Genomic DNA, 144,179 nt, shown 5'->3' with positions numbered 1-144,179 from the left:
AATTGGCTACCTCACCTTGGATCCCATGAGATTTAACCTTATGTAACAACCTACCATGCGGTACCTTGTCAAATGCTTTGCTGAAGTCCATGTAGACCACGTCTACTGCACAGCCCTCATCTATCTTCTTGGTTACCCCTTCAAAAAACTCAATCAAATTCGTGAGACATGATTTTCCTCTCACAAAACCATGCTGACTGTTCCTAATTAGTCCCTGCCTCTCCAAATGCCTGTAGATTCTGTCCCTCAGAATACCCTCTAACAACTTACCCACTACAGATGTCAGGCTCACTGGTCTATAGTTCCCAGGCTTTTCCCTGCCGCCCTTCTTAAACAAAGGCACAACATTTGCTACCCTCCAATCTTCAGGCACCTCACCTGTAGCGGTGGATGATTCAAATATCTCTGCTAGGGGACCCGCAATTTCCTCCCTAACCTCCCATAACGTCCTGGGATACATTTCATCAGGTCCCGGAGATTTATCTACCTTGATGCGCGTTAAGACTTCCAGCACCTCCCTCTCTGTAATATGTACACTCCTCAAGACATCACTATTTATTTCCCCAAGTTCCCTAACATCCATGCCTTTCTCAACCGTAAATACCGATGTGAAATATTCATTCAGGATCTCACCCATCTCTTGTGGTTCCGCACATAGATGACCTTGTTGATCCTTAAGAGGCCCTACTCTCTCCCTAGTTACCCTTTTGCCCTTTATGTATTTGTAGAAGCGAGAGACTGGAAAGTACTGCAGTACAAAGGGATCTGGGGGTCCTAGTGCAAGAAAATCAAAAAGTTGGTATGCAGGTGCAGCAGGTGATCAAGAAAGCAAACGGAATGTTGGCTTTTATTGCTAGGGGGATAGAATATAAAAATAGGGAGGTATTGCTGCAGTTATATAAGGTATTGGTGAGACCGCACCTGGAATACTGCATACAGTTTTGGTGTCCACACTTAAGAAAATACATACTTGCTCTCGAGGCAGTACAAAGAAGGTTCACTCGGTTAATCCCGGGGATGAGGGTGTGGACATATGAGGAGAGGTTGAGTAGATTGGGACTCTACTCATTGGAGTTCAGAAGAATGAGAGGCGATCTTATTGAAACATGTAAGATTGTGAAGGGGCTTGATCGGGTGGATGCAGTAAGGATGTTCCCAAAGATGGGTGAAACTAGAACTAGGGGGCATAATCTTAGAATAAGGGGCTGCTCTTTCAAAACTGAGATGAGGAGAAACTTCTTCACTCAGAGGGTGGTAGGTCTGTGGAATTTGCTGACCCAGGAAGCTGTGGAAGCTACATCATTAGATAAATTTAAAACAGAAATAGACAGTTTTCTAGAAGTAAAGGGAATTAGGGGTTATGGGGAGCGGGCAGGAAATTGGACATGAAGCTGAGTTCGGATCGGTCAAGGCCCTATGGGTGGCGGAGAGGGCCCAGGGGCTGAGTGGCCGTGTCCTGCTCCTACTTCTTGTGTTCTTTAGATTTGTGGTTGGGATCAGATCAGCCATGATCTTATTGAATGGTGGAGCAGGCTCGAGGGGCCGATTGGCCTACTCCTGCTCCTATTTCTTATGTTCTTATGTTCTGACTATGCTTAAATTAGATAAGTCACCTGGTTCGGATGGGATGCATCCTAGGTTGCTGAGGGAAGTAAGGTAGGAAATTGCAGAGGAATTGGCCGTAATCTTCCAATCCTTAGATACGGGGGTGGTGCCAAAGGATTGGAGAATTGAAAGTATCACACCCTTGCTCAAAAAAGCGTTTATGGATAAACCCGGCAACTACAGGCCAGTCAGTTGAATCTCGGTGGTGGGAATCAGTTTGAAACAATAATCCGGGACAAAGTTAATAGTTAATTGGACAAGTGTGGATTAATAAAGGAAAGCCAGCACGAATTTGTGAACCTCAGTCCGTACTATAGACGATTTCATCATTCAAGAATGCTGCTGCATAGCAGGTACGAGGTCTCTTCACTTGGTTTCCGAGTCTTTGGAAGGTGGCTGCAAATGGCAAATGGCAAGACGGCGTACTGGGAGAGCCCCCCGGGGGCCTGAACACATGTTTTTTTATTTCGCCTGCTCTGTTAATGGGACCTGCCTAACTAACTTGTTTAACTTGATTGAGTTTTTTGATGATGTAACGGAGAGGGTTGATGAGGGCAATGCGGTTGATGTGTATATGGAGTTTCAAAAGGCGTTTGATAAAGACACAAATAAAAGGCTTGTCAGCAAAATTGAAGCCCATGTAATAAAAGGGCAGTGGCAGCATGGATACAAAATTGGCTGAGTGACAGGCAACAGAGAGTGTGGTGAACGGTTGTTTTTCGGGCTCGTGGAAGGTATACAGTGGTGTTCCCCAGGGGTCCGTAATAGGACCATTGCTTTTCTTGATATATGTTGTAGACCAGAACCACGATGTATTCACCTCTCGAGTCAACTGACTGAGGATTAGTATCGACAGGCTCAGCACATGGTAGATCAGAACAACGATATATTTCCATATATTCGGGAGGATGAGAGCGATCTGCTATTACCTGGTGACGCCACCAGTAGTGACAATGAAGATAAGACCGTACCAAATCCCAGAAACTAAACGGAGGGAAGTTAACCATGAGATTCAGAGGATGTTGGAACCAGGTGTGATTGAAGAATCACATGGTGAGTGGAATAGCCCGTTGATTTGGTTTCGATACCCGAAACTGAACGAGGATCTAAGTTTGATGCTTTCCCGAGGATGTGTTTGATTGAGAGATTGGGAAAAGCCAATTATCTTACCACTTTCGATATGGGCAAAGGTTACTGGCAGGTCCCTTTAACAGAGTAGGCGAAAGAGAAAAATGCGTTCAGGCCCCGGGGTGGGGGGGTGGGGGGTTGGCTCTCCCAGTACGCCGTCTTGCCATTTGCATTGTATGGAGCACCAGCCACCTTCCAAAGACTCGTGAACTAAGTGATGAGACCTCGTACCTGCTATGCAGCTGCATACCTGAATGATGAAATCGTCGATAGTCCGGACTGAGGTTCACATTTACATGGAGTAGAGGCTGTATTAGACAGCCTAAGGATACTTGGGCTCACAGCAAACCCAGCGAAGTGCCACATGGGTTTGTCGGAGGCCAAATACCTCGGTTATCCTGTAGGGGGCGGGATGATGAAGTCTCTGGTGAATAAAGTTGAAGTTATGAAGACTTGCCCCGAATGGTGAATAAGAAGCAAGTCGGGGCCTTTTGGGGTGTCGTCGGTTACTACCAGCGCTTTATTCCTGATTTTGCTTCCCAAGCCGCCCCCCACCCCCCCCCCCCATTCATACGGACCTGACTACATCAAAGGTACCAAACCTGGTACAGTGGGAGCCTGAGACGGAAGCTGCTTTAAGGGTCCTGAGCCAAGTGCTGTGTAATGATCCTGTGCTTATGGTCCCAGACTGTAGTCAAAAGTTTGTCTTGCAAACCAATGCCTCCAACGTAGATTTGGAAGCCATACTCTCAAATAGTGAAGGGAGAGGAACATCCTGTGCTTTACCTGAGCAGGAAACCGTTGCAGTGATACGTTATGTTGGAGAAGGAGTGCCTGTCGATTAAATTGGCGGTAGAAACTTAAAATGCTACCTGTTGGGGCGCCGGTTTCTCCTAGTGGCCAATCACGCACCCCTCAAATTGATGCGGTCGAACAGGAAGAAAAATGCCCGGGTTATCCGGTCGCTTCTGTCACTCCAGCCCTTTTGTTTCGAGGTGGCACACCGGACGGGAGGAGCTCACGGGAATTCCGATGCCTTCTCCCGAGTGTATTGCCTCGTGGCGCAGGCCATCAGAGCCCATGGCTCTATGCTGGGGTGGGGGCGGGGGTGGTGGGGGGCGTTGGCGGAGGAGGATGTGCAGTAGAGCAACTGAGGACTCTGATCCCTGAATAAGAGTATGGATCTTTTAAGGAGAACTCCTCTTTAAGAGGAGGGGTACGTTCCTTTTTAAGACACCTCACCCTTAAGAAGTAATTGAGGCTGGAGTGGGTGGAGACCTTTCTCAGTCAGGTGAGAACAAAAGTGAGAGGTCAAGAGAAGTAAAGGTCCACCCCTGAAAAGAGCCCTTGAGGAGTGTTTGTATATGCATATGTATGAAGAATTATCCATCGACTGTGTAGTGTATGTGCAGTTAACCATCGACTGTGCAGTGTACGTAGCGATGCCCATCGACTGTACAGTTGATGCAGTGTTACCCATTGACTGCAGTGCTTGTAGCGTTTCCCATCGACTGTACAGTGTGTGTAGCGTTTCCCATCGACTGTACAGTGTGTAGCGTTTCCCATCGACTGTACAGTGTGTGTAGCGTTTCCCGTCCTTTGTACAGTGCATATACTTAGAGCCTTCCAGAGAGTTGCACCGACATTTCCGACAGCTCTGTTACCAGTGTTGGAGCCCAGAAGAGAGAATGGATAGAAGGCTGTTCTCAAGGAAGCAAGTTGTTCAGGAAAGTGTGCAGGAGGTATAGGCCTGGAGGGGATTAAAGACAGGATGGTTTGAAGCTATGGAGGGCCTCACATCAAGATGAGAATTGTAAATTAAATGCATTGAGGGATAGAGTGCGATCGTAGGTCATGGTGGATGGTATTGATGGTGAGCAGGAATTGGTGCAGGACAGGGTACGGACAGCAGAGCTTTGGACATGGACGAATTTATGGAGGCTGGTGGATGGGAGGCCAGCAAGGCTGAATTCGCGCAGTGAAGTTTGAAGGTGACAAAGGACGGTGTAAGGCTTTCAGCAGGGGAAGGCTTGTGGCAGCGTAGAGTTGACAGTATTCCATACATGGAAGTATGTATTCATGGTGAAGGAGATTACGTGGGATTTAATATTCAGCTCAGGCTCAAAGGGGATGGCAACATGGCAAATTAGGAACATAGCAACAGGAGTTGGCTATTCAGCCTCTTAAGCCCATTCCAACATTCAGTAAGATAATGGCTGATCTGTATCTTAACTCCAACCACCCGTCTTAGCTCCATACCCCTTAATAGCCTTGCGCAGCAAAAATATATTGATGTCAGATTTAGAATGATTAATTGAGCTAGCATCTACTGCTTCTTGCGAGAGAGAGTTCCACACTTTTACAATCTTTTGTGTGACGAAATGTTTCCTAACTTCTCTCCTGAACGACCTGACTCTGATTTTAAGGTTATGCCCCTTTTTACTAGACTCCCCCACCAGAGGAAAATGTTTTTCTCTATCTACCCTATCAATTCCTTTCAAAATCCTAAAAATCTCAGTCAAATGAAGACTGAACCATATATATTCCAGGCAATACAAGCCTAGTTTATGAAATCTCTCCTCATAATCTAAACCTTGCAACCCTGATAACATTCTAATGAATCTGCACTGTACTTCTTCCAAGGCCAATATTTCCTTTCGAAGGTACGGTGCCCAGAACTGAACACAGTACTCCAGATGTGCTCTAACCTGGGCTTTATATAGCTGCAGCAAAACTTCTTTCCCTTTATATTCTAGCTCTCTAGATATAAAGGCTAGTATTCCGTTAGCTTTTTTCATAGAATCATAGAAGTTACAACATGGAAACAGGCCCTTCGGCCCAACATGTCCATGTCGCCCAGTTTATACCACGAAGCTAGTCCCAATTGCCTGCACTTGGCCCATATCCCTCGATACCCATCTTCCCCATGTAACTGTCCAAATGCTTTTTAAAAGACAAAATTGTACCCGCCTCGACTACTGCCTCTGGCAGCTCGTTCCAGACACTCACCACCCTTTGAGTGAAAAAATTGCCCCTCTGGATCCTTTTGTATCTCTCCCCTCTCACCTTAAATCTGTGCCCCCTCGTTATAGACTCCCCTACCTTTGGGAAAAGATTTTGACTATCGACCTTATCTATGCCCCTCATTATTTTATAGACTTCTATAAGATCACCCCTTAACCTCCTACTCTCCAGGGAAAAAAGTCCCAGTCTGTCTAACCTCTCCCTGTAAGTCAAACCATCAAGTCCCGGTAGCATCCTAGTAAATCTTTTCTGCACTCTTTCTAGTTTAATAATATCCTTTCTATAATAGGGTGACCAGAACTGTACACAGTACTCCAAGTGTGGCCTCACCAATGCCCTGTACAACTTCAACAAGACATCCCAACTCCTGCATTCAATGTTCTGACCAATGAAACCAAGCATGCTGAATGCCTTCTTCACCACCCTATCCACCTGTGACTCCACTTTCAAGGAGCTATGAATCTGTACTCCTAGATCTCTTTGTTCTATAACTCTCCCCAACGCCCTACCATTAACGGAGTAGGTCCTGGCCCGATTCGATCTACCAAAATGCATCACCTCACATTTATCTAAATTAAACTCCATCTGCCATTCATCGGCCCACTGGCCCAATTTATCAAGATCCCGTTGCAATCCTAGATAACCTTCTTCACTGTCCACAATGCCACCAATCTTGGTGTCATCTGCAAACTTACTAACCATGCCTCCTAAATTCTCATCCAAATCATTAATATAAATAACAAATAACAGCGGACCCAGCACCGATCCCTGAGGCACACCGCTGGACACAGGCATCCAGTTTGAAAAACAACCCTCGACAACCACCCTCTGTCTTCTGTCGTCAAGCCAATTTTGTATCCAATTGGCTACCTCACCTTGGATCCCATGAGATTTAACCTTATGATTATAACCTTTTTGATTATTTGAAGCCTTTCCTGATAAGTATATCCTCTCAGATCTTGTATCATCCTTGTGAAACATTTCTGCACCTTCTCCAGTGCATCTATCTCCTCTTTATCAGTCTTTAGTGCCATTATTTTTGCTAATGTTGTTTTCTTGTTTACTTTAACTTTAGTACGTTACAGTCTTTGATGTATTAATAGTTTTGCTGGAATGTAAGGTATATTATCCTCTTCCTCTACTGTGACACAAAATAATTATTCAACAAGTCTGCCATTTCCATATTTTTTTTGCAATATTACCCTTCTTTGTTTTTAAAGGGCCCACATTATCTTTGACAACCCCCTTTTCTTCTAATATAATTGTAAAAACTCTGTTAATCTTGACAACCCTCACAACTTTCTTTCGTGTTCCATTTTTGCAGCTCTTACTATCTTTTTGACTTCCTTTGTTGTTCTTCATATCTCTCCCATTCCCTGGATCTACACTATTCTTCACACTTTCGTATGATCTTCACTTTAGCTTTGTTATCTCTCACACGTTTTGTCGCTCGTGGCTGTTTTATATGGTAAGTCCAGCTCTTGCCCCTTAGGGATATATACTGGACCTGTATTAAGCTAAATTCTTTTTTGAACACCTCCCACTGTTCATCAGTAGTTTTACCCGATAACAGTTTTGACCAGTTTGCTGTGGTCAGTCTCTGTCTCATCCCGTTAAAGTTAGCCGTACCAAAATCTACAACCTTAGTCACTGTGTTAAGTTTTTCCTTTTCAAACCTAACATTGAATTGGATTATATTATGATCACTGTTAGATAAATGTTCCCTTACTGTTAGATTATTAACTAAGTCTGGCTCATACTCATTACTAAGTCTAATAAAAAGAGCAGGCTAATTGATGTCCAGATACCGACTGTTCCTTTTTTGGGCCTTTCCTCATGTTTTATTTGTAGGAACATAAAAATAGGAGTTGGCCATTCAGCCTATCAAGCCTGTTCCGCTATTCAATAAGATCATGGCCGATCTATATCTTATTTCCATAACTCCTAATGCCCTTGCCTAACATAAATCTATCAATATCAGTTTTGAAACTTTCACTTGACCCTCAGCCTGAAAAGCTTTTTGGGGGAGAGAGTTCCAGATTTCCACTACCCTTTGTGTGAAGAAGTGCTTTCTGACATCAACCTTGAACGGCTTAGCTCTAATTTAATGTTATGGCCCCTTGTATTGTTCTTCCCTACCAGAGGAAATAGTTTCTCTCTATCTACTCTATCAACTCCCTTGAACATCTAAAACACCTCAATTAAAGTACCCCTTAATCTCATATACTCAAGGAACATTCATCTCTGGCCCCTCCTACGCTGTAAATCCCTTTCCCAAACACTCTCCCCCCTTGCCCCTCCTAAACTGTAAATTCCCCGTCCCACGCACTCTCCCTCTTTGCCCGTCCTAAGCTGTAAATTCCCCTTCCCACACGCACACCCTCCTTGCCATGACCTCACTGTTCCAAATCCAGATTTATCGCAGGCTTTAATTCTCATCCCTTTCTTTCCTGAAGGTGCTGTGTGACGATGAGGCTCGGTCCCTGTCACCGTTTATCCCTTGAAGGTGCTGTTTGATGATGGGGTTCGGTCCCAGTCACTGTTTCTCTCCCCTGAAGGTGCTGTGTGATGATGGGGTTCAGTCCCAGTCACTGTTTCTCCCCTGAAGGTGCTGTGTGATGATGGGGTTCAGTCCCAGTCACTGTTTCTCCCCCCTGAAGGTGCTGTGTGATGATGGGGTTCAGTCCCAGTCACTGTTTCTCCCCCCTGAAGGTGCTGTGTGATGATGGGGTTCAGTCCCAGTCACTGTTTCTCTCCCCTGAAGGTGCTGTGTGATGGTGGGGTTCAGTCCCACTCACTGTTTCTCTCCCCACTGAAGGTGCTGTGTGATGATGGGGTTCAGTCCCAGTCACTGTTTCTCTCCTGAAGGTGCTGTGTGATGATGGGGTTCAGTCCCAGTCACTGTTTCTCTCCCCTGAAGGTGCTGTGTGATGATGGGGTTCAGTCCCAGTCACTGTTTCTCCCCTGAAGGTGCTGTGTGATGATGGGGTTCAGTCCCAGTCACTGTTTCTCCCCCCTGAAGGTGCTGTGTGATGATGGGGTTCAGTCCCAGTCACTGTTTCTCCCCCCTGAAGGTGCTGTGTGATGATGGGGTTCAGTCCCAGTCACTTTTTCTCTCCCCCCTGAAGGTGCTGTGTGATGATGGGGTTCAGTCCCAGTCACTGTTTCTCTCCCCTGAAGGTGCTGTGTGATGGTGGGGTTCAGTCCCACTCACTGTTTCTCTCCCCACTGAAGGTGCTGTGTGATGATGGGGTTCAGTCCCAGTCACTGTTTCTCTCCCCCCTGAAGGTGCTGTGTGATGATGGGGTACAGTCCCACTCACTGTTTCTCTCCTGAAGGTGCTGTGTGATGATGGGGTTCAGTCCCACTCACTGTTTCTCCCCTGAAGGTGCTGTGTGATGATGGGGTTCAGTCCCACTCACTGTTTCTCCCCCCTGAAGGTGCTGTGTGATGATGGGGTTCAGTCCCAGTCACTGTTTCTCTCCCCTGAAGGTGCTGTGTGATGATGGGGTTCAGTCCCACTCACTGTTTCTCCCCCCTGAAGGTGCTGTGTGATGATGGGGTTCAGTCCCACTCACTGTTTCTCTCACCTGAAGGTGCTGTGTGATGATGGGGTTCAGTCCCACTCACTGTTTCTCTCCCCCCTGAAGGTGCTGTGTGATGATGGGGTTCAGTCCCAGTCACTGTTTCTCCCCTGAAGGTGCTGTGTGATGATGGGGTTCAGTCCCACTCACTGTTTCTCTCACCTGAAGGTGCTGTGTGATGATGGGGTTCAGTCCCACTCACTGTTTCTCCCCCTGAAGGTGCTGTGTGATGATGGGGTTCAGTCCCACTCACTGTTTCTCCCCCCTGAAGGTGCTGTGTGATGATGGGGTTCAGTCCCAGTCACTGTTTCTCCCCTGAAGGTGCTGTGTGATGATGGGGTTCAGTCCCAGTCACTGTTTCTCCCCCTGAAGGTGCTGTGTGATGATGGGGTTCAGTCCCACTCACTGTTTCTCCCCCTGAAGGTGCTGTGTGATGATGGGGTTCAGTCCCACTCACTGTTTCTCTCCCCCCTGAAGGTGCTGTGTGATGATGGGGTTCAGTCCCAGTCACTGTTTCTCCCCTGAAGGTGCTGTGTGATGATGGGGTTCAGTCCCACTCACTGTTTCTCCCCCTGAAGGTGCTGTGTGATGGTGGGGTTCAGTCCCAGTCACTGTTTCTCCCCCCTGAAGGTGCTGTGTGATGATAGGGTTCAGTTCCACTCACTGTTTCTCTCACCTGAAGGTGCTGTGTGATGATGGGGTTCAGTCCCAGTCACTGTTTCTCTCACCTGAAGGTGCTGTGTGATGGTGGGGTTCAGTCCCAGTCACTGTTTCTCCCCCCTGAAGGTGCTGTGTGATGATGGGGTTCAGTCCCACTCACTGTTTCTCCCCCTGAAGGTGCTGTGCGATGATGGGGTTCAGTCCCACTCACTGTTTCTCTCACCTGAAGGTGCTGTGTGATGGTGGGGTTCAGTCCCAGTCACTGTTTCTCCCCCTGAAGGTGCTGTGTGATGATGGGGTTCAGTCCCACTCACTGTTTCTACCCTGAAGGTGCTGTGGGATGATGGGGTTCAGTCCCAGTCACTGTTTCTCCCCCCTGAAGGTGCTGTGTGATGATGGGGTTCAGTCCCACTCACTGTTTCTCTCCCCCCTGAAGATGCTGTGTGATGATGGGGTTCAGTCCCACTCACTGTTTCTCCCCCCTGAAGGTGCTGTGTGATGATGGGGTTCAGTCCCAGTCACTGTTTCTCCCCCTGAAGGTGCTGTGTGATGATGGGGTTCAGTCCCACTCACTGTTTCTACCCTGAAGGTGCTGTGTGATGATGGGGTTCAGTCCCACTCACTGTTTCTACCCTGAAGGTGCTGTGTGATGATGGGGTTCAGTCCCAGTCACTGTTTCTCCCCCCTGAAGGTGCTGTGTGATGGTGGGGTTCAGTCCCAGTCACTGTTTCTCCCCCCTGAAGGTGCTGTGTGATGATGGGGTTCAGTCCCACTCACTGTTTCTCTCCCCCCTGAAGATGCTGTGTGATGATGGGGTTCAGTCCCACTCACTGTTTCTCCCCCCTGAAGGTGCTGTGTGATGATGGGGTTCAGTCCCACTCACTGTTTCTCTCCCCCCTGAAGGTGCTGTGTGATGATGGGGTTCAGTCCCACTCACTGTTTCTCTCCCCCCTGAAGGTGCTGTGTGATGATGGGGTTCAGTCCCAGTCACTGTTTCTACCCTGAAGGTGCTGTGTGATGATGGGGTTCAGTCCCACTCACTGTTTCTCCCCCTGAAGGTGCTGTGTGATGATGGGGTTCAGTCCCAGTCACTGTTTCTCCCCCCTGAAGGTGCTGTGTGATGATGGGGTTCAGTCCCAGTCACTGTTTCTCCCCCTGAAGGTGCTGTGTGATGATGGGGTTCAGTCCCACTCACTGTTTCTCCCCCTGAAGGTGCTGCGTGATGATGGGGTTCAGTCCCAGTCACTGTTTCTCCCCCCTGAAGGTGCTGTGTGATGATGGGGTTCAGTCCCACTCACTGTTTCTCCCCCTGAAGGTGCTGTGTGATGATGGGGTTCAGTCGCAGTCACTGTTTCTCCCCCCTGAAGGTGCTGTGTGATGATGGGGTTCAGTCCCACTCACTGTTTCTCCCCCTGAAGGTGCTGTGTGATGATGGGGTTCAGTCGCAGTCACTGTTTCTCCCCCCTGAAGGTGCTGTGTGATGATGGGGTTCAGTCGCAGTCACTGTTTCTCCCCCTGAAGGTGCTGTGTGATGATGGGGTTCAGTCCCAGTCACTGTTTCTCCCCCCTGAAGGTGCTGTGTGATGATGGGGTTCAGTCCCACTCACTGTTTCTCCCCCCTGAAGGTGCTGTGTGATGATGGGGTTCAGTCCCACTCACTGTTTCTCCCCCCTGAAGGTGCTGTGTGATGATGGGGTTCAGTCCCAGTCACTGTTTCTCTCCCCCTGAAGGTGCTGTGTGATGATGGGGTTCAGTCCCACTCACTGTTTCTCCCCTGAAGGTGCTGTGTGATGGTGGGGTTCAGTCCCCGTCACTGTTTCTCTCTCCTGAAGGTGCTGTGTGATGGTGGGGTTCAGTCCCACTCACTGTTTCTCCCCTGAAGGTGCTGTGTGATGGTGGGGTTCAGTCCCCGTCACTGTTTCTCCCCTGAAGGTGCTGTGTGATGGTGGGGTTCAGTCCCACTCACTGTTTCTCCCCTGAAGGTGCTGTGTGATGGTGGGGTTCAGTCCCCGTCACTGTTTCTCCCCTGAAGGTGCTGTGTGATGATGGGGTTCAGTCCCACTCACTGTTTCTCTCTCCTGAAGGTGCTGTGTGATGGTGGGGTTCAGTCCCACTCACTGTTTCTCCCCCCTGAAGGTGCTGTGTGATGGTGGGGTTCAGTCCCACTCACTGTTTCTCTCTCCTGAAGGTGCTGTGTGATGATGGGGTTCAGTCCCACTCACTGTTTCTCCCCCCTGAAGGTGCTGTGTGATGATGGGGTTCAGTCCCACTCACTGTTTCTCCCCCCTGAAGGTGCTGTGTGATGGTGGGGTTCAGTCCCAGTCACTGTTTCTCCCCCTGAAGGTGCTGTGTGATGTTGGGGTTCAGTCCCAGTCACTGGTTCTCTCCCCCCTGAAGGTGCTGTGTGATGATGGGGTTCAGTCCCACTCACTGTTTCTCCCCCCTGAAGGTGCTGTGTGATGATGGGGTTCAGTCCCACTCACTGTTTCTCCCCCCTGAAGGTGCTGTGTGATGATGGGGTTCAGTCCCACTCACTGTTTCTCCCCCCTGAAGGTGCTGTGTGATGATGGGGTTCAGTCCCAGTCACTGTTTCTCCCCTGAAGGTGCTGTGTGATGGTGGGGTTCAGTCCCAGTCACTGTTTCTCCCCCTGAAGGTGCTGTGTGATGATGGGGTTCAGTCCCACTCACTGTTTCTCCCCTGAAGGTGCTGTGTGATGATGGGGTTCAGTCCCAGTCACTGTTTCTCCCCCCTGAAGGTGCTGTGTGATGATGGGGTTCAGTCCCAGTCACTGTTTCTCCCCCCTGAAGGTGCTGTGTGATGATGGGGTTCAGTCCCACTCACTGTTTCTCTCCCCTGAAGGTGCTGTGTGATGATGGGGTTCAGTCCCAGTCACTGTTTCTCCCCCCTGAAGCTGCTGTGTGATGATGGGGTTCAGTCCCAGTCACTGTTTCTCCCCCCTGAAGGTGCTGTGTGATGATGGGGTTCAGTCCCACTCACTGTTTCTCCCCCCTGAAGGTGCTGTGTGATGGTGGGGTTCAGTCCCAGTCACTGTTTCTCCCCCTGAAGGTGCTGTGTGATGATGGGGTTCAGTCCCACTCACTGTTTCTCCCCCTGAAGGTGCTGTGTGATGATGGGGTTCAGTCCCAGTCACTGTTTCTCTCCCCCTGAAGGTGCTGTGTGATGATGGGGTTCAGTCCCAGTCACTGTTTCTCCCCCCTGAAGGTGCTGTGTGATGATGGGGTTCAGTCCCACTCACTGTTTCTCCCCTGAAGGTGCTGTGTGATGATGGGGTTCAGTCCCACTCACTGTTTCTCCCCTGAAGGTGCTGTGTGATGATGGGGTTCAGTCCCACTCACTGTTTCTCCCCCCTGAAGGTGCTGTGTGATGATGGGGTTCAGTCCCAGTCACTGTTTCTCCCCTGAAGGTGCTGTGTGATGGTGGGGTTCAGTCCCACTCACTGTTTCTCCCCTGAAGGTGCTGTGTGATGATGGGGTTCAGTCCCACTCACTGTTTCTCCACTGAAGGTGCTGTGTGATGATGGGGTTCAGTCCCACTCACTGTTTCTCCCCCCTGAAGGTGCTGTGTGATGATGGGGTTCAGTCCCAGTCACTGTTTCTCCCCCCTGAAGGTGCTGTGTGATGATGGGGTTCAGTCCCAGTCACTGTTTCTCCCCCCTGAAGGTGCTGTGTGATGATGGGGTTCAGTTCCAGTCACTGTTTCTCCCCTGAAGGTGCTGTGTGATGATGGGGTTCAGTCCCACTCACTGTTTCTCCCCCCTGAAGGTGCTGTGTGATGGTGGGGTTCAGTTCCAGTCACTGTTTCTCCCCTGAAGGTGCTGTGTGATGATGGGGTTCAGTCCCAGTCACTGTTTCTCCCCCTGAAGGTGCTGTGTGATGATGGGGTTCAGTCCCAGTCACTGTTTCTCCCCCTGAAGGTGCTGTGTGATGATGGGGTTCAGTCCCAGTCACTGTTTCTCCCCCTGAAGGTGCTGTGTGATGATGGGGTTCAGTCCCACTCACTGTTTCTCCCCCCTGAAGGTGCTGTGTGATGATGGGGTTCAGTCCCACTCACTGTTTCTCCCCTGAAGGTGCTGTGTGATGATGGGGTTCAGTCCCAGTCACTGTTTCTCCCCCTGAAGGTGCTGTGTGATGATGAGGTTCAGTCCCAGTCACTGTTTCTCCCCCCTGAAGGTGCTGTGTGATGATGGGGTTCAGTCCCAGTCACTGTTTCTCCCCTGAAGGTGCTGTGTGATGATGGGGTTCAGTCCCAGTCACTGTTTCTCCCCTGAAGGTGCTGTGTGATGATGGGGTTCAGTCCCAGTCACTGTTTCTCCCCCCTGAAGGTGCTGTGTGATGATGGGGTTCAGTCCCACTCACTGTTTCTCCCCCCTGAAGGTGCTGTGTGATGATGGGGTTCAGTCCCAGTCACTGTTTCTCCCCTGAAGGTGCTGTGTGATGATGGGGTTCAGTCCCAGTCACTGTTTCTCCCCTGAAGGTGCTGTGTGATGATGGGGTTCAGTCCCACTCACTGTTTCTCCCCCCTGAAGGTGCTGTGTGATGATGGGGTTCAGTCCCACTCACTGTTTCTCCCCCCTGAAGGTGCTGTGTGATGATGGGGTTCAGTCCCACTCACTGTTTCTCTCCCTGAAGGTGCTGTGTGATGATGGGGTTCAGTCCCACTCACTGTTTCTCCCCTGAAGGTGCTGTGTGATGATGGGGTTCAGTCCCAGTCACTGTTTCTCCCCCCTGAAGGTGCTGTGTGATGATGGGGTTCAGTCCCAGTCACTGTTTCTCCCCCTGAAGGTGCTGTGTGATGATGGGGTTCAGTCCCAGTCACTGTTTCTCTCCCCCTGAAGGTGCTGTGTGATGATGGGGTTCAGTTCCAGTCACTGTTTCTCCCCTGAAGCTGCTGTGTGATGATGGGGTTCAGTCCCACTCACTGTTTCTCTCCCCCTGAAGGTGCTGTGTGATGATGGGGTTCAGTCCCACTCACTGTTTCTCCCCCCTGAAGGTGCTGTGTGATGATGGGGTTCAGTCCCACTCACTGTTTCTCCCCCCTGAAGGTGCTGTGTGATGATGGGGTTCAGTCCCAGTCACTGTTTCTCCCCCCTGAAGGTGCTGTGTGATGGTGGGGTTCAGTCCCAGTCACTGTTTCTCCCCTGAAGGTGCTGTGTGATGGTGGGGTTCAGTCCCAGTCACTGTTTCTCCCCCCTGAAGGTGCTGTGTGATGATGGGGTTCAGTCCCAGTCACTGTTTCTCCCCCCTGAAGGTGCTGTGTGATGATGGGGTTCAGTCCCACTCACTGTTTCTCCCCCTGAAGGTGCTGTGTGATGATGGGGTTCAGTCCCAGTCACTGTTTCTCCCCCCTGAAGGTGCTGTGTGATGATGGGGTTCAGTCCCACTCACTGTTTCTCCCCCCTGAAGGTGCTGTGTGATGATGGGGTTCAGTCCCAGTCACTGTTTCTCCCCCCTGAAGGTGCTGTGTGATGATGGGGTTCAGTCCCACTCACTGTTTCTCCCCCCTGAAGGTGCTGTGTGATGATGGGGTTCAGTCCCACTCACTGTTTCTCTCCCCCTGAAGGTGCTGTGTGATGATGGGGTTCAGTCCCACTCACTGTTTCTCCCCTGAGGTGCTGTGTGATGATGGGGTTCAGTCCCACTCACTGTTTCTCCCCCTGAAGGTGCTGTGTGATGATGGGGTTCAGTCCCACTCACTGTTTCTCTCCTGAAGGTGCTGTGTGATGATGGGGTTCAGTCCCACTCACTGTTTCTCCCCCCTGAAGGTGCTGTGTGATGATGGGGTTCAGTCCCAGTCACTGTTTCTCCCCTGAAGGTGCTGTGTGATGATGGGGTTCAGTCCCAGTCACTGTTTCTCCCCTGAAGGTGCTGTGTGATGATGGGGTTCAGTCCCAGTCACTGTTTCTCCCCCCTGAAGGTGCTGTGTGATGATGGGGTTCAGTCCCACTCACTGTTTCTCCCCCTGAAGGTGCTGTGTGATGATGGGGTTCAGTCCCAGTCACTGTTTCTCCCCCCTGAAGGTGCTGTGTGATGATGGGGTTCAGTCCCACTCACTGTTTCTCTCTCCCCTGAAGGTGCTGTGTGACGATGGGGTTCAGTCCCACTCACTGTTTCTCTCCCCCTGAAGGTGCTGTGTGATGATGGGGTTCAGTCCCAGTCACTGTTTCTCTCCCCTGAAGGTGCTGTGTGATGATGGGGTTCAGTCCCACTCACTGTTTCTCCCCTGAAGGTGCTGTGTGATGGTGGGGTTCAGTCCCACTCACTGTTTCTCTCCCCTGAAGGTGCTGTGTGATGGTGGGGTTCAGTCCCAGTCACTGTTTCTCCCCTGAAGGTGCTGTGGGATGATGGGGTTCAGTCATGTCACTGTTTCTCCCCCCTGAAGGTGCTGTGTGATGATGGGGTTCAGTCCCACTCACTGTTTCTCTCCCCCCTGAAGGTGCTGTGTGATGATGGGGTTCAGTCCCAGTCACTGTTTCTCCCCCTGAAGGTGCTGTGTGATGATGGGGTTCAGTCCCAGTCACTGTTTCTCCCCCTGAAGGTGCTGTGTGATGATGGGGTTCAGTCCCAGTCACTGTTTCTCCCCCCTGAAGGTGCTGTGTGATGATGGGGTTCAGTCCCAGTCACTGTTTCTCCCCTGAAGGTGCTGTGTGATGATGGGGTTCAGTCCCACTCACTGTTTCTCCCCCTGAAGGTGCTGTGTGATGATGGGGTTCAGTCCCACTCACTGTTTCTCCCCCCTGAAGGTGCTGTGTGATGATGGGGTTCAGTCCCATTCACTGTTTCTCCCCCCTGAAGGTGCTGTGTGATGATGGGGTTCAGTCCCAGTCACTGTTTCTCCCCTGAAGGTGCTGTGTGATGGTGGGGTTCAGTCCCACTCACTGTTTCTCCCCTGAAGGTGCTGTGTGATGATGGGGTTCAGTCCCACTCACTGTTTCTCCCCTGAAGGTGCTGTGTGATGATGGGGTTCAGTCCCAGTCACTGTTTCTCCCCTGAAGGTGCTGTGTGATGATGGGGTTCAGTCCCAGTCACTGTTTCTCTCCCCCTGAAGGTGCTGTGTGATGATGGGGTTCAGTCCCACTCACTGTTTCTCCCCTGAAGGTGCTGTGTGATGATGGGGTTCAGTCCCACTCACTGTTTCTCTCCTGAAGGTGCTGTGTGATGATGGGGTTCAGTCCCCCTCACTGTTTCTCCCCTGAAGGTGCTGTGTGATGATGGGGTTCAGTCCCAGTCACTGTTTCTCCCCCCTGAAGGTGCTGTGGGATGGTGGGGTTCAGTCCCAGTCACTGTTTCTCCCCCCTGAAGGTGCTGTGTGATGATGGGGTTCAGTTCCACTCACTGTTTCTCCCCTGAAGGTGCTGTGTGATGATGGGGTCAGGCCCCTGTCACTGTTTTCCCTCCGGTACCTTGTCAAGTGATAATTCTGAACTTGTGGGCCTGTTCAGCGAGCTGCCAGTTTAAGGGGAGCATCGCAGCCATAATTCCTGGCTGATATTGTCTGGCAAATCTGAGGCCAATGGAAGCACAGCAACAACAACTTGCATTTGCATAGCGCCTTTAACGTAGTAAAAGGATCCAAGGCGCTTCACAAGAGCGTTATATCAAAAAATTGAAACCGAGCTGGTTGAAGGCGATATCAGGACAAGTGACCAAAATTGGTCAACGAGCTCGGGGCCGAGGCAACTGAAGGCACAGCCGCCAACGGTGGAGCGAAGGATGTGGGGGATGCACAGGTAAGAGTTTGTGTCACACAGACTTCTCGGAGGTGTGTAGGGCTGGAGGAGGTTACAGAGACAGGGAGGGATGAGGCCTTGGATGGAGGTCAAACAATGTCTACCCGCTATTTTGTTTTACTTGGGCCCACCCTGGCGGCCGCCTGAAATCAAGGCCTTCGGATAGATTGACAGTTGCAAATGAAAGTCACTGCTATTAAACTGAAGCCTGAGGCCAACTTCAGATGGGCTTCGGCCCTCCTCCCTCTTCCTCCACCTCCGCCCCTCCCCTCTTCCTGGCTACAATCATGGCCCGATCCCGAGTGAGAAGGCAACAGTTGTGACTGGGGGCGAGGGCATCGGCCCCAGGGAGGGGTTTTGTTTTGTGGGGGTTCATTGCCTCCCCCCATACCACCACCGAGAGAGGAGATAGCGATGTAAAATCAGACCTTGCAATTCCTCGCAACTCACTCTCCATCCCCTGGATCCCCTCATTGGGTCATAAATAGGTCAGCACATACAGGGGACGTGTGTTACTGACTATTCAATATGTGTGTGTATCGGTGTCACTGCTCGCATAATGCAACCCAGGAGCCTCACACAGCCTGTCGCCCCCTCTCCCTGTAACCCAAACCCTCCAGGGCCTTCTCACAGCCTCTCTCTCCCTCCTCCTGTGGCGCAAACCCTCCAGGTCTTTTCGCAGGCTATCTCCCCCTCCCCTTGGGGCCCTAGCAGCCCACGGACACCTGGCGCATCCCACACTGTCCAGCAACGATAATAAAGGAACTAAAGTTAAACAGAATCTTCTCCAAAGATACAATGCATGCAGAACTGGAATTGGAGCTGACACCTTCCTTCTGCTTTGGTCTGGCCTGTAGGTTTTGTATGTTTCACTGTCTCAGGCTGTATACTGTAAACAGCTTCAATCCTGTGTAGATGTGAGGGACACAATTTAATTGCAACTCTATTTAGTTGAACAAATCTTCCATCTCCATAGAACAATCCCATCTCCTGTCTTTGTAACGATAACAGGGACTTCCAAAATTCTGGAATGCCTGAATGGGAAACAGCTTCTGATCTCAGGTCCCAGCACAATTTTAAACATTAAAATCTTTTGGGTTGAGAAATTAAATTTACCTGACAGATTTCCAGCCGCTAACTCAATCTTTAAAAGATCGTATAAAGAAAACTGAAACTAGCTTATTAACTAGACTAATAAAACTATAAATAACCGATTTTAAGGCTTGATTTGCTTTAGTTTAGTTAATAATCTAACAACAGAGGCGTGGCAGTGCAGCTCAGACCCGTGCAATGCGCATCCTGTGCCATGTCGGAACTCGAGGACGCTTCCGGTGTCCTGGACAACCACGTGTGCAGGAAGTGTCGTCAGCTGGAGGAGCTCGAGCTCAGGGTTTTGGACCTTGAGCAGCAGCTGGCGTCACTGTAGTGCATCCGGGAGGCTGAGAGTTTCGTGGATAGCATGTTTCAGGAGGTGGTCACCTGGCAGCTTAAGAGAGTGCGGAGGGGGACTGGGTGACCGCCAGACAGACAGGGAGGACCAGGCATCTCACTCTCTAACCAATATTCAGTTCTGAATACTGGTGGGGGAACGGGTTCCCCTGGGGAGTGCAGCCAGAGCCAAGACCAGAACACCATGGGTGGCACAGCTGTACAGGGTGGGGTGGGAGGAGATAGGTCGGGAGAGCAACAGTGGGAGGAGATTCCATAGTTAGGAGAGCAGGCAGGCGTTTCTGCAGCTGCAGGTGCGATTCCAGGATGGTATGTTGCCTCCCTGGTGCCAGGGTCATGGATGTCATTGAGCAGCTGCAGAACATTCTGGGGGAGGCGGGGGGGGGGGAAGTGGAGGGTGAACAGCCAGAGGTCATGGTCCTTATCGGGACCAATGACAGAGGTAGAAAGAGGGATGAGGACCTGCAGGCAGAGTTTAAGGAGTTAGGAAAAAGATTAAAAAGCAGGACCTCAAAGGCAGTAACCTCCGATTACTCCAAGTGCCACATGCTAGTGAGTATAGAAATAGGAGGATAGATCAGTGGAATGCGTGGCTGTAAAAGTGGTGCAAGGGGGAGGGCTTTAGATTCCTGGGCCATTGGGACCGGTTCTGGGAGAAGGTGGGACCTGTACAAGCCGGATAGGTTCCACCTGGACAGGGCCGGGAACAATATCCTTTCGGGAAGTTTCGCCATTGCTGTCGGGGAGGGTTTGAACTAGCTTGGCAGGGGGATGGGAACATGAGTGTGGATTCAAATGAGATAAAGTCAGAACTGGAAATAGAAGGCAGAAAATTAGTGAGTGAGTCCAGAAGGCAGAGAGAACGAAGGTCAGAAAATAAACAACAGAGGAGTTTGGCAGTCCTTAAATGTATTTACCTCAATGTAAGGAGTATAGGAAAGAAGGCGGATGAGCTGAAGGCACAGATAGACACGTGGCAGTATGATATCTTAACTATTACAGAAACATGGCTTAAAGAGGGCCAGGACTGGCAGCACAACATCCCTGGTTACAGGGTTTTCAGACGCGCTAGAGAGTGGGATTAAAAAGGGAGGGGTGGCAATTTTGGTTAAGGAAACAATTGCAGTTGTGAGGAGGGATGATATTTTACAAGAAGCATGAAATGAGGCCATATGGGTTGAGCTAAAGAGCAAGAAAGGGCAGTCAAACTACTGGGAGTGTAATATAGACGCCCAATCAGTCAGAGGGAGAGAGAAGAGCAAATATGTCGACAAATTTCTGAGAATTGCAAAAACAATAGGGCAGTAATAGTAGGGGATTTCAACTACCCTAATATTAACTGGGATACAAATAGTGTGAATGATATAGAGGGGCAGAATTCTTAAATTGCATACGGGAGATTTTTTTAGCCAGTACATAGCAAGCCCAAAGAGAGAGGAGGTGGGGGGGTGGGGGCAGTTCTGGATTTAGTTCTAGGAAATGAAGAGGGGCAGGTGGAAGAAGTAGCAGTCGGGGAGAACTTTGGTGGTAATGATCATAATACTGTTAGTTTTAGCATAGTTATGGAAAAGGACAAAGACAAAGCAGCAGTTAAATTTTTCAATCGGGGAAAGGCCAATTTTACTAAACTAATAAGTGATTTAGCAGAATTAAACTGGAAACAGTTACTTGAAGGTAAATCAGTGTCAGAGCAGTGGGAGACATTCAAAGGGGAGATTCAAGGGGTTCAGGGTAAACATGTTCCCACAAAGAAAAATGGATGGGACTGTCAAACCTCGAGTCCCCTGGATGTCAAGAAGTAATCAGGCTAAGATAACACAGAAAAAGAAAGCCTATGATAGACATCGGGAACTCAATATAACGGAATGCTTAGAGGAGTATACAAAGTGCAGGGGTGAAGTTAAAAAGGAAATTAGGAAAGCAAAGGGAGGGCATGAAAAAAATAGCAGGCAAAATCAGGGAAAACCCAAAGGTGTTTTATAAATACGTTGAGAGCAAGGTGATGACTAAGGAAAGAATAGTGCCTATTAGAGACCAAGAAGGTAAACTATATGTGGAGGCGGAAGAAGTGGGTATGGTTCTTAATGAATACTTTGCATCTGTCTTCACAAGAGAGAGGGATGATGCAGGGATTGAAGTTAAGGAGGAGGGGTGTGAAATATTGGATGGGATAAACACAGTGAGACAGGAAGTATTAAGAGGGTTAGCATCTTTGACAGTCACCAGGGTAAATCACCAGGGCCGAATGAAATGTATTCCAGACTGTTAGAAGAAGCCAGGGAGGAAATAGCGGAGGCTTTAACAATCATTATCCCAACTTCACTGGATACAGGCATAGTCCCGGATGATTGGAGGACTGCTAACTTTGTACCGTTGTTTAAAAAGGGAGCGAAGGATAGACTGAGTAATTACAGGCCAGTCAGTCTAACCTCAGTGGTGAGCAAATTATTGGAATCAATTCTAAGGGACAGGTTAAACTGTCAATTAGAAAGGCACGGACTAATCAAGGACAGTCGCAGGGATATGTTAAGGGGAGGTCGTGTCTGACTAACTTGATTGAATTTTTCGAGGAGATGACAAGGAGGATCGATGAGGGTAGCGTAATTGATGTAGTCTACATGGACTTTAGCAAGGCTTTTGACAAGGTCCCACATGGCAGATTAGTCAAAACAGTAAAGGCCCATGGGATCCAAGGGAATGTGGCAAATTGGATCCAAAATTGTCTCAGTGGCAGGAAGCAAAGGATAATGGTCGACGGGTGTTTTTGTGACTGAAAAGCTGTTTCCAGTGGGCTGCCACAGGGCTCGGTACTAGGTCCTTTGCGTTTTGTGGTATACATTAACGATTTGGACTTAAACGTAGGGGGCATGATTAAGAAATTTGCAGATGGCACAATGATAGGCCGTGTGGTTGATAGTGAGGAGGAAAGCTGTAGACTGCAGGAAGATATCAATGGACTGGTCAGGTGGGCAGAAAAGTGGCAAATGGAGTTCAATCCGGTGAAGTGTGAGGTAATGCATTTGGGGAGACCAAACAAGGCAAGGGAATACACAATAAGTGGGAGGATACTGAGAGGTGTAGAGGAAGTGAGGGACCTTGGAGTGCATGTCCACAGATCCCTGAAGGTAGCAGGACAGGTAGATAAGGTGGATAAGAAGGCATATGGAATGTTTTCCTTTATTAGCCGAAGCATAGAATATAAAAGCAGGGATGTTATGCCAGAACTTTATCAAACACTAGTTAGGCCACAGCTTGAGTACTGCACACAGTTCTGGTCACCACATTACAGGAAGGATGTAATTGCACTAGAGAGGGTACAGTGGAGATTTCCGAGGATGTTGCCAGGACTGGAGAATTTTAGCTATGATGGATTGGATAGGCTGGGGTTATTTTCCTTGGAACAAAGGAGGCTGAGGGGTGATTTGATTGAGGTGTACAAAATTATGAGTGTCCTTGATAGAGTGGATAGGAAGGATCTATTTCCCTTAGCGGAGCAGTCAATAACCAGGGGGCATAGATTTAAAGTGATTGGTAGAAGGATTAGAGCAGAAAAGAGGAAAACATTTTCACCCAGCGGGTGGTGGGGGCCTCAAACTCACTGGCTGAGAGGGTGGTAGAAGCAGAAACCCTCAACTCATTTAAAAATACCTGCATGTGCACCTGAAGAGCTGTGACCTGCAGGCTGCGGACCAAATGCGGAAAAGTGGGATTAGGCTGGTTGGCTCGTTTCTCATCCGGCACAAACACGATGGGCCGATTTGCCTACTTCTATGTCGTATATTTTCTATGATTCTATGATTTAATATATTAAAATGCTATAGAAATTTGTTTCATCGTTGTCATTTTAAACAATGAGACTGAAATATTTCACAGTACTTTTCAATCAAGAAAAAAATCAGAGAGCGAGGGAGAGAGACAGGGTGAAATAAAAAAAAGCAGAGAAAGAGGGCCAGAGATGTGGACAGGGAGAGAGAAATGTTGACTCAGTGTCAGCGCCTGTACATGTACAGCACACAGATAGAATGAGACAGAGAGACAGGCAGAGAAAGAGAATGAGACAAAGAGAAAAAGTGACAGAGAGGCAGAATGAGAGACAGAAAGGGAGAGAGCGCGAATGAGATTGACAAAGAAAGAGCGATTGACACAGAGAAACAGACATAGTATGGTAGAGAGAGAGACAGAGGGAAAGAGAGACAGAGTCTATAATTGGGAATTAGGTGAGTGAGGGGATTTTTAAGGGTTGATCTTTATCTAAAATTTGACTAAGTTTGGCATCAAGCATTTAACTTAAACTTAATCCTTACTTGCAGATTTCAGTTAATGGTAAACAAGCAGCCTGAAGTGGCAGTTGGTCACCTAGTTAGTTAGGTGACTGGTTAGAACTGGTAATCTACTGTCAGCTGGGGCTGACTCAGGTGATTGGCATTCCAGTTATCATAAATTCAGAAGGGTTTTGCAAACGCACGGAGTAGCAGCTATCGGTGAAGTCTAGTTTCGACAGAGTCTATAATTCGGAATTTGTTGAGTGAGGGGATTCGGTGCAGTAATGGGTGAGGTGCATTTGATTAGTCAGCGGAGAGGAGCGTGCCGAAAGCGGAGAGGAGCGTACCGAGAGCGGGACACAGCAACAACAAAACATACAGGTAAGGCAGGTAGATGGTTGGTGGTGAGCATCTCTTCTGTGTTCTTCTTTCTTAGGACTGTGGGCTAAATAACTTATAGTATAAAACTAAATAAAAAAAACTAAACTTAACAAGGCCAGTACTTGGTTCAACCTAAAAATAATTTGATTGGCATTGTAGTAATCAATTAAATAAATAGTTATGACAGGACAGGAGATGTGTTAGGCAGCTGCAATATGTGGGAGCTACTGGACAGTTTTGTCCAGGGCGACTACAACTGTGGTAAGTGTTTGCAGCTCGAGGAACTTCGGCTCCGAGTTGAGGAGCTGGAGTCCGAGCTGAAGACATTGCGATGCATCAGGGATGGAGAAATTTACCTGGACACTTTGATGGAGGAGGCAGTCACGCCCCTAGAATTGACACGTGGTCAGGGACAGAAGGGTGTGACTGTGAGTGAGGCAGTTACGGGGATCCAGGAGGAAGCAATGCAGGAGCCTCAGCCTCTGCACTTGTCCAATAGATGGACGAATGCAGGGACTGCAGGGAGGATGAGCAAACTGGCCACAGCAGCGTGGTTCAGGGGGTCATTCAAGTGGGGAAATAAAAAGGAATGTCGTTTTAGTAGGCGACAGTATAGTTAGAGGGATAGACAACGTTCTCTGCAGCCAAGAGCTAGAGTCCCAAAGAATGTGTTGCCAACCCAGTGCTAGGGTAAAGGACATCTCCTCAGGGCTGAAGAGAAATTTGGAGTGGGAGGGGGAGGTTCCAATTGTCATGGTCCATGTAGGTACCAACGAAATAGGTCGGACTAAGAAAAAATGTTCTGCTGGGGAAAGAGGGAGCTGTTCTGTTGGGACAGGCTTCACCTGAACCATGCTGGGACCAGAGTTCTGGCAAACTGAATAACTAGGGCGGTAGAGAAGGCACTAAACTGAATAGAGGGGGGAGTTTAAATTGATAAAGAGAAAAGACAAGGAAGTAGTACAGGAAAGTGATGGGGGTAATGATAAAAAGAGTGTGTCAAAATGTGAAGTCATCCATTTTGGGAGGAAAAATAAAAAAAAAAGCAAAATATTATTTGAATGGAGAAATACTACAAAATGCTGCAGTACAGAAAGATTTGGGTGTCCTCATACATGAAACACAAAAAGTCAACATAGCAGCAGGAAATCAGGATGGCAAACGGAATATTGGCCTTTATTTCGAGGGGGATGGAGTACAAAAGCAGGGAAGTCGTGCTACAACTGTACAGAGTGCTGGTGAGACCAGACCTGGAGTACTGCATACAGTTCTGGTGCCCTTATTTAAGGAAGGACATACTTGCATTGGAGACAGTTCAGAGGAGGCTCGCTCGGTTGATTCCGGGTATGGAAGGGTTTTCTTATGAGGAAAGATTGGACAGGTTGGGTGTATACTGATTGGAGTTTAGAAGAATGAGAGGAGATCTTATTGAAACATGCAAGATTCTGAGGGGACTCCATAGGGTAGTTGCTGAGAGGATGTTACCCCTCATGGGGGAATCTAAAATTAGGGGACATAGTCTCAGAAAAAGGCGTCGCCCGTGTAAGACCGAAATGAGGAGGAATTTCTTCATCCAGAGGGTCGTGAATCTTTGGAATTCTTTACCCCAAAAAGCTGTGGAGGCTGAGTCATTGAATACATTCAAGGCTGAGTTGGACAAATTTTTGATCAGCAAGGGAGTCAAAAGATATGGGGAAAGGGCGGGAAAGTGGAGTTGAGATAAAAATCAGATCAGCCATAATCTCGCTAAATGGTGGAGCAGGCTCGAAGGGCCGAATGGCCTACTCCTGCTCCTATCTCTTATGGTCCTATGGAGGCAGTAAAAGCGAGAGACAATGAGACATCGTGTGATAGGAAGTGAGACAGCAAGAAAAAGGTAGAGAGCAAGAAACAGAGAGCGAAGAAGACAGAGAGAGACAAATAATGGCAGAGGGTGAGAGAGAGAAAAAAGCAGACAGGGAATCAAAGATTCATGGAAAAGAGAGAAAGATTTTAAAAAGTGAGAGGGAGAGAGAAACAGAAAGAGGGAAACAATGAGAAACAGTAGGACTGAATGAGGTAAAGAGTGTGTGTGAGAGAGAGACTGAAACAGAAACTGAGAAATGGACTGGTGCAAACTCAGATCGGCAGATTTGGCGGGTCTGCCTTGCAGATTGGTGGATGTAGGATGTAGATTTGAGAAACCTTTATTCAGTAGTTTAAATAAAACAACAGTTTTTAAACAAGGCCTGCATCTATGTTTTATTTGTATAATTTCCAATCCCCGTTCAGACCTGTATCTATGTTTCCGTTTGTATTTCATGCCCTCTGTACAGTGCGTGTCTTGCCCAGTGAGGTGAGGTACTCTGTAATAAATGCTCCAGTGCTGGGTTAACACACAATGGTGGCCCTGAATAAACGCACAATTGAGGCCTGCATCTGAATCAAAATCATTGATTTTACTTTTAAATAAAATGTCTCTGTCAGTCTTATTTCCCTCTTTGTATTGTACGGCCGTTGTGTGCCTCAGTATCAGCTTCTGTACATGTGCAGTACACGGCGGGTGAAAGGGAACGATTCACTCCCGTCTGGTACTGTCCTGTCAGTGTGTGTCTCAGTGTCAGCTCCTGCACATGTACGGCTCACTGTGGATAAAAGAGAACGATTCACTCCTGTCTCACAATGCACAGCTCATGTGTTCCTCAGTGTCAGCTCCTGTAATTATACAGTACACAGATAGAATAAGATAGATTCAGAGAGAACGGGAGTAATTTTAACCCCCAAGAGCGGGTGGGTTGGGGGCGGATCTGAGTTTAAAATAACAGCTTTTTGGAGTAGAACAATATGCGTTTGACCCAGGTGCGTTCGGAAGCTTGCGCTTAACAGACACCCAGAAGTCCACCGCACTTAAAGCCGGCGGACCGATACATAAAGGGCAATGTACCTCATTGGAATCGTTGGGGCATTTAATTTCTTGTACATTACAAAGTAAAATTAATTTAACCTTAGCTTCCCATCGCTTCCGATTCATGTCAGGTGAAAGCAGGCGGCAAGGTCCGGGTCCATGAGATTGGTGAGGGCCTTTATTGCACTGCTTGTGAGCCCAGAGGTGAAGGAGTATTCCATCCAAGCCTAACAAGCTCACCTGGCCGACAGGTCACCCAGATCGGAAGACACCATCCCCAAATGGTGGAAACGCCCCCCACCCCACCCCCATGCTGCTGCCCCTCAACCCGATGCTGGTGGAATCACCACCCACCCCCCGATGTTGGTGACCCCCCCACTGATGCTGGTACCCCGATGCTGCTGCCTCTCCAGATGCTGCCCCCTCCCGATGCTGCTCCCCCCACCCCCCACGATGCTGCCCCCACTCCCGATACTGAACACCCCCGATGCTGGAATCCCCCCGAGAATGGATGTCCCCAAGACTGGATCCGCCCCCCCCCCCCGCCATGGTGGATGCTCCCCGATCTTAAAGGCCAACCCCATTTCATTCATATTTCCGCACCTCCCACCACCCCTCTGATTTGTTCCACCGCCCACGATCTCTCTCCCTCTCGCCACCCTTCTTTCTCTTCCGAGAGGCAGCCAGCTTGTCAATCTGGCTACTTGGTGCGTGGGAAACACGAAGGCACAAATACTGAACTTCCCTTGTGTTGCGATTGCAGATTGCGGCGCACTCCATTGGCTTTCGGGTTTGCCATGCGATTATCTGCTGATGCGCTGGGTTCCCCGCTCCCAGCTAAAACCATGCCCAATGAGGCAGAAAAAGACAGAGGGAATGAGACCGAGAGACAGGCAGGGTGAGTATCGCAGAGAGAGACAGCTGGAGAGAGAGACAGTGAAAGGGAGAGTCAATGAGACACCGTGTGAGAGAAAGTGAGACAGAGGGAAAGAGGTAGAGAGCAAGAAACAGAGAGTGAAAAGGACAGAGATGGACAGATAATGGCAGAGGGTGAGAGAGAGAAAAAAGCAGATAGGGATTCAAAGAGTCACGGAAAAGAGAGAGAAAGAAAGTCAGGGGGAGAGAGGAACAAAGAGAGGGAAACTGAGAAACAGAGCGAGACTGAATGCGATAGAGGGTTTAAGTAAGAGAGAGACTGAAACAGAAACAGAGAAATGGACTGGTACAAACTCAGATTGTCAGATTGGTCGGGTCTGGTATGCAAGTTGGAGGATGTCGGATGTAGTTTTGACAAATATTTATTCAATATTTTAAATTAAAAAAAACAGTTTTTAAACATAACGACAAGACCTGCACTTGCATTTTACTTGTACACTTTCTGATCTCCGTTCAGACCTGTATCTGTGTTTCCCTTTGTATTTCTTGCCCAGTACAAAGTGCGTGTCTTTCCCAGTGAGGAGAGGTACCCCGTAATAAATGTCCCAGTGCTGTGTTAATACAAAATGGTGGCCCTGAATAAACACAAAATTGAGGCTTGCAGCTGAAACAAAATCACTGCATTTACATTTAAACAAAATGTCTTTCTCAGTCTGTACCTCGTCTCTGTACTGTACGGTTCATGTGTGTCTCAGTATCAGTTCCTGTACATGTACAGTACACAACGGGTAAAAGGGAGCAATTCATTACCGTCTGGTAATGTACGGCCCTTATGTATCTTAATCTCGGCTCCTGTACTTATACAGCACACAGCGAGTCAAAGGGAACGATTCACTCCCCTCTCTGTACTGTACGGCTCATGTGTGTCTCAGTATCAGTTCTCGTACATGTACAGTACGGAGAGGGTAAAAGGATACGATTCACTCCCGTCTGGTAATGTACGGCCCTTGTGTGTCTCAGTGTCAGCTCCTGTACATGTACAGTACACTGTGGACCAAAGAGAACGATTCACTCCTGTCTCACAATGCACAGCTCATGTGTTTCTCAGTGTCAGCTTATGTAATTGTACAATACACAGATAGAGTAAGATAGAGACAGAGAGTTTGGGAGTGGGTAAAAGGGAACGATTCACTCCCATCTGGTCCGTAAATTTTAAGTCTTTTCTATTTTCCCGTGGAAGTAATCCCGGTATTTAAACACTTCCCTCATAAGTTTCCCTGCCCTGGCCTCATTCGTGTGAATCTACACTGTGCTCTCTCTATGGCTTTAATGTTGTTTCTATAATGGGGCACAAAAATCGCACATAAAACTATGGAACTACGGATTCAACCAAAAAGAATAACTAATAAAGCTTCATCCTCGTCATCAGTCACAGAGAGCAGCAAAACGGATTATGACCAAAGAGTTAAAGGACAAATAACTAATAAAGCTTCATCCTAGTCACTGTTGTTGATCTCCTATTAGTTAGAGGTCTCCCAAAAGGCTGCCTCATAGTTGTACAAACCGATTTCCGTGCGATGTCTCTACAAAAATGTCGTTATGTGTTTTACAAGTCGGTGTCCACGAGTAGTTGCCAATGTTAATTTATCTCAACAAATAGGTCCATGATATAAATCTTTTCCTGGCATAAGAATATTCGCCCAGAAATTAATTTTGCTAGTACAGTGGACAACTAATGACACATTCCAATGAAAGTCAACAAAAACTTGCTTTCACAGACCGCCTTTAATGTAACAAACATTCCAAATGGGCTTCACGGAGGAGTGAGGAAAATGGACACAAAAGGAATAAGAAGGTATCAGGAGGATTGGCCAAAACCTTGGCCAGAGAGTGTGTTTAAGGAGGGTGTAAAAGGAGGAAAAGTAAATGGAAAGTTGGAGGGGATAAGGTTGGTTTTAAGGGTAGAATTTAGGTGTCTGAAGAACAATATTGGACCCCCGGCCAATGAAGGCGATATTAGGAGGGATATCAAAAGCTTGAAGCAAGAGATGGGTTTCATGGAAGGTCGGAATGAAGGAAAGAAGTTCCCTTTATATACCGCCTTTCAAGACCTCAGGACTTCCCAAAACCGCCAATGAATTAAAAATTGTGAAGTGTAATCACTGTTCTAATGTAAGAAACGCGGCAGCCATTTTGCACACAGCAAGGTCCCACACACTGCAATGAGATAAATGACCAGGAAATCGGTTTCAGTAATGTTGGTTGAGGGATAAATAGCAGCCAGGCCACCGGGGAGAACACCTCATCTGTTTTTTGAATAGTCCCATGGGATCATTTACATCTAACTGAGAGGGAAGATGGGCTCTCGGTTTAACGTGCCATACAAAGGTCGGCACCTCCGACAGTACAGCGCTCTCTCAGTACTGACCCTCTGACATTATAACACTCCCTCCGTCCTGCCGCTCTGACATTGCAGCGCTCCCTCAGTACTGACCCTCCAACAGTACCGCACTCCCCCAGTACTACCCCTCTGAAAGTGCAGCAGGCCCTCATGTCTGACCCGCCAACAGTATTGCGCTCCCTCAGCACTACGCTGCAGTGTCAGCCTGGATTATGTGTTCAAGTCTCTGGACTGAGTCGTGAACTCACAACTTCTGGCTCAGAGGCGAGAATGCTTCCACTGAGTCACGGCTGACAACTGAAAGCGGGGAGGGGGTGGAGGGGCTTTCTGGAGCGTGAATATGGCTGAAGGTAAAGGAACTGTGGATGCAAAGGTGGCCAGAGGTGAAGGAGCAGAATGTTTGGGAGGGATTGTACAGAGATAGTGAGGGGTGAGGCCCTCATGGATTTAAGTGTAAGAAAGAATGAAAATAAACGACAGACTTCGGAGGCTGGAATCCATTTCAGGTCAGTAAGGGCTTGAGTGATTGGTGAGGGATTCACCAAAGAGCCAGGGTGGGGATGGAATCAGTTGTAAGGATGTTGGGGTTGTGGGGTCAAAGATCATGACTTCCCATTTATTAACTTGAGGAAATTGTGGCTCATCTCAAACAGAATGTGGGTCTGACAACACAAATTCATTGGAAGGGTCAAGAGAGGCGAGTGTTTTGTCAGCGTCCGTCTGAAAGCCGGCCAATGTCTGTGGACGATGTCACCAAAGGGCAGCAGGAAGCGGAGGGAGCCAAGGATTGCAGATTTAGAAACATCAGAGATAACGATGATAGGGTGGGAAGAGAAGCTTCTTCTGGCTCTGATCAGAAAGGTGAGTGGAACCAAGCGAGGGGAGTCCCACCACAAGAGGCCAGTGTCCGACGAATGACGAGTTAACGGGTGGGATTGCTGCATGTGTGGAGATGGGGAGGGGTGGGCCATGGAGGAATTTAAACCCAAAGATGAGATTTTAAATATAATGGATGTGGAACTGGGAGCCAGTGAGGTTCAGTGAGGCCGAGCAGGACCTGGTGCTGGTTGGACACGGACAACAGAGTTTTGGACGAGCTCCTGTTTATGGAAGGCGGAGGTTGGGTGGCCGGTCAGGAGTGTATTGGAGGAATGGAGTCGAGAGAGGACAGAGGCATTGATGAGGGTTTCAATGGCAATGGGCTGAGGAAGGATTGGAGGCGGGTGAGGGAATCAAGGGGCCTTTGTGATGAACGTCAAATCGGGTCATGAGCTCAGCTCAGTGTTACACGGGACCAATTTTACTGGAGCCGTTAACCAATGTAGAATAAACGGGTAAACATCTGCAGTAAAATAGCGGCACGTTCAGTGTCCGTCCCCGAATATCACCCTCAGTCGTTTCGAGGCTGCAATCCTCAACCTGTCCTTTAACGGTCTCCATGTCAGAGACTAGATATTCAAATTTTAATTGGGAAACTGCAGGAACACGTGGAACTGGTCTGCTTGTGTCCCTGGATTCAGACTAAACTGCGGACGAATCGATAACATTTATAATTGAATTGGCAGGAGTGAACATGGTCAATACAATTGTATGGAAACTGTAAATGAAGCCGCTCATTATTGCTTTATCAGTGCTGTATGAGCACAGCTTTCAACTTTATTCCCGAGAGAAGTCTGATTAAGATAATGTCTTGAACTTTGAAATGTTTGTGTGATATCACCACATTATTTACATCGGAGTCAAAGTTGCTAATGTAACATGTTTGTTCAAGTAACTATAAGTAATAGCAATGATCAGGGGCATAACCTTGTCAGTAGAGACTTATCCCGTGTATAAATCTGGACTTGTTATAATGGATCAACTCAGGTTGCCTGTTAGAGCTGTGGTTTTCAGGCCAACAGAAGTCACTGCTTCTCTCAGAAATGCATTCTTCATTAATCCGTCAGATAATATTAATTTATTTTCCTGTTCTTGCAGCCGTTGGAGTTCCGGGTAAGCCTTTATATTCACTGCGAATGGTCTAAATCGATGTTAACTCTGCTGATATTTCTTCTCCCTGCATATTTTACACAGCTGAATGATGGAACGTATTAAGTCTCTACTCTTTCATTTTTGTAGGAGCTGCGTTTTATCCGTAATAAACTCGGTATATCCGACCCTGGCATTGTTACTGGCCTATTCTCTGTACTGAATGTATTGTTGAATAATGGTATCTCTTGAACTGCAAAAGGTTCAATCTTGTAGGAGCTGCGTTTTATCCGTAATGAACTCGGTATATCCGACCCTGGCATTGTTACTGGCCTATTCTCTGTACTGAATGTATTGTTGAATAATGGTATCTCTTGAACTTCAAAAGGTTCAATCTTGTAAGAGCTGCATTCTATCCGTAATGGTCTTTGCTTTTCCAACCCTGGCATTGTTATTGGATTATTCTCTGTACTTACTGTATTGCTGAATAATGGCACCTCCTTAGCTTCCAAACGTTCATTATTGTAGGAGTTACATTATATCTGTGATGACATTTTATATCCATTGTTACTGGATTATTCTCTGTAATGAATGTATCGGAATCAGGCGTTAAGAGGTGGTATCAGACCAGGAGGAGCTGTTAACATGTTCCATGTACCATGTTGTGGAACAAACATATGCTGGAATATTAAGATGTTGACGTTTTATGAATTGGACAGTCCCGGTATTTATCGCTTTACATTATAAATACATGAGAAGGAATCTCAATTATTTTGAGATCTGTCTGAAAGAGGCTTTTGATGCTGTTTATTCCATGATTTGTAGATGATATGAACAGTGTAGGTGAACAGCTGGAGACTTGAAGGATCTTTAGAAACATTAAACTATTTCACAGAGGCTTCACTAACAAACTGAGAATAGGATCGGTGAGACACGGGACTGGTGAACAGAATTCAGGCGCAGGATGATAGGATTTAATCAGATATGAAAATGGACTTAAGAAAGAGAGTAGAGTGAGTGATTGAGAGGGAAAGGGAGAGGCTCTGGTGTGAATAATTAATCAGAATGAACTGCTGAAACTTCCAGTACAATTAAAAATATAAAATGTGACTTGAAGGAGTTATTATGATGTGGTCAGATTGGGTGAGTTTTTATTGTGGGACTCGCTCCTCATGTTTATATCCCTGTCAGGCCCTGTTTTTGTGAATGTTCCTTGTTTTCTAAATTAACACCAAATATAATTAACATTTATTTTCAGAATATGAATCAGTAATTCCTTGACCCTAATTAATTTTTTGGATACTGTATTTTTAAAGCTCGGCTGAATTCAATAAACAACGTGGTTGAATTAATTAATACTTTCAAATTTACGTTTTGTACCCATCACAGGTTCCCTGACACCAATAACCACAGTAATGAACTGTTGATTGTATTAGTTGGAGCCCATGGAATCCAGGGTGCCTTGGCACTTTGGATACAAAACTGGCTTAGTGGCAGAAGGCAGAGGGTGATGGTCGAAGGTTGTTTTTGTGACTGGAAGCCTGTGGCCAGTGGGGTACCACAGGGATCGGTGCTGGGTCCCTTGCTGTTTGTGGTCTACATTAATGACTTGGATATGAATGTAAAAGGTATGATCAGTAAGTTCGCTGATGATACAAAGATTGGTAGGGTGGTAAATAGCGAGGAGGATAGCCTCAGTCTGCAGGACGATATAGATGGGTTGGTCAGATGGGCGGAACAGTGGCAAATGGAATTTAACCCGGAAAAGTGCGAGGTGATGCACTTTGGAGGGACTAACAAGGCAAGGGAATACACAATGAATGGGAGGACCCTAGGCAAGACAGAGGGTCAGAGGGATCTTGGTGTGCAAGTTCACAGATCCCTGAAGGCGGCGGAACAGGTAGATAAGGTGGTAAAGAAGGCATATGGGATACTTGCCTTTATTAGCCGAGGCATAGAATATAAGAGCAAGGAGGTTATGATGGAGCTGTATAAAACACTGGTTAGGCCACAGCTGAAGTACTGTGTGCAGTTCTGGTCGCCACACTACAGGAAGGATGTGATCGCTTTGGAGAGGGTGCAGAGGAGATTCACCAGGATGTTACCAGGGCTGGAGCGCTTCAGCTATGAAGAGAGACTGGGAAGATTGGGTTTGTTTTCCTTGGAGCAGAGGAGGCTGAGGGGGGACATGATTGAGGTGTACAAAATTATGAGGGGCACAGATAGGATGGATACTAAGGAGCTTTTTCCCTTCGTTGAGGGTTCTATAACAAGGGGGCATAGATTCAAGGTAAAAGGCGGGAGGTTTAGAGGGGATTTGAGAAAGAACTTTTTCACTCAGAGGGTGGTTGGAGTCTGGAACTCACTGTCTGAAAGGGTTGTGGAGGCAGGAACCCTCACAACATTCAAGAAGCATTTGGATGAGCACTTGAAATGCCATAGCATACAAGGCTATGGACCAAATGCTGGAATATGGGATTAGAGTAGACAGGGCTGATGGCCGGCGCGGACACGATGGGCCGAAGGACCTCTATCCGTGCTGTATAACTCTATGACTCTATGACTCTATGGATTGTGTTATTGGGACCTATAGATTAGATTCCCTCTAACACTCTGCTGCAGTCTCTCCCTGTGAATCCCAGCCTCTCCTCCCATTGCATTGAATCCTCTGTCTCCTCATCCCTTGCTTCATTTTGTCCGCTTTCCCAAACCATCTGCTCCTGACTCCCCTCCAGCTCCTGCATGTCCTTTTCCTTGTCTCCTTTCCAATCTCACTCACTGGCTCAGTCTCCAGCTTTCTTTCCCGTTTGCAGCCTGCCTCGTCAGCTTTCTTAACCCTGAGCAATAAACCAGCTGCACCTCCCCCCGTCCCCTTCCCCCCGTTCTCCGTCCTCTCACGTTCCCTACACTTCGCTCTCTTTCCTCTCCTTCTGGAACTCAAATCCGGCTTTAATTCCGCTGGATTCCGAGTGTGTAAAACCCATTCTCCCTTCCCTACCGGCACTGCGCTCTCACTCAGCCCTTCCAGTGGATCCGGTGCTCACTTTATTCACTTTCTTTATTCATCTTCCAATTCATTATTGATCATTGTGTTTAAAAACATCTCTCTGTCTGAAAGCGCTGCCCAGGTCAATCAATCACTTTCCACCCTTCGACGTAGCAACAAAGCTGGAAATCTGACTGCAGATCCTCGCAAACTGCTGCTTTGTCTCCGGGTCTGATCAGTAATTTCTCCGCTTCATTTTCTCTCTCTTACAGTTAACTTGGTGGCGATTGTGATCCTGTCCCGAGGAAAGTGCGGTCTCTCCAAATGTATCAGTGTCTACCTGGTGGGAATGGCAGTGGCCGATCTCATGGTCGTTATCGTTGATGTGATATTGGTGCGGATTAAGGTGATTTATCTCCCATTGTCATTCCTGGACATTACGCCCGTGTGTAGTTTTATTAAGTTCTTGAGTTATGCAGCCACGGTGGTTTCTGTTTGGCTCACAGTGGCTTTTACCTTTGATCGATTTGTGGCCATTTGTTTTGAGAAGCTGAAAACTAAATATTGCACCGAGAGAACGGCGGCTGTGGTTCTGGGAACAGTGAGTGTGCTGGGCTGTTTCGAGAGTCTCTCCTGGTACTTTACATATAAACCTCGATATGTAATTTATAATGTTCCCTGGCGTTGTGTGACTAAAGCCAGCTTCTTTGCTTCCCCCAAGTGGGCCGCATTTGACATGTTTCATCTCATTTTAACCCCTTGTGTCCCGTTCTGTCTGATTTTGCTGCTCAATATTCTGACGGTCAGGCGTATTTTAGTGTCCAGTCGAGTCCGCAGGGGACTCCGGGGCCGCAGCAATGGAGAGAATCACAAGGACCCAGAGATGGAGAACCGAAAGAAATCCATCATTTTGCTCTTCAGTATATCGGGCAGTTTTATACTGTTATGGATGACACATGTTGCATTTTATATTTATGGACGAATTACAGACATTCAGTATTATTATTCCTACTCAGACCCTCGTTATATCACAGAACAGACATCAGTTATGCTGCAGCTTCTCAGTTCCTGCACAAACACGTGTATTTATGTCCTCACCCAGACCAAATTCAGGGAGGAGCTGAAGAACGCGATGAAATATCCATTCAATCTAATTGTTAAATTAATGAAATCATAGAAAGAGCTGAAGGGTTTCAAGCACTGGAATAAATCCCATTTCATCCTCCATTCCCTACACTTCCCAGGGGACGGAAAGTACATTTTATATTAACAGCACAGAGCCATGACATGACCTAAAATCTGGTTCTGATTTCATATTTATTGATAATCTGACCTATTGAGGCGGGATTTGCTCTGCGGACGACACATGAATTGTTGCTCGAAATGGCGGCATTGAAGAGTTCTGCTGGACTTCATCTCAATGGCCGCCCTGCAAAAAGGGCAAACCTGCCAATCAAAGGAGCTGCTGTGGGCCCGATCAGAATGTGTATGCTCCAGATAAAGGGAGAGAGAGAGGGAGGGTGACAGAGAGAGAGAGACACAGAGAGAGACAGACGCAGAAAGACAGAAACAGCGACAGAGGCGGAGACGGAGGAAGAGACAGAGATAGATCGAGAAAAACGAAGTATGAAAGAGAGCGAAAACCAGAAGGGCAGAGATGGAGACCAAAAGGGAAATTGAAATGTGTAGGTGGTGCCGAATCCTTCCAAGTATAATCAGTGTAATATCCCTCCTATATAGATTTCTCCTTCTATAATGCGGGCTCTAAATTACCCCTGACTAATATCCCGTATGCTTTTCAATGAGCCTTATCAATCTGTCATGCGATCTTTAATGGTTTGTGTACCTAAACCCCGGGTCTCTGTGTTCATACACCCCCATCAAAACTGTACCCTTTAGTTTAGATTGCTTCTCCTCAGTCTTCCATCCAAAATGCACCAATTCACAATTATCTGCATTAAATTTCATCTGCCACGTTTCTGCCCATTTCACCAGTCTGTCTATATCCTCCTGAAATCTGCTACTATTCTACATTGTGCAGAAGTATCCCTGTAGGATATTCACCGCTGCTTCTGGAGAGTGTTTAGGTGCCTCTGTTCTTCAGCGTGCTTGGGTGAGAGAGCATGAGAGAGATAGAAAGTGAGTGAACGATAGAGAGTGAGAGAGGAAGTGTGAGTGACGGAGTGGAAGAGAGAGATTAAGTGAGAGAGAGTTTGAGATTGAGCGAGTCAGTGGAAGATAACGTAGGAACATAAGAGCTTAGAAACAGGAGCAGGTGCAGGTCATACGGTCCCTCGAGCCTGCTCCGTCGTTCAATCAGATTATGGATGATCTTCGAGCTCAACTCCACTTTTATCTCCGATCCCCATATCCCTTGATTCCCTTAGAGTTCAAAACTCTATCGATCTCAGCCTTGAATATATTCAACGACTCAGCATCCACAGCCCTAAGGGGTAGATAATTCCAAAGATTCACAAGCCTCTGAGTGAAGAAATTCCTCCTCATCTTAGTCTTAAATGGACGACACCTTATCCTGCGACTGTGCTTCCTGGTTCTCGATTCTCTAGCCAGGGAATCAACCTCTCAGCATCTACCTTGTCAAGCTTCTCATAATTTTATATGTTTCATCGAGATCACCGCTCATTCTTCTAAACCCCAGAGAGTATCCGCCCATTCTATTCAACCTCTCCTCATAATACAATCCTCCCATCCCAGGAATTAATCTAGTGACCCTTCGTTGCACCACCTCTAAGGCAATTATATCCTTCCTTAGATAAGGAGACCAAAACTGTATATAGTACTCCAAGTGAGGTCTCACCAAAGCCCGCTACAATTGTAGTAAGAGTGAGTGAGTGAGCGAATGAGTGAATTTGAAAGGAAGAGAGGCATGGAAAGTAAGAGGCACAGTTACACAAGGAGACAAACATACTAATACAAGCAGACAGAAAGGGTGATTGAGAGAATGGCAGAGTCAAAATCAGAAACCGATATAGAGAGAGAGAGATCAGGGAAGACAGAGATTGAAAGGAGAAGGACGGAAAATACAAAATAATAGAGTGACTGAGGAGGAGAAAGGTAAAGATAGGGAAAAAATATGAGACCACGAGAAAGACATGAAGTCAGATTGAGATATAGATGGACAAACACACAGAGATAGTTAGAAGAAAAGACAGAAAGGGAAAAGAAAGAAGTGAAGATAAAAGAAAAAAGTGGGCCAGAGGAAAGAAGTGAGATGGAGAGAGACAAAAATAAAAATAGAAAGTAAGACACGGAGAGAGAACACAAGGACAAAAGAAATGTAACGATTAAAAAGACAGAGAAAATGAAGACAGATTCACATAAAAGGGAGGGAGTGTGTGTGAGCGAGAGATAGAAACTAAGAGGGGTAGAGACAGTTACTCAGAGACGGAGAGCATTAAAGTGAGTTGTTAAGACAGGAGAGAAAATTAAAGAGAGGAAGAAAGCAGTTATGTAAATATATATAGATATTTATAGATATTAATATCTATATATATTTATTTATATATATACACACAGAGGGAAAGAGCGAGAAAGCAGACATGGATGGAAGGAGAGCGTGACACTGACAAAGAATTACAAAGTCATAGAAGCGGAAAGGTAAATAGGCAGAAGAAATCAATTCAAAATATCTAGAGACTGAGAGAGAGGCGGAGCAGGAAAGTGGCAGACATAAAAAGACAATTAGAGAAAGAGAGAAAGAGGAATAGAAAGCCGTGAGAAAAATAGAAAACAGGAGAGAGGGGGAGAAACATAAAGTGTGAAGCAGAGATAGAAAGAAATGGAATGAAATACAGAAACAGATGGAAAGAAGTGTTCGAGAAATCAACTGGAAACAGAAAGAAAGAAGTCGACAGAAGCAGAGTTGGAGAGATCGAGAAAGAAACAGAATGAAACAAAGACTGTTGAAAAGGGGAGGAGGAAGAAAGAGATAGAGAGAAAGAAAAGGGAAAAGTAGAAACAAAGACAGAGATAAACAGAGGCAAACAGAAAGTGAGAGAAGGATACGGAGACAAAGGTGGAAAGACAAAAAGACGGATGAAATTAGGAGAGAGACAGCGAGCGATGGGGCTAGGGAGGCAAATGCAAAATACAGAGAAGGCAGAGATAGAAGACAGGCAGCGACATAGAGACAGAGAGACGCGCGTAGAAAAAAGCCAAGAGTAGCAGATAGAAAAATATAGAGACATGAACAGCGACAGCGAGGTGAAAGTTAAAGTAGAAGTGGAAATAACAAAATAGAAAAACATACAGAAAAAAGAAGAGATAAATAATATACACAGAAAACAATGAAAGATGGACAAACATATAAAGTGAAAGGAGGGTAGAGAGGGTGACAATAGAACATAAATAAAAACATTAAATAACCAAACAAGCTGTATAACCTGGAGTGTGTGAGAGTTCTGACGAGCAGAACAGCAGCAGATGGAGCAGGCCAGATAGTTCATGTTTGTTCCGGGGTAACACTCTTGTGGATTTAATTTTGACATTTCTAAAAATGATTCCGGAAGACTGCACAATAAAGCCCCTCAGTCTTGTGTACCTGACCCTGACCATTACTTACTGCAGGAGTGTCCCCACTGCTCTGTGTAGGAAAAATTCTTTTGATAAACGAAAGTCTGATATTAATTCGGCTTCAGCATGTCTGAAGGGAAAAGACTGTCAAAAGATGGAAGGATTGTTAGAAAGATTGTTAACGACACAGTGTAAACAATCACACAGCAGACGATAAATAACCATAGCGACAAGAACGATCCCAGGACGGCTCGATGTCGTTTGAACACCTGCCGACTTAACCTAGTTGCGTTGTGGAAACTGAAAGAAAATAAATGAAGTGTCAATCAATCGTGGGCTGTATTTGTAGAAACCTTTTGTTGACAAGCCACCGTCCCAGAGGTGTGGTTCTGTGTTCAAAAAAAGGTCTTTAAAGGCTGGGCAGAAGTTGAGTGGGGCGAGACACAGATCCACCACGACTGCTTCAACCTCACCCTCGCTTCCTGGCGGCACCACCTCACCTGGGATCTTCCTGACTGCTGGCCACCTCCCAGTTCATGCCTCGATGCAGGTTAACAGATTGTCTTTGAATCAGATGACCTGGTTACAAGAGAGAGCCGTGTTACACTACAATGGTCTCCATCTTCCCGGTAAGCTTGAGCCAACCATAAGGAGATAATTTTCGTTATTGGTTTAGTCTAAGATAGACATTTGATTTCCAAACGGATATGTATTTTGGTAATTCAGAGTGTGTTGTTTTATTGTTGTTAAATCGAATGCTATCGAGCATAAACCCAAGATGTTGTTCAAATTCTAATGTCAATTTTATAGTGTATTAATGATAAATGATTGTTTTTTTTAATAAAGCTATAGTTTGTGTTTGAAGTTTCTTTAGGATAAAGAGCCCATAACATTAAACCTTGGAGATAAAAAGCATTGCCCCAAATTATAATGTAAATTAACTTTGCCCCTTTTTTCTCCTCCATCTGGACCATATGTAACATTCCCAGTGAGCTGCTGGATTCTGTAATAAATCACAATGTACTCTTACCCCTTCTGCTGTGTTACTAAACTGGACAGGGTCCCGCAGCATTTTCCTGCTGTGTTACTGTTACAAATACGGTTATTGTTTCAGATTGAAGAAAAATATGAATATGGAGAAATTACCAGAATCCTAGATCCGATTGAGATTGAGTCCAATTTTACTCTGATTTATTTAATAGGAGCTAGAATTGCATTCTCTACATGAAATGGCTAATTTGACCTTTCCTCCGAATGTCTGGTCTGTCCTTCTCCATAAGCATTACATGGAAATAACCAAATATTAATTGATTATGTTTTTGGAGAAGTTCACATGGTAGTTTAATTACCACACTGCAAAGCTGTCTTTCTTTTAAACACTGGCTAATGCCATTCTCACTCAGTTTGTATCTTTAATTATAGTGCAACAGTGATTTGACAGGAACAGCAAATGAACCCTCTCTGTGTCTCACCATAACAAGCTTTAACTGAAATGTGTGTTTTGTTCATGTATAATATGAGACAATTTTGCATGGTTATAAACATCATACAGTTGACACGTAAGACATGTTGTCTCCAAACTAGATTTAATGTTTACACAAACCCTTTATTGCTTCATTTAATTGCATTAAACTGACACCTTCTTAATTTTCCTTCTCTGTGGAATCCTAACAACCTCTATCACACAGAATTCATTCTCGTAATACATTAATACTGACTTTTATATTCTTAACGCATTTTTCTTATATTACACACTGTGCTCCACATGGGTACAGAGATTTAAATATAAAACAAATCTCCGCCGGAAGGGAATAGGGGAAACATGGAGAGACGGTCTGAAACTGGGGGACAAACATAAACTTAAAGACAAAAATCACCAAAGGAAGGGAAAAAAAGGAAATAACATACAGAGAGAGCCTGAAACTGGTCACGAACACTTCAGGAGAGAGACTGGGAATAACCTGCAGAGAGGGCCTGAAACTGGTCACGGACACCTCAGGAGGGAGAGTGGGAATAACCTGCAGAGAGGGAATGAATTAAGGAATGAACAGAGATTGAGAATGAAAATCACCCAGGAAGAAGAGAGCGAATAAATTAGTATAAGGATCTGATACTTGGAAATGACAAAGATTTAAATCTAAAATTGTGTTCTAGAGTGACACAAGGATAAACACAGCGATAGGGTCTGAAAGTGGGAATACTAATTTCAATAGCAAAATCACGATAGCAGGGAGAGAGGGAAAACATGAAGAAAGGGGCAAATATTGGGAATAAACAAGGACTTAAACATATAAACCACCTCAGGGAGCAGATGTGAAATAACAGAGTGTAGGGGACTGAAAGTGGAGATATGAAGAGAATTATATATAAATATCACCTCGGAAGGGAGAACATACGAACATAAGAATTGCTGGACATAAAATGAGTACGGTCCATCTTGTTCGATACAATGATAACGGAGTTGGTGATTAATCTTAACAATCGATCTCCATCAAAGGTGTAGATTGTGACATGTTGCGATAGTGTAAAACGGGTGAGAGTAAATCGATAGTTCCTGTTACAACTCTCCAATTTTTATTTCATTGAAGTCAATGGAAATAAAATGGGGAGAGATGTAAAACCAGCTGTGGATTCGCTATTACCGTTTTTCACTATCGCACAAGGTCACAATCTACCCCAATGAGTCTACAGCAGACAAAGATATGAGCTGTGGAAAGCTTCGTGAACCTTAGGGCATAAATTGGTCTCCAGCAGACCCAGACATGAACTGTGGAAAACTTTTTGAACCTTAAGGTATAAATTGGTCTTGGGCAGCAGTATAAAACGGGCGGCACCAATCAGCAGCCCCTTCTACAATCAGCCCGATGTCCTTTTCCATTGAAGTCAATTGATGGGAAAATCAGACGAACAACAAAACGGGGTGCTGTTGCACTAACGCACATTTTGCACTGTCGCTCATTTTGCAATATCACTCATTTTTCACCATCGCTCATGTTGCACTATCGCTCATTTTGCAATATCACTCATTTTTCACCATCGCTCATGTTGCACTATCACTCATTTTAATTCGGACCCTAGCTCCTCAAATGCCCTCAGCAGAACCTCATTTTCACCATCGCTCATTCTGCATCACTGCCGAAGACCAATTTTATCCCCAGTTTTTTTCAGATAGCATTGAATTCTGTAATTCATCGGGAGAAACAGTGTGCGATGGGATATCTTGCGATTGGGTTTACAGTCCGCCAGAGGGAAGCTTGTGATGGAATAATTTCATTCCGAAAGTGCTGTTGATGCCAGGGCTCATTCCACGAACGGGCGCTCCGAGCGATGAGCGCCACTCTCGGGGAGAGCCGATCTATAAACCGCAAGGCCGCAGCTATTTATTTTCTACCCACTAATTTAAACCGGCTGGACACAGAAGAAACCCGTCTGTGGGCCAGAGATTTATCTACCCCGCTACTCGACTTCGATCAGGGCGCAGCACAGGCGGTAGTGGATGGGCCGCCTATCATACATCCAACTCAATTCTCCTTTCCACTGAATTCACGGGGTGTAAAACGGGCGGCCGATTACCTACCGCCTGTAATTCCGCCCCGCCGAAGTTATATTCATCCATGATAATCAATAGGGTGCAGCCACCAGCCTCCGATTTGATTCGGGGCACTCAGCAGGATCACTGAACATCTGTCAAGCAGCCCAAAGTTTCAAGTCACTTTCCACATTTCGAATAGTCAGACACTTTATCCCTGTACCAATACACTGTTTATTTCTGGGTTCCTCAAATTGAGTCTGCGGAATATAACATATTACTTTTACCCCTATTATCAATGTAACGCAAACTATCTTCACTCGAGCCATTCCGTGTCAGGTCCAACACAGCAACAGCAATGGAACTTGGGCTGATGGGATGTTGATGCGCTTGCAGGAACTGTTTCTTCTCTCATATCACTTATACATGCAATGCCTACTGGGTTTAGTCCAGAAACACACACTGGAACGAAACTAGAAACGACGCCATCAGAAACAGTGAAATCTGCAACGGTTCCATGCAGGTCACTGGTGCTGGGATTGGGCTAAAGGTCAGAGTGAGACAGATCAAATTGTTACAATGAAGCTGTGAAAGCCCTGGAATAAGCGGTCATGGCTGCCACTCCCGAAGTAACGAACGCCCTTCGATTCTCCATCAGATCCCTTGCGGCTGCATGAATCACCTTGACTGCCATATTGTCCAGGTTGCTCTGCATGGCCTTACATATCTCCTGTGTTGTCTTACAAATGCGGATCTTGAACTCCCCCAAATGAACGGCCATCTCCAGAATGTGGGAGGTGACTGTCTCCACGGCCTGCACATTAGGTCTGTGCTGCCAAGCCTTAGTTCTGTTGAAGACTGCGGTCCTGGGATCTGGGGCTTTGGGCTCTTCAGCCAAAGGCAGTTATTTCTCGGCCTCGCCAGGGGATGAACAGAGAATTATTTCCAGCTCCTCCTGCTCGGTGCTTCACCCTGTGATATACCCTCAGTCTCACTATAGACATCCTCTCGAGAAGGGGGCATCTGGGCTAGTAATGGAAACGGTGAATCTGGTGCCGCAAAAGATGCTTCGGAGTTACGAAGCTTACTGTCATATCTTTACTTCTTTAAATGGTGTGAGACCTTACAATTAACAACAACTTGCATTTATATCGCGCCTTTAACGTAATGAACCCCCCCAAGTCGCTTCACAGGAGCGTTAGCAGATAAAATCAGAGGACAGCATGTTGGTGACTGGTTGGTGAGTAATACATTTGTTTTGCTCTCTAAGCTAGGGGAGTGGGTTAAGAAGAAATCTATAACTTGCTAATATTGTATTAAATTAATAACTTAAATTAGATAAATAAATTAATTAAAAATAACCAAAAATAAACCGAGTGAATTAATTATATAAAGACTTTAATGAGGCAAATAAATAAAACAAGGTTCTATCGAGATGCCAAGGCAGGTGGTGTGCTATAACTGTAACATGTGGGAGTTTGTGGAAAACAACTTGATCCCAGGCAATACCATCTGCAGTAAATGTCTGCAACTCGCAGAACTTCGGCTCAGAGTTGTCCAGCTGGAGTCTGAGCTGCAGTCATTGTGATGCATCAGGGAGCGGGAAGAGTTATGTGGACACTTTTGATTCAGGAAGCAGTCACACCCCTTTGGTTAGGTCCTAGTTTAGATTTGGTCAGTGGTCAGGGACAGGTGGATGTGACTGCGAGTCATGGAGGTAAGGGAACCCCAGATGCAGTGCTGGAGGCGCCTCAGCCTTTGCCCTTGTCTAACAGGTGCAAGATACGGATGTGAACGAAAATATGCAGGGAGGATGGACAAATTGACCATGGAACCATGATAGAGGAGGCCATTCAAGTGGGGGGAGCGAAAAGGAATGTTGTACTATTAGGGGGTAGTATAGTCAGGGAAATAGATACTGTTCTCTGCAGCTGCGATCGGGAGTCCCTAAGGATGTGTTGCCTGCCTCGTGCCAGGGTTAAGGATATCTATTTGCGGCTGGAGAAGAACGTGAGCAGGATGGGGAGGATCCAGTTGTCGTGGTCCATATAGGAACCAATGACATAGGTCGAACTAGGAATGAGGTTCTGCTGAGGGCATTTGAGGAGCTAGGGTCCGAATTAAAATGCAGAACCTGAAAGGTAATAATCTCTGGAATACTACCTGAACAAATTGCTTCCGGACAAAGAGAATAGATGGTTAAATGTGTGGCTGAAAGAGTGGTGTGGGAAGCAGGGTTTTCAATTCATGGGACACTGGCACTGGTGCTGGGAAGAGAGGGAGCTGTTGAATTGGTACAAGTTCCACTTAAACCAGGCTTGGGACCAGTGTCCTGGCGAAACAAATTGCTAGGTAGGTAGACAGGACTTGAAACACGTAAGGGGGGTGGGGTGGGGTGGGTGGGGGTTAGGTAAAGGTAAGTTTATAAGTCTAAATAAAACAGTCACGGCTGTGGAGTAGAGTAGCGATTTGGGTAAAAGCATGCAGAGTGTGTCAAGAAGGGACAGAGTGTTTAACAAAGGTTTTCGGGCATTTGTGACTAAGGTCACATCACGGAAAATTTGTAAAAAGTTAGAATTAAAGGCTCTATATCTGAACGCACGACGAATTCGTAACATGATAGATAATTAATGGGGCAAATAGAGATAAATGGGTTTGATCTAGTAGCCATTATTAAGACGTGGTTGCAGGGTGACCAAGGTTTGGAATTAAATATTGCAGGCTACTTGACGTTTAGAAAAGATAGGCAAAATGGAAAAGGAGGAGTGGTAGACTTGATAATAAAGGATGAAATAAGGACAGTAGTGAGAAAGGATCTTAGCTCAGAAATTCAATATGGGTGGAGCTAAGAAATAAAAAGGTGCAGAAAACACAGGTGTCCCCCTCACAGTAGTTATTGTGTTGGACAGAGTATGAACCAGGAAATGAGAGGAGTATATAACAAGGTTAATTCAATAATCATGGGGGACTTTAATCTTCATACATACTGTGCAAACCAAATTGGCAATGATAGTTTGGATGACGAGTTCATGGAATAGATTAAAAGAAAGGCTTAAAATGTTGCCAAAAAAGAGTAGTAAGCGTGAGGATTGGGAGGGTTTTACAAGTCAGCAATGGCCAAGAAATCGATATTGAGAAGTATGTAAAAAGGAAGTGATTAGCGAAAGTAAACGTCCGTCCCTTAGATCCAGAGATAGGAGAAATTATAATGCGGAGTAAGGAAATGGCAGAGACGTTACACAAATATTTTGTATATGTTTTCACAGCAGAAGACACAAAACATACCGGAAATAGTGAGGAACCAAGGGGCTAATGCGTGTGAGGAACTTAAAGTAATTAAGATTAGTAAAGAAAAAGTACTGGAGAAATTAATGGGACTAAAACCTAACAAATCCCCCGGACCTGATGGCCTACAGCCTAGGAGTTTAAAATAGGTGGCTGCAGAGATAGTGGTGTTGATCTTCTAGAATTCCCTAGAACCTAGAACGTTCCCCGTAGATTGGAGAGTATTCAAGAAAGGAGGGAGAGAGAAAACAGTTAACCTAACATCAGTAGCAGGGAAAATGGTAGAATTTATTCTAAAGGACTTAGTAGTAGGGCACTTAAAAATCATAATAAGATTTGGCAGAGTCAACACGGATTTATGAAAGGCAAATCGTATTTGACAAATCTATTAGAGTTCTATGAGGGTGTAACTAGCAGGGTAGATAAGGGGGAATCAGAGGAGTTAGTATATTTGGATTTTCAAAAGACATTCGATAAGGTGTCACACAAGAGGTTGTTATGCAAAATTAGGGCTCATAGATTGGAAGTAATATATTTGTATGGATTGAGGATTGGTTAATGGGCCAAAAAGAGGGATAAGGAATAAACGGGTTATTTTTGGGTGGCAGGTTATAACTAGTGGGGTGATGCAAGGTTCAGTGTTTGGGCCTCAGCTGTTTACAATCTATATCAATGACTTAGATGAGGGGACCGAGTGTAATGTATCCAAATTTGCTGACGATACAAAGCTAGGTGGGAAGGTAAGCTGTGAGGAGGACGCAAAGACTTTGCAAAGGGATATCGACAGTTTAAGTGAGCGGGCAAGAAGGTGGCAGATGGAGTATACTGTGGGGAAATGTGAGGTTATTCACTTTGGTAGGAAAAATAGAAAAACGGAGTATTTTTTAAATGATGAGAAACTATTAAGTGTTGTCAGAGGGATTTGGGTGGTCCTTGCACACGTAACACAGAAAGTTAACATGCAGTTACATCAAACAATTACGAAGGCAAATGGTATGTTAGCCTTTATTGCAAGACGGTTGGAGTGTTAGAGTAACTAGGTCTTGCTACAGGAACGTAGAGATGACGTCGAGAGAGAGACAGAGAGAACAGAACGCCTGGCCAGTGTCAGCTCTCCTTTTCGGGTATTATCTTTTATATTCTGTGACCACTCAGGGAGTGTCAGAGAAACCTAGTGTGTGCGTTTAGATCCTATTTTGGGTATAAAACTGTATGATCTGGTGCAAACTGCATGTCTATATTTAACCAGACGTATAAGCTATATGTATATGATCTAACGACGTGAATAAAGCGAATTGAGAGTTAAGAGAGAATTGACTCTGCTCCTCTTTGTACTAAGCCAATAACTGTAACCGGTGACCTCCGGTCAACACCATAATGGGGCCCAAAAATGCACACTATATTCTGGAGCTACGGGCTTTGACAAAAGAGTATAAGTAATAAATGTTAATCCTAGTCACCAGTCCCAGGGAGCAGTAAAATGGGTTATAATCAAAGAGGAAAAAGACAAATAACTGATAAAGCTTCATCCTACTCAGTGTTGCTGGCCTCCTATTAGATAGAGGACTCCCTAAAGCCTGCCTCAGAGTTGTACAAACCTATTTCAGTGCGATGTCTGTATATAAGCCGAGTTATGTGGTTCTAAAAAAGCGGTGTCCACGAATAGTTGACAACGTTAATTTATTTCAACAAGTCCGTCTATGACATAAATCTCTTTCTTGTACAAGAATATGATCCCAGATGTTACATTTGCTCATAAAATGGGCAACTAATGAACACGTTCCAATGAAAGTAAACAACAACTTGCACGCACAGATCGCCTTTCATGCAATCAACATTCCCGGGCGATTCATGGAGGAGTGAGGGAAAACAGGCACAAAAGGAATAAGAAGATATCAGGAGGACTGGCGAAAACCTTGGTCAAAGAGTGGGTTGAAGGAGGATTTAAAAGGAGGAAAAATAAATGGGGAGTCGGAGGGGATAGGATTGATATTCAAGAGGAGAATTCAGATGTCTGATGGACAAAAATGGACGCCTGGCCAAAGAAGGAGATATTAGGAGGGATGACAAAAGCTTGAAGCAAGAGATGGGTTTCATAGGAGGTCCGAAAGAAGGAAAGAACTTGCCTTTATATGGAGCCTTTCAAGATCTCAGAACGTCCCAAACAGTCAACGAAGTACATTGTGAAGTGTGGTCAGCGTGATAATGTAGGAAACGCGGCAGCCATTTTGCAAACAGCGAGCTCTCACACACTGCAATGAGATAAATGATCAGAAAATCGGTTTTAATAATTTTGGTTGTGGGAAAATTATTGGCCAGGACACTGGGGAGAACTCCCTGCACTTTTTTGAATAGTGCCATGGGATCTTTTACTTATACCTGAGAGGGGACCTCAGTTAATGTGTCATCCGAAAGTCAGCACCTCCTACAGCGCATCACTGCATTCGTACTACCCCTCCGACAGTGCAGTGCTCCCTCAGTACTGACCCTTCTACAGTACAGCGCCCCCTCAGTACTGACCCTCCGATGGTGCAGGTCTCCCTCAGTCCTGACGCTCCAACGGTGCAGCACTCCCTCAGCACTGCATTGCAATGTCAGCCGGGACTATGTGTTCAAGCCTGTGGAGTGGAACTTGAACTGACAACTTTCTAACTCAGAGACAAGACTGCTACCACTGAGCCACGGCTGACACCTGAATGTGGGGGAGGGGAATGGAGGGGCTCGTGGTGGGCATCCTGGAGCGTGGATATGGCTGAAGGCATGACTGTGAAATGTAGGGCAAAAGGAACTGCAGATTTACAAGCTCCCAGAGGTGGAGGAACACAGTGTTGGGAGGGGCTGCAGGGCTGCAGGTCGTCAGAGAGGTAGGGAGGGATGAGGCCCTGATAGATTTAAGTGTAAGAAAGAATATAAATAAACTACAGGCTTAGGATACTGGAATTCAATGCAGGTCAGAAAGGGCTTGCGTGATTGGTGAGCCAGGGGTGGGATGGAATCTGCGGCAAGGATTGTGGGACCCAAGTTCATGACTTCCCAATTGTTAACCGTAGGAAATTGTGTCTCATCTCAAACAGAATGTGGTTCTAACAACATAAAGGCATTGGATGGGTCATGAGAGGCGATGGTTTCGTCAGCGTTCATCTGAAAGCTGGTCCATGTCTGTGGACTATGTCACCAAAGGGCAGCATGTTGATGAGGGAGCGGAGGGAGCGAAGAATTGGACCTTTAGAGACATCAGAGATAACGATGATAGGGTGGGAAGAGAAACTCTCCTGGCTCTGTTCAGATATTGAGAGGAACCAAGCGAGTGCAGTCCCACCAAAAGAGGCCAGTGTCCGGTGAATGACGAGTTGACGGGTGGGTTACCTGTAGGAGTGGAGATGGGGAGGGGTGGCCCATGGAGGGATTTAAAACCAAGGATGAGAATTCCAAATTTAAGGGATATTGAATTGGGAGCCAGTGAGGGTCAATGAGGTGGAGCAGGACCTGGTGCTGGTTGGTCACGGAAAACCAGAGTTTTGGACGAGCTCACATTTATAGAAGGTGGAGTTTGTGTGGCCGATCAGGAGTGTATTGGAGGAGTGGAGTCTGGAGGGGACAGATGCATTGAGGAGAGTTTCAATGGCAATGGACTGAGGAAGGAATGGAGTCGGGTGAGGGAATCACGGGACCTTTGTGATGGAGATAAATTGGACCATGAGCTCAGCTCGGTGTTACAAGGGACCAATTTTACTGGAGCCGTTAACCAATGTTGGACAACGGGTAAACATTTGCAGTGAAATAGCGGAGAGAGGGATGACAATGTGGCACGTTCAGTGTCCGTCCCCTAATATCACCCACAGGAATTTACAGGCTGCATTCCCCATCCCGCCCTTTAACTATTCTCGTGTCAGAGACTCACAATTCATATTTTAACTGAGAAATAGCAGGAACAGAGTGAAACGGGTCTGCTTGTGTCCCTGGATTCAGTCTACGCCCACGGAGAATCGGTAACATTTATAAGTGAATCACCAGAAGTGAACATGGTCCATAAAATTATATGGAAAATATAAATGAATCCGCTCATTATTATTGGTTCAGTCCTATACGAGCACGTATTTTAACTTTATTCCTGGGAGAGTTCTGATTAAGATAATGTCCTGGACTTTCAGATGTATGTGTTATATTCATAACATTATTTACATCGGAGTCAAAGCTGTGATGTAATGTGTTTGTTCAAGTAACTGTAACTAATAGCAGTGATCAGAAGTATAACCATGTCAGTGGAAACTTATCCTGTGTATAAATCAGGGCTTGTTGGAATGGATCATCTCAGAGTGCCTGCCGGAGCTGTGCTTTCCAGGCCAACAGAAGTCACTGCTTCTCACAGAAATGCATTCTTCGGTAATCGGTCAGATAATATTAATTTATTATCCTGTTCTTTCAGCCATTGGAGTTCCAGGTAAGCCGTTATCTTATCTGTTAATGGTGTAAATCGATGATAACTCTGCTGCTGTACTTGGCAAATTAGTTTTCTCCCTGCATGTTTTACACAGTAACATGTTCTATTCTACTGGCTGAATGATGTAATGTGTTAATTCTCTGCTCTTTCGGTCTTGTAGGAGTTGCATTATATCCGTAATGAACTCTCTGTATCCAACCCTGGCTTTGTTACTGGATTATTCTCCGTACTGAATGTATTGTTGAATAATGGTATCTCTTTAACGTCTAAACGTTCGGTCTTGTAGGGGCTGCAACATATTTGTAGTGACCTTTTTATATACAAACCTGGCATTGTTACTAGATTATTCTCTGTAGTGAATGCAATGTTGAATAATGGTGTTCCCTTGGCTTCTAGACGTCCGGTATTGTAGGAGTTGCATTATATCTGTAATGACCTTTGCATATCCATTGTTACTGGATTATCCTCTGTAATGAATATATTGGAATCAAGCATTTGAGCTAAGAGCTGGTATCAGACCATCAGGAGTTGTTAACAGTTTCATGTTGTGGAACTAACTCATCCTGGAATATGTTTTTATCAGTGTGTTTTCAGTGATTGATAATGAGACAGCTCACGGTCTCAGTGCTACAAGGAGGAGGCACAATATCCTCCCTCCCCAAATAACATGTTTCCCTTTAACTGGGATTGCAATGTGTTTATTGGTTATCACAGTTATGAAATATTATTCCATTAGGTTTGTATCTGACGCCGCTTCAGATGTCTGGCCACTGAGCTGAGTTTGCTGCTGACTCTTGCACATCTCCTGCTCTGCTTCACTGTGGGTGAATTCACTGACGATCATTGGAATTCATTGTAAAACTGAAATGTTTTGATGTCATGTTGTCTCAGTTTGCACTGTATCTGTTGCAATCAGGAGCCCTTCTCTTTATTTGTAGATTATAAGTATGATGTTGGCGTTTTGTTAATTGAACAATCCCGCCATCTATCGCTTTACTGTATAATTACAGGAATCTCAATTATTTTGTGATCTATCTGAAAGAGGCTTTTGATGCTATTTATTCCATGATTTGTAGATGAAGTGAACAGTGTGGGTGAACCGGTGGAGACCCGAATGATCTGTAGAAACATGAAACTATTCCACAGAGGCTTCACTATTTAACAAACTGACAGTGAGAATAGGATCGGTGGAACATGGGACTGGTGAACAGAATGCAGGCACAGGATGATAGAATTTAATTAGATAAGAAAATGGACTTGAGAAAGAGAGTAGAGTGAGAGATAAAGAGGCTGTGGTGTGAATAATTCATCAGAATGAACTGCTGAATCTTCCAGTACAATTCAACATAAAAGAGGTGATTTGAAGGAGTTATTATGATGTGGTCAGATTGGGTGAGTTTTTATTGTGGGACTCGCTCCTCATGTTTATATCTCTGTCAGGTCCTCAGTCTGTTTCTATGAACGTTCCTTGTTTTCCAACTTAACACTAAAGGTAATTGAAGTTAACTTCAAGAATGGAATCAATAATTTCTTGATCATAAGAATTAATAGGATATTGTATTTTCAAAGCTTGGCTGATATCAATAAACAACGAGCTTGATTTAATTAATACTTCTAAATTTAATTTTAATTGAATGTACAAAGTAAATTTATTGAACACATTTTATACCCAACACAGGCTCACTGACACCAATAACCACAGAAGTGAACTGTTGAGTGTATTCGTTGAATTGTGTTATTGGGCCCTATAGATTAAATTTCCTCTAACACTCTGCTGCAGTCTCTCCCTGTGAATCCCAGCCTCTCCTCCCAATGCAATGAATCCTCTGTCTCCTCATCCCTTGTTTCAGTTGATCCTCTTTCGCAAACCATCTGCTCCTGACTCCCCTCCAGCTCCGACATGTCCTTTTCCTTGTCATACGCCCAATCTCACTCACTGGCTGAGTCCCCAGCTGCCTTTCCCGATTTGCGTCAGCCCCTTTCGGCCCTCATGACCCAGTGCAACAAAACAACTGCACTTCCCCCTGTCCACTCACATTCCCGACACTTCGCTCTCATTCCCTTCCACCTGGAGCCCTAATCCGGCTTTAATCCGATGGATTCCCGGCGTGTAAAAGCCAATATCATTTCCCCACCGGCACTGCGCCCTCACTCAGCCCTTCCAGTGGATCCGCTGCTCACATTAATCGTTTTCTGTATCGATCGCCCAATTCATTATTGATCTTTGTGTTTAAAAATATCTCTCTGCCCAAAAACGCAGCCCAGATCAGTGAACCACTTTCCACCGTTTGATGATGAAACAAAACTGGAAATTTTCCCCCAGATCGTCTCAAACTGCTGCTCTGGCTCCGGGTCTGATCAGTAATTTCTCTGCTTCCTTTTCTCTCTCTCACAGTTAACTTGGTGGCGATTGTGATCCTGTCCCGAGGAAAGTGCGGTCTCTCCAAATGTATCAGTGTCTACCTGGTGGGAATGGCAGTGGCCGATCTCATGGTCGTTATCGCTGATGTGATATTGGTGCGGATTAAGGTGATTTATCTCCCATTGTCATTCCTGGACATTACGCCCGTGTGTAGTTTTATTAAGTTCTTGGGTTATGCAGCCACGGTGGTTTCTGTCTGGCTCACAGTCGCGTTCACCTTTGATCGATTTGTGGCCATTTGTTGTGAGAAATTGAAAACTAAATATTGCACCGAGAAAACGGCGGCTGTGGTTCTGGGAACAGTGAGTGTGCTGGGCTGTTTAGAGAACGTCCCTTGGAACTTTACATATGAACCTCGATATATAAGTTATAATGTTCCCTGGCGTTGTGTGACTAAAGCCAGCTTCTTTACTTCCCCCACGTGGGCCGCATTTGACATGTTTCACCTCATTTTAACACCTTGTGCCCCGTTCTGTCTGATTTTGCTGCTCAATATTCTGACGGTCAGACGTATTTTAGCGTCCAATCGAGTTCGCAAGGGATTCCGGGGCCGCAGCAATGGAGAGAATCACAAGGATCCAGAGATGGAAAACCGAAAGAAATCCATCATTTTACTCTTCAGTATATCGGGCAGTTTTATACTGTTATGGATGACACATGTTGCATTTTATATTTATGCACGAATTACAGACATTCAGTATTATTATTCCTACTCAGACCCTCGTTATATCACAGAACAGGCATCAGTTATGCTGCAGCTTCTCAGTTCCTGCACAAATACGTGTATTTATGTCCTGACCCAGACGAAATTCAGGGAGGAGCTGAAGAACGCGGTGAAATACCCATTCAATCTAATTGTTAAATTAGTGAAATCATAGAGAAAGTTAAAGGGTTTCAAGCAATAGAATTAAATCCCATTTCATACACCATCCCCTGGAGACTGAAAGTTCATTTTATGTTAGCAGCACAGAGCCATGAAATGACCTTAAATCTGGTTCTGATATATTTTATTGATTATCTGACCTATTGAGGCAGGATTTGCTCTGCAGGCAGCACATGAATTGTAGCTTAAAATGGCTGCACCGAAGAGCTCAGCTGACTTCATCTAAATGGCTGCCCTGCAAAATGGGCAAACCTGCCAATGAAAGTAGCTGATGTGGGGCTGATCAGAATGGGTGCACTCCACATAAAGGGAGGGAGAGAGGGAGAGAGACAGAGAGACAGAGAGCGAGAGAAAGAGGGAGGCAGAGACAGATAGACAGAGAGAGACTGAGAGACAGGGTGAGACAGAGACAGAGACAGAGTGAGACGCAGAGAGACAGACAGAGAGAGAAACAGAGTGAGAGACAGAGACAGAGAGAGACAGAGAAAGAGAAAAAGAGAGATGGGGGAGAGAAAGAGAATGAGAAAGAGAGAAACAGCCACACACATAGAGAAAGGGATGGACACAGAGAAAGAGGCAGTGAAACAAAAAGAGAAAAATAGAGGAAAAGAGAGCCCGAATGAGAGAAAGAGAAAACGAGCGATAAACAGAGAGATAGTGAGAGAGGTGGGAGAGAAAGAACGAGGTAAACCGAGAGAGAAAAACAAAGTATGCAAAAGAGAAGGAGAGAGAAGTCCAGAGCAGTGGAGACGGAGACCAAAAGAGAAATGGAGTGTTGCAGGTGGTGCCTATTCCTTACAGTTATAATCACTTTTATATTCACCCTATATTGAACTCCCCTTCGATAATTCCCGCTCTAAATTTCCCCTGACCAATCTTTATAAAGTCAAGGATCCTGTATGTTTTTCTTGAGCATTATCAATCTGTCCTTTCATCTTCAATGATTTGTGTACCTAAATCCCTAGATCGATTTGTCCCTGCATCCCCTTTAAAATTGTACCATTTCGTTCATATTGCCTGTCCTCATGCTTCCATCCAAAATGCATCACTTCACACTTCTCTGCATTAAATTTCATCTGCCACTTGTCGGTCCAATTCACCAGTCTGTCTATGTCCTCTTGAAGTCTGCTACTATCCTGTAACTGCATTGTGTAGTACAACAGCTGCAGGATATTCATCACTGCTTCTGGCGATTGAATGGGTGCGTCTGTTCTTGAGTGTGTGTGAGTGAGAGAGAGCGACTGCTAGAGCGAGAGAGAGAAAGTGTTAGAGAGAGCGTGAGGGAGTGTATGACAGAGAGAGCGAGAGAAAGTGAGTGAGAGAGAGAGTGAGAGAGCGAGAGAGTTAGAGTGAGAGAGGTTGACAGAGAGTGAGAGAGTGAGACGTGAGATAGTGAGTGAGAGATAGTGAGAGAGTGAGTGAGTGAGTGAGAGCGAGTGATAGGGAGAGCGGCATGTAACGTAAGAGACATAGTTACACAAGTAGACAACATACCAATGCAGGCAGACAGAAAGGGAGAGTGAGAGAATGGCAGATTTAAAGTCAGAAACAGATATAGAGATTTAGAGAGGGAGATCAGGAAAGAGAGAGATAGAAATGAGGAGGGAGGGAAATGCAAGATAGTAGACAGTGACTGAGGAGGAGAAAGGTAAAGATAAGAAAAAAACACGAGAACACTAGAAAGACGTAAAGACAGACAAAGATCTAGACGGAGAAAGAAACACAGATAGTCAGAAAAAAGAAAGAAAGGGAAAAGAATGAAGTGAAGAGACATAGAGAAGACAGAAAGTGGGCCAGAGAAAAGAAGTGATATGAAGAGAGACAAAAATAAAAATAGAAAGATAGACACGGAGAGAGAACAAAAGGACAAAAGAAATGGAACGATTAAGAACGCAAAGAAAATTAAGAACGATTCACGTAAAAGGGTGGGAGTGTGTGCGTATGACAGAGATAGAATCAAAGAGGGGAAGGGACAGAGTTGCTCAGAGACGGAGATAAATAGAGTTAATAAGACAGGAGAGAAAAATAAAGACATGAAAAATGCATATATATATATATCTATATTTATATATATATATATATGTATATCGAGAGAGAGAGAGAGAGCGAGGAAGGAGACATCGATGTTTCGAGAGCGAGACACTGACAAAGAATTACAAAGTGTTAGAAACGGAGGCTTAAATAGTCAACAAATCAAACCAAAATAATTAGAGACTGAGAGGGAGGCAGGGCAGGATAGCGTCCGGCGTAAAATAAATAGTAAGAGAAAGAGAGAAAGAGGAATAGAAAGCAAGGAGAAAAATAGGAAGCAGGAGAGGGGGATTATAATGATTAAAACTGAGATTTACAGAAATGGAATGAAATACTGATACAGATGCAAAGAAGAGTTCGAGAAATCAACTAGAAACAGAGAGAAAGAAGTGGACAGAAGCAGAGTTGGAGAGATTGAGAAACAAACAGTATGAAACAAAGGGGAGGAGGACGAAAGAGATGGAGAGAAAGAAAAGGCACACAGAGAGAAACAAAGACAGAGATAAGCAGAAGCAAACAGAAAGAGAGTGATGGATATGGAGACAGAGGTGGAAAGACAAAAAGACGGATTAAATCAGGAGGGAGAGAGAGAGAGAGAGAGGGGCACAGGGAGACAGATGGAAAAAAGGCAGAATCATAGAAAGTTACCGCAGAGAAGGAGGCCATTCGGCCCGTCGTGTCCGTGCCGGCCGAAAAACAGCTGTCCTGTTTAATCCCACTTTCCAGCACTTGGTCCATAGCCCTGTAGGCTACAGAACTTCGAGCGCACATCCAAGTACTTTTTAAATGACTTGAGGGTTTCTGCCTCTGCCACCCTTTCAGGCAGTGATTTCCAGACCCCCACCACCCTCTGGGTGAAAAAAATTCTCCTCAGCTCCCCTCTAATCCCCTTACAATCACTTTAAATCTATGCCCCATGTTCACTGGCACCTCTGCTAAGCGAAATAGGTCATCTCTCTTCACTTTATCTAGTCCTGTTATAATTTTACATACCTTAACTAAATCACCCCTCAACCTCCTTTGTTCCAAAGAAAACAACCCCATCCTATCCAATTTTTTCTCATAACTAAAATTCTCTAGCCCTGGCAGCATCCTCGTAAATCTCCTCTGTACCCTCTCTAGTGCAATCACGTTTTTCCTGTAATGTGGTGACCAGAAGTGTATGCAGTACTCAAGCTGTGGCCTAACCAGTATTTTATACAGTTCTGTCATAACCTCCCTGCTCTTATATTGTATGCCTCGGCTAGTAAGGAAGGTATCCCTTATGCCTTTTTAACCACTTTATCTACCAGTCCTGCTACCTTCATGGATCTGTGGACGTGCACTCCAAGGTCGCTTTTGATCCTCTACACCTCGAATTATCCTCCCATTTACTGTCTACTGCTTTGTCTTATTTGCCCTCTCCAAATGCATTAACTCACACTTCCTTGGATTGAATTCCATTTTCTCTGCCCACCTGTCCGGTCCATTGATATCTTCCTGCAGTCTGCAGCTTTACTCTTCACTATCAACTGCACAGCCAATTTTTGTATCATCTGCAAACTTCTTGATCAAGCCTTCTCAAACTTCTCATTCAAGTCCAAATCATTAAAATATACCACAAAAAGCAAGGGACCTTGTACCACAGGGAACAGCCTTCCAGTCACAAAAACACTTGTCAACCATTACACTTTGCTTCCTGCCACTGCGACAATTTTGGATCCAATTAGACACTTTCCCTTTCATCCCACAGGCTTTTACTTTTTTGACCAGTCTGCCATGTGGGACCTTGTCAAAAGCCTTGGTAAATCCATGTACACTACCTCAAATGCGTTACCCTCATGGCCCCTTCTTATTACCTGCTCAAACAAATCAATCAAATTAGTCAGACATGACCTTCTCTTAACAAATCCATGCTGACTATCCTTGATTAACTCGTTCCTTTTTAAATGACGATTTATGCTGTCCTTCAGAATCGATTCCAATAATTTGCCCACCATCGAGGTTAGACTGACTGGAATATAATTACTCGGTCTATCACTTTCTCCCTTTTTAAACAACGGTACGATGTTAGCAGTCCTCCAATCCTCCGGCACCATGCCTGTGTCCATGGGAGATTGGAATATGATTTTAGAGCCTCTGTTATTTTCTCCCTTGCTTCTCTTAGCAGCTGGGGATATATTTCCTCTGTGTCTGGCGATTTATCGACTTTCATAGATGCTAAACATCTTTACCTCATTCAATATTTCATAATCCTCCTCCTTAACTACATTCTCTGCATCGTCCCTCTCTTTTCTGAAGAAAGACGCAATGTATTCATTAAATAACATACACACATCTTCAGACTCCACACATAGGTTAACTGTACTTTCTTTAGTTATCTTTTTACTCTTTATGTATTTTCAAACATTTTTGGGTATTCCTTAATTTTAGTTGCAGGATTTCTTAATGCCCCCCCCCCAACTTTGCTTTCCTAATTTCCTTTTTAATATCACCCCTGCACGTTCTATACTTGTCTTGGCTTTCTGCAGTATTGAGATCTCGCTGTCTGACATAAGATTCACTTTTTGACTTATCTTATCCTGTATGCTTCTTGTCATTCACGGGGCTTTAGATTTGGCAGTCCCGCCCTTTTTCTTTGTGGGAACATGTTTCCTCTGAACCCCTTGAATCTCCCTCTTGAATGCCTCCCACTGCTCTGACACTGATTTACCTTCAAGTAACTGTTTCTGTCCACTTTTGCTAAATCACTTCTCAGCTTAGTAAAATTGGCCTTTCCCCAATTTAGAACAGTAATCCTGTTCTATTTCTGTCCTTTTCCATAACTATACTAAATTCAACTGAATTATGATCACTACCAGCAAAATGCTCTCCCACTGATACTCCTTCCACGTGCCCAGCTTCATTCCCCAAAACTAAGTCCAGAACTGCCCCTACTTGTTGGGCTTGCTTCGTACTGGCTAAAAAAGTTTTCCTGAATGCACTTTAAGAATTCTGTGCTCTCTATACCTTTTGCACCGATTCGATCCCAGTTAATATTAGGGTAGTTGACATCCCCTACTATTATTGCTCTATTGTTTTAGCACTTCTCAGAAATTTGCTTACATATTTGCTCTGCTATCTCCCTCTGAATGTTTGGTGGTCTATAGTACACTTCCAGCAGTGTGGCTGCCCCTTTTTTGTTCTCCAGCTCAACCCATGTGGCCTAATTTGATGATCCTTTTAACATATAATTCCTCCTCACAGCCATAATTGTTTTTTTGTCACCAATATTGCAACTCCCCCTATTTCTTTATCTCCCTCTCCATCTCGTCTGAAAACTCTGTAACCAGGAAGGTTGAGCTGCTATTCCTGCCCCTGTTTAAGCCATGCTTCTGTACTAGCTAAGATATCGTACTTCCACGTATCGATCTGTGCCTTTAGCTCATCTGCCTTATATTCACTATAATCCTTGCATTGAGGTATATACCATTAAGCATGGCCAAATACTTTTGTTGTCTAGTTTCTAACCTTTGTTTGCTCTGCCTTTAAAACTAATTTTCTGCCTTCCATTTCCAGCTCTGCTTCTCGCCCTTCTGAATCTATGCTCAGGTTCCCATCCCCCTGCCAAGCTCATTTGAACCCTCCCCAACATCACGAGCAAACCACACCACAAGGATATTGGTCCCGGCCCTGTTGAGGTGCAACCTGTCCGACTTGTACAGGTCTCACCTCCCCCTGAAGTGAACCCAATGCCCCAGGAATCTAAAGCCCCCCCTCCTTCCCCATCTCTCCAGCCACGCGTTCATCTGCTTTATCCTCCTATTTCTACAACCGATAGTGCATGGCACTGGGAGTAATCAAGAGATTACTTCCTTTGAGGTCCTGCTTATTAATCTCTTTCCTAACTCCTTAAAATCTGTCTACAGGACCTCATCCCCCTTTCTATCTATGTCATTGGTACCAATATGGGCCATGACCTCTGGCTGTTCACCCTCCCCCTTCAGAATGTACTGCATCTGCTCAATAACATCTTTGACCCTGGCACAAGGGAGGCAATATACCATCCCGGAATCATGTCTGCAGCCGCAGAAACGCCTATCTGTCCCCCTAACTATAGAATCCCCTATCACTATCGCTCTCCTGACCATGCTCTTCCTCCCCTTACAGCTGAGCCACCCATGGTGCTGTGGACTTGGATCTGGCTGCACTCCCCAGAGGAACCCTCTCCCCCACCAGTATTTATATTTGAATACTGGCTAGAGAGTGAGATGCCCTCAGTGGAGACCTGCTCTACCTGCCTCGTCCTCCTTCTCTGTCAGGCGGTCACCGAGTCCCTCTCTGCCTGCACTCTCTTAAACTGTGGGGTAACCACCTTCTGAAACGTGCTATCCATGAAACTTTCAGCCTCGCGGCTGCACTGCAGTAACACCAGCCGCTGCTCAAGCTCCGAAAACCGGAGCTCAAGCTCCTGCAGTTGATGACACTTCCTGCACTCCAGGAGAGGGAAAGTTTCCTGGAGTTCCCACATGGCACAGGCCGTGCATTCAACTGGTCCGAGGTGCCCTGTATGACTCGATTTATTATATTATTAACTAAACTTAATAAAACGAAAAAACTTTTAAAAAAACTCACCAGAAAAAATACTCACCAGCTACTCACCAATCAGCTCCTTCCCTTGTGCTGAATTCACTTCAGGTGTTTTTTTTTTACCTCTCTTCCCGCCGGTGCTCCGCTCTCCGTCCCTTCTCTTGTATTATCCATGATCCGGCGCTCCGCTCTCTCGCTCCTCCTTTTATCGCTGATCCCGCGTTCCGCTCTCTCTCTCCTCTTTTGCTCCTCCTTTTATCGCTGAACACGCGCTCATCTCCCTCTCCTCTCTCGCTCCTCTTATCGCTGATCCCGCCTTCCGCTTTCTCTCTCCTCTCTCGCTCCTCCTTTTATCTCTGATCCCGTGCTCCGTTCTCTCTGCCTGCAGAGAAGGCAGAGAGAGAAGACAGGCAGCGACATAGAAACAGAGAGAGAGAGATGAGTAGAAAAAAAGCCAAGAGTAACAGATAGAAAAGGTTGAGACATAAACAGCGGCAGAGAGATGGAAATTAAATAGAAGTAGAAATAACAAGATAGAAAAACAAACAGAAAATAAAGAAAGGATCAACGATATTACACAGAGAACAAACACAATAAAAGATGGACAACCATATATATTGACAGAAGGGTAGAAACAGGAATGAGAATAGAACACAGAAAGCATGCAATAACCAAACAAACTGTGTAATCAGCCTGGAGTGTGTGAGAGTGCTGACTAGCAGAACAGCAGCAGATGAAGCAGGCCAGACAGTTCATGTTTGTTCCGGGGTAATGCTCTTGTTTATATAATGTTGAGAGTTCTAAAGGTGATGCCTCGAGGCTGCAAAATAAAGTCACCCAGTCTTGTTCAACTGACCCTGACCATTACTTATTGCAGGAGTTTCCCCAGAGCATTTTTGTAGTAAAAATTCACCTGATAAACGAAAGCCTGATATTAAATCGGCTCCAGTATGTCTGAACAAAAAGGATTCTTAAAAAGTGAAAGGACTGTTAAAAGGAGTGTTAAGGACACATTGTAAAAGATCACACAACAGAGGATGGATCGCCAGAGCATCAAGAACGATTCCAGAAGGGCTAGAGGTCGTTTGAACACCTGCCTGCTTAATGTGGTTACGTTGTGGCCGCTGAGACAAAACAAGTGAAGTGTCAATCAATCGTGGGTTGTATTTGTAGCAACCTGTTGTGGAAAAGCCACCGCCCCAGAGGTGTGGTTCTGTGTTAAAAAGGTCTTTGAAAGCTGGCAGAAGTTGAGTGGGAAGAGACACAGATCCACCAGGACTGCTCCAATCTCGCCCTTCGCTTCCAGGCAGCGCCACCACACTTCAATCTTCAAGGCTGCTCCCTGCCTCCCAGTTTGATGCCTCCATGCAGGTTTAGAGACTGCCTGTGAATCAGATGAACTGGTTGCAAGAGAAAGCCATGCGACCCTACAACTTTATCCATCAAAATACCTGGAATCTTTCCGGCAATCTTGAGCCAACTATAAGGATATGACTTTCCTTATGGGGTTAGTCTAAGATAAACATTTGATTTCCAAACTGTTATGCATTTTGAGAATTCAGAATGTGTTGTTTTGCTGTTGTTAAAGCAATTCTAAATCGGGCACCAACCCAATATTTTGTTTAAAATCTAATGTCAATTTTCTAGTGTATTAATAATAAATGATTGTTTTTTTTTATAAAACCCTGGTTTGTACCTGAAGTTTCTTTAGAAAAAAGACTCCATAAAATTAAATCTTGTGGAGATAAAAAGACATTGCCCCAAATTAAAATGTAAAATCACTTTGCACTTTTTTGCTCCAACATCTGTACCATGTGTAACTTTCCCAGAGACCTGTTGGATTCTATAATAAATCACAATGTACTCTTACCCCTTCTGCAGTGTTACTAAACTGGACAGGGTCCCGCAGCTCTCTTCTGCAATGCTACTGTTACAAATACTGTTATTGCATCAGATTAAATTGAAATATCAATAATGGAGAACGCAAACCTAGATCCGAACTACTTTAACGTTGAGTTCAATTTTACTTTGATTTATTTACTAGAAGCTGGAATTGCATTCTCTACACAAAATGGCTAATTTGACCTTCCCTCCGAATGTCTGGTCTCTCCATCTCTGTAAGCATTATGTCGAAATAACCAAATGTTAATCGATTTTATTTGCAGAAGTTCACGTTTTAGTGTTTAATTCACTCACTGCACCACTGTCTTTGTCTTAAACACCAGATAGTGCCATTCTCACTCAGTTTGTATCTTTAATTATAGTGCAACAGTGATTTGACAGGAACAGCAAATGACCCCTCTCCGTGGCTCTCACCATAACAAGTTTTGACTGGAATGTGTGTTTTGTTCATGACGAAGATGAAACAATTTTGCACGGTTATAATCACCACACTTTAATAGAATAGTAACGGTTGAAACATAAGATATGTTGTCTCCAAACCAGCTATGATTTTTACACAAAGCCTTTGATTCTTCATTAAATTTCGTTAAACTGACACCGTCATCCTTACTTTGCCTACCCCGGCAGAATCCTAACGACCTAATCTAAAACAAGTGTAGCCTCTATTAAAATAATACATTCTCATAATACATTAATACTGACTTTTGTATTCTTATTCTTTTTTTACTATATTATACACATGGATATAGAGATTTAAATATAAACTAAATCTGCTCCGGAAGGAGAGAGTGTAAACATAAGAACATAAGAAATTGGAGCAGGAGTAGGCCAATCGGCCCCTCGAGCCTGCTCCGCCATTCAATAAGATCATGGCTGATCTGATCCCAACCACAAATCTAAAGAACACAAGAAGTCGGAGCAGGACCCGGCCACATAGCCCCTGGGCCCTCTCCGCCACCCACAGGGCATTGACCGATCCGAACTCAGCTTCATGTCCAATTTCCTGAAACGGTCTGAAATTTGGGAACGACATAAAATTAAAGACATAAATCACCAAAGGAAGGGAAAAAATGAAATTACAAACAGAGAATGGCCTGTAACTGTTCACGAACACTTCAGCAGTGAGACTGGGAATAAGCTGCGAAGAGGGCCTTAAACTGATCACAGGCACGTCAGGAGAGAGACTGGGAATAACCTGCAGAGAGGGAATGAAATTAGGAATGAACAGAGATTAAACATGGAAATCACCTCAGGAAGAAGAGAGCGAATAAATTAGTGGAAGGATCTGATGCCAAGAATCAGCAAAGATTTCAATCTAAAAATGACTTCTGGCAGAGACACAAGGAAAAACACAGAGATAGGATCCGGAAGTAGGAATACAGATTTAGCAGCAAAATCATGATAGCAGGGAGAGAGGGAAAACATGAAGATAGGGGCAAATATTGGGAAGAAACAAGGACCTAAATATAAAAATCACCTCAGGGAGCAGATGTGGAATAAAAATGTGTAGGGGACTTGCGAAAAATAGAGAATTAACCGTAAATATCACCCCGGAAGGGGGGAATTAAACACATAATAATCGCTGGACAAAAGATGAGCAAGGTCCAGCTAGTCCGATACAATGATAATGAAGTTGGTGATTAATCATAGCACTCGATCACCATCAATGGGCTAGATTGTGACACATTGTGATCGTGTAAAAGGGGTGAGAATGAATTGACAGTCCCTTTTACATCTCTCCAATTTTTATTTCATTGAGATGTAAAACCTGCTGCGGATTCCCTGTCACCCGTTTTACACGACCGCACAAAGTCCCAATCTACCCCAATGAGTCGACAACAGACCCAGATATGAGCTATGGAAAGCTTTGTGAACCATAGGGCATAAATTGATTTCCGGCCGTAGTGTAAAACGTTCGGTAACGAATCAGCAGCCCCTTCTACAATCCGCCCGATTTCCTTTAACATTGAAATCAATTGTTTGGAAAATCGGACCAACAATAAAACGGGCTGCTGGTGCTCTATCGCTCATTTTACACTGTCGCTCATTTTGCGCTTTCGCTCATTTTGCACTACTGCCGGAGACCAATTTCAACCCCAGTTTTTTTTCAGAGAGCATTGAATTTTGTAAGTCATCTGGGGAAGTAGTGTGCGATGGGATACTCTGCGATTGTGTGTACAGTCTGCCAGAGAACAGTTTGTGATGGAAAGATTTCATTCTGCAAGTGCTGTTGATGTCAGGGCTGATTCCACGAATGGGCGCTCCCAGCGATGAGCGCCACTCTCGGGGAGAGCCGAGCTATCAAACACAAGGCCGCAGCGCTTTATTTTCCACCCACTAATTTAAACCGACTGGAGTCAGACGCAACCCGTCTGTGGGCCCGAGATTTCCCCATCCCGCCACTCCACCAGTTGTGTCAGACCTTTAGTTTCTAAAGAAGCAGATTCTAAACGTGCAAAGACAGAAAACCCTGGTGAAAGCAACTCAGAAACAAGGAGGGTAAAATTCAACTTCGACCAGGGCACAACACAGACGGTAATGGATGGGCCGCCCATTATACATCCCACTCAATTCTCCTTTCCATTGAAGTCATGGGGTGCAAAACGAGCGGCCGATGCACTGCGGCCTATAATTCCGCCCCGCCGAAGTTACATTTCATCCCTGATAATCCACAGGGTGCAGCCACCAGCCTCCGACCTGATCCGGGGCACTCAGCCGATTGACTCCAGACTGAAATCATTGAACACCTGTCAAGCAGCCCATATCTTTCCACATCTCGGATAGTCGAACACTTAATTCCTGCACCAAAACATTGTTTAAGCCTGGTCAACTTGAGTATAAGGAATATAACATTTTAATTTATGACTGTTATCAATCTAACGCAAACTATCTTCCCGTCAGCCATTCTGTGTCAGGTTCAATACCGGAACAGCAATGAGACTTGGACATGAGATAAAGGATCAGCCATGATCATATTGAATGGCGGAGCAGGCTCGAAGGGATGAATGTCCTACTCCTGCTCCTATTTTCTATGTTTTCTATGTTTATGTTTTCTAAGGAATTCAGGAGAAACTTCTTTATCGAGAGAGTGGTTAGAATGTGCAATGTGCTCCCACAAGGAGTAGTTGAGGCGACTAGCATAGATGCATTCAAGAGGAAGTTAGATAAGCACACGAGGGAGAAAGGAATAGGAGGATATTCTGATACGGTGAGGTGAAGTAGGGAGGGAGGAGCGTAAAAACTGGCTGGACCTGTTGGGCCGAATGGCCTGCTTCTGTGCCGCAGCTTCTACGAGATAGAATGTTGATGTGCTCGCAGGGCCTGCTTCTGCTCTCATCTCACTTGTACTTGCCATGCCTACTGGGTTCAGTCCATAACCACAAACTGGAATGAAACAACCTCATTAACCACGTCATCAGAAACACTGAAATCAGCAACCATTTCTTGCATGTCATTGGTACTGGGAATGGGCTCGGTTGCGCTGAAGGTCAGCGTGAGACAGACCAAATTGTTACAATGAAGTTGTGAAAGCCCTGAGATATGATGTTGTTAAAGGCATCACACAATTAATCTATGGAAGCCGTAATAGCTGCCATTCAGAAGTAACGAACTCCCTTAGAATCTCCACCAGATTCCTTGCTGCTGCTGGATTCACCTGGACTGTCACATTGTCCAGAGTGATCTGCCTGGCCTTACATACCTCATGCGTTGTCTTACAAATGCGGCTCTTGAACTTCTCCAACTAATCGGCCATCTCCAGAATGTGGGAGATGAATGTCTCCACGGCCTGCACATTAGGTCTGTGCGAGCAAGTCTTAATTCTCTTGAAGACTGGGACCCTCAGCCAAGGACAGTTGTTTCTCGGCCTCCCCAGGGGAGAAATATAGAACTATTTCCAGCTCCTCCTGCTCGCTGGTGCTTGGTGCTTCACCCCGTGATATATCCTTAGCCGCACTTTATACATCCTCTCGAGAGGGTTCATCTGGGTTGGTGATGGACACGGTGCAGCAATAGATGCTTCGCAGTTATCAAGCTCACTACCATATCCTTACTTCTTTAAATGGTGGGAGACCTTACAATTAACAACAACTTGCATACATAGCGCCTTTAACTAAAGAAAACACCCCAAGGTGCTTCACAGGAGCGTTATCAGATAAAATTTGGTACCGATCCACAAAATGAGATATTAGGGCAGGTGACCTAAAACTTGGTCAAAAAAAGTTACGTTTTAAGGGGCGTCTTAACGGATGAGTGAGAGGTAGAGAGGCTGAGAGATTTAGAGAGTGAATTCCAGAGCTTCGGGCCTAGGTATTTGAAGGAACAGCCGCGATTGGTGGAGCGATTAAAATCGGGGATGCGCAAAAGGCAGTAATTGAAGGTATGCAGAGAGGGTTATCAGGCTGGAGGAGGTTACAGAGATAGAGGGGGATTTGAACGAAAGAATGTTAATTTTAAATCGAGCCGTTGTCGGAACGGGAGCTAATGTATGTCAAAAAGCATCGGGGTGAAGGGTGAACGGGCCTTGGTGTGAGTTTGGATATGGACAGCAGGGTTTTGGATGAGCTCAAGTTTATGGAGGGTGGGATACTGGAGGTCGGCCAGGAGAGCATTGGAATAGTCAAGTCTAGAGGTAACAAAAGCATCGATGAGGGTTTCAACGGGAGATGGGCAGGGTGTAGACGGGCGATGTTACAGAGGTGGAAATAGACCGACTTGGTGAGGAGAGACTATATGGTCAAAAGCTCAGCACAGAGTCAGATAGGACTCCGACGTTGTGAAAAGTTTGGTTCAGCTTGAGACAGTGGCTCAGCAGGTGGATCGAGTCGGTGGCTATGGAATGGAGTTTGTGGTGGGGCCAAAGACAATGGTTTCGGTCTTCCCAATATTTAATTGGAGGAAAATTCATTACTGAATTTCGGACAAGCAGCGTGACAAATCGAAGGCAGTGGAAGGATTGAGAGAGGTAGGTAGGTGAGGTAGAGCTGGGTATGGTTAGAGTACATGTGTGTATCTGATGCTGCATGTAGCGGAGAAATCGGAGGGTGTCAAGGATAGATCCTTGCGGGCTGTTGACCTTCTTCCTCCTAAGTTTCACCACCACATGCTTCGAGTAAGTACAAGACACTTGATGGTGGAATATACAGAACAGACTGTAATCCTTTACAGTGCAGGTGGTCAATTTATACCATATACAGGAATAGCTCCGGATCCCTCTCTCTTTCGAGCTCTCCCAACTAACTCTGGAACTATCCACCCTTCTTATACACTTCAGTTTTCTGACTTCAAAGGTATACCTCACAGATAAGACTTCATGACTAATCTGTTCTTGGATTCTTTCAAGAACAACTTATTAAATAAACAGTCTTAGTTGAGTACATTCCATAAGCAAGACTTCCTGACAAACTGTCCTCGGAACCTTTCAAGAACAGTTTATTGACAGCTTATTTACCTAAACCACCACTCTATACCATGGTTAATTGATCCCTCTACCTATGTTTATTACACTAATCACTAAGTTGTACAATAATCACTCATGGTCGATGCAATCCCAAACACTATCTCTTTGCAACACCCCTTTGTAGATTGTTATCAGACACTTGAAGAAGTCCATCGCCTCTTCTCCCAATTCCCTTCTAGTTTCCTGTTTATCTTATAAAGCCTGTTGCTTTCATAACCATTTGTAGTTATACAGGTTATTTCGATTATTAACCATTAACTCTCCAACATTTCCAACATATTCACCACTTTTTATTTCTTCTTATGCATCATATAGTGAGGTGGACTGTGTATGATGAGATGGACTGTGTATGGTGAGGTGGACTGTGTGTACATTACAGGCTTCAGTTGCTCTTCTGACAGTTGGGTCAATGACATTATCTTCTTCGCCCAACTGCAAAGTGTTAACATGATGATCAGTAACAGAATCTGAGAGGTCACAATGCAAACTATGGGGTGCAATGCAATATTCGAAATTTCCAGTGGCTGATGGTGACCACGCTAGTTACTGCTCCCACTTAGAAACGACTCCCACCCTTGTAATATCTCCCACCCTAGTAACAGCTCCCACCCTAGCAAAGACTCCCAGCCTAGTAACAATGCGACCCAGTAAAGGCTCCCACCCTCTTAACGGCTCCCACCCTAGTAACGACTCCCACCATGAGCGCTTAAACTCACGCTCTGTTCTCGTTTGGATCACCTTTATCTGATCCATATCGTCTTCAGTTCCCAAATCTAACCTCCAATCACTATATTTCAACTTGTTCAGTTCCATCTTCACATGCTCATTACCTATTAATTGTCTACTTTTCTTGATATTTAGTCCCACCACCATATTACTAATCGAATAGTTAAACTGTCCCACAGTCTTACAATATACCATTGTGGAGCATTCAACAAGGAACCGTCATACATTGATATCGATCGAGTACCGTGTACACAATACAATACATATATATAGTCTGACAATCGATCATATCAATAGTCACAATATTACATTTAGTTCTAAAACATAACAGTCCACGCCTAGCACAAAATAACATAGGCTCACAAGTTTCCACACATGGGTTACAATCACCCGAGTTACGTTCTCTCTAATCGGCTGAGTGGGTGGAAAGCTTATCCATCCAAACTTATTATCCAGGCAACTGGTTACATGATAGTGCAGATAGCTGCCTGTTGCGGTATCAAAGGTGGATCCCCAGTCTTCTCGGTCTTTACAAACGTATCGGAGCCCCCCTATAATTAGTCTCACGTCAACATAAGAGTATAGCATTAACATCCTGTGGGATTCACCAGAACTATTGGCAAACCATTTCAGTACACAGTCCGGACAGTAGGGCCCAGGAGCGCAGGTTACCATTAGCAAACTGGCTAAGATGACTAGAAAGTTGACTCCAGCCCAGTAGGGTAATTGAGTGCCTATGGTCTGTTGTAGTGACATTTTCTAGCCATCCATGACAGCTTGAATATCGAGACAGACCACAGCCCAAGATATCTTTAAAGGATCCGAAGTAATTGCTCTTAATTTTATCCCATAAATCTTATGATTCAGTAATTACCATATTTACAAGCTCCTGAGCCATGGCTGATTCAGCCCCGAGCTCACCTTTCATGGAGTGGGCCACTGCTTGTACATCTTACAACGCTTGTAATTTGTTCACGAGGACCTCATCACTCAGCATTAAGGGACGCCGCTCCCAGTGTTACTCAGGCCGCTTGGGTATCTAGACGGTCATGTTTTACTCTAATTTGGACACTGGACAAGGACCGTGAACATTTATTATACTTCTGCGACAAATCACATTAGGATAGGATAAATGGTTCACCCTTATAGGAAACGATATCATATTGCCTGCTCTCCCACACAAAAATGTCAGGAGAGTGGAAGTGTTACGTGCAACCTCCCAATATTGCCTGTGTACGTATGTGAAGTATTTACACAGATGTTCATGGCAATATTCTATTGTTGGTTGAAAAGTTTTACGTGTAAGAGGTTTCATTACCATGCCACCACGCAGTGAGAAAGTGACTGAGGATGGTTCCATCATTACCCCAGACCATTGATATCACTCCACACGGAGGCCGAGCCCCTTTTGTGAACTATCTGAGAACGGACTTTTTATTGTAAACAATCATCGTGTCCCATACATTCGTCACTGCATCACATAAAAGGCTGCAGCTGCGACGCGCAATCCTCTTTCTTAATACACGTACAAAGTTGTTATTTAATTTACACCGTAAGCACCCTGGCGCAAACATAACAGAAATATAATATTGTCCCCGCATTCCATTGTTGTAAGGACCTTAACTCTGCCGTCCAAAACTGATTCATTGATTCTCAAAGCATTTCACCGAGCAATTATACCAACACAAAGACTCATCTCGGGTCACATCGGTAAAAGCAGTCCCAGAGATACGACAGTGATCATTTACTTCTTCCACCCATTCAGCCCGATGGATAACAAGGCTCGGTTGGACAAAGGCAAACGTTTCATAGGTGAGAGTTTTATTCAGTACCATTGTAAACCAACCATGAGCAAAAACATACCACAGACAAGAGAGTATAACCACGATGCCATTTCTCTCAATCGCATTGGATTGTGGCTCGATTCACTACCAGGGATTCTTTATTAGCGCTCATCTGTAAGAGTAACAACGTTTTCATCGTTCACTTCAACATTTTCTCCTTCTTCTGATTGTTGACAAGGTTCAAGCAGAGTCAAGCACATACTAGAAACCAAAAAAAAAAGATATACAATTTTTTGTGGAAGCCGTCAACTTCTTAGCAGGAAGAAGACGGACACAGGCATCACCAACCTGTGCCACACAGCCGTTCACAGCTTTCAAGTTAACTTAAAAAAAAAACTTTGCCAAATGAAGAAGAGCAACATTCCATTCTTCTCTTATAAAGATTTCGTGTCTGCTAAACATGCTCAAAGTTCCGAATACAACTAAACCCAGATTTTTTTTTCGAAGTCGTCTACTCTGACTTTAACACTGTGCAACAATGCTATAGTCCATTCCAATAGATTTCATCAGATTGTTATCACAGAGACAGCAGTAGATCCTTTAAACTTGAGGGAAGGAAACGGAGCGACAGCCAACAGCATCGAAATATTGACAAAGGCTTTCAAAGAGACAATACCATTCAGACAGTCTTTTTACAGAGGCAGTGAAAACAAAATAATTTGTACGATGGAATAATGTGTCTCACTCCTGATTTTTTCTCATTTCCCCCTTTTGTGTTCCAAGTGGTTTAATTTGCGTTACACGCGACCATGAGACTCCCAATTACCCAATGTTGACAGCATCTTCAGACAGAAAATCTTCCCACAAACTTTGATCAGCGTCAACACTTTTTAAAGAAAAATAGGCATTTTACAGAAGGCATGAAAGTGCATTGTATGTCGCTCTAATGGCTTGTTAGATTAAAGAATGATCGGCTGCCCGCTGCTCGATTAGCATTTATGTTGGCGAAAAAGCTAATGTTGATCAGGAGCAAGCATTGGGCTCAGTGGTGGGACATTCGTTGGCACCAGAACGACGAGCACCAAGAAAGCAATCTTCCCTGACCGGGAATCGAACCCAGGCCGCGGCGGTGAGAGCGCCGAATCCGAACCACTAGACCATCAGGGAAGCTACGGCTGATGCATGCGAGAGAGGAGTCCAACCTTTTCTTTCCTAATTGTCCCTTTGAAATTCAGGTCTCTTTCGATCCAAAAAAAAGCTGCTGGCCCAAAATGGCATTTTCTTTTAGTACATCGGAACATGGAACATTCACGGCACAGCGGGAGGCCATTCGGCCCATCGTGTTTGTGACGGTCATCGAACAACATAAAACACTGGTTCAGACAATGACAGCACCAAGTTCGGGTCGGCATGCACACAAAATGGATGAAAGATGATGGACTTTGAGAGACGATGGGTTTTGCAGATGCCAGGATAAATAAACTGAAAGAGCTCATCAGCCTGCTTCTTTCAGATACTGAATGTCTTTATGCTCAAGAGATGTTCTCACTGCCTCAGGCCCATTATATCCAGTCGCACACTCCTTCCAATCTTGCACACCTCCCTTCGCTTTGAAACCGTGCATTTTTTTTTACACTGGGCCTCATTTTGAAGAAAGCGGTGCTGTGATCAGCTGGTGTTGTTAAGGAGATGTAGTGGCAGAAGAGACATAAAAGTCTAAAAAACAGTGACTGTTCTGACACTGTGAGCAATAGTTAAAGGTTGGCGACAATTAGAGTGTCAGGCAGCAGATCTTTTCCAAATCTGTTAGAAATGGCAACAAAAACCTTCCCACAAACTTTGATCAGCGTCACGCCTCTTTAAAAATAAATACTGGCATTTTACAGAAGGCAAGAAAGTACATTGTGTGTCACTCTAATGGGTTGTGAGATAAAGGAATGATGGGCAGCCCCTTGTTGCAACCACAGCAGTGTAAAACTGATAGCGATCAGAAGCAATCACTGGCATCAGAACGAACAGCACTTTGCAAATAACATTCCCTGACCGGGAATCGAACCCGGGCCACGGCAGTGAAAGCGCCGAATCCTAACCACTAGACCACCAGGGAAGCACATAGCACGATCTTGCAGGCCATCAGTCCAAGCCTCTTTTTCCTATTTGTCTCTGCATTTCACGTCCCTTTCTCCCCAAACAAGCTGCTCGGCCAAAATGGCATTTTCTTTTCGTACATAGAAACACAGAACATTCAGGGCACAGAAGGAGGCCATTCGGCCCATCGTGTCTGCGACGGTCATCGAAGAACATGAAACACTTGTTCAGACAATGACAGCACCAAGTTCGGGTCGGCATGCACTCGAAATGGATGAAAGATGTTGGGCATTGAGGGACGATGGGTTTTGCTGATGCCAGGAGAAATAAACTCAAAGATCTCATCTCCCTCCTTTCAGGTACTGATAATGTTCAAGAGATGTTCTCACTGCCTCAGGCCCATTATCTCCAGTCGCACACTCCTTCCAATCTTGCACATCTTCCTTAGCTTTGAAAACGCTCATTTTTTACACTGGAATTCAATTTGAAGAAAGAGGTGCTGTGATTAGTTGGTGTTGTTAAGGAGATGTCGTGCCAGGAGAGACATAAACGGCTAATGAGAACAGTTACTGTTCTGACACTGTGAGCTACAGTTAAAGGTTGGCGACAATTAAAGTGACAAGCAACAGGTCTTTTCCGAATCTTGGGAGAAATGGCAACAAAAATCTTCCCACAAACTTTGATCAGCGTCAACACATTTTAAAGAAATGTAGGCATTTTACAGAAGGCATGAAAGTGCATTGTATGTCGCTCTAATGGCTTGTTAGATTAAAGAATGATCGGCTGCCCGCTGCTCGATTAGCATTTATGTTGGCGAAAAAGCTAATGTTGATCAGGAGCAAGCATTGGGCTCAGTGATGGGACATTCGTTGGCACCAGAACGACGAGCACCAAGAAAGCAATCTTCCCTGACCGGGAATCGAACCTGGGCCGCGGCGATGAGAACGCCGAATCCTAGCCACTGGACCATCAGGGAAGCTACGGCTGATGCATGCGAGAGAGGAGTCCAACCTTTTCTTTCCTAATTGTCCCTTTGAAATTCAGGTCTCTTTCGATCCAAAAAAAAGCTGCTCGCCCAAAATGGCACTTTCTTTTAGCACATTGGAACATAGAACATTCACGGCACAGTGGGAGGCCATTCGGCCCATCGTGTTTGTGACGGTCATCGAACAACATAAAACACTGGTTCAGACAATGACAGCACCAAGTTCGGGTAGGCATGCACACAAAATGGATGAAAGATGATGGACTTTGAGAGACGATGGGTTTTGCAGATGCCAGGATAAATAAACTGAAAGAGCTCATCAGCCTGCTTCTTTCAGATACTGAATGTCTTTATGCTCAAGAGATGTTCTCACTGCCTCAGGCCCATTATATCCAGTCGCACACTCCTTCCAATCTTGCACACCTCCCTTCGCTTTGAAACCGTGCATTTTTTTTTACACTGGGCCTCATTTTGAAGAAAGCGGTGCTGTGATCAGCTGGTGTTGTTAAGGAGATGTAGTGGCAGAAGAGACATAAAAGTCTAAAAAAACAGTGACTGTGCTGACACTGTGAGCTATAGTTAAAGGTTGGCGACAATTAGAGTGTCAGGCAGCAGATCTTTTCCAAATCTGTTAGAAATGGCAACAAAAACCTTCCCACAAACTTTGATCAGCGTCACGACTCTTTAAAAATAAATACTGGCATTTTACAGAAGGCAAGAAAGTACATTGTGTGTCACTCTAATGGGTTGTGAGATAAAGGAATGATGGGCAGCCCCTTGTTGCAACCACAGCAGTGTAAAACTGATAGCGATCAGGAGCAATCACTGGCATCAGAACAAACAGCACTTTGCAAATAACGTTCCCTGACCGGGGATCGAACCCAGGCCACGGCGGTGAAAGCGCCGAATCCTAACCACTAGACCACCAGGGAAGCACATGGCACGATCTTGCAGGCCATCAGTCCAAGCCTCTTTTTCCTATTTGTCTCTGCATTTCACGTCCCTTTCTCCCCAAACAAGCTGCTCGGCCAAAATGGCATTTTCTTTTCGTACATAGAAACACAGAACATTCAGGGCACAGAAGGAGGCCATTCGGCCCATCGTGTCTCCGACGGTCATCGAAGAACATGAAACACTTGTTCAGACAATGACAGCACCAAGTTCGGGTCGGCATGCACTCGAAATGGATGAAAGATGTTGGGCATTGAGGGACGATGGGTTTTGCTGATGCCAGGAGAAATAAACTCAAAGATCTCATCTCCCTCCTTTCAGGTACTGATAATGTTCAAGAGATGTTCTCACTGCCTCAGGCCCATTATCTCCAGTCGCACACTCCTTCCAATCTTGCACATCTTCCTTAGCTTTGAAAACGCTCATTTTTTACACTGGAATTCAATTTGAAGAAAGAGGTGCTGTGATTAGTTGGTGTTGTTAAGGAGATGTCGTGCCAGGAGAGACATAAATGGCTAATGAGAACAGTTACTGTTCTGACACTGTGAGCAACAGTTAAAGGTTGGCGACAATTAAAGTGACAAGCAACAGGTCTTTTCCGAATCTTGGGAGAAATGGCAAAAAAAATCTTCCCACAAACTTTGATCAGCGTCAACACATTTTAAAGAAATGTAGGCATTTTACAGAAGGCATGAAAGTGCATTGTATGTCGCTCTAATGGCTTGTTAGATTAAAGAATGATCGGCTGCCCGCTGCTCGATTAGCATTTATGTTGGCGAAAAAGCTAATGTTGATCAGGAGCAAGCATTGGGCTCAGTGATGGGACATTCGTTGGCACCAGAACGACGAGCACCAAGAAAGCAATCTTCCCTGACCGGGAATCGAACCCAGGCCGCGGCGGTGAGAGCGCCGAATCCTAACCACTAGACCACCAGGGAAGCTACTGCTGATGCATACGAGAGAGGAGTCCAACCTTTTCTTTCCTAATTGTCCCTTTGAAATTCAGGTCTCTTTCGATCCAAAAAAAAGCTGCTCGCCCAAAATGGCATTTTCTTTTAGCACATTGGAACATAGAACATTCACGGCACAGTGGGAGGCCATTCGGCCCATCGTGTTTGTGACGGTCATCGAACAACATAAAACACTGGTTCAGACAATGACAGCACCAAGTTCGGGTAGGCATGCACACAAAATGGATGAAAGATGATGGACTGTGAGAGACGATGGGTTTTGCAGATGCCAGGATAAATAAACTGAAAGAGCTCATCAGCCTGCTTCTTTCAGATACTGAATGTCTTTATGCTCAAGAGATGTTCTCACTGCCTCAGGCCCATTATATCCAGTCGCACACTCCTTCCAATTTTGCACACCTCCCTTCGCTTTGAAACCGTGCATTTTTTTTTACACTGGGCCTCATTTTGAAGAAAGCGGTGCTGTGATCAGCTGGTGTTGTTAAGGAGATGTAGTGGCAGAAGAGACATAAAAGTCTAAAAAACAGTGACTGTTCTGACACTGTGAGCTATAGTTAAAGGTTGGCGACAATTAGAGTGTCAGGCAGCAGATCTTTTCCAAATCTGCTGGAAATGGCAACAAAAACCTTCCCACAAACTTTGATCAGCGTCACGACTCTTTAAAAATAAATACTGGCATTTTACAGAAGGCAAGAAAGTACATTGTGTGTCACTCTAATGGGTTGTGAGATAAAGGAATGATGGGCAGCCCCTTGTTGCAACCACAGCAGTGTAAAACTGATAGCGATCAGGAGCGAACACTGGCATCAGAACGAACAGCACTTTGCAAATAACGTTCCCTGACCGGGAATCGAACCCGGGCCGCGGCGGTGAAAGCCCCGAATCCTAACCACTAGACCACCAGGGAAGCACATGGCACGATCTTGCAGGCCATCAGTCCAAGCCTCTTTTTCCTATTTGTCTCTGCATTTCACGTCCCTTTCTCCCCAAACAAGCTGCTCGGCCAAAATGGCATTTTCTTTTCGTACATAGAAACACAGAACATTCAGGGCACAGAAGGAGGCCATTCGGCCCATCGTGTCTGCGACGGTCATCGAAGAATATGAAACACTTGTTCAGACAATGACAGCACCAAGTTCGGGTCGGCATGCACTCGAAATGGATGAAAGATGTTGGGCATTGAGGGACGTTGGGTTTTGCTCATGCCAGGAGAAATAAACTCAAAGATCTCATCTCCCTCCTTTCAGGAACTGATAATGTTCAAGAGATGTTCTCACTGCCTCAGGCCCATTATCTCCAGTCGCACACTCCTTCCAATCTTGCACATCTTCCTTAGCTTTGAAAACACTCATTTGTTACACTGGAATTCAATTTGAAGAAAGAGGTGCTGTGATTAGTTGGTGTTGTTAAGGAGATGTCATGCCAGGAGAGACATAAATGGCTAATGAGAACAGTTACTGTTCTGACACTGTGAGCTACAGTTAAAGGTTGGCGACAATTAAAGTGACAAGCAACAGGTCTTTTCCGAATCTTGGGAGAAATGGCAAAAAAAATCTTCCCACAAACTTTGATCAGCGTCAACACATTTTAAAGAAATGTAGGCATTTTACAGAAGGCATGAAAGTGCATTGTATGTCGCTCTAATGGCTTGTTAGATTAAAGAATGATCGGCTGCCCGCTGCTCGATTAGCATTTATGTTGGTGAAAAAGCTAATGTTGATCAGGAGCAAGCATTGGGCTCAGTGATGGGACATTCGTTGGCACCAGAACGACGAGCACCAAGAAAGCAATCTTCCCTGACCGGGAATCGAACCCAGGCCGCGGCGGTGAGAGCGCCGAATCCTAACCACTAGACCACCAGGGAAGCTACGGCTGATGCATGCGAGAGAGGAGTCCAACCTTTTCTTTCCTAATTGTCCCTTTGAAATTCAGGTCTCTTTCGATCCAAAAAAAAGCTGCTCGCCCAAAATGGCATTTTCTTTTAGCACATTGGAACATAGAACATTCACGGCACAGTGGGAGGCCATTCGGCCCATCGTGTTTGTGACGGTCATCGAACAACATAAAACACTGGTTCAGACAATGACAGCACCAAGTTCGGGTAGGCATGCACACAAAATGGATGAAAGATGATGGACTTGGAGAGACGATGGGTTTTGCAGATGCCAGGATAAATAAACTGAAAGAGCTCATCAGCCTGCTTCTTTCAGATACTGAATGTCTTTATGCTCAAGAGATGTTCTCACTGCCTCAGGCCCATTATATCCAGTCGCACACTCCTTCCAATCTTGCACACCTCCCTTCGCTTTGAAACCGTGCATTTTTTTTTACACTGGGCCTCATTTTGAAGAAAGCGGTGCTGTGATCAGCTGGTGTTGTTAAGGAGATGTAGTGGCAGAAGAGACATAAAAGTCTAAAAAAACAGTGACTGTGCTGACACTGTGAGCTATAGTTAAAGGTTGGCGACAATTCGAGTGTCAGGCAGCAGATCTTTTCCAAATCTGTTAGAAATGGCAACAAAAACCTTCCCACAAACTTTGATCAGCGTCACGACTCTTTAAAAATAAATACTGGCATTTTACAGAAGGCAAGAAAGTACATTGTGTGTCACTCCAATGGGTTGTGAGATCAAGGAATGATGGGCAGCCCCTTGTTGCATCCACAGCAGTGTAAAACTGATAGCTATCAGGAGCAATCACTGGCATCAGAACGAACAGCACTTTGCAAATAACGTTCCCTGACCGGGAATCGAACCCAGGCCGCGGCGGTGAAAGCGCCGAATCCTAACCACTAGACCACCAGGGAAGCACATGGCACGATCTTGCAGGCCATCAGTCCAAGCCTCTTTTTCCTATTTGTCTCTGCATTTCACGTCCCTTTCTCCCCAAACAAGCTGCTCGGCCAAAATGGCATTTTCTTTTCGTACATAGAAACACAGAACATTCAGGGCACAGAAGGAGGCCATTCGGCCCATCGTGTCTGCGACGGTCATCGAAGAACATGAAACACTTGTTCAGACAATGACAGCACCAAGTTCGGGTCGGCATGCACTCGAAATGGATGAAAGATGTTGGGCATTGAGGGACGATGGGTTTTGCTGATGCCAGGAGAAATAAACTCAAAGATCTCATCTCCCTCCTTTCAGGTACTGATAATGTTCAAGAGATGTTCTCACTGCCTCAGGCCCATTATCTCCAGTCGCACACTCCTTCCAATCTTGCACATCTTCCTTAGCTTTGAAAACGCTCATTTTTTACACTGGAATTCAATTTGAAGAAAGAGGTGCTGTGATTAGTTGGTGTTGTTAAGGAGATGTCGTGCCAGGAGAGACATAAATGGCTAATGAGAACAGTTACTGTTCTGACACTGTGAGCTACAGTTAAAGGTTGGCGACAATTAAAGTGACAAGCAACAGGTCTTTTCCGAATCTTGGGAGAAATGGCAAAAAAAATCTTCCCACAAACTTTGATCAGCGTCAACACATTTTAAAGAAATGTAGGCATTTTACAGAAGGCATGAAAGTGCATTGTATGTCGCTCTAATGGCTTGTTAGATTAAAGAATGATCGGCTGCCCGCTGCTCGATTAGCATTTATGTTGGCGAAAAAGCAAATGTTGATGAGGAGCAAGCATTGGGCTCAGTGATGGGACATTCGTTGGCACCAGAACGACGAGCACCAAGAAAGCAATCTTCCCTGACCGGGAATCGAACCCGGGCCGCGGCGGTGAGAGCGCCGAATCCTAACCACTAGACCACCAGGGAAGCTACTGCTGATGCATACGAGAGAGGAGTCCAACCTTTTCTTTCCTAATTGTCCCTTTGAAATTCAGGTCTCTTTCGATCCAAAAAAAAGCTGCTCGCCCAAAATGGCATTTTCTTTTAGCACATTGGAACATAGAACATTCACGGCACAGTGGGAGGCCATTCGGCCCATCGTGTTTGTGACGGTCATCGAACAACATAAAACACTGGTTCAGACAATGACAGCACCAAGTTCGGGTAGGCATGCACACAAAATGGATGAAAGATGATGGACTTTGAGAGACGATGGGTTTTGCAGATGCCAGGATAAATAAACTGAAAGAGCTCATCAGCCTGCTTCTTTCAGATACTGAATGTCTTTATGCTCAAGAGATGTTCTCACTGCCTCAGGCCCATTATATCCAGTTGCACACTCCTTCCAATTTTGCACACCTCCCTTCGCTTTGAAACCGTGCATTTTTTTTTACACTGGGCCTCATTTTGAAGAAAGCGGTGCTGTGATCAGCTGGTGTTGTTAAGGAGATGTAGTGGCAGAAGAGACATAAAAGTCTAAAAAACAGTGACTGTTCTGACACTGTGAGCTATAGTTAAAGGTTGGCGACAATTAGAGTGTCAGGCAGCAGATCTTTTCCAAATCTGCTGGAAATGGCAACAAAAACCTTCCCACAAACTTTGATCAGCGTCACGACTCTTTAAAAATAAATACTGGCATTTTACAGAAGGCAAGAAAGTACATTGTGTGTCACTCTAATGGGTTGTGAGATAAAGGAATGATGGGCAGCCCCTTGTTGCAACCACAGCAGTGTAAAACTGATAGCGATCAGGAGCAATCACTGGCATCAGAACAAACAGCACTTTGCAAATAACGTTCCCTGACCGGGGATCGAACCCGGGCCGCGGCGGTGAAAGCGCCGAATCCTAGCCACTAGACCACCAGGGAAGCACATGGCACGATCTTGCAGGCCATCAGTCCAAGCCTCTTTTTCCTATTTGTCTCTGCATTTCACGTCCCTTTCTCCCCAAACAAGCTGCTCGGCCAAAATGGCATTTTCTTTTCGTACATAGAAACACAGAACATTCAGGGCACAGAAGGAGGCCATTCGGCCCATCGTGTCTGCGACGGTCATCGAAGAACATGAAACACTTGTTCAGACAATGACAGCACCAAGTTCGGGTCGGCATGCACTCGAAATGGATGAAAGATGTTGGGCATTGAGGGACGATGGGTTTTGCTGATGCCAGGAGAAATAAACTCAAAGATCTCATCTCCCTCCTTTCAGGTACTGATAATGTTCAAGAGATGTTCTCACTGCCTCAGGCCCATTATCTCCAGTCGCACACTCCTTCCAATCTTGCACATCTTCCTTAGCTTTGAAAACGCTCATTTTTTACACTGGAATTCAATTTGAAGAAAGAGGTGCTGTGATTAGTTGGTGTTGTTGAGGAGATGTCGTGCCAGGAGAGACATAAATGGCTAATGAGAACAGTTACTGTTCTGACACTGTGAGCTACAGTTAAAGGTTGGCGACAATTAAAGTGACAAGCAACAGGTCTTTTCCGAATCTTGGGAGAAATGGCAACAAAAATCTTCCCACAAACTTTGATCAGCGTCAACACATTTTAAAGAAATGTAGGCATTTTACAGAAGGCATGAAAGTGCATTGTATGTCGCTCTAATGGCTTGTTAGATTAAAGAATGATCGGCTGCCCGCTGCTCGATTCGCATTTATGTTGGCGAAAAACCTAATGTTGATCAGGAGCAAGCATTGGGCTCAGTGATGGGACATTCGTTGGCACCAGAACGACGAGCACCAAGAAAGCAATCTTCCCTGACCGGGAATCAAACCCGGGCCGCGGCGGTGAGAGCGCCGAATCCTAACCACTAGACCACCAGGGAAGCTACGGCTGATGCATGCGAGAGAGGAGTCCAACCTTTTCTTTCCTAATTGTCCCTTTGAAATTCAGGTCTCTTTCGATCCAAAAAAAAGCTGCTCGCCCAAAATGGCATTTTCTTTTAGCACATTGGAACATAGAACATTCACGGCACAGTGGGAGGCCATTCGGCCCATCGTGTTTGTGACGGTCATCGAACAACATAAAACACTGGTTCAGACAATGACAGCACCAAGTTCGTGTAGGCATGCACACAAAATGGATGAAAGATGATGGACTTTGAGAGACGATGGGTTTTGCAGATGCCAGGATAAATAAACTGAAAGAGCTCATCAGCCTGCTTCTTTCAGATACTGAATGTCTTTATGCTCAAGAGATGTTCTCACTGCCTCAGGCCCATTATATCCAGTCGCACACTCCTTCCAATTTTGCACACCTCCCTTCGCTTTGAAACCGTTCATTTTTTTTTACACTGGGCCTCATTTTGAAGAAAGCGGTGCTGTGATCAGCTGGTGTTGTTAAGGAGATGTAGTGGCAGAAGAGACATAAAAGTCTAAAAAACAGTGACTGTTCTGACACTGTGAGCTATAGTTAAAGGTTGGCGACAATTGGAGTGTCAGGCAGCAGATCTTTTCCAAATCTGCTGGAAATGGCAACAAAAACCTTCCCACAAACTTTGATCAGCGTCACGACTCTTTAAAAATAAATACTGGCATTTTACAGAAGGCAAGAAAGTACATTGTGTGTCACTCCAATGGGTTGTGAGATAAAGGAATGATGGGCAGCCCCTTGTTGCAACCACAGCAGTGTAAAACTGATAGCGATCAGGAGCAATCACTTGCATCAGAACGAACAGCACTTTGCAAATAACGTTCCCTGACCGGGAATCGAACCCGGGCCGCGGCAATGAAAGCGCCGAATCCTAACCACTAGACCACCAGGGAAGCACATGGCGTGATCTTGCAGGCCATCAGTCCAAGCCTCTTTTTCCTATTTGTCTCTGCATTTCACGTCCCTTTCTCCCCAAACAAGCTGCTCGGCCAAAATGGCATTTTCTTTTCGTACATAGAAACACAGAACATTCAGGGCACAGAAGGAGGCCATTCGGCCCATCGTGTCTGCGACGGTCATCGAAGAACATGAAACACTTGTTCAGACAATGACAGCACCAAGTTCGGGTCGGCATGCACTCGAAATGGATGAAAGATGTTGGGCATTGAGGGACGATGGGTTTTGCTGATGCCAGGAGAAATAAACTCAAAGATCTCATCTCCCTCCTTTCAGGTACTGATAATGTTCAAGAGATGTTCTCACTGCCTCAGGCCCATTATCTCCAGTCGCACACTCCTTCCAATCTTGCACATCTTCCTTAGCTTTGAAAACGCTCATTTTTTACACTGGAATTCAATTTGAAGAAAGAGGTGCTGTGATTAGTTGGTGTTGTTAAGGAGATGTCGTGCCAGGAGAGACATAAATGGCTAATGAGAACAGTTACTGTTCTGACACTGTGAGCTACAGTTAAAGGTTGGCGACAATTAAAGTGACAAGCAACAGGTCTTTTCCGAATCTTGGGAGAAATGGCAACAAAAATCTTCCCACAAACTTTGATCAGCGTCAACACATTTTAAAGAAATGTAGGCATTTTACAGAAGGCATGAAAGTGCATTGTATGTCGCTCTAATGGCTTGTTAGATTAAAGAATGATCGGCTGCCCGCTGCTCGATTAGCATTTATGTTGGCGAAAAAGCTAATGTTGATCAGGAGCAAGCATTGGGCTCAGTGATGGGACATTCGTTGGCACCAGAACGACGAGCACCAAGAAAGCAATCTTCCCTGAACGGGAATCGAACCCGGGCCGCGGCGGTGAGAACGCCGAATCCTAACCACTAGACCACCAGGGAAGCTACGGCTGATGCATGCGAGAGAGGAGTCCAACCTTTTCTTTCCTAATTGTCCCTTTGAAATTCAGGTCTTTTTCGATCCAAAAAAAAGCTGCTCGCCCAAAATGGCATTTTCTTTTAGCACATTGGAACATAGAACATTCACGGCACAGTGGGAGGCCATTCGGCCCATCGTGTTTTGACGGTCATCGAACAACGTAAAACACTGGTTCAGACAATGACAGCACCAAGTTCGGGTAGGCATGCACACAAAATGGATGAAAGATGATGGACTTTGAGAGACGATGGGTTTTGCAGATGCCAGGATAAATAAACTGAAAGAGCTCATCAGCCTGCTTCTTTCAGATACTGAATGTCTTTATGCTCAAGAGATGTTCTCACTGCCTCAGGCCCATTATATCCAGTCGCACACTCCTTCCAATTTTGCACACCTCCCTTCGCTTTGAAACCGTGCATTTTTTTTAACACTGGGCCTCATTTTGAAGAAAGCGGTGCTGTGATCAGCTGGTGTTGTTAAGGAGATGTAGTGGCAGAAGAGACATTAAAGTCTAAAAAACAGTGACTGTTCTGACACTGTGAGCTATAGTTAAAGGTTGGCGACAATTAGAGTGTCAGGCAGCAGATCTTTTCCAAATCTGCTGGAAATGGCAACAAAAACCTTCCCACAAACTTTGATCAGCGTAACGACTCTTTAAAAATAAATACTGGCATTTTACAGAAGGCAAGAAAGTACATTGTGTGTCACTCTAATGGGTTGTGAGATAAAGGAATGATGGGCAGCCCCTTGTTGCATCCACAGCAGTGTAAAACTGATAGAGATCAGGAGCAATCACTGGCATCAGAACGAACAGCACTTTGCAAATAACGTTCCCTGACCGGGAATCGAACCCGGGCCGCGGCGGTGAAAGCGCCGAATCCTAACCACTAGACCACCAGGGAAGCACATGGCACGATCTTGCAGGCCATCAGTCCAAGCCTCTTTTTCCTATTTGTCTCTGCATTTCACGTCCCTTTCTCCCCAAACAAGCTGCTCGGCCAAAATGGCATTTTCTTTTTGTACATAGAAACACAGAACATTCAGGGCACAGAAGGAGGCCATTCGGCCCATCGTGTCTGCGACGGTCATCGAAGAACATGAAACACTTGTTCAGACAATGACAGCACCAAGTTCGGGTCGGCATGCACTCGAAATGGATGAAAGATGTTGGGCATTGAGGGACGATGGGTTTTGCTGATGCCAGGAGAAATAAACTCAAAGATCTCATCTCCCTCCTTTCAGGTACTGATAATGTTCAAGAGATGTTCTCACTGCCTCAGGCCCATTATCTCCAGTCGCACACTCCTTCCAATCTTGCACATCTTCCTTAGCTTTGAAAACGCTCATTTTTTACACTGGAATTCAATTTGAAGAAAGAGGTGCTGTGATTAGTTGGTGTTGTTAAGGAGATGTCGTGCCAGGAGAGACATAAATGGCTAATGAGAACAGTTACTGTTCTGACACTGTGAGCTACAGTTAAAGGTTGGCGACAATTAAAGTGACAAGCAACAGGTCTTTTCCGAATCTTGGGAGAAATGGCAACAAAAATCTTCCCACAAACTTTGATCAGCGTCAACACATTTTAAAGAAATGTAGGCATTTTACAGAAGGCATGAAAGTGCATTGTATGTCGCTCTAATGGCTTGTTAGATTAAAGAATGATCGGCTGCCCGCTGCTCGATTAGCATTTATGTTGGCGAAAAAGCTAATGTTGATCAGGAGCAAGCATTGGGCTCAGTGATGGGACATTCGTTGGCACCAGAACGACGAGCACCAAGAAAGCAATCTTCCCTGACCGGGAATCGAACCCGGGCCGCGGCGGTGAGAACGCCGAATCCTAACCACTAGACCACCAGGGAAGCTACGGCTGATGCATGCGAGAGAGGAGTCCAACCTTTTCTTTCCTAATTGTCCCTTTGAAATTCAGGTCTCTTTCGATCCAAAAAAAAGCTGCTCGCCCAAAATGGCACTTTCTTTTAGCACATTGGAACATAGAACATTCACGGCACAGTGGGAGGCCATTCGGCCCATCGTGTTTGTGACGGTCATCGAACAACATAAAACACTGGTTCAGACAATGACAGCACCAAGTTCGGGTAGGCATGCACACAAAATGGATGAAAGATGATGGACTTTGAGAGACGATGGGTTTTGCAGATGCCAGGATAAATAAACTGAAAGAGCTCATCAGCCTGCTTCTTTCAGATACTGAATGTCTTTATGCTCAAGAGATGTTCTCACTGCCTCAGGCCCATTATATCCAGTCGCACACTCCTTCCAATTTTGCACACCTCCCTTCGCTTTGAAACCGTTCATTTTTTTTTACACTGGGCCTCATTTTGAAGAAAGCGGTGCTGTGATCAGCTGGTGTTGTTAAGGAGATGTAGTGGCAGAAGAGACATAAAAGTCTAAAAAACAGTGACTGTTCTGACACTGTGAGCTATAGTTAAAGGTTGGCGACAATTAGAGTGTCAGGCAGCAGATCTTTTCCAAATCTGCTGGAAATGGCAACAAAAACCTTCCCACAAACTTTGATCAGCGTCACGACTCTTTAAAAATAAATACTGGCACTTTACAGAAGGCAAGAAAGTACATTGTGTGTCACTCCAATGGGTTGTGAGATAAAGGAATGATGGGCAGCCCCTTGTTGCAACCACAGCAGTGCAAAACTGATAGCGATCAGGAGCAATCACTGGCATCAGAACGGACAGCACTTTGCAAATAACGTTCCCTGACCGGGAATCGAACCCGGGCCGCGGCGGTGAAAGCGCCGAATCCTAACCACTAGACCACCAGGGAAGCACATGGCACGATCTTGCAGGCCATCAGTCCAAGCCTCTTTTTCCTATTTGTCTCTGCATTTCACGTCCCTTTCTCCCCAAACAAGCTGCTCGGCCAAAATGGCATTTTCTTTTCGTACATAGAAACACAGAACATTCAGGGCACAGAAGGAGGCCATTCGGCCCATCGTGTCTGCGACGGTCATCGAAGAACATGAAACACTTGTTCAGACAATGACAGCACCAAGTTCGGGTCGGCATGCACTCGAAATGGATGAAAGATGTTGGGCATTGAGGGACGATGGGTTTTGCTGATGCCAGGAGAAATAAACTCAAAGATCTCATCTCCCTCCTTTCAGGTACTGATAATGTTCAAGAGATGTTCTCACTGCCTCAGGCCCATTATCTCCAGTCGCACACTCCTTCCAATCTTGCACATCTTCCTTAGCTTTGAAAACGCTCATTTTTTACACTGGAATTCAATTTGAAGAAAGAGGTGCTGTGATTAGTTGGTGTTGTTAAGGAGATGTCGTGCCAGGAGAGACATAAATGGCTAATGAGAACAGTTACTGTTCTGACACTGTGAGCTACAGTTAAAGGTTGGCGACAATTAAAGTGACAAGCAACAGGTCTTTTCCGAATCTTGGGAGAAATGGCAACAAAAATCTTCCCACAAACTTTGATCAGCGTCAACACATTTTAAAGAAATGTAGGCATTTTACAGAAGGCATGAAAGTGCATTGTATGTCGCTCTAATGGCTTGTTAGATTAAAGAATGATCGGCTGCCCGCTGCTCGATTAGCATTTATGTTGGCGAAAAAGCTAATGTTGATCAGGAGCAAGCATTGGGCTCAGTGATGGGACATTCGTTGGCACCAGAACGACGAGCACCAAGAAACCAATCTTCCGTGACCGGGAATCGAACCCGGGCCGCGGCGGTGAGAGCGCCGAATCCTAACCACTAGACCACCAGGGAAGCTACGGCTGATGCATGCGAGAGAGGAGTCCAACCTTTTCTTTCCTAATTGTCCCTTTGAAATTCAGGTCTTTTTCGATCCAAAAAAAAGCTGCTCGCCCAAAATGGCATTTTCTTTTAGCACATTGGAACATAGAACATTCACGGCACAGTGGGAGGCCATTCGGCCCATCGTATTTTGACGGTCATCGAACAACGTAAAACACTGGTTCAGACAATGACAGCACCAAGTTCGGGTAGGCATGCACACAAAATGGATGAAAGATGATGGACTTTGAGAGACGATGGGTTTTGCAGATGCCAGGATAAATAAACTGAAAGAGCTCATCAGCCTGCTTCTTTCAGATACTGAATGTCTTTATGCTCAAGAGATGTTCTCACTGCCTCAGGCCCATTATATCCAGTCGCACACTCCTTCCAATTTTGCACACCTCCCTTCGCTTTGAAACCGTGCATTTTTTTTTACACTGGGCCTCATTTTGAAGAAAGCGGTGCTGTGATCAGCTGGTGTTGTTAAGGAGATGTAGTGGCAGAAGAGACATTAAAGTCTAAAAAACAGTGACTGTTCTGACACTGTGAGCTATAGTTAAAGGTTGGCGACAATTAGAGTGTCAGGCAGCAGATCTTTTCCAAATCTGCTGGAAATGGCAACAAAAACCTTCCCACAAACTTTGATCAGCGTAACGACTCTTTAAAAATAAATACTGGCATTTTACAGAAGGCAAGAAAGTACATTGTGTGTCACTCTAATGGGTTGTGAGATAAAGGAATGATGGGCAGCCCCTTGTTGCATCCACAGCAGTGTAAAACTGATAGAGATCAGGAGCAATCACTGGCATCAGAACGAACAGCACTTTGCAAATAACGTTCCCTGACCGGGAATCGAACCCGGGCCGCGGCGGTGAAAGCGCCGAATCCTAACCACTAGACCACCAGGGAAGCACATGGCACGATCTTGCAGGCCATCAGTCCAAGCCTCTTTTTCCTATTTGTCTCTGCATTTCACGTCCCTTTCTCCCCAAACAAGCTGCTCGGCCAAAATGGCATTTTCTTTTTGTACATAGAAACACAGAACATTCAGGGCACAGAAGGAGGCCATTCGGCCCATCGTGTCTGCGACGGTCATCGAAGAACATGAAACACTTGTTCAGACAATGACAGCACCAAGTTCGGGTCGGCATGCACTCGAAATGGATGAAAGATGTTGGGCATTGAGGGACGATGGGTTTTGCTGATGCCAGGAGAAATAAACTCAAAGATCTCATCTCCCTCCTTTCAGGTACTGATAATGTTCAAGAGATGTTCTCACTGCCTCAGGCCCATTATCTCCAGTCGCACACTCCTTCCAATCTTGCACATCTTCCTTAGCTTTGAAAACGCTCATTTTTTACACTGGAATTCAATTTGAAGAAAGAGGTGCTGTGATTAGTTGGTGTTGTTAAGGAGATGTCGTGCCAGGAGAGACATAAATGGCTAATGAGAACAGTTACTGTTCTGACACTGTGAGCTACAGTTAAAGGTTGGCGACAATTAAAGTGACAAGCAACAGGTCTTTTCCGAATCTTGGGAGAAATGGCAACAAAAATCTTCCCACAAACTTTGATCAGCGTCAACACATTTTAAAGAAATGTAGGCATTTTACAGAAGGCATGAAAGTGCATTGTATGTCGCTCTAATGGCTTGTTAGATTAAAGAATGATCGGCTGCCCGCTGCTCGATTAGCATTTATGTTGGCGAAAAAGCTAATGTTGATCAGGAGCAAGCATTGGGCTCAGTGATGGGACATTCGTTGGCACCAGAACGACGAGCACCAAGAAAGCAATCTTCCCTGACCAGGAATCGAACCCAGGCCGCGGCGGTGAGAAAGCCGAATCCTAACCACTAGACCACCAGGGAAGCTACGGCTGATGCATGCGAGAGAGGAGTCCAACCTTTTCTTTCCTAATTGTCCCTTTGAAATTCAGGTCTCTTTCGATCCAAAAAAAAGCTGCTCGCCCAAAATGGCATTTTCTTTTAGCACATTGGAACATAGAACATTCACGGCACAGTGGGAGGCCATTCGGCCCATCGTGTTTGTGACGGTCATCGAACAACATAAAACACTGGTTCAGACAATGACAGCACCAAGTTCGGGTAGGCATGCACACAAAATGGATGAAAGATGATGGACTTTGAGAGACGATGGGTTTTGCAGATGCCAGGATAAATAAACTGAAAGAGCTCATCAGCCTGCTTCTTTCAGATACTGAATGTCTTTATGCTCAAGAGATGTTCTCACTGCCTCAGGCCCATTATATCCAGTCGCACACTCCTTCCAATTTTGCACACCTCCCTTCGCTTTGAAACCGTTCATTTTTTTTTACACTGGGCCTCATTTTGAAGAAAGCGGTGCTGTGATCAGCTGGTGTTGTTAAGGAGATGTAGTGGCAGAAGAGACATAAAAGTCTAAAAAACAGTGACTGTTCTGACACTGTGAGCTATAGTTAAAGGTTGGCGACAATTAGAGTGTCAGGCAGCAGATCTTTTCCAAATCTGCTGGAAATGGCAACAAAAACCTTCCCACAAACTTTGATCAGCGTCACGACTCTTTAAAAATAAATACTGGCACTTTACAGAAGGCAAGAAAGTACATTGTGTGTCACTCCAATGGGTTGTGAGATAAAGGAATGATGGGCAGCCCCTTGTTGCAACCACAGCAGTGCAAAACTGATAGCGATCAGGAGCAATCACTGGCATCAGAACGGACAGCACTTTGCAAATAACGTTCCCTGACCGGGAATCGAACCCGGGCCGCGGCGGTGAAAGCGCCGAATCCTAACCACTAGACCACCAGGGAAGCACATGGCAGGATCTTGCAGGCCATCAGTCCAAGCCTCTTTTTCCTATTTGTCTCTGCATTTCACGTCCCTTTCTCCCCAAACAAGCTGCTCGGCCAAAATGGCATTTTCTTTTCGTACATAGAAACACAGAACATTCAGGGCACAGAAGGAGGCCATTCGGCCCATCGTGTCTGCGACGGTCATCGAAGAACATGAAACACTTGTTCAGACAATGACAGCACCAAGTTCGGGTCGGCATGCACTCGAAATGGATGAAAGATGTTGGGCATTGAGGGACGATGGGTTTTGCTGATGCCAGGAGAAATAAACTCAAAGATCTCATCTCCCTCCTTTCAGGTACTGATAATGTTCAAGAGATGTTCTCACTGCCTCAGGCCCATTATCTCCAGTCGCACACTCCTTCCAATCTTGCACATCTTCCTTAGCTTTGAAAACGCTCATTTTTTACACTGGAATTCAATTTGAAGAAAGAGGTGCTGTGATTAGTTGGTGTTGTTAAGGAGATGTCGTGCCAGGAGAGACATAAATGGCTAATGAGAACAGTTACTGTTCTGACACTGTGAGCTACAGTTAAAGGTTGGCGACAATTAAAGTGACAAGCAACAGGTCTTTTCCGAATCTTGGGAGAAATGGCAACAAAAATCTTCCCACAAACTTTGATCAGCGTCAACACATTTTAAAGAAATGTAGGCATTTTACAGAAGGCATGAAAGTGCATTGTATGTCGCTCTAATGGCTTGTTAGATTAAAGAATGATCGGCTGCCCGCTGCTCGATTAGCATTTATGTTGGCGAAAAAGCTAATGTTGATCAGGAGCAAGCATTGGGCTCAGTGATGGGACATTCGTTGGCACCAGAACGACGAGCACCAAGAAAGCAATCTTCCCTGACCGGGAATCGAACCCGGGCCGCGGCGGTGAGAACGCCGAATCCTAACCACTAGACCACCAGGGAAGCTACGGCTGATGCATGCGAGAGAGGAGTCCAACCTTTTCTTTCCTAATTGTCCCTTTGAAATTCAGGTCTTTTTCGATCCAAAAAAAAGCTGCTCGCCCAAAATGGCATTTTCTTTTAGCACATTGGAACATAGAACATTCACGGCACAGTGGGAGGCCATTCGGCCCATCGTGTTTGTGACGGTCATCGAACAACATAAAACACTGTTTCAGACAATGACAGCACCAAGTTCGGGTAGGCATGCACACAAAATGGATGAAAGATGATGGACTTTGAGAGACGATGGGTTTTGCAGATGCCAGGATAAATAAACTGAAAGAGCTCATCAGCCTGCTTCTTTCAGATACTGAATGTCTTTATGCTCAAGAGATGTTCTCACTGCCTCAGGCCCATTATATCCAGTCGCACACTCCTTCCAATTTTGCACACCTCCCTTCGCTTTGAAACCGTGCATTTTTTTTTACACTGCGCCTCATTTTGAAGAAAGCGGTGCTGTGATCAGCTGGTGTTGTTAAGGAGATGTAGTGGCAGAAGAGACATAAAAGTCTAAAAAACAGTGACTGTTCTGACACTGTGAGCTATAGTTAAAGGTTGGCGACAATTAGAGTGTCAGGCAGCAGATCTTTTCCAAATCTGCTGGAAATGACAACAAAAACCTTCCCACAAACTTTGATCAGCGTCACGACTCTTTAAAAATAAATACTGGCATTTTACAGAAGGCAAGAAAGTACATTGTGTGTCACTCTAATGGGTTGTGAGATAAAGGAATGATGGGCAGCCCCTTGTTGCAACCACAGCAGTGTAAAACTGATAGCGATCAGGAGCAATCACTGGCATCAGAACGAACAGCACTTTGCAAATAACGTTCCCTGACCGGGAATCGAACCCGGGCCGCGGCGGTGAAAGCGCCGAATCCTAACCACTAGACCACCAGGGAAGCACATGGCACGATCTTGCAGGCCATCAGTCCAAGCCTCTTTTTCCTATTTGTCTCTGCATTTCACGTCCCTTTCTCCCCAAACAAGCTGCTCGGCCAAAATGGCATTTTCTTTTCGTACATAGAAACACAGAACATTCAGGGCACAGAAGGAGGCCATTCGGCCCATCGTGTCTGCGACGGTCATCGAAGAATATGAAACACTTGTTCAGACAATGACAGCACCAAGTTCGGGTCGGCATGCACTCGAAATGGATGAAAGATGTTGGGCATTGAGGGACGTTGGGTTTTGCTCATGCCAGGAGAAATAAACTCAAAGATCTCATCTCCCTCCTTTCAGGTACTGATAATGTTCAAGAGATGTTCTCACTGCCTCAGGCCCATTATCTCCAGTCGCACACTCCTTCCAATCTTGCACATCTTCCTTAGCTTTGAAAACGCTCATTTTTTACACTGGAATTCAATTTGAAGAAAGAGGTGCTGTGATTAGTTGGTGTTGTTAAGGAGATGTCGTGCCAGGAGAGACATAAATGGCTAATGAGAACAGTTACTGTTCTGACACTGTGAGCTACAGTTAAAGGTTGGCGACAATTAAAGTGACAAGCAACAGGTCTTTTCTGAATCTTGGGAGAAATGGCAAAAAAAATCTTCCCACAAACTTTGATCAGTGTCAACACATTTTAAAGAAATGTAAACAATTTTACAACACCAAGTTATAGTCCAACAATTTTATTTTAAATTCGCAAGCTTTCGGAGGCTTCCTCCTTCCTCAGGTGAACGAAATGAAATCCTCGAAATGAAATCGCATTTATAATTCACAGAACATTGCTTGATGATTACAGACAGTTTTTTCAACTGCCCGTTGCCAAGGCAATCAGTGTGCAGACAGACAGTTGTTACCTGCAAGGTCTCAGAATATACAAATCACCAAAAAAAAACAAACAAAAATGAACAGAGATAGAGAGGTAGAAACATAGAAAAGACAGCAACTGACCCGTTATATTAAAAACAGATAACATTTGTTCGCTGGTGGGGTAACGTGTCGCGTGACATGAACCCAAGATCCCGGTTGAGGCCGTCCTCATGGGTGCGGAACTTGGCTATCAATTTCTGCTCGACGATTTTGCGTTGTCGTGTGTCTCGAAGGCCGCCTTGGAGTACGCTTGCCCGAAGGTCGGTGGATGAATGTTCATGACTGCTGAAGTGTTCCCCGACTGGGAGGGAACCCTCCTGTTTGGCGATTGTTGCGCGGTGTCCGTTCATCCGTTGTCGCAGCGTCTGCATGGTCTCGCCAATGTACCATGCTCTGGGTCATCCTTTCCTGAAACATATGAGGTAGACAACGTTGGCCGAGTCACAGGAGTATGAACCATGCACCTGGTGGGTGGTGTCCTCTCGTGTGATGGTGGTATCTGTGTCGATGATCTGGCATGTCTTGCAGAGGTTACCGTGGCAGGGTTGTGTGGTGTCGTGGACGCTGTTCTCTTGAAAGCTAGGTAATTTGCTGCGAACGATGGTCTGTTTGAGGTTGGGTGGCTGTTTGAAGGCGAGTATTGGAAGTGTGGGGATGGCCATAGCGAGGTGTTCGTCGTCATTGATGACATGTTGAAGGCTGCGGAGAACATGGCGTAGTTTCTCCGCTCCGGGGAAGTACTGGACGACAAAGGGTACTCTGTTGGTTGCATCCCGTTATGAACCTTCTCTGTCGGTTCAGCCCACAGAAGCTGCTTGGCGGCTTCCCACCTTCGGAAGTCCAGTTGGGAGCCTGAGTCCGACCACAACCACCAGTCACTGAGGCTTATTCATGTATTCAACACATGTGTGACGCAGAGTCTGAAACTGGAGGTTCTGGAAGTCCCTGCACCTGGAGAATTGAGTCTTTATTGGGGTCTTGCAAAGGTCTCAGCCATCGACCTTTGCTGGATGCGATCTACCAAACTCCAGGGCCGTTTGGTCGGTCTTGATCAGCACCCTCCGGTTGTGGCCAATGTAGACTGCGTCTATAGTGCCTCCGCCAACCTGCTTCACACTTTTCAGTTCATTGATCCAACTGCTGAACTTCAGTCGTGAAAGCATCAGAGGGAAAGTCATCGCTCAGGAAACTAGTCCTGTTCCACCCACCACAATCCAAATAGTGGGACATGTGGGTTTGGCGGAGCTTCCTTCAGTGTTTGACGCATATTCGTGTTCTCCACCACCAAATCCATAGTGGCCAGCTTTACTTATTGCAGGATAATGCCTCACAGGTGAATTGAGGGAGCAATCCCTGCCACAGAGTGAGGACCACTTTCAGAGAGCATCACTGCAGCAGCAGGTTGTGTGGCTGCCATTAATAAAGGAGCAGGGTCTATCGTCCAGTGGATCTTGTATCACCACTTAGCTTGGCTGCGCATCTTGGAGTTCCTTCAGTCACTGCAGCAACAACCACTGCAGATGCCCTTAGATGCTGAGGGCTTCTGTGGCGAGCGAGTGGAGGAGCTGCTTCAGGGTACAAGCATCTCCAGCAGAACTTTCAGGCATTCCCGGATTGGCATGCAAGGAGACACTGTCTCACTTTGCAGCTGAGCCCACCCCATCTACAGGCCCTTTCAGGGACAGCAGTCTTTTCAAAGCTTTCGCCGGACTGCAATGTCTTTGTGTCATGTTAGCCCGTGTTTCCAGATTAGGACCTGGAAAGCAGGGAGCACGCAACAAGTAACCTTCAAGGCCCTCTCCAGCTCTCCCTCTCCAAGCAGTGATTCCTGCCTTTGATAGCCCACCACAGATGTGGATGGATGAGCCATTTCTACTACTTCCATGTGGAAATGGATCACTCGGGACACTTGGGCCTAGGAGACCAGAATTAGTGAGCATCCAATGCATTAGCTCCTTGAGCCTTCATGTTTTCATAATGTAGTTTGGTTTGACCATCAAAGCAACCAGCTACTAATGGGCAAACTGGCAGTTGAGATCAGTATCTTCGACCATCCACACTGAGAGCGAGTGAGTGATAGTCATAGTCATCTTCTTCCTCCAGAAGGACGAACTGTTGGGGATATTTCACCAGTTAAGCCTTGCTCCATCAATTAAGTTTCCACAGGCCTCCTTTGTCACAGCATCTGAACTAGAGCTGCTGGTCCTGAGATCACAGTGTTCTCCAGGTATTGGTGCTGCAGCCATCAGGCTGTTCAGCTTCGATATGGGTGGGAGGCTACATTCAGGATCAATGGACTTCTAGGCCAATCGATATGGATGAGTTCACTTGGCATTTCAACAGGCTCAAGGTTTGAATGCTACAATAAGACATTATATACCTTCAGACTTGATGCGGCGTAAGTCACTGCGCCTCCAGACACACAATTTGACAGTAGTCCGGAGCGCCTACAAACAGGGAGGGGCCCAGACCCGGTACCTCTGTCAACATGACACGTTACTTCCCATTGGTGCTTGAAGCATGGGTTGATATTCTTGGTGCCAATTTTGGTCGGGATGGACAATAAAACAGTCGGCACACTCAGCTAACTTGTAATCCACCCTGACGAGTGGATGATCCACACGTAGGTAGTCCAGAATATCATCAGGAGTTGGGGAGTTAACAAATCAATCAACTTGCTCACATTACTGGACAATCACCAATCTGCTAAAGGACCTCAGGCAGTCAGGGTGGAGACTGGGATAGTCTCTCATTCTTTTGTTTCGAGATTATGTTGTTCAGGATTGCCTGATCTCCAGAATACTGTAGAAAATTACAGCAGAACGTGATTCTCATTAAACCTTTCCTGGCCTCACAAACCGTGCTTCTCAGGCACTCCGGTTTTGAATGCTGCCAGTCTGACTTGAGGAGTCCACGGGAGAACACCAAGTCTTTTGAAGACCCTATAAGGTCTATTAGAGATCGAAAAGTTAACATATGTGTGGAGATGGAAGATATGGGTATGGTTCTCAATTAATACTTTGCATGTTTCTTCACAAAAACAGGGAATGATGCAGAGATTGAAATTAAGAATGAGTGTGAAATAATGGATGGGATTAACATAGTGAGAGAGGAAGTATTAAGGGGTTTAGCATTTATGAAAGTAGATAAACCGCCAGGCCCGGATGGAATGCATTTCAGGCTGTTAAGAGAAGCAAGGGAGGAAATAACGGAGGCTTTGACTATCACTTTCCAATCCTCACTGGCTCGGCCAGAGGATTGCAGGAATGCTAATGTTGTACGGTTGTTTAAAAAGCGAGAAACAGAAAGACCGAGTAATTAAAAACCAGTGAGTGTAACCTCGATGGTGGGCAAATAATTGGAATCGATTCTGAGGGACAGCATAATCGTCATTTAGAAAGGCACAGGTTAATCAAGGACATTCAGCATGGATTTGTTAAGGGAAGTTTGTGTCTAAATAATTTGATTCAATTTTTTGTGCACTTAACAAGGAGGGTTGATCAGGGTAACATATACGATGTAGTGTACATGGATTTTTGCAAGGCTTTTGACAAGGTCCCACATGGCAGACTGGTTAACAAAGTAAAAGCCCATGGAATCCAAGGGAAAGGGGCTAGTTGCTCCAGAATTGGCTCAGTGGTAAGAACAAAGGGTAATGGTTGATGGTTTTTTTCGTGATTGGAAGGCTGTTTCCAGTGGGTTACCACAAGGCTCAGTACTAGGTCCCTTGCTTTTTGTGGTATATATTAATGATTTGGACTTGAATGTGGGGGGCTTGATCAAGAAGTTTGCAGACGATATAAAAATTGGCTGTGAGTTTGGTAGTGAGGAGGAAAGCTACAGTCTGCAAGACGATATCGATGGACTGGTCAGGTGGGCAGAAAAGTGGCAAATAGAATTCAATCCAGGGAAGTGTGAGGTAATGCATTTGGGGAGGTCAAACAAGGTAAGGGAGTACACAATAAATGGTAGGATATTGAGAAACAAAAGGGACCTTGGAGTGCATGTCCACAGATCCTGAAAGTAGCAGGACAAGTCGATAAGCTGGTTAAAAAGGCATACGGAATACTTCCCTTTATTAGCCGTGGCATAGAATATTAGAGCAGGGAGGTTATGCTGGAAATGTATAAAACATTGGTTAGTCCACAGCTTGAGTACTGCGTACAGTTCTCGTCACTACATTACAGGAAATATGTGATTGCACTAGAGAGGCTACAGAGAAGATTTACGAGGATGTTGCCAGGGCTTGAGAATTTTAGCTATGAGAAAAGATTGGATAGGCTGGGGCTGTTTTCTTTGGAACAAAGGAGGCTAATTGGGAGATTTAATTTAGGTATGTAAAATTATGATGGGACTAGATAGAGTGGATAGGGAGGACCTTTTTCCCTTAGTAGAGGGGTCAGTGATCAGGGGGCATAGCTTTAAAGTAATTGGTCTGCGGATTAGACGGCAGCTGATAAGAATTTTTTTTTTACCCAGAGGGTGGTGGAGGTCTGGAACTCACTGCCTGAAAGAGTGGTGGAGGCAGAAACCCTCAAATCATTGGCAAAGTAATTGGATGCACACTTGAAATGCCGTAACCTACAGGGCTACGGACCATGTGCTGGAAAGTGGGATTAAGCTGGAGAGCTCTTTTTCTGCCGGCACGGACGCAATGGGCCGAATGACGTCCTTCTATGCCGTAACTTTCTGTGGTTCTATGACTCTACCTTTCTTATGGAATCTTCATTCTTCATTCGGACGTACTCCACACACTGCTGGACACAGTCCGAGTGGTACTCAGGGCGAGAAGGGTGGGCACTGCAAGGGAACACACTCTGGCTTCCAGCACAAACAGATCTAATTGATTGTTATTCACGGCTGCTAGATCCAAACAGTAAGGTGAACCTTCAGGATCAGGATCCTGCTAGCTTTTGATTGATGGCCTGGCTTTTGAGATGGTATGTCTATCAGATTAGGGTAGATTAGCAGTATGGTACTGACCGTGGTGGACACAGTACTTGTTTCCCAAACACACCTCTAACATGGAGCCACCCTCCTATCTTTACCAGGTATCACTGCTCAGGTTGGCATTCATGGGTAATGCTCACTTTATCATAAGTGTCCTGGTCACTTATGATAACGTCCCTTTTAAACTCAACCCTTGTAAACTGCTCCCTTTTAAACTGCCCTCTTGGCAGCTGCTCCCTTGTAAACTGTCCCCTTGTAAAATGATCCCTTGCAAACCGCCCCTTTGTAAATGGATCCGTTGTAAACTGCTCCCTTATAAACTGGTCCCTTGTAAACTGATCCCTTGTAAATTGGTCCCTTGTAAACTGCCCACTTGTAACTTGATCCCTTGTATAATGCTCCCTTGTAAACTGCTCCCTTGTAAATTACCCCCTTGTAAACTGATCCCTTGCAAACTGTCCCCTTATAAACTGTTCCCTTGTAAACTGATCCCTTGTAAACTGTCCCCTTATAAACTGTTCCCTTGTAAACTGATCCCTTATAAACCGTTCCCTTGTCAACTGATCCCTTGTAAACTTTCCCCTTATAAATTGTTCCCTTGTAAACTGATCCCTTGTAAACTGATCCCTTATAAACTGTTCCCTTGTAAACTGATCCCTTGTAAACTGTTCCCTTGTAAACTCTTCCCTTATAAACTGGTGCCTTAAAAACTGCCTCCTTGTAAAATGATGCCTTGTAAGCTGATCTCTTGTAAACAGATCCCTTGTAAACTGCGTCTTGTAAACTGTTCCCTTGTAAACTGTCCCCTTTTAAACTGCCCCGTTGTAAACTGCCTCCTTGTAAATTGCCCCCTTGTAAACTGACCCTTTGTAAACTGATCCATTGTAAACTGATCCCTGTAAACTGATCCCTTTTAAACTGCTCTCTTTTAAACAGCCCCTTGTAAACTGATCCCTTGCAAGCTGCTCTCGTGTAAACTGCCCCCTTGTAAACTGATCCCTTGTAACCTGCTCTCGTGTAAACTGCCCCCTTGTAAACTGATCCCTTGTAACCTGCTCTCGTGTAAACTGCCCCCTTGTAAACTGATCCCTTGTAACCTGCTCTCGTGTAAACTGCCCCCTTGTAAACTACCACCTTGTAAGTTGATCTCTTTTAAGCGCCTCTTCATTCTTCAAATAACTCGTCACTTTCCACCCGCCAGCTTGTCTCTTGGGCCTTGTGGGAAGTGTTTGGTCCGTTTCTTTTCCTTGTCCTGATTTGCCTTTGGGTGCAGATTATTGAATATTTTCACGGCTGAGATGAATAGATTTTGGACTCTAGTGGAATCAAGCGATATGAGAATCGGGCGGGAAAGTGGAGTTGAGGTCGAAGCTGAGCCATGATCTGATTGAATGGTGAAGCAGGTTCGAGGGGCCATATGGCCGACTCCTGCTCCTATTTCTGATGTTCTTATGTTCTTATATCAACAAACTGAGTTTTGTGGTGTGCTAAAAGTTAACGTTGCTCGGGAGCCGGTGAGGGAGGGGAAAACCTGTGTCGTGCCCTGCAAAGTCAGGATGCTTATATAATGTCTTGAAGAGGAGGTCACGTTATCAGTGATTTTCCCTTACATCGTGATAATTAGATTTACATTCTAGCCCATTCGTCCCGTCAATGTTTTGGAACTGGTGTTTCATCCAGTTACTGCTGGCTCAGTAACTGTATTCCAATCCACTGAGCACAGTACGGCCGAAAGGAATGGGATCAGATCCCAGTGAATTAAAGGAATGGGATCAGCTCCCAGTGAATTAAAGGAATGGGATCAGCTCCCAGTGAATTAAAGGAATGGGATCAGATCCAATGGATTAAATGCATGGGATCAGATCCCAGTGAATTAAAGGAATGGGATCAGATCCAATGGATTAAATGCATGGGATCAGATCCCAGTGAATTAAAGGAATGGAATCAGATCCAGTGGATTAAAGGCATGGGATCGGATCCCATGGAATTAAAGAAATGTGATTAGATCCCAATGAATTAAAGGAATGTGATCAGATCGCTGAGAATTAAAGCAATGTGATCAGATCGCAGAGAATTATGGAATGGGATCAGATCCCAGTGAATTAAAGGAATGTGATCAGATTCCAGAGAATTAAAGGAATGTGATCAGATCGCAGAAAATTATGGAATGGGATCAAAACCCAGTGAGTTAAAAACATGGGATCAGATCCCAGCGAATTAAAAGCATGGGATGAGATCGCAGCCAATTAGATGGTTGGAATCAGATCTCAGCAAATTAAATGAATGGGATCAGATTCCAGTTAATTAAAGGCATGGGATCATATCCCAGAGAATTAATTGAATGGGATCAAATCACATCGAATTAAAGGCATGGGATCAGATCCCAGCGAATTAAACGCATATTATCAGATCCCACCGAATTGAATGAATAGGATCAGACACAGTCCCCTCCCCCCACAATCAGACACAGTCCCCTCCCCCCACAATCTGACACAGTCCCCTCCCCCAAAAATCAGACACAGTCCCCTCCCCCCACAATCAGACACAGTCCCCTCCCCCAAAAATCAGACACAGTCCCCTCCCCCACAATCTGACACAGTCTCCTCCCCCCAAAAATCAGACACAGTCCCCTCCCCCCACAATCAGACACAGTCCCCTCCCCCAAAAATCAGACACAGTCCCCTCCCCCCACAATCTGACACAGTCCCCTCCCCCCACAATCTGACACAGTCCCCTCCCCCAAAAATCAGACACAGTCCCCTCCCCCCACAATCAGACACAGTCCCCTCCTCCAAAAATCAGACACAGTCCCCTCCTCCAAAAATCAGACACAGTCCCCTCCCCCAAAATCAGACACAGTCCCCTCCCCCAAAAATCAGACACAGTCCCCTCCTCCAAAAATCAGACACAGTCCCCTCCCCCAAAAATCAGACACAGTCCCCTCCCCCAAAAATCAGACACAGTCCCCTCCCCCAAAAATCAGACACAGTCCCCTCCCCCAAAAATCAGACACAGTCCCCTCCCCCCAAAAATCAGACACAGTCCCCTCCCCCAAAAATCAGACACAGTCCCCTCCCCCAAAAATCAGACACAGTCCCCTCCCCCAAAAATCAGACACAGTCCCCTCCTCCAAAAATTAGACACAGTCCCCTCCCCCAAAAATCAGACACAGTCCCCTCCCCCAAAAATCAGACACAGTCCCCTCCCCCAAAAATCAGACACAGTCCCCTCCCCCAAAAGTCAGACACAGTCCCCTCCCCCAAAAATCAGACACAGTCCCCTCCCCCAAAAATCAGGCACAGTCCCCTCCCCCAAAAATCAGACACAGTCCCCTCCCCCAAAAATCAGACACAGTCCCCTCCCCCAAAAATCAGACACAGTCCCCTCCCCCAAAAATCAGACACAGTCCCCTCCTCCAAAAATTAGACACAGTCCCCTCCCCCAAAAATCAGACACAGTCCCCTCCTCCAAAAATCAGACACAGTCCCCTCCCCCCACAATCTGACACAGTCCCCTCCCCCAAAAATCAGACACAGTCCCCTCCCCCCACAATCTGACACAGTCCCCTCCCCCCACAATCTGACACAGTCTCCTCCCCCAAAAATCAGACACAGTCCCCTCCTCCAAAAATCAGACACAGTCCCCTCCTCCAAAAATCAGACACAGTCCCCTCCCCCAAAAATCAGACACAGTCCCCTCCCCCAAAAATCTGACACAGTCCCCTCCCCCAAAAATCAGACACAGTCCCCTCCCCCAAAAATCAGACACAGTCCCCTCCCCCAAAAATCAGACACAGTCCCCTCCCCCAAAAATCAGACACAGTCCCCTCCCCCAAAAATCAGACACAGTCTCCTCCCCCAAAAATCAGACACAGTCCCCTCCCCCAAAAATCAGACACAGTCCCCTCCCCCAAAAATCAGACACAGTCCCCTCCCCCCAAAAATCAGACACAGTCCCCTCCCCCAAAAATCAGACACAGTCCCCTCCCCCAAAAATCAGACACAGTCCCCTCCCCCCAAAAATCAGACACAGTCCCCTCCCCCCAAAAATCAGACACAGTCCCCTCCCCCAAAAATCAGACACAGTCCCCTCCCCCCAAAAATCAGACACAGTCCCCTCCCCCCAAAAATCAGACACAGTCCCCTCCCCCAAAAATCAGACACAGTCCCCTCCCCCAAAAATCAGACACAATCCCCTCCCCCAAAAATCAGACACAGTCCCCTCCCCCAAAAATCAGACACAGTCCCCTCCCCCAAAAATCAGACACAGTCCCCTCCTCCAAAAATCAGACACAGTCCCCTCCTCCAAAAATCTGACACAGTCCCCTCCTCCAAAAATCAGACACAGTCTCCTCCCCCAAAAATCAGACACAGTCCCCTCCCCCAAAATCAGACACAGTCCCCTCCCCCAAAAATCAGACACAGTCCCCTCCTCCAAAAATCAGACACAGTCCCCTCCCCCAAAAATCTGACACAGTCCCCTCCTCCAAAAATCTGACACAGTCCCCTCCTCCAACGTCTAACACAGTCCCCTCCCCCAAAATCAGACACAGTCCCCTCCTCCAAAAATCAGACACAGTCCCCTCCTCCAAAAATCAGACACAGTCCCCTCCTCCAAAAATCAGACACAGTCCCCTCCTCCAAAAATCAGACACAGTCCCCTCCCTCAAAAATCTGAAACAGTCCCCTCCCCCAAAAATCAGACACATTCCCCTCCTCCAAAATCTGACACATTCCCCTCCCCCAAAAATCTGAAACAGTCCCCTCCCCCAAAAATCTGAAACAGTCCCCTCCTCCAAAATCTGACACAGTCCCCTCCCCCAAAAATCTGAAACAGTCCCCTCCTCCAAAATCTGACACATTCCCCTCCCCCCAAAATCTGAAACAGTCCCCTCCTCCAACGTCTAACACAGTCCCCTCCTCCAAAATCTGACACAGTCCCCTCCCCCTAAAATATGACACAGTCCCCATCCCACAAAATTTGACATAGTTCCCTCCCCCAAAAATCTGACACATTCCCCTCCCCCAAGATTAACTATTTAGATATCTGACATTTTAACAGCATTAGCTCGCCTGTCTCCTGAACAGATCGCAGAATAATTTCGCCTCGGACGTTGGAGCAAAACGGGCGATAGCGATTAGGCAGCCCTGTTTTGTGCTCGGTCCGATTTCCTTTTCCATTGACTGTTGCTTTTCCCGATGAGATGTTGAACCAGGGCCCCCTCTATCTGTTTCAGTGGACGGAACAGATCCGACAGCACTAAGGCGTGAAGAGTAGGAGAGTCCCCCGATGTTCCAATGAACATTTATCCCCCAACTTTCTGCTCGGGTGTGAAACTGGCGGTAGAAATCAGCGGATTCACAGAAGTTGTTCGATTTTCATTTCAATCATCAGAAACACCAGTTCTACGCCCGAGTGTTAAGTTTTTGTTTGTTCATTCTTGAGCTGTGGGCGTCGCTGGTAAGGCCACATTAATTGCTCACTTCAATTACCCTGAGAAGTTGCTGGTGGGCCTTCTTCAACGGTTGACGTCGCTGTTTCATACAACTGAATGGCTCACTCGGGCACTTCTGAGAGCAGGTAACCTAACAGTCGAACACATTGCTGAGGGATTGGAGGCATATATAGGTCAGACCGGGTAAAGACGGCTGGTTTCCTTCCCAAAAATCATTGATAAACCTGTTTTTAAATGAAACTGGGACAGTTTAATGGTCTGTGATATCACTTTTTAAAAGATCCAATTTCTTTTCAACTGAATTAGAATTCTCAAACTGCCATTTGAACTCAAGTTCGCTGGGTTATTAACACCGTTTCTGGATTATCAGTCCAGTAATATAATCACTACACTACCGTATCGTGATAGTTGGAATCTAGTCCATTAAATGGCCTGATATCTCATTGCAATTTGTTGGGATATGAGAGAGAATTGGTTGCCTGGTGTGCCTACATTACCACAGTTACTCAGCTCAAAAGTACATGAAAGGTGTTAGAAAATGCAAGTATTTTCTTTTCTTCTTCCGATTACTTGTTCAACCCACTATATATATATTATTGCTTCGTGTATAGTGATTATTATGACATGTCTGTCTTGTGATATTTGGCATTAAACCATAGTCTAGTCTCCCGCCCCCTCGATCGGTCAGTCTGTAGATCGGTTCATATTCCTTGTATGTGTTTGTTCTAATCTGACCATTGCTCAGTACAATGGATTATTGGGTCCCATCTCTTGATTTTTGACGTATGATGAAGACAGTGAGAAGTTTTGGTATTTTGTTATCCCAGAGTGGAGAGGGGAGAAAAACTGCTTATGGTGGTGAACTTAAAATAAAACAGAAAATAATATAAATATACAGCAGATCCGTCAGGACCTGAAAAATAGTCTCATCACAAAAAGTTACATCATAAGCAACATGACCAGAAACATCAAACTATCTTCTTTCCGCTCAAATGCTGACGAACCAGCTGTGTATTTAGACCATCTTCTACTTATTTTTTAGGCCCAGAGTAGTTCAGACTGGAGGGCCTGACATGGGTCCTGCCCACTTGCTGCAGTATAATTTCCACTGGTTGAATAAACGTTCACAACGTTTTACTTTATGAGCGGGTGGGTGAATTTATCATTACAAGTTCTTCAATTTCACTCTCTCCAGTCCCCTTGTGTAGTTCCAGCTGTTTAAAAATTCACCCTTCAGTGTGTAAATGACAGGAATCTGTACTAAAGAAATTGTTTCAGCAACGATTGTTTTCTCATTTTGGGAAGGCAGGAAAGTATTGATAATTTACCCAGTTTCCACTGCAGGCCAGACTGAGCCCCACCCTGGGACCTTACTGTCTGTGATTTTACCCAGATTCCCACTGCAGCCCAGACTGAGCCCCACCCTGGGACCTTACTGTCTGTGCGTTTACCCAGATTCCCACTGCAGCCCAGACTGAGCCCCACCCTGGGACCTTACTGTCTGTGCGTTTACCCAGATTCCCACTGCAGCCCAGACTGAGCCCCACCCTGGGACCTTACTGTCTGTGATTTTACCCAGATTCCCACTGCAGCCCAGACTGAGCCCCACCCTGGGACCTTACTGTCTGTGATTTTACCCAGATTCCCACTGCAGCCCAGACTGAGCCCCACCCTGGGACCTTACTGTCTGTGCGTTTACCCAGATTCCCACTGCAGCCCAGACTGAGCCCCACCCTGGGACCTCACTGTCTGTGATTTTACCCAGAGTCCCACTGCAGCCCAGACTGAGCCCCACCCTGGGACCTCACTGTCTGTGATTTTACCCAGATTCCCACTGCAGCCCAGACTGAGCCCCACCCTGGGACCTTACTGTCTGTGATTTTACCCAGATTCCCACTGCAGCCCAGACTGAGCCCCACCCTGGGACCTTCCTGTCTGTGATTTTACCCAGATTCCCACTGCAGCCCAGACTGAGCCCCACCCTGGGACCTCACTGTCTGTGCGTTTACCCAGATTCCCACTGCAGCCCAGACTGAGCCCCACCCTGGGACCTCACTGTCTGTGATTTTACCCAGATTCCCACTGCAGCCCAGACTGAGCCCCACCCTGGGACCTCACTGTCTGTGATTTTACCCAGATTCCCACTGCAGCCCAGACTGAGCCCCACCCTGGGACCTCACTGTCTGTGCGTTTACCCAGATTCCCACTGCAGCCCAGACTGAGCCCCACCCTGGGACCTCACTGTCTGTGCGTTTACCCAGATTCCCACTGCAGCCCAGACTGAGTCCCACCCTGGGACCTTACTGTCTGTGCGTTTACCCAGAGTCCCTCTGCAGCCCAGACTGAGCCCCACCCTGGGACCTTACTGTCTGTGCGTTTACCCAGATTCCCACTGCAGCCCAGACTGAGCCCCACCCTGGGACCTTACTGTCTGTGCGTTTACCCAGAGTCCCACTGCAGCCCAGACTGAGCCCCACCCTGGGACCTCACTGTCTGTGCGTTTACCCAGTTCCCCATTGGGGACCATCCAGTCCCGGGTCACCGGCGGAATCAGCGCTGGGGGACCGGGTGACTGATCCTCGTGACCCTGTCGCTGGGCCTCTGACGTCACAATGGGAGACGGCGCTCGCTCAGCTCGAGCCGGAAACCGTTAAAGGGCCGTTAGGATTTAAACCTGGAGCGGGGCCGGTTAAAGGGGAGGGACAGAGAATCGGCCAAAAATGTCCAGACAATGAGACCAATAATGTTTATAAACTGAAATGATCAAATTCCGCTCTCAATCCGGGTCTGGATTGCCACAGCGATTCCAGGTGTCTCCTGCCGTTTGATCCCTCGACAGCCTGAAACAGATTAAAGATTAAACGGGAAATAATCCGAATGCACATCAGTATAAGTGACAGGGAGACTCGAGCTAATATTTCAATCATAATTACAGACAAGTATCACCATAAAAGGGACTGAATCCCATTGATATTTTATTCATTACATTATGCATTAACACAAATACTCACCCGATCCACTCCAGACTCTCGCGGGTCAGTATGAGGGAGCGGAGAGCGGGGACAGGTCGGTCTGTGAAGGAGTTTAATCTCAGGGACAGAAACGTCAGTGACCGGTTTGTCCTGAGGCCAGAGACGAGATCAATTAGTACAAGAATCTGTGAAACCCACACGATCCAGTCTGGGGACCATGGAGAGAGAAATAACAGGAATCAGGGTAAATCCCCAGTGTTCATTAATAACAGTATTACTGATATTAATAAACACTACTTTACTTTTAGTAACATTGACACTAATAATGTACAGTGTTTGTTCATAACAATATTACTGATGCTAATAATAATGTAGTGTTAGGCATCCAGTTATTAAAAACACAATCTCACACAGTCTGGTACTTACTGCATTTTCTGTATTTTACAGTCCGGGTTCCTCAGAGCTGCAGACAGCAGTTTCAATCCTGAATCTCCCTGATTATTTTTATCCAAGAACAGAACCGTCAATGACCGGTTGGTATTCAGAGCGGAGGCGAGATCCTCTGCAAATGATTCTGTGCGACCGTAATAATTCAGCCTGGGGATCACTGAGAGTGAAAGCGAGAGCGAGACATATAACGAGACAGAGAGAGAAATAACAGGAATCAGGATAAACCACCTGTGTTTATTAATAACACTGTCACTGATACTAATAATAATGTGCAGTGTTAATTAATAACACATTAATAGCATTATTACTGATAATAATAATGTGCAGTGTTTATTAACACTATTACTCATACTAATAATGTACAGTGTTTATTAATAACAGTATTACTGATACTAAAGGTGACATGAGGAAGAAGAACCAAGGGTGACATGAGGAAACACTTTTTTACACAGCGAGTGTTTAGGATCTGGAATGCACTGCCCGAGGGGGTGGTGGAGGCAGATTAAATCATGGCCTTCAAAGGGGAACTCGATAAGTACTTGGAGGTAAAAACAATTGCAGAGCTTCGGGGAAAGGGCGGGGGAGTGGGACTGGCTGGATTGCTCTTGCATAGAAACCGACGTGGAATCGCAAGCTGTATTTTGCTCTTTGTTACTGAATGTTTGGTGTTTCTGCTTCCCTCTCCTACACACGTTGACAGTCCGGTGGCTGAGGCTTGCCCCTAAACCTCAGCAAGAGGGTGGGATGCTCTGACATACAGACTGCTGTAGTTGGTGTCGGCCTACGTGCAAGAAACAGTGAGAAGGAGCCTCTTCAGTGGACGTATCTTGGGCAGTGAGAAAAACAGCAATAAATGTCATTTATTGCAATTAAATTATCAGACTCTTTCAGTGACCTGTATTTACTGATCCGATAATGATTGTCAAATCCCTACTTGTTCAGAGGATCTATTTTAGATACTCCGAGACTGTTATCCTTTGTCACAGTTGTGTAAAATCTGCTTCTTTCTGGTTTAACTGAAATGTTTGTTTTCTTTCATTACTGAGCAACAACACAATCCAAGTCTGTTCGATAATTTGCCTAACAGTTATAGATAAATAAACAGTTACCTCACACCCGGCATTTGTATAGTGCGGGTGCCAGTCACTGGAGCCTTTCACACAGAATGTCGCAGCTCTGTAGATCGAGCTGTTATATTATATCGCAGAATTCGATGACATGAGCCAGCACTGCACAGCCAATTGGGGTCAGTCTTAATGCTTTGTGTGGGTTCCAGTCTCCAAATACATTTTTTTCCACAGCTCCTACTGTGGCCCGTGTTAGTGCTTTATTCTGAGACTCAAACAGGTAGTGAAATGTGTTCAGGAGGTCCCTTTTACCAGTAAAACTCCCTGTATTTCCAATCTGCCTTCAACCATCTCCTTCAACAAGTCAGTAACTCGTCAGGTGGTTTGATGAAGAAATGGACCCAGAATCTCCTTCAGGTGCCGAGCTGACTGTGTGGAGAGGAGAGACCAGCAACAAAATGGAGAAATATCTCAAACCGCCTATCTTCCTTGCTGTGGGCTTCACTGAGGCGTTTCCGGTTGTCACCTGGATCTGGAGTCAGGAATTGTGGGAGGCCAGCTGCAAACTCTTGGATGGTGACGCGCGGGAATGTGTACACCACGGTCTGGGCAGAATGATCTCTCTCCAAAAGTTCCATCATGAACCTAGACAGGAACTGGGAAGGTTGCAGATTGTACTTGTACTCAAATCTTTATTTCTAAACACAATATTCTACTCGGAGACTCATGTGAAGGCCATCTCACCGATCTTCAGTAACACATTATGGGGGCTTTCAATCTCTCGGCCATGGTTTTACAGAATACTATAAATATAATAGGAATATAGTTGGGTGATGGTCTTTCTCTCCACTTTTCATGGCCACGGCCTCTTGCCAACATTTCATGTTCCACAAGTGTCCAACGTCGAACAATAGAAATGACCGTTAGCTCAACGAATCGATCAACCAGCTGGGAAATCAATGTTTCAGTTTGTTCCCGGAATGTTTCCTTGTGTTTCTGTTGAACATCTTCAATTAGAGTAGAAAAAAGTGGTTTTCAATGTCAGCTGTATTGAGATAAAACAACTTCTCAATATCATTGTACTATTTGGTAAAATGTTGCAAGACTTCATTAACAGGTTCATTAGAGGAGAGTGTAGGAAATGAAAACAACTTTAATGGAAACCTCGCTTGAAGGTAACCAATGGCTGTGAAAAGTTTCAAATCCTCACTTGATTCCAATATTTATTGAACATGGAGACATCTATGGAGGTGATATTTTCCCTCTGATGGTTATAGCTATCAGCCCTGCCTTGTATTGTAGACCTTTCTTTACAAATCCACCCATGATTCTGGTTATACAGCAGTAGAGGTTCTAGTGGATCGATCTTTGAAACCGTCAGTGGTGCTTACCTGCTGCAGAAATGGCAAATAGAGTGTTGGGTATCAGTGGGAGCGGGACAGACTGTGAATGGACAGAAGTTCGACCGTTACTCTATCAGGCCTAGGGCAGGTTATCTGGGGTAATGTGTGCAATGGGAGAGAGACAGACTGTGAATGGACAGAAGTTCGACTGTTACTCTATCAGGCCTAGGGCAGGTTATCTGGGGTATTGTGTGCAACGGGAGAGGGACAGACTGTGAATGTTATTGTATCAGGCCCAGGGCAGGTTATCTGGGGTGTTGTGCGCACTGGGAGGGGGACAGACTCTGAATGGACAGAATTTCCACTGTTATTGTAACAGGCATTGAACAGGTTACCTGGGGTATTGTGTCTAGTCGACTGAACAGGATGAATGATTTGACACAGAGGGAGATGAGAACAGTGATTACATGTCAGGAATTAAGGCTGAGGAAAGCGCATAGGAGTTGGATTTGTTTTATTTGGGGAAGAGTCTCAATTATTGAAATATCTGAACGGAGTTCACAAAATTAATGCAGGAAAGACACTTGAGTGACCCCAATTAATTAATAACGGAGAAAACTGAAATGGGGATGTCGGGATCAAGAAGGGAATTCAGAATAATAGAGCGGAAGTGTTAATTATTGACATGCGATTTGTGCCAAATTATGTTATTGGGTTCAGGAGCACGTATCAATCAGGAAATTTCTTAGAATTATTTATAAGGGAGCAAGCTTAGGAAGGGGAGAGCTTTTTGTAAAGCATGGTGTGCGATGTGCATCTCAGTAAATAAAAGCTTGTGAACAACAGACGACTTGGTTTCAGTATCCAATCCTTCACCGCCTGAATATTCTGATGTAGCAGGGGGTACCAGGGAAGGACACTAAAGGGGCAGTGTAAGTGGGGTGAAAAGATAATTTGAATGTGTTTCTGTAGATACACTGAGAGGAGTAGTAGGTGGCGTCCTCTGGAACAGGGACAGGCTTATTTGGGATAGATGGGCTTTTCCTGTCCCTAAACATTCTCCTGTTGTATTGTGTTTTATAAAATGCGAAGAGTTTTTAAGTGGTTATACACATACGGAAACTGGATGTATACTTTTATTTAACAACCCTGGCATATCACCGATCAGTGTAATATTAGAACTGAAAACATTCGGAGTTCTTTTCAATTGTTTTGCCAATAATTACACCCCATTGTTACATTTTAATATATGAGATTCAGATACTGCAGCTTTGGAAATTACAAAAATGTTTCTGCTAGGGAGCAAATTGGCAAGTAAGGGGCTCCATAATTAAGAAATATATAATATATATATATATATTTTTCTCAGGGTGTGGAAGCGTCAATGGCAAGGTAGCCACTTATTTCTCAGTGTATTAGGATCCTGCTTGGTGTGTATGGCCGTTCAGACTGTATCAGGATCCTGCCAGTTCTGTTTGCGGTTTCACAGTGTACCAGGATCGTGCCAGGTGTGTATGGCGTTTCAGCCCCATGCTGCCAATGAATCTGTGTAAAAAAAATGGCAATCGAGAAAATAAGGAGACTAAAGACAGACAAATCTCCAGGACCTGATGGTCCCCACCCCAATGTAATAAAAGTAATAGATGAGGTAATTGTAGATGCTTTAGCCATGATCGTCCACATCTCGCTTGATTCGGAAAATGTCCTCTTGGATTGGAAAATTGCAAGCCATTATTTCAGAAGGGCGGGAGAGATAAACTAGGAAATTATAGGTCTAATTGTGTTGCGTCTGTTGTGGGGAAGTTCAAAGAACCTGTTATTAGGGACAGGGTTACTGAGCCCTTCGACGAACATGAACTGATCAGATATAGCAAGCATGGCTTTTTAAAGTGTAAGTCACGTCTAACGAACCTAATTAAATCTTTTGACGATGTAAGCAACGTGGTGGATAAGGGAACGTCTGTTGATGTTATTTATATGGAATTCTAGAGGGCATTCGGCAAGGTTCCACACAACAGAATGTTAATAAAAAATGAGAGCACATGGAATTGGAGGCAACCTATTGACACGGATAGGGATTTGGTTAAGAAGTAGGAGATAGAGATATTATGATTATGTATTCAAATTGGCAAGATGTGACTAGGGGTGTCTACCAGAAATTTCTATGGGGGCTGCAGCTTTTCACTTTATTTATAAATGACTTCGATGAAGGAATGGAGAGATATACATCCAAGTTTGCTGACGACGCCAAATTAGGTGGGAACGTAAATAATGTAGATAGGAGCTGAAATGTGCAAAAGGATATTGATAAATAATTGCGTGGACAAACTGTGGCAGATGGCGTTCAACGTGGAGAAATGTGAGGACATTCACTTTGGACCTAATATACATATATATATATATATATCAGAATATTTTCTAACTGGTGAGTAGCTTGGAACTGTGTAGCAGCAGAGAGATGTAGGGATCAAAGTACATAAATCATTAAAATCTAGTACACAGGTACACAAGATAATTGAAAAGGCGAATGGAATCTCAAGGGGGTTGAAATACAAAGGCGTGTTATATAAAACTCAGGTTAGACAGCAACTGGAGCACTGCATTCAGTTCTGGACACCGCAAATCAGGAAGGACATACTGGCCTTGCGGGGCGGGGGTGCAGTGCAGATTCACTGGAATGATACCGGGGCTATAAGGGTTAAATTTTGAGGACAAGCTCCTTATACAAGTCTTGTATTCCCTTAAATATAGAACATTAAAGGGTGATCTGATGGACGTGTTCAAGATGATTAAAGGAGTTGATAGGGTAGATGGAGAGAAACTATTTATTCTCGTGGGATTTTCTGGAACAAGGAGGCATAACCTTTAAATTAGAGCCAGGCCTTTCAGAGCTGTTGCCAGGAAACACTTCTTTATACAAAGGCTATTGGAAATTTGGAACTTTTTCCGCAAAAAAAGCTGTAGAGGCGAAGTTAATTGAAAATGTTAAAACTGAGATTGATAGATTTTTGTTAGGCGAGTTTATTAAGGGTTAGGGAACCAAGACGGGTAGAATGAGTGAAGACACAGATCAGCCACGGTCCAATAAAATGGCGAAACAGACTCGAGGGGCTGAATCACCTACTTCTGTTCCTATGTTCCTATAAACATCACATACACACCCAGTCTTCAATATAAACTTCACACTGATTCATACACACCCACACTTCATATGGAAACCTCGCACTCATATATATATATATATATATATATATATATATACTCCCATATTTTATAAAGCAAAAGCGCAGTCATGTACACGGGCCGAGTTTATAAATTCCATGGATCCTGTTTGCAGTTCTCACCAAAATCTGCTCACTGAACGGTGAACTGTTTCCAGACACTGTTCGTATTGCTTTGTATATTAAGCATTGGGTTTGCTGCCGTCCGCTGAGAGCAGGCCATGAATCCGAGCGCGATATCGGCCCGAGCGTTGAATGCTGCTTCTGACGGATGTCTCCGTCTCCAGGAGCTGGTAGTGATTAGAAAGGTCTTGTGTCACACGAAGTGTCTGAACAGCCCATAGATTAATGAAGGTCATCAGTGCAGTGCCTAAACCTCGAGGTTCAATAATAGCATGCCTGACATCAACTTAAAAGGCGTTGTTTTCGAAATATGTTGTGGTCAGAGTTTCTTTTTGGACGTCACTGAGGCTACATCATTCAAGATGGCATCTTTTCTTTGCTGCATCACAATAAAATTTGGCTGATTAGTTCCTCAGTGTCAAAGGGTGAATTGCATGATCCCCTCATTTATTTCATGTAAGAACCAAACACAAACACACGTTTACATTCAGATGGACACAGAGATAAACACAGCGAGATACACAGGCAGTCTCTGGAAACCATAGGGAAATAGGCAAGAGAAATTGATGAGTAAAAAGTGGCCTCACATTCATCAAACTAACCTGATCTGCTCTAAGGCAACCGATAGATATCAACGAGAGAGCTGGCGAGATTTGGCACCGTGGCTTAGTTAAAGAAATAACTTGTTTAATAAATCGGATTTAGATCCCGGGTTCGACTCCCAGCGAGACTTTCGTTTGTCTTACTTTCCGTAGTGATACTTACTAATTTGTGAATTGAAGTAAAAAAAAATCCCACGGCGTTATTTGTCTGAGTTCAGGAGCCAACAAGGAACGGATTCCAGAATTGCAGCGCAGAAGTGCTCCTGCATACTGCTGACACGCAGAATGTATCCGGAACACATTTTGTGGATTCTGGTCTTGGGGGCTGATTGTAAGAACTTCTTTATTTATAACCAGCAACCCACCTCCCACTCAAGGGTGCGAAGCGAAGCTGGTTTCAGAGCAGTTTTCGATGTTCAGCTTTTGTCCACAATGTGCAAATAGTAGAAACTCTTTTAAAGCACATCTTAGTGTCAATAAGAATATTAGACATGGGTAGTTGGGATGGAACCATCTCTTACAATAAGTACAAATGGTAATGAATTATAAAATGAAACAGCCGTTCTAACCTTTCAGTCTCTCCGTCATTTTCTCGGTGAGTGGGTGAAAACCAACAGAACAAGGCAGAACAAAGGGCGAATCAGTTTATGTTGTTTCCTTTTCCTTCGGGCGAGAACAGTTGAAGAGAATGATTTCTGTTTGCTGCTGGACAAATAAATGGAATGAGCGGTGCATCTGATCCCCATGATACCCAATGAAGCATCCAATTATATATCTGATATTCATATTGATACCATCCTCCCTTAATAATTACAGGAAACTTTTGACACGTTTCCAAGACACTTTTTATTTGTTCACGGGATGTGGGCGTCACAAGCAAGGCTAGCATTTATTACCCATTCATAATTGCCCTTGAGAAGGTGGTGATGAACCACCATCTTGAACCACTGCAGTCCGTGTGGTGAAGGTTCTCCCACAATGCTGTTCGGTAGGGAGTTCCAAAATTTTGACCCAGCCACGATGAAGGAACAGCGATATATTTACAAGTCAGGATGAAGTGTGACTTGGAGGGGAACGTGCAGGTGGTGTTGTTCCCATGTGCCTGCTGCTCTTGTCCTTCTATGTGGTAGAGGTCGCAGGTTTGGGAGGTGCTGTCGAAGAAGCCTTGGCGAGTTGCTGCAGTGAATCCTGTATTTGGTACACACTGCAGCCATGGTGCGCCGTTGGTGAAGGGGGTGAATGTTTAGGGTGGTGAATGGGGCGCCAATCAAGCGGGCTGCTTTGTCCTGGATGGTGTCGAGCTTCTTGTGTGTTGTAGGAGCTGCACTCATCCAGGCAAGTGGAAAGTATTCCATCAAACTCCTGACTTGTTACTTGTAGGGTGGAAAGACTTTGGGGAGTCAGGAGGTGAGTCGCTTGCCACAGAATACCCAGCTTCAGACCTGCTCTTGTAACCACAGTATTTATTTGGCTGGTCGAGTTAAGTTTCTGGTCAATGGTGATCCCCAGATGTTGATGATGCGGGAGTAGGCAATGATAATGCCGTTGAATGTCAAAGGGATGTGGTTAGACTCTGTATTGTTGGAGATGGTCATTGCCTGGCACTTGCCTGGCGCAAATGTTACTTGCCACTTATCAGCCCAAGCCTGGATGTTGTCCAGGTCTTGCTGCATTCGGGCACGGACTACGTCATTATCTGAGGGGCTGTGAATGGAACTGTACACTGTGCAATCGTCCGCGAACTTCCCGATTTCTGACCTTATGATGGAGGGTAGGTCATTGATGAAGCAGCTGAAGATGGTTGGGCCTCGGACACTGTCCTGAGGAAATCCTGCAGCAATGTCCTGCGGCTGAGATGATTGGCCTCCAACAACCACTACCATCTTCCTTTGTGCTTGGTATAACTCCAGCCACTGGAAAGTTTCCCCCCTGATTCCCATTGACTTCAATTTACGAGGGCTCCTTGGTGCCACACTCCACTCGGTCAAATGCTGCCTTGATGTTAAGGGCATTCACTCTCACCTCACTTCTGGAATTCAGCTCTTTTGTCCATGTTTCGACCAAGGCTGTAATGCGGTCTGCAGCCGAGTGGTCTTGGCAGAACCCAAACTGAACATAGGTGAGCAGGTTATTGGTGAGTAAATGCCGCCTGATAGCACTGTCGATGACACCTTCCATTACTTTGCTGATGATTGAGAGCAGACTGCTGGGGCGGTAATTGGCCAAATTGGATTTGTCCTGCTTTTTGTGGACAGGACATACCTGGGCAGTTTTCCACATTGTTTGCTAAATATCAGTGTTGTTACTGTACTGGAATAATTTGGCTAAAGGAGCGGCTAGTTCTGGAGCGCAAGTGTTCAGAACTAAAGCCTGGATGTTGTCGGGGCCTGTAGCCTTTGTTGTATCCACTGCACTCAGCCGCTTCATGATATCACGTGGAATTAATCGAATTGGCTGAAGACTGGCTTCTGTGATGGTGGGGATATCGGGAGGAGGCCGAGTTGAATCATCTACTCGGCACTTCAGAAGTCCAGAAGCATAAAGAATAACAGATATATCCTGATGATGTCAAATAGAGATGAGAGAATTTTGTCGATGTGTAGAATCATAGAACCATATGTGCCGTCTCTATGAAGGATCTGTCCAAATTAGCCCCACTCCCCAGCTTGTTCTCCGTAGCCCTGCAGGTTATTTCTTTTTAAGTACATGTTCAATTGCCTTTGGAAAGTTTCTATCGAGTCTGATACCAACACACTTTCATGAAGTGCGTTCCAGATCTTAACAACCCTTAGTGTGAAAAAACTCCTAATTTCCCCTCTCGTTCGTTTGTCAATTATTTTAATTTTATGACCTCTGGTTCTGACCCACTTACCAGAGGAAACAGTTTCTCCTTACTTGCTCCATCAAAACCCCTCACAGATGTGAATACTTCTATTAGGTCCCTTGTTAACCTTCTCTGCACTAAGGAGAGCAATCCCAGCTTCTCCAATCGCTCCACATAACTGAAGTTCCTCATCCCTGATATCATCCTGGTAAACCTCCTCTGATCCATCTCCAAGGCCTTGACACCCTTCCTAAAGTGTGATGTCCAGAATTATTCACAATATTCCAGCTGAGGCCTAACCAGTGATTTCTAAAGTATTAGCATGACTTCCTTGTTTTTGTATTCAACGTCCCTATTTAAGAAACATAAGAAATAGGAACATGAGTAGGGCATACGGCCCCTCGAGCCTGCTCCACCATTCAATAAGATAATGGCTGATCTTCTACCTCAACTCCACTTTCACGCCCGATCCCCTTATCCCTTGATTCACTTAGTGTCCAAAAATCTATCGATCTCAGTCTTGAATATTCTCAACGACTCAGCATCCGCAGCACAATGGGGTAGAGAATTCCAAATATTCACGACCCTCTGAGTGAAGAAATTCCTCCTCATTTCAGCCTTAAATGCCCGACCCCATATCCTGAGACTATGTCGCCTAGTTCTTGGCTCTCCAGCCATGGGTAACATCCTCTCAGAAACGACCCTTTCAAGACCAAAGCTGAGTGTCCCATATACTTAATGAACCATATTATCAAATTGTCCTGCCACCTTCAAAGATTTGTGAATATGCATCCCCAGGTCCCTCTGCTCTTGCTCCCCCTCAAAACAGTACCATTTAGTTCAAACTGCCTCTCCATGTTGTTCCTCCCAAATTGAGTTATTTCACACTTATCGGCATTAAGTTGCACTTGCTATGTGTCTGCCCGTTTCACCCGTCTGTCTATGTTTTCCTGAAGTCTGCTGCTATCTTGCTCACCAATTAGGATATGGGCAGCAGAGACTTAGATGAGCTCAAGTTTATGGAGGGTGGAAGATGGGAGGAAGGCCAGGAAAGCATTGGAATATTCGAGTCTGGAGGTAAAAAAGGCATGGATGAGGGTTTCAGCAGCAGATAAGCTGAGGCAGGGGCATGGACAGGCGATGTTATGAAGGTGGATGTAGACTGCCTTGGTTATGGAGCGGGTATGTTGTCACAAGCTCATCTCAGGGTTAAATAAGGCACCAAGGTTACGAACGGTCTGGATCAACTTCAGACAGTGGCCGGGGAGAGGGATGAAGCCACTGGCTCTGGAACGGAGTTTGTCGTAGGGTTGAAAACCATTCGCTTCAGTCTTCCCAATATATAGTTGGAGGAGATCTATTGCACTATCTCATTCCACCCTGACTATTACTTCGTCAAATAACTCAATCAGGTTAGTCAGATACGATTTACCTTAAACAAATCCGTGCTGGCTTCCCTTATTAACCCATGCTTCTCAAAGTTAGAATTAATTTTGTCCTTGAAAATGGTCTCTCGCAGTTTTCCCAGCATCGAAGTTAGATTGATCGATCATAACATAAGAACATAAAAAATAGGAGCAGGAGTAGGCCATACGACCCCTCGAGCCAGCTCCGTCATTCAATCATATCATGGCTGATCTTCAACCTTAACTCCACTTTCTTGACCGATCGCCTTATTCCTTGGTTCCTCTAGAGTCCAAAAATCTATCCAACGCAGCCTTCAATAGACTCAACGACTCAACATCCACTGCCCTCTTGAGTAGAGAATTCCAAAGATTCACAAACCTTTGATTGGTGAAATTCCTTCTCATTGCAGTCTTAAATGGCCGACCCCTTTTCTTGCGACTATGCCGGCTAGTTCTAGACTCTCCAGCCAGGGGAAACAACCTTTCAGCATCTACCCTGTCAAGCCCCCTCAGAACCTTATAAGTTTCAATGAGATCATCTCTCATTCTTCTAAATTCCAGAGAATATAGACCCATTCTGTGAGTGCAGCAGGCACAGAGCGAACAGCTTGAGAGTTTGGTAAGTGTGGGAGTTTAAGAGTGAATCGCTTTTAAAATCTAATGTAAATGAACTGTTAAAGTTCAATTTTAAACGTTAATTTTTTAAGTATCTGTCAGGCTTAAGCAGAGAAAAACAAGCAAGCTCTCCTACTGCAGAGCTGCTGTAGTTAGTTCATTGGTTAGCTAGATTAAACTGGTTCCTGAATCAGTAGCAGAGCAGGGCTGACTCATCTGAGTCAAGATGTGGAGATGCCGGTGATGGACTGGGGTTGACAATTGTAAACAATTTTACAACACCAAGTTATAGTCCAGCAATTTTATTTTAAATTCACAAGCTTGGCAACGGGCAGTTGCAGGGGCAGTCTGTAAACACCATGTATTGTTCTATATGTATAAATGAGTAGGCTTCAAGGAGCTCTTGAAACATTTGCCTGAGGAAGGAGGAAATCTCCGAAAGCTTGTGAATTTAAAATAAAATTGCTGGACTATAACTTGGTGTTGTAAAATTGTTTACAATCATCTGAGTCAAAAACAGTAGAAATACAGGGGCTTGTGAGTGCAACCAGCACAGGGTGAACAGCTTCAGAGGTTGGTAAGTGTGGGAGTTCGGTGAAGTGGTGGATGGAGATGCTGATTTGCCTTGATTTTCCTAACTTGTTCTGCAGAGCGGCGGCGGACCTGAGCAGCAGAAGTTCGAGAGCGGGGATAAAAGCAGCAGACCTGCAACAAGAGAACACTGCAGTGTGACTCACAGGTGAGACAGGTAAGTGATTGGTAGTGACTGTGGGCTAAGATTTAAGTTAACATGGAGCATATAACTAAATTTTAACAATTAAACTTAATTTAATTAATCTAAAATTAAACAAGGTAAATAATTTAATTAACACTAAATTAATTAAATACAATAATGGGAGAACAGGAAATGTGTTGCTGCTGCAATATGTCAGAGCTTGTGGACATTTTGTCCAGGGCGACGACAGCCCTGTCTGCAGCTCGAGGAACTTCGGCTCCGAGTTGAGGAGCTGGAGTTCGAGCTGTGGACATTGCGAGATATCAGGGAGGGAGAAAGCTACCTGGACATTTTGCTTCAGGACACAACCATACCCCTTAGATTAAATACTTCAAAATTGACACGTGGTCATGGACAGGAAGGTTTGACTGCGAGTGAGGCAGGTACGGGGATCCAGCAGTTAGTATTGAAGGAGCCTCAGTCCCTGCGCTAGTCCAATAGATTTGAGGTTCTTGCAACCCTTGTGGACAAGTGCGGCGACTGCGGGGAGGACAAGCAAACTGACCACGGCACCGTGGAACACGAAGCCGTTCAATTCGGGGGAGTGAAAAGGAAGGTGGTTGTAGTTGGCGACAGTATAGTTAGGGGGATAGACACTGTTCACTGCAGCCAGAGTCCCGAAGGTTATGTTGCCCACCCGGTGCCAAGGTTAAGGACATCTCCTCCGGGCTGGAGAAGAAATTGAAGTGAAAGGGGAAGGATCCAGTTGTCGTGGTCCACGTATGTACCAACGACATAGGTAGGACTAAGAAAGAGGTTCTGCTAAGAGAGCTTGAGCAGCTCAGGACTAAATTAAAAAGCAGAAACACAAAGGTGATGATCTCTGGATTATTACCTGAACCACGAGCAAATTGGCACAGGGTCAATAGGATCAGGAAGATGAATGCGTGGCTTAAAGATTGTTTTGGAGAAGTGGGTTTCGATTCGTGGGGCAATGGCACCAGTACTAACAACAGTTGGGACGGACTACACCTGAACCATGCTGGGATCAGAGTTCTAGCGAATCGAATAACTAGGGAGGTCGATAGGGCTTTAAACTAAATAAGCGGGGGAGGGGAGGGTCCCGATGGAGGGAAGTCTAGAATGCTAAAGAGAAAAGACAAAGAAGCAGCGCTGGAAAGTGATTGGGGTAAGGAAAACCCGATTGTGTCAGGAAGGGACAGAGGGTACCAACAAAAGACAAAAAATAGGGTCTGAGTCAGAAAAAATGGTCATAAGACAAATAGGATCATAGTACACAAAATATCAAGATGTCTAAAAATGTTAAAAAGATAAATCTAAAGGCATTGTATCTGAAAGCACAAAGCGTTTGTAATAAGTTAGACGAATTAACAGCTCAAATAGATGTAAATGGATATGATATAATAGCAATAACAGAGACATCGCTACAGGGTGACCAAGGCTGGGAACTGAGTATCCAAGGTTAATTGATATTTAGGAAGGACAGGCAAAAAGGAAAAAGTGGTGGGGTGGCGTTGTTAATAAAGGATGAACTCAAAGCATTAGTGAGAAAGGATAATGGCTCAGAAAATCAAGATGTAGAATCAGTCTGGGTGGAGTTAAGAAGCACCAAGGGGCAGAAAACACTGGTAGGAGTTGTGTATAGGACTCCAAACAGTAGTGATAATGTAGGGGATGGGATCAAACAGGAAATTAGAGATCCATGTAACAAGGGTACTACAGTAATCATCGGTGACTTTGATCTGCATGTAGACTGGCCAAACCAAATTAGCAAAAATACTGTGGAGGATGAATTCCTCGAATACTTACGAGATGTTTTTTTAGACCAGTACGTTGAGGAACCAACCAGGGAACAGGCTATCCTAGATTGGGTATTGTGCAATGAGAAGGGGTGAATTAATAATCTTGTTTTTCTTGGTCCTTTAGGGAAGAGTAACGATGACATGCTAGAATTCTTCATTAAGATGGAATGTGAAGCAGTCCACTCCGAAACTAGGGTCATAAATCTAAACAAAGGAAACTACAAAGTTATGAGGAGTGAGTTGGCTATGATAGATTTGGAAGCTTCATTAAAAGACATGACGGTGGATAGGCAATGGCTAACATTTAAGGAACAAATACGTGAATTGCAACAATTATACATTCCTTTCTGGCGCAAAAAAACACAAACGAAAATGCGGCCCAAACATGGCAAACAAAAGAAATTAAGGATAGTGTTATATCCAAAGATGAGTCATGTCATGTTATCAAAATAAGTAGCAAGCCTGAGGATTGGGAGCAGTTTAGAAATCAGCAAATAGGACCAAGAGATTGATTAAGACGGGACAAATAGAGTATGAGAGTAAACTTGCAAGGAACATAAAAGTGGACTGTAAAAGCTCCTACAAGTATGTAAAAAGAAAAGGATTAGTGAAGACAAATGTAGGTCCCTTACAGTCAGAAACGGGGGAATTTATAGTGGGGAACAGGGAAATGGCAGAACAATTAAACAAATACTTTGTTTCTGTCTTCACGGAAGAGGACACAAATAACTTCTCAGAAATGCTAAGGAATCAAGGGACTAGTGAGAAGAAGGAATTGAAGGAAATTAATATTACTAAAAAAATAGTGCTGGAGTAATTAATGGGACTGAAATCCAATAAATCCCCAGGACCTGATAATCTGCATGCCAGAGTACTAAAAGAGGTAGCCATGGAAATAATGGATGCATTGGTTGTCATGTTCCAAAATTCTATAGATTATGGAACAGTTCCTGAAGAATGGAGGGTGGCAAATGTAACCCCACTATTTGAAAATGGAGGGAGAGACAAAACAGGGAACTACAGACGGGTTAGACTAACATCAGTAGAAGAGAAAATGCTAGCTTCCATTATAAAGGATGTGATAACAGGACACTTGGAAAATATCAACGGGATTAGTCAAAGCCACCATGGATTTATGAAAGAGAAATTATGTTTGACAAACCTATTGGGGATTTTTGAGGATGTAAATGGTAGAATAGATAAGGGAGAACCAGTGGATGTGGTGCATTTGGAATTTCAGATGGCCTTTGATAAAGTCCCACATATGAGGTTAGTGTGTAAAATTAAAGCACATGGGATTGGTGGTAATATACTGGCATAGATTGAAAACTGGCTGGCAGACAGGAAACAGAGAGTAGGAAGAAATGGGTCCTTCTCGGGGTGGCAGGCAGTGACTATCGGGTACAGGAGGGATCAATGCTTGGGCCCTAGCAATTCACAACATATATCAATGATTTGGATAAGGGAACCAAATGTAATATTTCCAAGTTTCCTGACGACACATAACTAGATGGAATCTTGAGTTGTGTGGAGGATGCAAAGAGGCTTTAAGGCGATTTAGACAAGTTGAGTGAGTGGGTAAATACATGAAAATGCAGTATAATATGGATAAATGTGAAATTATCCCCTTCGGAGGGAAAAACAGAAAGGCAGAGTATTATTTAAATGGTGATAGATTGGGAAATGTTGATGTACAAAGGGACCTGGGTGTCCTTGTACACCAGTTACTGAAAGCAAACATGCAGGTGCAGCAAGCAGTTAGGAAGGCAAATGATATGTTGGCCTTCATTGCAAGAGGATTTGTGTACAGGAGCAAGGATGTCTTACTGCAGTTATACAGGGCATTGGTGAGGCCACAGCTGGAGTATTGTGTGCAGTTTTGGTCTCCTTACCTAAGAAAGGATAAACTTGCCATAGAGGGAGTGCAGCGAGGGTTCACCAGACTGATCCCTGGGATGGCAGGACTGTCATATGAGGAGAGATTGGTTCGACTCGGCCTGTTTCACTCGAGTTTTGAAGAATGAGAGGTGATCTCATTGAAACATATAAAGTTCTGACAGGGCTAGACAGACTGGATGCAAGGAGGATGTTTCCCCTGGCTGGAGGGTCCAGAACGAGGGGTCACAGTCTCAGGATACGGGGTAGGACACTTAGGACTGAGATGAGGAGAAATTTATTCACTCAAAGGGTGGTGAACCTGTGGAATTCCCTACCACAGAACATATTTAAGAAGGAGCTAGTTAGATTTCCAGACACAAAAGGCATCAATGGGTATTGGGAGAGTGCGGGAATATGATATTGAAATGGAGGATCAACCATGATCATATTAAATGGTGTAGCATGCTCGGAGTGCCGAATGGCCTACTCCTGCGTCTACTTTCTATGTTTCTGTGTTTCTGGTCAACCTTTCCTCATAAGAAAACCCTCTTGTCCCAGGAATTAATCGAGTGGACCTTCATTGCATCGCCTCTAACGCAAGTGTGTCCTTCCTTAGGTAAGGAGACCAAAACTCTATGCAGTACTCCAGTTAAGGTCTCACCAACGCCCTATACAATTGCAGTAAGACTTCCTTACTCTTGTACTCCAAACAACTTGCAGTAAAGGACAACATGCCATTTGCTTTCCTAATTGCCTGCTGTACATGCATGCTAACGTTTTGTGTTTCTTTTACCAGGACATCTAAGTCTTTCTTGACACCAACATATAATAGCTTCTCACCATTTAAAACAAAATTCTGTTTTTCTATTCTTCCTACCAAAATGAATAACCTCCCATTTCCCAACATTTTAATCCATCTGACACCTTCTTGCCAATTCACTTAACCTGTCTATATCCCTTTGCAGACTCTTTGTGTCCTCCTTAATGCTTACTTTCCCACCTAGCTTTGTATCACCAGCATATTTGGATACATTACATTCGGTCCCTTCATACAAGTCATTATAGATTGTAAATAGCTGAGGCCCAAGCACTGATCCTTGTGGCACCACACTAGTTATAGCCTGACAACCTGAAAATGACCCGTTTATCCCTACTCTCTATTTTCTGTCCTTTAACCAATCCTATATCCTTGCTAATAGGTTATCCCCCAACCCCATGAGCCCTTATCTTGTGTTACAACCTTTTATGTAGCACCTTATCAAATGCCTTTTGGAAATCCTTATATACTACAACCACTGGTTCCCCTGTATCTACCCTGCTAGTTACCTCATTAAAAGTCTAATACATTTGTTAAACACGGTTTCCCCTTCTTAAAGCCACGTTGACTCTGTCTAGTCATATTATGTTTTTCTAAGTGTCCTGTTACCGCTTCCTTAATAATGGATTCCAGCATCTTCCCACGACTGATATCAGGTTAACTGGCCTGTAGTTCCCTATTTTCTCTCTCCGTCCTTTCTTAAATCGCGGGGTCACATTTGTTACCTTCCAATCCGCTGGGACCGTTCTAGAATCTTGGGAATTTTGGAAGGTCATAACTGATGCATCCATTGCCTCTGCAGCCACATCTTTTAGAACCCTCGGATGTAGGCCATCGGGTCCAGGGGATTTATTGGCTTTTAGTCCCGTTAGTTCCTCAAGTACTTTTTCTCTACTGATAATAATTACTTTAAGTTCCTCACTGTCATTAGCCTCTTGGTCCCCCACTATTTCTGGTATGCTTTTTTCTTCTACTGTGAAGACAGATACAAAATATCTGTTTAACACATCTGTCATTTCCTGATTCCCCATTATAATTTATCCTGTGACAGCCACCACGTGACCAACGTTTACATTTGCTGCTCTCTTTCTTTTTACATACTTGTGGAAGCTCTTAAAATCCAATTGTATGTTTCCTTCCAGTTTATTTTCATATTCTATTTTCTCCCTTTTCTCATTTTTTTTGTTCGTCCTTTGCTAGTTTTTGAACCTTTCCCAAACTTCAGGCTTCCCACTCTTCTTGGCAACATTGTAGACCTCTTCTTTTAATCTAATATATTCTTAACTTCCTTAATTAGTCACAGGCGAATCACTTTTCCCATGGAGTTTTATTTCTCAATGGAATGTAAATTGTTGAGAATATTGAAATATTTATTTAAATGTTTGCCATTGCTTTTCAACTGTCATACAGGTTAATTTAATTTCCCAATTTACCTTAACCAACTCGCCGCTCTTATCTATGTAATTGGCTTCATTCAAGTTTAGGACTCTAGTGTCCGACTTAAGTACGTGACTTTCAAACTCAAGGTGAAATTTAAACATATTTTGGTCATTCTTCCCCAGAAGATCATTTACTGTTTGATTATTAATTAACATGTCTCATTACACAATACGTTGTCTAAAATAGCCTTTTCCCTGATTGGCCTGTAATTACTCGGTTTATCCCTCTCCCCTCTTTTGAACAGGGGTGTAACATTTGCAATCGCCCAGTCCCCTGACAACACTCCCATATCCAAGGAGGATTGAAAGATTGTGGTCAGAGCTCCTGCTATCCCCATCCTTGATTCCCTCAGCAACCTAGTATGTATCCATCTGGAAAGGGTGACTTGTTAACTTTGAATTATGTCAACTTATTTGGCACCTCCTTTCTGTCTGTTTTTATCCAATCCAATATCTCTACTCCCGCCCTCCTCTACTGCGACATTAACGTCCATCTTTTTTGAAGAGAGATGCAAATATTAATTAAGTATCCCAGTCATGCCCTTTGCCTCCACAAGAAGATTGCCTTTTCTGTCCCTAGTCGGCCCCACCCTTCCTTTAACTATCCTTTTACTTTTTTATAAATTTGTAAAAGATTTTTGGGTTCCCTTTTGTGTTACCCATTAATATTTTCTCATACTTTCTCTTTGCCCTGCTCGTATCCGTTTTCAATTTCCCCCTACACTCTGCCTGATTTTCGACTGTTATCTTTACCTGACATTTGTCACAAACCTCCTTTCTCTGTTTTACTATAACGTCTATTTCCTTTGTCGTGCAGGGAGCTCTAGCTTTGGACGCCCCATATGTCCCTACGTATGGGAAAGTTGTATGCTACTTTGCCGGGCGAACCCCACTCTGAATTCCCGGCAATGTGACCCCGCTGAAATTGAGGCTGTCACAAGTATGTTTCAATTAACATCATAATTGCTGTTTTAAGAGAAAAGATCCAACTGCCATGAAAACGAAACCCAATTCTTCAGTTAGCATTCCCCATAGCACAAGATTCCACAAGAAAGTGTTCCCGCCTCAGCTTCGAACTGGGGACTATTTCGCATGTTAAGTGATCAGGATAATCACTGCACTCCGGAAACTGTTGCTTGCAAGTTATTATGGGATCAACTCAGAAGAAACCGTATTTGCGGTCGACAAAGGCTTTCAGCGCAGCTTTCGATTCCTCTTCAGCGAATTAACTTTTACAAAACAGTATTAATTACACAAAACTCATTAAACTCTGTAAGAAGATGAAAATTGTTACAAACGCCATTAATCAACCGAAAAGATTCTTTTTTCAGACTGAAGGAAATCCTAACATGGTTACCGAGTAACAGTCCAAAGTTTAAAAAGTTCCTTGTGATTTGCATGTGTAGAATCCGTTCTCATTTTACAGACGGTATTTTAGGAGTTGGTTAAAATGTTAAGGGTTTATGACACCAGGGGCTCGATTTTAGGGTCGGGTTACCTGCGGGTTTCCAGCGGGGGGGCCCCGAAAATCCCGATCTCCGATCACGTGACCGGATTCGGACGAAATCCCGGCCACTTCCGGGTACCGCGCTGACGTGCGGGGCTGCGCGCGAAAGCCCCGCTGGTGGGAATCCCGCAGGCAATTAAAGCAAGCGGGGTTCCACTTGAGAGTACTTAACTTGCTCGTTGTGGTCAGTTAATGAGCTGAAGCAGCTGTCAAAAGAGGAAGTGTGGGATTTTAGGTTCAAAGCAGTCAGTTTCCCACACTGGGGGAAACAGGACCCTTCAAACCAGGCGTGTTGCAGCCAGCAGCCTGTGGCAGGTGCCAAGGTGCGCTCCACGGGGGAGAGCCCTCACCCACGCAGGAGGCCACCGCGTCACATAGGGCAACCTCTGCCCCCCACCACCCCCCGGCCAAGCCAGAGGACAGACCGACACGAAACCGCAGCCCCACTCCGAGGACCCACCCACCTACCCTGCACAACCCCACAGACCAACACCTGCCAGTTGGGTGGTGCGTGGACACCCTCAGAGGACGAAGAGCATGACCAGCCCCAGCAGCCTCGCAGTCCACGCCGCCCGCCGCAGAGACGTGGATCCCCCCAACACGGTGTGGTTGCACGCCCACCTGCACAGCAGGAGGGAGGGCTACTGCAGAGAGAGACGCGTCGCAGAGGGCACTACCCTCGCCACAGGGTCCACAGACCGAGGCGCAGCTCCCCGGACCTCTCCGAGCAGCAGTGCACACGGTGGCGCAGATTCGCTCGACATGTAGTCGTCGAGATCTGCAGCCTCTTTCATGCCGAGCTGCTCCTGGCTGGCCCCAGCACCAACTGCTTACCTGTCGCTGTCAAAGTCACCACTGTCCTCCACACCTTCTCCTCCGCATCCTTCCAGGGTGCAGCCGGCTACACCGCCGATGTCTCTCAGTCGTCTGCGCGGAAGAGCCCTGCAAATACACCTGCACCTACTCTGCAGTAACACGATGGGTGGCATCAGTGGTGGGTCCTCATAGTGATACCCAGGAGCGGGCATTATTGGACACAATGGACAGGATTCGCGGAGACATGGCAGTGGTGGTGTCAATATAATGTGTGCTGTTTGTGGCTCTGAAATTCAATATGGGTAACACCCATGACAAACCCTCCGACACCCTTGTGCACCCCCTTCATGCTGACGAGACGTTTGCCTTACCCTGCCTACTGCACATATGTGATGCATGCCCTGTGGCTGCAGCACAGGTGGTGGCAGGTTGAGTGAGGCTGGCCGTGAGGGAGATGCACGAGAGGGTGAGTATGGGATGGAGCCATGAGATTGTATGAGGATTGGGTCGCGTGTTAGTGGCAGGATGAGTACTGGCGAGGTGAGTAGGTGGAGGTAAGATGAGGATGGGGTGTGAGTGGGCGTGAAGGGTGATGTGACAGAATAGTGTTGGCGTTGCCGAAGGAGATTTGGGGTGGGGGCAGTGTTGTGGCAGACGGAGTGTAGGGGAAAGACTACGTGTTCTCACTTTGGCTGACCTACTGCGGTCATTGGAGCGCCTCCTGCACTGTATGCAGGTGGGCGATATGTTGGTGGTGCAGGTGACCTCCTCTGCCACCTCGAGCCAGGCCTTCTTGGTGGCAGAGGCAGGCCGCTTCCTCCCGCCCACCGGATGGAAGATCTCTGTCCTCCCCCTCCTCCTCACCCCATCTGATGATACCTGGGGTGAGGCATCTTTAAACTGCGAGCAGCCTTCCCCCTGGGCTGCTCCATGCTGCAATTTGTCCCATTGGTTGCAGCATCTGTCAGTGGAGGACTGCCCCTTTAACTAGAGAGCCTCCAGCTGACAGATCGTACTGCGCATGCGCAGCCCGCCCGACGCGCAGGCCAGCGCCGTGGACCCCGGAGGAGCAGGTAATTGGATCCTATTAGTGGATTGCCTGCTACGATCGCGCGGGCAATCCACTAATTTCGCCGTTCGCGTTTTCGACGCTCCCGGAGGACCACCCGCTGGGAACCCGCAGGCCTGCTAAATTCGAGCCCTCTGTCTCTGTCTTTCTCTCTCTCTGTTTCTCTCTCACTGTCTCTCTCTCATGCTCTGTCACTTTCTCTCTCTGTCTCTCTCTCATTTTCTGTCTGTCACTTTCTCTCTCTAGCTCTCTCTCACTCTCTGTCTATCACACTCTCTGTCTCTGTCTCTCTCTCTGTCTCTGTCTCTCTCTCTCTCTGTCTCTCTCTCACTGTCTCTCTCTCATTTTCTGTCTGTCACTTTCTCTCTCTAGCTCTCTCTCACTCTCTGTCTGTCACACTCTCTGTCGCTCTCTCACCTGTCTCTCTCTCGCTCTCTGTCTCTCTCTCACTCTCTATCCGTCTCTCTCTCTCTCTCTGTCTCTCTGTCTGTCTCTCTCTCTCTCTCTCACTGTCTCTCTCTCATGCTCTGTCACTTTCTCTCTCTGTCTCTCTCTCATTTTCTGTCTGTCACTTTCTCTCTCTAGCTCTCTCTCACTCTCTGTCTATCACACTCTCTGTCTCTGTCTCTCTCTCTGTCTCTGGCTCTCTCTCTCTGTCTCTCTCTCACTGTCTCTCTCTCATTTTCTGTCTGTCACTTTCTCTCTCTAGCTCTCTCACTCTCAGTCTGTAACACTCTCTGTCTCTCTCTCACTCTGTCTGTCTCTCGGTCTCTCTGTCTATAGGGCAGATTTTCGGATGACGGAGCCGGGTGCTTTGGGAATGTGGGGGGGCTCCGAAAATCGCAAAAGTCCCGAGCGGGTTCAGAGCCCAGCTCCAACCTGCTGACTCCCGGGTTCCCCAGTGACGTGTCCAGGTCCACGCGCAGCTCCCGATTGCGGGAGTCCCACAGGCAATTAAAGCCGGCGGAATGATAATTTGCAAAGTTTCTCTGATAGTTGAGGTAGTTGAACTACTTGATTGACCAGGCATTTTGGCAGGGGTGCAATTTAAAAGGATCCTCAGCTTGCCTCCCGTGCTGTGGGAAACACTCCCTGTTGGAGCAGACGTATTTCAGCCAGCAGCCAGTGGGAGATGCAAAAGATAATTTGACACATGGGGAGAAAACGTCATTTATTGCAGCAGGACACTCTGTCACTTGAGACAAAGTTTTGGCTGCAAGATCTTTGTGTTTTCACTCAAAATTCTTACTTTTCACCCAAAACTCTGCTGTGCAAACATATTTACCTACTTTGCGGACCCCCTCAAACTCACACCATCAGGATGGGGGGGTGCCATGGCTGCATTCATCACTTCATCCGAGGCCGAGCAACATCACCAACCTCGCCAGGCACGACATCCACCTCCGCCACGTGGAGCTCCACAACACAGTGCTGCGCCACAGGCACCTGCACAAGAGCAGGGAGGGCAACAACAGAGAGAGCGACATCGCAGGAGGCACTACCCTCGCCACAGGGTCTACAGACCGAGGCTCAGCTTCCTGGACCTCTCTGAGGAGCAGTGCAGGAAGAGGCTGAGTCAATCACCAGGTAGTCGCGGACATCTGCAGCCTCCTTCATGCCGAGCTGCTCCTCGCTGGCAAGCAGCATCTCCTTTCCTGTCGCTGTCAAAGTCATAATTACCCTCAACTTCTTCTATTCCCGATCATTCCAGGGTGCCACCAGGCACATCGCCAGGGTCTCTCAGTCGTCTGCACACAAGTGCATAAGGCAGGTCACCGACGGCTTGTTTCGCAGGACCTCGCACTACGTCAACTTCCCCATGGACGACCTCAGCCAGACGGAGAGGGCAGTGGGATTCCATTTTGTGGCTGGCTTCCCATGGGTGCAGGGTGTAATCGATTGCACCCATATAGCAATACGAGCACCTCCACATGAGCCAGGACTGTTCATCAACAGGAAGGGCTATCACTCCATCAACACTCAGCTCATTTATGACCACCGCAAGAGATTCCTTCACGTGTGCACCAGATTCCCTGGCAGCTGTGACGATTCCTTCATCCTCCAGGAGTCCAACATCCTGCCCCTCTTCCACGCACCGAACAACCGCAAGGGCTGGCTCCTCGGGGACAAGGGATACCTCCTGCACATGTGGCTCACGACACCTCTGAGGAACCCCATCACCGAGCAACAGTGTCGATACAACGACAGCCACATCGCTACCAGGTCTACAATTGAGCATGTTATAGGGCTGCTCAAGATGCGATTTAGGTGCCTTGATCATTCTGGGGGAGCGCTTCAATACGCACCAGACAGAGTGGGATGCATTATAGTCGTGTGTTGCGCCTTGCACAACTTGGGAGGGGTGCCGCTTGAGGAGACCGCATCCGCATCTGCCACCCACATTGAGGAGGAGGAGAAGGAGGAGGCGGAGGAGGAGGAGGAGCAGGAACAACCCATGGGCAGTACAATGGCTCACTTGGCAGCTTGTGAGGCCAGGGAGTCACTGATATGTGAACGGTTCTCCTAACATCGGACTGTGTGAAGAGTCCAGTCTGTGTTTACAAACCCACATGTATTTCACTCCCCTGGTCTGTCAGATTTCTGCTTTGTAAACGCTTCAGTGCAATTTAGTCCATGCCCAACACAGTGAGGCCTCCCCTGGTGGGTCAGCTTTCTGTGTACTCACTGCGTGGCCCACCACGTCCACTTGCTCCATTTTGAAATCTTCTCCAGTAGTGTGCTCCGTGATCAGTGCAGACCATGAGCGCTCTGTGATCAGCACAGACCATGAGCGCTCCGTGATCAGTGCAGGCCATGAGCGCTCTGTGATCAGTGCAGACCATGTGCGCTCCATGAACAGCACAGACCATGAGCGCTCCATGAACAACACAGGCCATGAGCGCTCCATGAACAACACAGGCCATGAGCGCTCCGTGATCAGTTCAGACCATGAGCGCTCTGTGATCAGTGCAGACCATGAGCGCTCTGTGATCAGTGCAGACCATGAGCGCTCTGTGATCAGTGCAGACCATGTGCGCTCTGTGATCAGTTCAGACCATGAGCGCTCCATGAACAACACAGGCCATGAGCGCTCCATGAACAACACAGGCCATGAGCGCTCCATGAACAACACAGGCCATGAGCGCTCCATGAACAACACAGGCCATGAGCGCTCCATGAACAACACAGGCCATGAGCGCTCTGTGATCAGTTCAGACCATGTGCAGATGCAAAGACTGTGGGAATGGAAGCCCCGCCCACAATCAGGCAAGTGATCCTCATTCATTTAAAGTGGCATTCTCTACGTTAGTCTAAATAAAATAATAACATAATAACATACCATATTATAAAAAGACAAGGAAATTATTTGTAATGTACTGAAACATGCAGAAATTAAAAGTTAATAAGAATAAAATTTGTATTTTTTAATAAATTTCTTTAATGTTGAAAAAATATGAAAATAGTAATAATCAGGCATCCCACATTTAAAAAAATTAATTGTTTGTTGTTTTGCCATCATTATAAGTCTCTGCACTTTAAAAAGTAGTGTCAGGCTGGTATTTTTAAGCCTTCTGTAAGTATTTTCGTTCCAGCTGGGCGGATGGGGAAGTTTCTGATTGTTTGTTGATTGCATTGATTGTAGCGTGGGTGGCCCTTTAATTCAGAACTGTCAAAGTAAGCTGGAAGGAGGATATAAAGGGGTTAATTTTGAAATGTTGACAGGTTGGCGGGGGGTGGGGGAGGTAGTGAGGTCCGTGTGGTGAACCCGAATAAACAAAACTTACCGTTTCCGATGTGATTGCAATGTAATTGGTGGTGATTAAAGTTCTTTCCAGGTTTCGCGCTGGGCAGCCCCTGATTGACAGGCTGGCTGCCGACAGGAGCTGCAATGCGAGGGGGGGTGGGTGGGGAGTGTGAGAGAAAGAGAGAGAGCGAGACATCAGCCGGCGGTGGAATGGAAGATGGGGGGTGGGGAGAGTGGGGAAGATCGGGGGGGCGTGGAGAGTGGAAGATTGGGGGTGGGGGAGAGAGGGGAAGATCGGGGGGGCGTGGAGAGTGGAAGATCGGTGGGGCGAGAGGAGAAGATCGGGGGAGAGGGGAAAATTGGGGGTGAGGAGAGGGGAAGATCGGGGAGAGAGGGGAAGATCAGGGGAGAGAGAAGATCGGGAGGAGAGAGGGGAAGATCGGGGTAGAGAGAAGAAGATTGGGAGGATGGGAAGATCGGGGGAGAGAGGGGAAGATCGGGGGAGAGAGGGGAAGATCGGGGGAGAGAGAGGGGAAGATCGGGGGAGAGAGGGGAAGATCGGGGGAGAGAGGGGAAGATCGGGGGAGAGAGAGGAAGATCGGGGGAGAGAGAGAGGAAGATCGGGGGAGAGAGGGGAAGATCGGGGGAGAGAGAGGGGAAGATCGGGGGAGAGAGGGGAAGATCGGGGGAGAGAGGGGAAGATCGGGGGAGAGAGGGGAAGATCGGGGGAGAGAGAGGGGAAGATCGGGGGAGAGAGGGGAAGATTGGGAGGATGGGAAGATCGGGGGAGAGAGAGGGGAAGATCGGGGGAGAGGGCAAGATCGGGGGAGAGAGGGGAAGATCGAGGGAGGGGAAGATGGGGGAGAGCGGAAGACGGGGAGGAGAGTGGAATATCGGGGGTTGAGATCGGGTGTACATGGGGGGGTAAAGCAGGGGAGATCAGGGGGAAGTGGGGGAAAGATGGGGAGATCAGAGAGGGAGACTTCGGACATCGGAGCAAGGTGAGAAGTTAGGTTGATTTTGTGTTTTAACTTTGTGCAGTGGTTTGTTCTTTAATTTATTTTGTTTCTTTTTGCCTGATCCGGCAATGGTTTCACCAGGTGTGAACGAGAAGCAATGGGAAAACCGCCTAGGTAAGTTTAAAAATAGCACTAACTACCTAATATATCACAAGTAAAGTGCCATAAGTACCTCAGAGAGGCACATTTGGTTGTTTAACTATCATTACAACCGGCTTTAATTACCAGCGGGACTTCCAGATTCGGGACGCCCGAGTGCAGACAGGTGCATCTGTGGGGAACTCGGAAGTCGGCGGGTTGGAGTCGGCTTCTGAACCTGCTCTGCATTTCTGCAATTTTTGCAGACCCCCCGCCATCAACACACCCACAAGTTACGTTTAAAATCGAACCCAAAAAGTCTAAAAAGGGATATAGACAGGGTAAGCAAGTGGGCAAGAAGGTGGCAGATGGAGTATAATGTGGGGAAAAGTAAGATTCTTCACTTTGGTAGGAAGAATAGAAAAACAGGATATTTTTTAAAAGGTGAGAGACTAAGAAATGTTGGTGTTCAGTGGGATTTGGGTGTCCTTGTGCACGAAACACAGAAAGTTAGCAGGCAGGTATAGTAAGCAATTAGGAAGTCAAATGTTATGTTGGCCTTTATTGTCTGGTTTTTCTTTATTCGTTCATAGGATGTGGGCATCGCTGACAAGGCCAGCATTTATTACCCATCCATAATTGCCCTTGAGAAGGTGGTGGTGAGCCGCCTTTTTGAACCGCTGCAGTCCGTGTGGTGAAGGTTCTCCCACAGTGCTGTTAGGAAGGGAGTTCCAGGATTTTGACCCAGTGACGATGAAGGAACGGCAATATATTTCCAAGTCGGGATGCTGTGTGACTTGGAGTGGAACGTGCAGGTGGTGTTGTTCCCACGTGCCATGTTGGAGTACAAGAGTAAGAAAATCTTTATACAATTGTATAGGGCTTTGGTGAGACCTTACCAGGATTGCTGTGTATAGTTTTAGTCTCCTTATCTAAGGAAGGCTATATGTGCCTTGGAGGCAGTGCAATGAAAGTTCACTCGATTGATTCCTGGGATGAGAACGATGTCCTGTGAGGAGAAGTTGTATAGAATGGGCTTATACTCGCTGGAGTTTAGAAGAATGAGAGTTGATCACTATGAAACATATAAGATTCCGAGAGGGCTTGACAGGGTAGATGTTGAGAGTCTAGAATTAGGGGGCATAGTCTCAAGATAAGGGGTTGGCCATTTAAGACTGAGACGAGGAGGAAATTCTTCACTGAGAGGGTTGTCAACCTTTGGAATTCTCTACCCCAGGAGGGCTGTGGATGTTGAGTCATTGAATATATTCAAGGCTGAGATCGATAGATTTTTGGACTCTGGAGAAATCAAGGGATATGGGAATCGGGCAGGAAAGTGGAGTTGAGGATGAGGATCAGCCATGATCTTATTGAATGGTAGAGCGGGCTCGAGGGGCCATAAGGCCTACCCTTGCTCCTATTTCTTACATTCTTATGTTAAGCAGGAGTAGACCATTCAGCCCCTTGAGCCTGTTCCTCCATTCAACTAGATTGTGGCTGATCAGTATCTTAACTCCATTTACCCGCATTTGCTCCATATCTGTTGATATCCTTACCCCACAAAACTCTATTGATCTTGAAGTTTCCAAATTATCCCCAGCATCCACAGCCTTTTTGGGAGAAAGAGTTCCTGATTTCCATACTCATTTGTGTAAAGAAATGCTTCCTGACATCACCCCTGAACGGCCTAGATCTCATTTTAAGATTATGACCCCTTGTTCTGGACTCCCCCCACCAGAGGAAATAGTTTCTCTCTATCTACCCTATCAAATCCTGCAATCATCAGATTAGATCACCTGTCAACCTTCGAAACTCAAGGGAATACAAACAAAGTTTATGCAACCTCTCCTCATAATTTCCTTCCCCATCAGTATATTTAAGACACTAAGGCCGTCACACAGGAGGTTCGACATTTACTCTTTGGGGAATTGCCCCTTTTTTTTCTAAATTCCCAGCTTGACAATGATATTTCAGCCTTCTCGTCTGGGCCGACCTTGCTGATGGAGCAGAGGTTCCAGTTGCTGAAACAGATTCAGCTTTCGAAGAACGGGAGAGAACGAGCGGTAAGCTGGTTTTGGCAGTGACCCTGGTCACTACTGCCCAAGAATTGTACATGTGTCCCTTGGAAAATGTATTGTAATGCCAGAACTTTTTCATCGAGCTGAAGCAATGGACTGGATTTTGTGGTGTAAATATATGGGCAATATAAAGTGGAGGGCACAACTGCAAAAGGGGTACAGGAACAGTGAGATCTGGGGGTATATGTGCACAAATTGTTGGACCGCACCTGGAGTACTGTGAGCAGTTCTGGGCACCGCACCTTCGGAAGGACATATTGGCCTTGGAGGGAGTGCAGTGTAAGTTTACTAGAATGATACCCAGACTTCAAGGGTTAAGTTACGAGGAGAGATTACACAAATTGGGGTTGTATTCTCTGGAGTCTCGAAGGTTAAGGGGTGATCTGATCGAAGTTTATAAGATATTAAGGGGAACGGATAGAGTGGATAGAGAGAAACTATTTCCGCTGGTTGGGGATTCTAGGAGTAGGGGGCACAATCTAAAAATTAGAGGCAGACCTTTCAGGAGCAAGATTAGAAAACATTTCTACACACAAAGGGTTGTAGAAGTTTGGAACTCTCTTCAGCAAACGGCAATTGATACTAGCTCAATTGCTAAATTTAAATCTGAGATAGATAGCTTTTTGGCAACCAAAGGTATTAAGGGAAATGGGCCAAAGGCAGGAGTTAGATCACAGATCAGCCATGATCTTATCAAATGGTGGAGCAGGCACGAGGGGCCGAATGGCCTATTCTGTTCCTATGTTCTTATGTTAAAGGTGGCAGGGCAGGATGAGAAAGTGATTAAAAAAGCATATGGGATCCTGGGTTTTATAAATAGAGGCATAGAGTACAAAAGCAAGAAAGTCATGATGAACCTTTATAAAACACTGGTTCGGCCACAACTGGAGTATTGTGTCCAGTTCAGGGCACCGCACTTTAGGAAAAATGTGAAGGCCTTAGAGAGAAGAGATTTACGAGAATGATTCCAGGCATGAGGGACTTTAGTTACGTGGATAGACTGGAGAAGCTGGGGTTGTTCTCCTTTTGAATAAAGACGGTTTTAAGGAGATTTGATAGAGGTATTCAAAATCATGAAGGGTCTAGAAAAAGTAGATAGAGACAAACTGTTCCCATTGGCAGAAGGTTCAAGGACCAGGGGACATAGATTTAAGGTGATTGGCAAAAAATTAAAGGTGACATGAGGAAAATCTTTTTTACACAGCGATTGATTAGGATCTGGAATGCACTGCCCGAGGGGGTGGTGGAGGCAGATTCAATCATGGCCTTCAAAAGGGAACTGGATAAGTATTTGAAACAAAAAAAAAATGCAGTGCTACGGGGATAGGGCGGGGGAGTGGGACTCGCTGGATTGTTCGCGCAGAGAGATGGCGCGCATTTGATGCGCCAAATGGCCTCCTTCTGTCTGTAACCTTTCTACGATTCTCTGATTCTAAGTAAGGATGAGACGAACAGCGCTCACCGTTATTCATGTGTAAATTGAACAGTAACTCCCGGCGAGCCCACAGGCTCAGTTAAATGGGGAAATCCAGAAGTTGCTGTCTGTGATGTGTTGCCCCCTCCGTAAGCTGTGTGACGAGGGCACCTCACCGATTGGCTCCCCATTGAAATACATTGAACGGTGTGAAGTTACTGTACTGATGTCATAGATACGGACCAAACTCGTCACAAAAAAAGTTCGGGCTTGTCCCCTTTTAAGAATATGTTAAGTCTTAATTACTGCTAAAAAACCTCTCAGGCACTGAAAACTGACTGTTCGAAGTGAACACTCTCATTCCCTCAGCTTTTAATTCATGTTGGAGATAAAAGAAATAATTAAAAAAATTTTACGTTTTCTTTCTGTCTCTTTTCTTTCTGTCTCTTAATCCAATCTTTTCTTCCCTCTCTTTATTTCTCTTACTGGACCTGATTTGACATTGAATTCACCATTCTGACACTTCCTGGTTCAGTCTCTGTGCTCTCATTACCAATTCTTCAATCTGATTGATTATGGAGATATCCAGTTGCTCGCCCTGTGCACACAGGTTCCAGATGCCCTGCTGAGGGGGGTCACATCGTTTGATGTTCCATTCCCAGTAACTTGCTGTGTAAAACCCCAGAGAGGGTCTATGGGCAAGTCTAACCTACACCTGGTGCCATTCGCTCGCTGCTCACAGCAAAATCCGGCCCATTAATGTTTGAATTAAAGAGAATTTGTTTGCAGGTTCGCTTTTTGCTGGAGATTTCACATCGATTTCATAAGCTAATTTCGAATCATATGTTAATTTTAAAATGGTTTGCATAATATTTGCATAACTTCCACTAGAGTTTAGTATAATGATGTATGGACATTTCATTATTATTTTTGCAGTATCAATGCGAAGAGTTATATTGAACAGCTAACGCAAAACGGATTATCATTCATATGGAGGCTGGAATGCAATTTCAATGGGTTATTGCTGAAACAAGACTATTCCCCCATTGGCTGACCCTGAACAGTTACTGCCTGCAACAGGCACATGATAATTATTTAATAAACACAAGTGAATCATTCAAATCAGGCCAGCTTTGTGCTTGATCTCATAAAGCACGAGTTCAACCAATACTTTCCGTCTCCAACACTGTGAGGTCTCCCCTGGTCGGTCAGCTTTCGATAACATCAATGTATTTCACTCCAGGGGGGTGTGTGTGGGGAGAGTGTGGACTTTACCACTCACTGCTCTCCCCAGGGGTGTGTGGGGAAAGAGTATGGACTTTACCACTCACTGCTCTCCCCAGGGGTGTGTGTGGGGAGAGTGTGGACTTTACCACTCACTGCTCTCCCCAGGGGTGTGTGGGGGGGGGGAGAGTGTGGACTTTACCACTCACTGCTCTCCCCAGGGGTGTGTGTGGGGGGAGAGTGTGGACTTTCCCACTCACTGCTCTCCCAGGGGTGTGTGGGGAAAGAGTATGGACTTTACCACTCACTGCTCTCCCCAGGGGTGTGTGGGGGGAGAGTGTGGACTTTACCACTCACTGCTCTACCCAGGGGTGTGTGTGGGGAAAGAGTATGGACTTTACCACTCACTGCTCTCCCCAGGGGGGGGTGTGGGGGGAGAGTGTGGACTTTACCACTCACTGCTCTCCCCAGGGGTGTGTGGGGGAGAGAGTGTGGACTTTACCACTCACTGCTCTCCCCAGGGGTGTGTGTGGGGAGAGTGTGGACTTTACCACTCACTGCTCTCCCCAGGGGTGTGTGTGGGGAGAGTGTGGACTTTACCACTCACTGCTCTCCCCAGGGGTGTGTGTGGGGAGAGTGTGGACTTTACCACTCACTGCTCTCCCCAGGGGTGTGTGTGGGGAGAGTGTGGACTTTACCACTCACTGCTCTCCCCAGGGGTGTGTGGGGGAGAGAGTTTGGACTTTACCACAACATAACTCATCTGTGTGTGAACTTAGGGATGGGACCTGCATCTGTGTTTTACGTGTGCGATGTCTGATCTCTGTTCAGACTCCGTGCAGACAGTAGACTGTTATTTTTAGCAAATAACAGGTACCAGCTACCTTTAAGAAATTTCTAAAAAACATCCTCCCTTTAAGGGATTGAGCTCCCCTGGTGGTGGAAAGTGCGAATTGCATTGATTCCACCTGCAAGGCCTGGAATGGAGTCCTGATTGCAGGTCAGTCCTCTGGTGGGCTGAAACTTGTGACCTGCCTGTGCAGGAGTCATTGGGCGGGGGTAATAGCACATCACGCTACCAACGCCCGAAAACGGCCCCTATCCAATTTTTCCCCCATGAACTTTGGGACACGCTCTGAAATGAGTTGATAAATAGCCTCAAGTTATAAAGGTTTCAGTGATTGCAGAATACACAGTGTCTGGTGGAGAGAGAATCAGACACCGTATGATACAAAACTGACTCTGCTCTGAGAAAGTCTTCAGATCCTCTCATGATTTAATGATTTGAACACTTGCAATGAAGGGATATTTCACCACATTCTTCAACTGCTCTCTGAATTTCGTTTGGGTCACGGCATAAATAAAAGTGTTTGTGCAGCAACTCAGGAGCTGGAGCATGTATCCCAGTTCGAGTATCAACTCAGGTAGAAGTACAGACTCAAACCCCAAATAAAACATCCGGTTCCATATAGAATACACTAATAACAATGCCCATAACAGTATGAAATTCCCCGAGATAAGAAACAGTAAAATGATGGATTTCCTTCTGCTCTCCATCTCTGGGTCTCTGGGACTCTCCCCACTGCTGTGACCCCGGAGTCTCCTGCGGGCTCTGCTGGCCACTAAAATGAATCTGACGGTGAAAGCATTGAGCAGCAGAATCAGAACAAATGGGACCCCCGGGGTGAGGATATACTGCAGGAGTTCGATCACTCCCCACACACGTGATTCCACAACACTGATTGTTACCAAACAAAACCAGGGCGTATTGTGAAGTTGATACCAACCCGTGAACATAAAGTACCAGGAAATGTTCTTCAAACAGCTCAGCAAAATCACTGTTCCCAGAACCACAGCCGCCGTTCTCTCGGTGCAATATTTAGTTTTCAGCTTCTCACAACAAATGGCCACAAATCGATCAAAGGTGAAAGTGACGGTGAACCAGACAGAACAGTCTGTGGCTGCAAAAAGCAGGACGGCGTGGATATTACACACAGGGATGGAGTACAGGAAACGAAACTGCCCTCCAAAGGCAATGGGAATCTGTCTGAGTATCAGATCGAAGATAATGACCATTAAATCCCCCGCTGCCATCGCCACCAGGTAGCGAGTGACACATTTGGAGAGACCGCACTTTCCCCGAGACAGGGTCACAATCGCCAGTAAGTTAACTGTAAGAAAGGGAAAGAAACAGGGGAATTATACATCAGGCAGGGACACTGTGTAAATATTAGCACAGTCTCTGGAGCCCCTATAAGTATCAATACCGTCTCTGGATATTCTGTACATATTAATTCCGCCTCTGGATCCTCTGTAAATATTAATACTGTGTCTGGATCCCACTGTGAATATTAATACCATCTCTGGATCCCCTGTAAACATTATTACCATCTCTGGATCCCCTGTGAATATTAGTGCCATCTCTGGATCCCACTGTGAATATTAGTACGAACTCTGGATCCCCTGTAAATATTATTACCATCTCTGGATTGCCTATAATATTAGTACAGTCTCTGGATCATCTGCAAATATTGGTAAAGCCCCTGGATAACCTATAAATATTAGTACCGTCTCTGGATTCCTCTGTAAATATTATCACAGTCTCTGGTTCACCCTGCGAATATTAGCACCGTCTCTGTATCCCATGTAAATATTAGTAAGGTCTTTGGATCCGTTGTAATATTAGTACTCTCTCTAGATCCCCTGTAAATATCAGTACTGTCTCTTGATCCCATGTAAATATTAGTACCATCTCCAGCTCCACTGTAAATATTTAAACCTCACCTGGATCCCCTCTAAATATTAGTACCTTCTCTACATCCCCTGTAATTATTAATAACGTGTCTACATCCCATATAAATATCAGTGACGTCTCTGAATCTCCTGAAAATATTATTACTATTTCTGGACCCCCTTTAAATAGTAGTACTGTCTCTGGATGCATTGTAAATATTAGGGCCATCACTGGATCCCTCTGTAAATATTGTTCCCGCCAATGGATCCCCCTGTGATTATTGGTACCATTTCTTGATCCTCTGTGAATATTAGTATCTCCTCTGTATTCCCTGTAAATATTAGTACTGTCTCTGGATAGCCTGTAAATATTAGTACTGTTTCTGGAATAGCTGTAAAAATTGTTACCATCTCTGTATCCCTCTGTAAATATTAGTACTATCTCTGCATCCCCTGTAAATATTAGTACTATCTCTGCATCCCCTGTAAATATTAGTACTATCTCTGCATCCCCTGTAAATATTAGTACTATCTCTGCATCCCCTGTAAATATTAGTACTATCTCTGCATCCCCTGTAAATATTAGTACCAACTCTAGAACCGCTTTAAATATTGGATCCTCAGTATATATTAATACAGTGCCTGAATCTGCTGTAAGTATTATTACTGCATATGGATCCTGCAATGAATATTAGTACCATTTCCGTATCCCGTGTAAGTATTAGTGCCATCTCTGGATCTCCTGTAAATATTAGTACCATCCGTGGGCCCACAGTAAATATAAATACTGTCTCTGGATCCCTGTCAATATTAGTATCGTCTCTGGAACCCGTGTAAATTTTTGTACTGTCCCTGGATCTATTATGAACGTACCATCCCTGGATCATCTGTAAATATTAGTACCGTCTCTCGATCCCCTGTGAATATTAGTACCATCCCTGGAACCCCCTGTACATGTTACTACCATCCCAATTTCCATTGTAAATATTAGTGCCATGTCTGGTCCACCTGTAACTATTAATACCGTCTCTGTATTACCTGTAAATATTCGTACCAACACTGGATCCCCTGTAAATATTACTACCGTCTCTGGCTCCAGATTATATATAAGTACTGTCCCTTGAAACCCTGTAAATATTATTAACGTGTCTGGCTCCCTCTATGAATATTAGTACCATCTCTGGATCCCGTGTAAGTATTAGCACCGTCTCTGGATCCCCTGTATATATCAGCACTGTTTGTGGACCCACTGTAAATATTAGTACCACATCTGTTATATTAGCACCATCTCTGGACTCCCTGTAAACTTCAGCATCGACTTTTGGTCCTCTATAAGTATTAGCACCGTCTCTGGGTCCCCTGTAAATATTATCACCATCTCCGGATCCTACTGTGAATATTAGTAACATTTTTGTTTCATGTTAGTACCATATCTGCATTCCCTGTAAATATTAGTACCGCCTCTGGATCCCCCTGCAAATATTAGTACCGCCTCTGGATCTCCCTCTAAAAATTAGTACCGTCTCTGGATCCCCCTCTAAATGTTAGTACCGTTTCTGGATCCCCCTATAAATATTAGTACCGTCTTTGGGTCGCCTGTAAATATCCGAACCATCCCTGGATCCCACTCTAAATAACATAACCATCTGCGGAACAAACTGTGAATATTAGTACCGTCTCTGAATCCCCTGTAAATATTAATACCATATCCGGATCCCTTGTAAATATTATAACCGTCCCTATATCAATTTCAAATGTTAGTACCCTCTCTGGATCGTCTGTTAACATTAGTACCCTCTCTGGAATCCTCTGTAAATATTAATACAATTTCTGGTTTCCCTGTATATATTATTACCATCTCTGGACCCCCTGTAAATGTTTCCACCTTTCTCGGTCTCCTGTAAATATTATCACCGTCTCCAGGTCCCACTGTGAATATTAATTGCGTTGCTGGGTCCCATTTAAATATTTGTACAGTCTCTGGGTCCACTGTAAATATTAGTACCGTCTCCGGATCACCTATAAATATTAGTACTGTCTATGGAGCACATGTTAATATTAGTATCATTTCTGGATCCCCTGTAAATATTAATACCATCTATGGATCCATGGTAAACATTACTACCTTCTCTGGATCCCCTGTATATATTAGCACTGTCTTACATACACAGTAAATATTAGTACCCTCCCTGGATTCCCTGTAAATACCAATACATGCTCAACATCTCCTGTAATTATTAGTTCAATCGCTGGATCCCGTGTAAATATTTGTGCCTTCTCTACATCCCCTTTATTTATTTGTACCGTCTCTAGATCCACTATAACTGTTATAACGACCCTGAATCCCCTTTAAATATTAATACCATCTCTGGATCCTCTGTAATATTAGTACCATTCCTGGATCCCATGGAATTATTAGTAGCTTCCCTACATCACCTGTAAATATTAATTATGTCTATACCTCCCCTGTAAATATTAGTACCGAATCGGGATCCCCTGTAAGTATTAGTACATTCTCTAAATTGCCTGTAAATATTATTACCATATCTACATCCCCTGTAAATATTAGTACCGTCCCTGGAATACCTTTAAATATTAGTACCGCCTCTGGATCCCCTGTAATAGTACGAGCGTCTCTTGATCCCCTGTAAATATTAGTACCATCTCCAGATCCCCTGTAAATATTAGTACCATCTCCAGATCCCCTGTAAATATTAGTACCATCTCCAGATCCCCTGTAAATATTAGTGCCAGCTGTGGTTCACCTATAAATTTTAGCATCGCCTCTGGATTCCCTGTAAGTATGAGCACGGTCTATGAATCCCCTGTATATAATCGTACAACCTCCGTTTCCCCTCTAATATTGCTACCATTTCTGGATTCCCTATAATTATTCGCATCATTTCTGGATTCCCTGTAAACATTATTACCATCTCTGGATCCCCTTTATATATTAGTACCGCATCGGGATTCCCTGCAAATATTATTACCATCTCCGGATCAGCTGTATAAATTAGTACCGCCTCTGGATTCACTGAAAATATTAGTACCGTCTCTGGACCACCTGTAAATATTAGTACCGTACCTGTATGTCCTGGAAATGTTAGTACCAATTCTAGATGCCCTGTAAATGTAACTACCGTCTCTGCAACCCCAGTATACATTAGTATCATTGCTAGATCCCTCTCTAAATATTACAACCATCTCTGGATTCCCCCTTGGAATATTAATACCATCTTTGGTTCCCCTGTGAATAATAGGACAGTTTCTTAATTACTTGTAAATATTAGTACAATCCCTGGATCCCGTGTAAATATTTGTACCATCTCTACATCCGCGATATTTATTTGTAACGTCTCTACATCACCTGTAACTATCAGTACAATCTCCAGATCCCTTGTAAATATTCGTACCCTCACTGGATGGCCTGTCAATATTGGAACAATCTCTGGATCCCCTGAAAATATTTGTATCTTCTCTACATCCCCTGTACATATTAATAATGTCTCTGCATCCGCTGTAAATATTTGCACTGTCTCTGTATCCCCTGTCAATATTAGTACCGTCTCTGGATACCCAGTAAATATTAGTACTGTCTCTGGATACCCAGTATGTATTATTTCCATCTCTTTATCCTCTGTTATTATTAGCACCGTTTCTGGATCCCCTGTAAATATTAGCACTGTCTCTGGATCCCATGTATGTTAGCACCATCTCTGGATCCTTTGTAGTTATTAGTAGCGTCTCTGGATCTCTCTATAAATATTAGTACTGTCTCTCGATCCCCTGCAATTGTTCATAGCTTCCCTTTGTAAATATTAGCACCATCTCTGCACCCCCTGTATATTAACACCGCCTCTGGATCCCCTGAACATTCGCACCGTTTCAGTATCCCCTGTATATTAGTACCATCTCTGAATCTGCTGTATATTATCACTGTCTCTGGACCCCTTGTATATTAGTACCATTACTGGATCCCTTGTATATTAGTGCCATGTCTGGACCCCATTCAAATACTGACACACCCCAAGGACCCTGTGAAACATGCATACATTCAGAATCCCTGAAATACAGCCTCACTCTCAGGGATCCATTGTGAATTAAATCTCACACCCAGAAAATCCCCTTAAATATATCTCCCATCCCTGTTCCACCCATCAATATATCTCCCTTCCCGAGTGCCCCCTTTAATTTTTGAGCTGGATATAAAAATTTACCATCAAATCGTACAGCAGCAAATGCAGGGCAGGGGACAAAAATAACAGTGATACAGTGAAACCTGGTTTATAGAATTAATAACTGGATAAA

General features: G+C 45.4%; 21 non-coding genes across 21 annotated transcripts; all 21 read right to left on the bottom strand.

Annotated features, from left to right (window-relative positions):
• Positions 1–71,593: 71,593 nt before the first annotated feature.
• trnae-cuc (transfer RNA glutamic acid (anticodon CUC)) lies at positions 71,594–71,665 on the bottom strand. Its single transcript has one exon. It is a non-coding gene; the product is annotated as a tRNA-Glu (tRNA).
• Positions 71,666–72,533: 868 nt separating this feature from the next.
• trnae-uuc (transfer RNA glutamic acid (anticodon UUC)) lies at positions 72,534–72,605 on the bottom strand. Its single transcript has one exon. It is a non-coding gene; the product is annotated as a tRNA-Glu (tRNA).
• Positions 72,606–73,490: 885 nt separating this feature from the next.
• Positions 73,491–73,562, bottom strand: trnae-cuc (transfer RNA glutamic acid (anticodon CUC)). The gene has a single exon. It is a non-coding gene; the product is annotated as a tRNA-Glu (tRNA).
• An 869-nt stretch (positions 73,563–74,431) lies between these two features.
• On the bottom strand, positions 74,432–74,503 carry trnae-uuc (transfer RNA glutamic acid (anticodon UUC)). Its single transcript has one exon. It is a non-coding gene; the product is annotated as a tRNA-Glu (tRNA).
• Positions 74,504–75,388: 885 nt separating this feature from the next.
• trnae-cuc (transfer RNA glutamic acid (anticodon CUC)) lies at positions 75,389–75,460 on the bottom strand. Its single transcript has one exon. It is a non-coding gene; the product is annotated as a tRNA-Glu (tRNA).
• Positions 75,461–76,328: 868 nt separating this feature from the next.
• On the bottom strand, positions 76,329–76,400 carry trnae-uuc (transfer RNA glutamic acid (anticodon UUC)). Its single transcript has one exon. It is a non-coding gene; the product is annotated as a tRNA-Glu (tRNA).
• Positions 76,401–77,285: 885 nt separating this feature from the next.
• trnae-cuc (transfer RNA glutamic acid (anticodon CUC)) lies at positions 77,286–77,357 on the bottom strand. Its single transcript has one exon. It is a non-coding gene; the product is annotated as a tRNA-Glu (tRNA).
• An 869-nt stretch (positions 77,358–78,226) lies between these two features.
• Positions 78,227–78,298, bottom strand: trnae-uuc (transfer RNA glutamic acid (anticodon UUC)). Its single transcript has one exon. It is a non-coding gene; the product is annotated as a tRNA-Glu (tRNA).
• An 885-nt stretch (positions 78,299–79,183) lies between these two features.
• trnae-cuc (transfer RNA glutamic acid (anticodon CUC)) lies at positions 79,184–79,255 on the bottom strand. Its single transcript has one exon. It is a non-coding gene; the product is annotated as a tRNA-Glu (tRNA).
• Positions 79,256–80,123: 868 nt separating this feature from the next.
• trnae-uuc (transfer RNA glutamic acid (anticodon UUC)) lies at positions 80,124–80,195 on the bottom strand. Its single transcript has one exon. It is a non-coding gene; the product is annotated as a tRNA-Glu (tRNA).
• Positions 80,196–81,080: 885 nt separating this feature from the next.
• On the bottom strand, positions 81,081–81,152 carry trnae-cuc (transfer RNA glutamic acid (anticodon CUC)). Its single transcript has one exon. It is a non-coding gene; the product is annotated as a tRNA-Glu (tRNA).
• Positions 81,153–82,020: 868 nt separating this feature from the next.
• On the bottom strand, positions 82,021–82,092 carry trnae-uuc (transfer RNA glutamic acid (anticodon UUC)). Its single transcript has one exon. It is a non-coding gene; the product is annotated as a tRNA-Glu (tRNA).
• Positions 82,093–82,977: 885 nt separating this feature from the next.
• Positions 82,978–83,049, bottom strand: trnae-cuc (transfer RNA glutamic acid (anticodon CUC)). Its single transcript has one exon. It is a non-coding gene; the product is annotated as a tRNA-Glu (tRNA).
• An 867-nt stretch (positions 83,050–83,916) lies between these two features.
• trnae-uuc (transfer RNA glutamic acid (anticodon UUC)) lies at positions 83,917–83,988 on the bottom strand. The gene has a single exon. It is a non-coding gene; the product is annotated as a tRNA-Glu (tRNA).
• An 885-nt stretch (positions 83,989–84,873) lies between these two features.
• trnae-cuc (transfer RNA glutamic acid (anticodon CUC)) lies at positions 84,874–84,945 on the bottom strand. Its single transcript has one exon. It is a non-coding gene; the product is annotated as a tRNA-Glu (tRNA).
• Positions 84,946–85,813: 868 nt separating this feature from the next.
• Positions 85,814–85,885, bottom strand: trnae-uuc (transfer RNA glutamic acid (anticodon UUC)). Its single transcript has one exon. It is a non-coding gene; the product is annotated as a tRNA-Glu (tRNA).
• Positions 85,886–86,770: 885 nt separating this feature from the next.
• trnae-cuc (transfer RNA glutamic acid (anticodon CUC)) lies at positions 86,771–86,842 on the bottom strand. Its single transcript has one exon. It is a non-coding gene; the product is annotated as a tRNA-Glu (tRNA).
• An 867-nt stretch (positions 86,843–87,709) lies between these two features.
• Positions 87,710–87,781, bottom strand: trnae-uuc (transfer RNA glutamic acid (anticodon UUC)). Its single transcript has one exon. It is a non-coding gene; the product is annotated as a tRNA-Glu (tRNA).
• A 1,825-nt stretch (positions 87,782–89,606) lies between these two features.
• trnae-uuc (transfer RNA glutamic acid (anticodon UUC)) lies at positions 89,607–89,678 on the bottom strand. The gene has a single exon. It is a non-coding gene; the product is annotated as a tRNA-Glu (tRNA).
• An 885-nt stretch (positions 89,679–90,563) lies between these two features.
• trnae-cuc (transfer RNA glutamic acid (anticodon CUC)) lies at positions 90,564–90,635 on the bottom strand. The gene has a single exon. It is a non-coding gene; the product is annotated as a tRNA-Glu (tRNA).
• Positions 90,636–91,503: 868 nt separating this feature from the next.
• trnae-uuc (transfer RNA glutamic acid (anticodon UUC)) lies at positions 91,504–91,575 on the bottom strand. Its single transcript has one exon. It is a non-coding gene; the product is annotated as a tRNA-Glu (tRNA).
• Between the last annotated feature and the right edge of the window lie 52,604 nt (positions 91,576–144,179).

The sequence above is a fragment of the Heptranchias perlo genome, chromosome 2, assembly GCF_035084215.1.
Source record: "Heptranchias perlo isolate sHepPer1 chromosome 2, sHepPer1.hap1, whole genome shotgun sequence".
NCBI classification, from domain to species: domain Eukaryota; kingdom Metazoa; phylum Chordata; class Chondrichthyes; order Hexanchiformes; family Hexanchidae; genus Heptranchias; species Heptranchias perlo.
This window is presented reverse-complemented; position numbering and strand designations above follow the sequence as displayed.